The sequence below is a fragment of the Callorhinus ursinus genome, unplaced genomic scaffold, assembly GCF_003265705.2.
Source record: "Callorhinus ursinus isolate GAN/ISIS: 27379988/994484 unplaced genomic scaffold, GSC_fseal_2.0 scaffold2, whole genome shotgun sequence".
Taxonomy (NCBI): domain Eukaryota; kingdom Metazoa; phylum Chordata; class Mammalia; order Carnivora; family Otariidae; genus Callorhinus; species Callorhinus ursinus.
This window is the reverse complement of record NW_027397064.1, coordinates 60,274,870-60,392,593: the sequence shown is the minus strand read 5'-3', so window position 1 is coordinate 60,392,593 and position 117,724 is coordinate 60,274,870. Positions and strand designations below refer to the sequence as shown.

General features: G+C 37.2%; 3 protein-coding genes across 11 annotated transcripts; 2 read left to right on the top strand and 1 right to left on the bottom strand.

Annotated features, from left to right (window-relative positions):
• The first annotated feature begins 8,886 nt into the window (after positions 1-8,886).
• Positions 8,887-62,118, top strand: PPIG (peptidylprolyl isomerase G). 4 transcript variants are annotated; one of them, XM_073882834.1, is made up of 14 exons: positions 8,899-9,022; positions 19,894-20,028; positions 26,163-26,240; positions 26,332-26,406; positions 27,178-27,285; positions 28,065-28,109; positions 29,158-29,245; positions 36,153-36,182; positions 36,273-36,412; positions 49,399-49,612; positions 50,424-50,591; positions 52,606-52,693; positions 56,112-56,248; positions 56,443-62,118. In XM_073882834.1, exons 3-14 carry the CDS (start codon positions 26,180-26,182, stop codon positions 57,548-57,550), a joined length of 2,262 nt encoding a protein of 753 aa, XP_073738935.1. In that variant the 5' UTR covers positions 8,899-9,022; positions 19,894-20,028; positions 26,163-26,179; the 3' UTR covers positions 57,551-62,118. The 4 variants fall into 4 exon arrangements, with proteins under 4 accessions (XP_025709234.1, XP_073738935.1, XP_025709258.1 ...); XM_025853449.2 differs by lacking the exon at positions 19,894-20,028 and having other exon boundaries at positions 8,887-9,022; XM_025853473.2 differs by lacking the exons at positions 8,899-9,022; positions 19,894-20,028 and adding an exon at positions 9,151-9,434.
• Positions 62,119-63,693: 1,575 nt separating this feature from the next.
• CFAP210 (cilia and flagella associated protein 210) lies at positions 63,694-97,379 on the bottom strand. The gene is made up of 9 exons (XM_025853152.2): positions 97,233-97,379; positions 90,724-90,950; positions 87,481-87,654; positions 87,188-87,381; positions 78,574-78,730; positions 73,420-73,559; positions 70,556-70,748; positions 69,689-69,853; positions 63,694-64,146 (listed from the first exon to the last, which is right to left on the bottom strand). The coding sequence occupies exons 1-9, from the start codon at positions 97,279-97,281 to the stop codon at positions 63,802-63,804; spliced, it is 1,644 nt and encodes a 547-aa protein (XP_025708937.2). The 5' UTR covers positions 97,282-97,379; the 3' UTR covers positions 63,694-63,801.
• A 117-nt stretch (positions 97,380-97,496) lies between these two features.
• Positions 97,497-104,308, top strand: PHOSPHO2 (phosphatase, orphan 2). 6 transcript variants are annotated; one of them, XM_025853421.2, is made up of 4 exons: positions 97,497-97,722; positions 98,266-98,299; positions 99,801-99,976; positions 102,600-104,308. In XM_025853421.2, the coding sequence occupies exon 4, from the start codon at positions 102,625-102,627 to the stop codon at positions 103,348-103,350; it is 726 nt and encodes a 241-aa protein (XP_025709206.1). In that variant the 5' UTR covers positions 97,497-97,722; positions 98,266-98,299; positions 99,801-99,976; positions 102,600-102,624; the 3' UTR covers positions 103,351-104,308. The 6 variants fall into 6 exon arrangements, with proteins under 6 accessions (XP_025709206.1, XP_025709221.1, XP_025709214.1 ...); XM_025853429.2 differs by having other exon boundaries at positions 97,501-97,602; XM_025853436.2 differs by lacking the exon at positions 99,801-99,976.
• The last annotated feature ends 13,416 nt before the right edge of the window (positions 104,309-117,724 follow it).

The window sequence follows — 117,724 nt, the reverse complement described above, 5'->3', positions numbered from 1 at the left end:
TGGAAACAGATCAACTGATAACAAATTTGAAGACTGAGGTTGACCTTAATGCACAGAATAGATAGAGTTTCAGAACAAACATCAGAAAAAGCATAGGGATGAAACTGGGCATAACCTGTGTCAATATCCTTCAGTCAAAGACCTATAATTAAAGTTGGGATTACTGACCAGTTGCAATGAAGCAGAACACACCCCAAGGAGTGTCAAATTAAGAAGGTGTTAGAAAGAACTTAGTATGGTATTCAGCCTTGTGTTAAGTGATTTGGGAGAGGGTAAGGGAGATTTTCTCTGGACTGGATGCTGTGAGGAAGCAGGGATAATTCCATTATTGGGTAACTTAATAAACTTTGTCTATAGGGCAGGAGGAATGAAGTGAGGTTACAGCTGTATTTGATAAAGAGGGAGCAGTCACTCATAAAAGCCAGGATAGGTAGATGTTTGGTCATTTTTTGTGATTTGGACAATGTTCTTGTTTTGGTCTCAGTTCTGTATGATTATGGAATGGTCTTGTCTGTGTCTTGTTCCATCATAGTCAGACAGTGGCCTTGTCTCATGTTGGTGTTCTGTGCAATTGTTCAACAGAATACCAATGCTGAGCTACGAGTGCCAGACCAGCTCCTGGCAACAATAAGGCCTAAATGATAGTGTCAGGACTATCTAGAAGAAAGTAACTATAGTTTTTTCACTGTTGGGACCTGTTCATCTCCTTCTCACCAGTTTGCAAAATTGTAAGGAGACTGGCCTAAGAAACAAATACCAGAAGCTTGCCTTCCTTTGGAATCTTGTTTATGTAAGGAAAGGAAACCCTTTTGTTTAGTCACTGTTAGCAACTTTTTTTTTTAAAGATTTTATTTATTTATTTAACAGAGAGAGACACAGTGAGAGAGGGAACACAAGCAGGGGGAGTGGGAGAGGGAGAAGCAGGCTTCCCACAGAGCAGGGAGCCCAATGTGGGGCTCGATCCCAGGACCCTGGGATCATGACCTGAGCTGAAGGCAGACGCTCAATGACTGAGCCACCCAGGCGCCCCACTGTTAGCAACTTTTTTCTTTACTTGCAGTCTAGGGCATTCATAAGGTATATATATTTATGTATAAATCACACCTGAGAACAAAATTAAGGTAATAATTTAAGTCCATAGCTATAAAATTGTATTCTAGCTAATGATTTAAATCATGAAGAAGCATCTTTTACAAGAGCTAACAAGTGGTTAACAAAGTTTGGCTCTTAATTTCCTCCTAGCAAATGTCAATGCCCTTCAGCCAAAAATCACAAGAAGACTGCAGTTGAGGTTTATTACTTGTTGCAGCTAACGAAAATGCACACTGCAGGGAATCATTTAGTTGCTCAGTAAAAGAGTACTAGAAAGAAACTATTATAGGATTTGGGCTTTGATTGGGTAACTTTGGGGAAGGTCTAAGGAAGAAAATGTTTGCTCTACCTTGGGTGCTTTAAGGAAGCAGGGCAATTCTATGATGGGGCATCTAATACATCTAACAATAAGAAAAGCAGACTATGTGGGGATAAAGCTGAAATTGGTAAAGAAGTAGAATTCACTCATTTAATGAGAGGTGTATTTGGTATTTTGTGTGGAACAGTGACCTTGTCTGATGTCAATGTTCTGTGAGTTTGTTTATGTCCAACAGGAGGACAAGATGCTTTAAGCCCTGCCAGATTAGTTTGAAATAACATTGAGTCTTAACAATGAGCATTTCTCCAACATCAGAGACTGTTTTTTTCCCCCTCACAAATTAATTTGAATGTTTTTCTCCTGGAGTAATTCTGCTGGTAAAAATGTGTTTGTTGTATATAAAACCAACAGCACAGGCAAGAAGAGAAAAAACTAAGTAAATTGGACTTCATCAAAATTTATTTTTTTCAAAGATTTTATTTCTTTATTTGTCAGAGAGAGAGAGCACAAGCAGGGGGAGTGGGAGAGGGAGAAGCAGGCTCCCCACTGAGCAAGGAACCTGATGCGGGGCTCCATCCCAGGACCCTGGGATCATGACCTGAGCCGAAGGTAGACGCTTAACGACTGAGCCACCCAGGTGCCCCTGACTTCATCAAAATTTAAAACTTTCATTCATCAAAGAACACTGTCAACAGAGTGAAAAGGCAACCCACAGAATGGGAGAAAATATTTGCAAATGATATATCTGATAGATGAATATCCAGAATATATGAAGAACTCATACAAATCAGTGACAGAAATTTTTCTCAATGGGCAAAGGACTTAAACAGACATTTCTCCACGGTCACAGGCACATGAAAAAATGTTCAACATCACTTATCATTACGGAAATGCAAATCAAAGTACAATGAGAGACCACTTCACACCGAATAGGATGGCTATTACTAAAAAATCAGAAAATAACAAGTGTTGACAAGGATGTGGAGAAACTGGAACCCTTGTTGTGTATTACTGGTGGGAATGTAAAATGGTGCAGCTGCTGTGGGAAAACAGTATGGTGGTTCCTCAAAAAATTAAACAGAATTATCATGTAATCTAGTAATTTTATTTCTGAATACTCAAAAGAATTAAATGCAGGAACTTGAGCAAATATTTAAACAGCAATGTTCACAGCAGCATTATCTATGATAGCCAAAATGTAGAAGCAACCCAAGTGTCCACTGACAGATAAATGGATAAAGAAAATGTCATATATACATATAGTGGGATTTTATTCAGCCTTAAAAAGAAAGGAAATTCTGACACATGCTACAACATGGATGAACCTTGAAGACACTATGCTAAATGAAATATAAGCCAGACACAAAAGAACAAATATTCTATGATTCCCTTCATATGAGGTACCTAGAGTAGTCAAATCCATAGAAACAAAAAGTAGAATAGCAGTTACTAGGAGATGTGGGGAAAAGGTAATGGAGAGTTGTTCAGTGGGTATAAAGCTACAGTTTTGCAAGACAAAAAGTTCTAAAGATTGATTTCACAAAGTGACTATACTTAATGCTACTGAACAATACACTTAACAATGGCTAAGATTGGGGCACCTGGGTGGTTCAGTCAGTTAAGCCTCTGGTCATGATCCCAGAGTCCGGGTCATGATCCTGGAGTCCAGGTCCCCCATCAGGCTCCCTGCTCGGTGGGGAGTTTGCTTCTCCCTCTGCTCTCCTCCCCGCCGCCTCCTGTGCTCACTCTCTCTCAAATAAATAAATAAAATCTTTTTTTTATTTATTTGACAGAGAGAGAGAGAGCAAGAGAGGGGACACAAGCAGGGGGAGTGGGAGAGGGAGAAGCAGGCTTCCCGCTGAGCAGAGAGCCTGATGCAGGGCTCAATCCTAGGACCCTGGGATCATGACCTGAGCCGAAGGCAGACCCAGGTGCCCCTAAATAAAATCTTTTTAAAAAATAGCTAAGATTGTGTATTTTACTACAATTAAAAAAAAAGGTATTCTTAAAAAGAAAAGGGCAACCTCACTGGCAATAAGGAAATTACAAAATAAGATGATACCATTCTTTCACCCATTAAATTGGCAAAAACTAAAAAAAATGGAAACCTTCATGAAGGAAAAGAGCCATTTTTATATAATCTTAAAATGCTTCAACCTTTCAGGATACTAATCGGGTATTATATGTCACATTGAAAAGTGTACATATTCTGATATGCATTAATCTCACTTCTGGCTCTTTCCTGCATATTTATAAGCATCAATACATAAGGATAGGGGCGCCTGGGTGGCTCAGTTGGTTAAGCGACTACCTTTGGCTCAGGTCATGATCCTGGAGTCCTGGGATCGAGTCCCGCATCAGGCTCCCTGCTCGGTGGGGAGTCTGCTTCTCCCTCTGACCCTCTTCCCTCTCGTGCTCTCTATCTCTCATTCTCTCTCTCAAATAAATAAATAAAATCTTAAAAAAAAAAAAAAACAAAGAAGCAGCTCTGATTCTCTTAAAAAAAAAATACATAAGGATATATGTAAAAGATGTTTATTACAGTATTGTTTGTATAACCAAAACTTGAAACAACTGAAATGTCCAAGAGAAGAATGGCTGGATATATTGTAGTATATCCATACTATGGAATTGGTATATAGATACCAAAAAATGCTCATAATATATTTTTATGCAAACAAAAGCATTTTAAGAGTAATATGTGTGACGAGATCTCATTTTTGTTGAAGGAAGGGAGAGAAAGTTTTAAATGTCAGTACAGGAATAGAAAAGAATATTATTAGGTATTTCAAGGGAAAGGAATTAGAAAAAGTTAGGGGACAATTATTTTTAAACCTCTATGGAATGTTCAGAATTTTACAATACCTTATATTATTGTAAAATATATGTGACAATAAGCATGTATTTTTGAAAAGTTTAACATTTTTGATGATATGATTGGTGATATAGAAGAAAATAAGAACAAACAATAATTTGTCATTTTCTGTGGGTAGAAACGAAATTTTTCATTCTTCTAAAAATAGGTAAGTTGGGGTGGGCTCAGTCGGTGGAGACTATGATTTTTTTTTTTAAGATTTTATTTATTTATTTGAGAGAGAGAGTGAGAGAGCACACAAGCAGGGGGAGAGGCAGAGGGAGAGGAAAAGGGAGAAGCAGCCTCCCCGCTGAGCAGGGAGACTGATGCAGGGCTCGATCCAAGGACCCCTGGATCATGACCTGAGCCAAAGGCAGATGTCTAACCAGACTGAGCCACCCAGGTACCTGAGACTGTGACTCTTGATCTCAGGGTTCAAGCCCCATATTGGGTATAGACATACTGAAACATAAAATGTTTAAAAAAAATAAATTGGGGTGCCTGGGTGGCTCAGTTGGTTAAGTGTCTGACTTGTTTTTGGCTCAGGTCATGATCTTGGGGTCCTGAAATTGAAACCCGCATGAGGCTCCACCCCCTCAGCAGGGAGTCTGCTCAGGATTCTCTCTCTTCCTCTCCCTTCGCCCCTCCCCCACCCCGGCAAATAAATAAATCACTAAAAATAGGGCACCTGGGTGGCTCAGTGGTTAAACGTCTGCCTTTGGCTCAGGTCATGATCCCGGGGTCCTGGGATCAAGTCCCACATCAAGCTCCCTGCTCAGCGGGGAGCCTGCTTCTCTCTCCGCCCCCTCCCCCCCCCCCCCCCTTCCCCCCCCCCCCCCGCTCATGTTCTCTCTCTCTCGCAAAAATAAATAAAAATACTCTTTTTTTTAAAGATTTTATTTATTTATTTGACAGAGAGACACAGTGAAAGAGGGAACACAATCAGAGGGAGTGGGAGTGGAGAAGCAGGCTTCCCGTGGAGTGGGGACCTCGATGTGGGGCTTGATCCCAGGACCCCGGGATCATGACCCTAGCCGAAGGCAGCTGCTTAACGAGCCACTCAGGCGCCCCAATAAAAATACTTTTTAAAAAAATCTCTAAAAATAATAAAATAATGGTAAATTAATTGAAGTAGCCCAGCCCAGCAACTTCCCCTCTTTCGGTATCAGGCTCCCATTTTTCACACTACAAAGACTGAAATGACCTAGGCTAGGCCAAATCTAGTACTTCAGGCCCACAGCCTACTAGATGGGTAATGCTATCTGCTGTGATAAAGAAAGCCAAATGTCAGTGGTTTACCTAACATAATTTGATTTCTTTTTTAATTCTATTAGCTAACATATAGTACATCATTAGTTTCAACTGTAGAGTTCAGTAACTCATCAGTTGTGTATAACACCCAGTGCTCATCAGGTTACATGCCCTCCTTAATGCCCATCACCCAATATCTCCATCCTCCCATCCGCCTCCCCTCCAGCAACCCTCAGTTTGTTTCCTATAGTTAAGAGTCTGTCATGGTGGGGCACCTGGGTGGCTCAGTCGTTAAGCGTCTGCCTTTGGCTCAGGTCATGATCCCAGGGTCCTGGGATTGAGCCAGGCTCCCTGCTTGGTGGGAAGCCTGCTCTCCCTCTCCCACTCCCCCTGCTTGTGTTCCCACTCTCGCTGTGTCTCTTTCTATCAAATAAATAAATAAAATCTTAAAAAAAAAAGTCTCTCATGGTTTTTCTTCCTCTCTGATGACTTCCCATTCAGTTTTCCCTCCCTTCCCCTATGGTCCTCTATGCTGTTTCTTATATTCCACATGAGTGAAACCATATGATAACTGTCTCTGATTGACTTATTTAGCTCAGCATAATACCCTCCAGGTCCCTCCATTTCGACATAAATGGTAAGTATTCATCCTTTCTGATGGCTGAGTAACATCCCATGCATATATACCACATCTTTATCCATTCATCTGTTGATGGACATCTTGCCTCTTTCCACAATTTGGCTATTGTGGACATTGCTGCTATAAACATTGTGGTCCAGGTGCCCTTTAGGATCAACATAATTTGATTTCTTGATCATATCACATTCCAACGTGGATATCCCTTGTCAGTGGAGGAATTTTCACTATATGGAGATTCAGGAAACTATACTTCTTTTATAATCTCCCAGGGCCTTAAAACTCTCTGGATCCAGCTAACAAAAATAGGAAGAAAGGACACAGAGAAGACACAGCACTTTGTAAACATCTTGGCCTGGATGTAATATACATAATTTTCACTTATTTTCCACTGATGAGAAGTATTCACCTATCCTCACTTAGATGCAAGGGGACAGCTAAAAAAAAAAAATGTAGGCAGGTCAGATACTTGCCAGCAACACCCCTCACTACGGTAAGTGGGAGTACAAATTTTGGGGCTGTCACTACAGTGCTAATCAAAGACTTCTCTGGAGTTTTATAATTGGAGCTGGCAGCGACTTAGATTATTAAAATGTGAGGTAACCTCTTTAGTCTAGAGAATGTAGCCAAAAAACAGGTAAGTCAAATTAGACGAGAGGCAAGTTCCCTGATATTCAATCTATTCTTTCTTCTCTGTATTAGTTATCCATTGCTATTGTAATAAATCTTCCCAAGACATAGTGACCTAAAACAACATTTATCATCCCACAGTATCTGTAGGCCAGAAGTTCAGAAGTAGTTTAGCTGAGCAGTTCTGGCTCACAGTTTCTTATGTGGCTGAAGTCAGTTATCAACAAGGACTATAGTCATCTGAAGCCTTAACGAGGTGGGAGGATTGCTTCCAAACGGCTCACTCACATGGCTTTTGACAGGAGGACTCAGCCCTTTCTGACTTTTGCCAAGAAGCCTTTCTTGTCACATGGCCTTCTCCATAGTCTGCTTAAGCATCTTCTTGACATGGCAGTTGATTTTCCCTTGAATGAGTGATCCAAGAGACACAGTGAGGAGGAAATCAAAATGCCTTTTATGACCTAGTCTCCAAAATCACACTGTCACTCTGCCTTTTACTATTCATTAAAAGTCACATTAGAGAATTTATAGACATTTTAAAGTCACCACACTGTGCAACAGTTGTTTCACGAAGCAATACATTCCTAATTTTACCTAAACTAGCTCAAGTTGGGTTTATTTGCAAATGAGAGCTCTCACCAATACTGGAATCACAAGGCATATACATTAAGAACATTGTACAACCACTTCAGAAAATTCTTTGGAAGTATTTACCAAAACTGATCCTACCCATATCCTAAAATCTAGCAATTCCATTCCTAGGTGTATTTCCAACATATAAGTGAAATATATGTTCTCTAATACACCAGATACAAGAATGTTCACAGCTTTATTCAATAAGAGCTAAAATTCAAAAACAAAACAAATATCCATCTAAAGTAGAACAGATAAATAAATTGTGCAATACCCACTGTGATGGTTTTGTGTCAACCTGACTGGGCCAAGGGCTACCTAGATTAAACATTTATTTATGGGTGTTTCTGTTAGGATGTTTCCGGGTGAGATTAGCATTTGAATTCGTGTGCTGCTGCTCTCGGGCAGTACAGGCAATGCCTTAAGATGGGATGAGGATATGGAGGGGGATTGTCCTCAGTTTTACCGCTCTTAAAATTGGTCCAGGGGCGCCTGGGTGGCTCAGTCGGTAAGAGTCTGCCTTCTGCCTTCGGCTCAGGTCATATGGGATCGAGCCCTGCATCGGGCTCCCTGCTCCACGGGAAGCCCGCTTCTCCCTCTCCCATTCCCCCTGCTTGTGTTCCTTCTCTCGCTGTGTCTCTGTCAAATAAATAAATAAAATCTTAAAAAAATTTTTTTTAATTGGTCGAGACCCTTACATATATCACATGCCCAACTGTTGCTTATAATTTACCTACCTTAAATGAGTGAAAAATCTTTCTATACAATAACAAAATCTAAGTCCCTTTAGCTAGTTCCTTTAAAACTCATTTACCCCACGTCCCGTGTCCCCACAAGGATTGTCGTCAGCCCGCCTCCTTCCAAATACAGAGGCATTTATTTTTTAACCCAATCTAGGGATGCTTGCCTCTTAAAACAATTAAAACACAATATGTCCTATTTTCCCTAGAGAGCCCTGGATTTGGAGTCAAAGATTTGCTTTGGTATTTAGGAACAGTGTATTTAGCGGAGGGAGGAGGTACTTAACCTTCCTGAGCCTCGATTTCCTTATCCGTAAAACAAGCATTAATAACCTATATCATGGTGTTGCTGTGAGAATTTTAAAGGAGAGCCTCAATGCCTTATGTAATTTCCTCTTTTCCTCAACTAGCACTTTGTTCGTTTCTGTTTTTTAAAACTTGTGTCACAGCGTTAACTGGAAGCTGAACTGGAAGCTCCTTAAAGGTAGGGCTTCCTTCCCAATACTCTGGCAGAGAATGAATACATGTTTACTGGATGAAGCACTTCATTTCACTAAGAATATAGCATTTTGACGGTTACAAACGTTCCCAATCAACTCACACCAGAAGCATTTACTACCTATGAACTAGGTATTTAACAGGTACCAATATCCTGGAACTCCAGGCTTAGGTGACGCAAGCAAGAGAACAACACCAGGAGATGCGGTCAACCGGTGACGTACTTCCTGCGCGACGATTTCCCTCCACGCCGGGACTGGCTTGTGGGGGAGGGAGGCTGTTAGTGGGGTTTAGCGCCTTTTCTGGCGGCGGTAGATTTGAAGCGCTTTAAAGGACCGGACCCCGGGAAGTGAAGACTACAGGAGCAGGTAGGTGGCGCGAAGCCCGTGTTGTTTCGGTGGCGTCCTTTGCAGCCGTCCGTGGGTACGAGAGCGGGAAGAGCCCGAGGAGAGGGGCGGAGCCGACGCGTTAGGCCCGGCGGAGCCAACCGTCTTCGCCTCGAGGTATCTGGGCTGCCTGGTCCCTGAACGAGCCCCTCAAGGACCTTGACTCTGGCTTTGCAGCTGTTGCAGCTGGAGAGGGCCTCCAGCCGTGCCTCCCCGGCCTGGGAGACGGTCCTCCGCCTGCCAGCCCCCGCCCTCTCACTTGGGCGCACACCTCCCTCCCTGACGCATTTTGCCGCACAAGCTGTAATATGGCGGCAGCAGCGGCGGCCTGAACTCTAGGGAACAAGGGTGATTTTTGATGCTTCAAAATCGTAAGACTAATCGCTAATGCGGGGTAGGTGGGAGAATTGGTGGGGAAGGAGTAACCTGACGTCCTGTCAGGTTAGGGTTGGAGACTTGCGGGCGAGGAGCCTGGATCACAGGGGTTAAGATTAGACTGAAAACAGGCTTTCCTCCTACTCCGATATTTTCCTCTCACAGACAGCGGCTATCGTACATAGTTAAGTGATACAGGCCTTTTGACTAAAACTGAAATCCAGGCTCTTCCCTTTTCATCCCAGGGAAGTTCACCCACGTTTCCGAGGAGCTGTGAGCAGCGCAGGCCTCTTAGTAGAAGATAATTATTACTCTTTAGGAGGAAGGCGATGGCTTCAGAGCTCCATATGCCTTGGGGGAAGTGTGCGAATTTGGCTCACCTTTAGTCTTTTAAGGAGCTAAGTCGGGGTCTGCGGGATTGGAGAACTCCTAGTGATTTTGGAAATGTTATAAAAGCACCATTTTGTCCGTTGATTTAATTTATTCCTACAGCAGTACTTTGTTCAGGACCAAGCTTTTGCAGTAGTGATGACAAATACGTCCAAGAAAAAATTAAATGTTCTGGACTTTTGGGAGTCCGTTAACTTTTAGTAGCTAAAACCAAATGAGGGGGAAAACATGTGTGCGTGTGTCGGTATTAAAAAAAAAAAGCCGGTAATTTGCCGGTTCGTAAAAATGATGGGTGAGGAGGTGTATGAACATTTTCGCAATAGTGCCGTAAAATCCAGAAAAGGCACGGATATCTAGAATGGCTGCTTCTCTCATCATATTTTTTAAGTATCCGAAAATTTACCCGTTTTAGCATTCCCCCCTTTTTTTAAGATTCTATTTATTTATTTGAGAGAGAGAGAGAGAGCCCAAGAGGGGGTAGGGTTAGAGGGAGAAGCAGACTCCCTGCTGAGCAGGGAGCCCGATGTGGGGCTCGATTCCGGGACTCCGGGATCATGACCTGAGCCCAAGGCAGTCGCTTAACCAACTGAGCCACCTAGGCGCCCTTTCCCCGCTTTTTTTATTTTAACCATTTTAGATAGGATTATTTCTATAATAAATTACTTATCTCTTAATTAGAGTTCATTTTACATCGTTTAAGGTTTTATTATTCAGGATTATAGGTGCCCTGAAATCACAATGGGTCTTGTAGTAGGATTCTGTGCTTTTTTTTTTTAATTGTGTTTACTTTTAAGGTTTTTTTGTCTTTGCAGGCTGTTGTCAGGGTTGCCTTCCCCTGCTTTCAGCAGTGTACAAGTATGCAAGCTTCCTAGTTTAGAAAATTTGGATTTGTTTCTGGCTCAACCATCTTTCTGAACCTCAGTTTCTTCATTTGTAAAATATTTTGATTTCAGGCTATCATCAGCTGTGGGCTTCAGAAATAAATAATAAGGTTTGTTAAAAATTCTGTGTAAAATTGATTTTCGATAAGAAGTCAGTGGTTCTCCTAAAGAACATACATTACATTTATTGTGACTTATTAAAGGCCTTTCATTTTTGGTGCTTATTATTGTGGCCTTGCAGTTATCAGTGGCCTCAGTAAAGTTTTTGTCCTTTAGATATTTTGCATATTTTAAATTAGGTTTTCTGTTAGGCAGCATCCATTGTGCATGCAAAGGAAAATTGGTAGCCGTTCATAATAGTATGAACTAGTCATCACTAGTATGAACCATTAGCAATTAATTCTTCCAGTGTTGCTCTTTTAAGAAACAGATGTTGATGTTTTCCCATTTTTGTTTTTACTAATAGGGTATTTCAATAGAATTATAATGTATTACTTAGTTTTAGTATTCTAATATACTAAGATGTCTAACTTGTCACATTAGGAGTCCATAGATAACTCAAGTGATTTGAAGAGTTTGTTGCAGATTTTTGCTATATTGTGTTACTTCACTTTTTTTGGGCTTTAATATTAGCACCAAGCTTTAGTTTTTATTTAAGTGTCAGTGGTTTTACCCTGGTTTAATGCATATACTGTCTCTATAAGAACTCTGTATTTTTATTTCTGTGGGCCAATATTGCATCTTGAAATTTACTACAGGGAGTATTGTGTAAATACTCAGAGAAAACTTCCGTAACTGGGGACTTTGTACTTTCAGTACCAGACGGGATATCTTTTGTACTTTTTTTTTTATTTGACATATTTGACATATTTTATTTATTTGACAGAGAGAGACACAGCGAGAGAGGGAACACAAGCAGGGGGAGTGGGAGAGGGAGAAGCAGGCTTCCCGCGGAGCAGGGAGCCGGATGCGGGGCTCCGATCCCAGGACCCTGGGATCATGACCTGAGCCAAAGGCAGGCACTTAACGATTGAGCCACCCAGGCGCCCCTGCACTTTTTTTTTTTTTAAAGATTTTATTTACTTATTTGACAGAGAGATAGAGAGGACAAATAGGCAGAGGGAGAAGCAGACTCCCCACCGAGCAGGGAGCCCGACGTGGGGCTCAATTCCAGGATCCTGGGATCATGACCTGAGCCGAAGGCAGCCACTTAACCAACTGAACCACTCAGGCGCCCCCCCCCCTTTTTAAAAAATATTTTACTTATTTATCTGACATAGTTTATACATAAGTTATACATCAAGTTTATACATAATTAAGAGTATAATATATAAAGAGGCTTAATTCATTTTAAAATCAATGACTTAAGGAATCATTCATGTTTTAAAACAACTATTTTAGGGGTGCCTGGGTGGCTCAGTCGGTTAAGCGTCTGCCTTCGACTCAGGTCATGATCCCAGGGTCCTGGGATTGAGCCCCACATCGGGCTCCCTGCTCCGTGGGAAGCCTGCTTCTCCCTCTCCCACTCCCCCTGCTCGTGTTCCCTCTCTTGCTATATCTCTCTGTCAGATAAATAAATAAAATCTTTAAAAAAAATAAAACAACTATTTTAATATTAAAAAAATTGATGCCTATATTTATAGGTACAACCTCTTCCAAGAAGAGGTTGGTGATGGCTTTAAGACACCTCTTAAAAGTGCAAAAGATGGGGCAACAGAGACATAGAGGGAACACAGCAGGGGGAGTGGGAGAGGGAGAAGCAGGCTTCCCGCGGAGCAGGGAGCCCGATGTGGGGCTCCATCCCAGGACCCTGGGATCATGACCTGAGCCTAAGGCAGACGCTTAACCGACTGAGCCACCCAGGCGCCCCTAAAATAGTTGTTTTAAAACATGAATGATTCCTTAAGTCATTGATTTTTTTTTTTAAGATTTTATTTATTTATTTGAGAGAGAGAGAATGAGAGAGAGCACGAGAGAGGAGGGTCAGAGAGAGAAGCAGACTCCCTGCCGAGCAGGGAGCCCGATGCGGGACTCGATCCCGGGACTCCAGGATCATGACCTGAGCCGAAGGCAGTCGCTTAACCAACTGAGCCACCCAGGTGCCCTAAGTCATTGATTTTTTAAAATGAATGAAGCCTCTTTATATATTAAGGTACTCTTAATTATGTATAAACTTTAGCTTAAGGTTTATTCATAATTATATCATTGCATTATGGTCATAATGTAGAAGGTAAAATTAAAAAGCCATTATCTGGGGCGCCTGGGTGGCTCAGTCGTTAAGTGTCTGCCTTCGGCTCAGGTCATGATCCGAGGGTCTTGGGATCCAGTCCCACATCGGGCTCCCTGCTCAGCGGGAAGCCTGCTTCTCCCTCTCCCACTCCCCCTGCTTACGTTCCTGCTCTCGCTGTCTCTGTCAAATAAATAAATAAAATCTTTAAAAAGCCATTATCTGGAATATTTGTGAATAAGCTGTTTTCCATAGTGAAGCTGTTAAAATACTTAACCAGGGAACTTGCTTTTTTGAACTTACGACCTTGCTCTAGTCACTTCAATTCTTTAGTCCTCTTGTCAAATCTATAAAATCAGAAGATTGGACCAGATTAGGGTTCCTGAAAACTTCAAAAGTCTGTATAGGAATTACCACATTGGCTAACATGTTGCTATTGTATGGTGTAGGTATATCTCTGGAGAGAGTGGTATACATTTAACATTGTAAAAACTTAAGTAATAGCAGGTACCGTATTAAGAGTATTTAGCAGGGCTTTCCCAGTTAGTATATGCTTTTTTATTTCGGTACTAACAAAGCATAGTTTTATGCTCTCACATTGTGTGTTTAGAAAGTATGTAATATCATTTTTAACACCGAACTTGGCAACATTTCAGCTTTTCTAGAACTTTGTTTTCTAAAAGATTTAAGAATTTAGGAAGTGCCTATGCACTGTTCATGTTTCTACCAGCACAATGGTTTGTTACTATCAGAGACACTAAGCAAGGGGGCACCATATGGAAGAGTTGTCTTTTCTGATGCCTCAGAATGTTAACTTTTTTGTGCTTAATTAGCAATATGATATTCATAAATTCATTAAAATGTTTTTGAAACACTATTTTCATTTCTCATTTGATCTCTGAACTGTATTGAGGGTAGGGTGAAGAGGCTGGTGTGAATGTCACATTGCCTTCTTTGAAAGTAATCTTCAAGATCTATGGTTTTAATTAGTTTAATATGCTTGCACTTAGAGGTGGAAATATGTGAAAATTGTTACCTGTTTTATTAAACTTAAGCAGACGAGAACTTTCCATCTTTTTTTTTTAAGATTTTTATTTATTTGAGAGAGAAAGAGAGCACAAGCAAGGGGAGAGGCAGAGGGAGAGGGAGAAGCAGACTCAGCAGGGAGTCGGTTGTGGGGCTGATCCCAGGACTCTGGGATCATGACCCAAGCCGAAGGCAGACGTTTAACCAACTGGGCTACCCAGGTGCCCCTCCATCTTTATTTCTTAGTCCTGAACTGAGGATGCTCCCTCTTAATAATGGATTCTGTTTATTAAGAAAGAAAAGAAACATTTTATTAGTAAAATGCAACTCAGGCAGATCTAGGGAATAGGTTCTGTTTCAATTATGGAATAGACTCAGAAAGTGGTTACTGACTGGTAGGCTCTGGGAAAATTTACTGACTATAGGGCACCTGGGTGGCTCAGTCATTAAGCGTCTGCCTTCGGCTCAGGTCATGATCCCAGGGTCCTGGGATCGAGTCCCACATCAGGCTCCCTCCTTGGTGGGAAGCCTGCTCTCCCTCTCCCACTCCCGCTGCTTGTGTTCCTGCTCTCATCTCTGTCAAATAAATAAAATCTTAAAAAAAAAAAAGAATTTACTGACTACAGATAAAAATGAGCAATATTCCATGTGAGCAGCAGTACATATAGGAGGAGGGTACTGAAGTTTAGGCAGAGTCTAGTTCTGCTCATGCCTTGATTTACTAGTATTATTTCCATTTGATAATGTAGTCCTGGGCCAGGCCTTGTGCATGGTGTTGAAGATACAGGGTACTGAATTTAGAGAGTTTACAGACAAGTTTATGACAACGAAAATAAGATTCAACAAAGGAGGATCATTTAAGCTTTAGAGAGTCAAGGTGAAGTTCCCATAGAGTGTACTCTGGCTATTTGAATCTTTAAGGACACAGAGGAATTAGCCAAGGGAAGCAGAGAGGGCAAAGACCTGCTAATCTTAATAGTTTAAAAGATTTACTGTCTACTTTTTGAAGACTGAGTACTTTGTTGACCTCCTCATACTGTGTGAAACTTCTAAATCTTCGAATGTCATAAATTACTGCATTATTTATTGCCTAATTGCAAATACTGTGTCCTTTATCATATATTTTAGTAATTAGTTGCCTATGTCCTTGTCCTGTCCCCTTTCCTATCCTTCATGTTACTTTAAGATGAATATCGAAATTATTTTATGTATGAAACTACAAGATTAAACTTTTTATGTATGAATTCATTACCTCTTAGGTTTTTTTTTTTTAAGTTTTATTTATTTATTTGAGAGAGAGAATGAGAGACAGAGAGTACAAGAGGGAAGAGGGTCAGAGGGAGAAGCAGACTCCCCGCTGAGCAGGGAGCCCGATGTGGGACTCGATCCCGGGACTCCAGGATCATGACCTGAGCCGAAGGCAGTCGCTTAACCAACTGAGCCATCCAGGCGCCCTCCTCTTAGGTTTTTATGAAGTATATTTGTTACAGAAGTTTACATATTTTAGCATTTGCTATTTTAAAATACATACAAAACTATGATATTGTGGGTAAACATTGAAAACAACTGTATTTCTCTCTGCTTAGAAAAAATATATACATGAACATTTTTTTAATTTTTTTAAAAGATTTTATTTATTTATTTGACAGAGAGAGACACAGCGAGAGAGGGAACACAAGCAGGGGAGTGGGAGAACGAGAAGCAGGCTTCCCGTTGAGCAGGGAGCCCGATGCGGGGCTCCATCCCAGGACCCTGGGACCATGACCTGAGCTGAAGGCAGACACTTAACGACTGAGCCACCCAGGCGCCCCTACATGAACATTTTAAAAGTTATAGCTTAAGTGTCAGGATTTTATGCATTTTTATGTGATCCAACTTTTTCAGTGAGTCTGTTAGCTTTATTATGTAAAAAGTATTTTCATTATGAAAAAAGTAGATGAGGTTAAGTATCACTCAAATTTCTGAAGGAGTCAGGCAGGTGAAATGAGTTCATGACGTCAAGTAGATAGTAAATAGTAACAAGTAACTGGCCATAGTTGGAGGCAGACCATGTTGATTGCTGTACAGGAGTGGAGCACATTATTTTTGTTTTTCAAGAAAATATCTGGATTTTATGGAAATAGCTGCAACTCACTTAGGTTAAACAAATATTGTAACAAAGCAGGCTACCATTCTGAAAGCTTTCATTATATGCCATTAGGAAATTCGTGAATTAGTTTATTGAAAATTGCATAGACTTGATTTTTCCCTGAATTGTATCTTTGGTATCTCTCAGTATTATATTGTTTACTTTTTCTTGAAAATGTGAAAAATTGATCAGATGCTTGTCTCATGTTTGATTTTAGGTATTAGTGAGTAATATCAGGAAATCATAATTATAGAGGAAATACTATGTACTATATTTCTGATTAGGTAGAACCTGATTTCAGTAATATTAGAGACATAGTGGTGAGCCATCTTTTTGTCATCATTGTTCTTCATTAGCTATAACAACATTTACATACTTGAGATTTCTGTAGTGCTTTTAATAATTGCTGTCATCTTTCTTGAATTTAAGGCATTTTTGATTTACTTCAGAAAAACTAATTTTAATCTATTTCTGTGAAAAGTATCCTTATATGGTATAACCTAAGTATGTATTATAATCACTTATAGGTATGTACATTATAATCTTAGATGATTATATATATGTTTTTTATTATGAATTTTTTCTTTATAATACCAATTATATTTATTAAAAGTAGATTGAAGTACACTAAGGCAGAAACCATCTTGGTCTTACAACCAACACAATAATGACTTCAATTTTTTTTCTTTTTATAAATCTTTAAATTTGAAGTTTAGGAGTGGTTGATTATAATGCTTTTGCATATACTGTTTTGTATCTTATTTTTTTAACAAATTATAAGCATTTTCCAAATTACTAATGTTTATAGCAGTACTTTAACAACTATGATATTTTGTTCAACCAGAGACCATGATTTAACCATTTTTTTGTAATAGTGACTAGATTGCTTCTGATTATATGTTCCTAAAAAGAGCACTGATAGCTAACTTTATACATGAAGGCTTTCTAAAAGGGTAGTTTCTTACAAGAGATAACCTAGTATGTGAATTTTACTGGTTTAAGGTGAAAACCCAGTTTAATGTGTAAACACTTAAGAGTTTCACATATTTCCAGAGGAGCTGAGTACTGTTTTAGTCTTTTAAAAGATCTTTACTATTTTGATAAGCAAAACATCTCATTTTATTACTTTCTTTAAAATTTTTTTTTAAGATTTTATTTGTCAGAGAGCGTGCAACCGTGCACAAGCAGGGGGAGTGGCAGGCAGAGGGAGAAGCAGGCTCCCCACTGATCAAGGAGTTCTTTGCGGGACTGGATCCCAGGACCCTGAACATGACCCGAGCCAAAGGCAGAGGCTTAACCAGCTGAGCCACCCAGGCTCCCCTTAGTGTTTCTTTAAAAATATTCGTGATTGTAAACTTAGTATCTGTCTGTTGAAGAAAATTCAGAAAACAAATACATAAAAATTATCCTTAAACTCATGGCCTAAACATAATCAATGTTAGTATTTTGGTGTAAATCTTTGGGGTGGCTTATTTTACTTATTTTTTGGGGGGCTATAATTGCTACTCTGTTTCAGGTACAACATGATGATTTGATATTTGTATATATTGTAAAAATGATCACATTAAATCTAGTTAATCATCACCTCACATAGTTATAAATATTTTCTTGTGATGAGAGCTTTTAAGATCATCTCTCTTAGCAATATACAGTATAGTGCTGTTAACTATAGTCGTCATGCTGTACATTACATCCCCAGGACCTAAAATGAATTTAGGTTGTTTGTTTAGTTTTTAATTTTTTTTAAGATTGTACATATAAGTGAGATCATATACAGTATTTGTCTTCCTCTAACTTACTTCACTTAGTATAATGTCCTCAAGGTCCATACTTGTCATAGTAATAGGATTTCCCTGTTTTTTTTTTTTTTTAAGATTTTATTTATTTATTTTTGAGAGGAGGGTGGAGAGGGAGAGGGAAAGAATCTCAAGAGAGTGGAACCCGTCCTGGGACTCCATCTCATTGACCCTGAGGCCATGACCTGAGCCGGAAACCAAGAGTCGGATACCCAACTGACTGAGCCACCCAGGCACTGCAGGATTTCCTTCTTTTTTGTGGCTGAATGATATTCCTATGTGTGTGTGTGCACATAGCACATTTTCTTTTTTCATTCGTCCATCAGTGGACACTCGGGTTGTTTCCATGTCTTGGCTATTATAAATAATGCTGCATAATTTATAATCAATATGAGTATTTTGGTGTAAATCCTATCTTTCACTTATATTGAAATGTAATTGACATATTGCACAGTACAAGTTTAAAGTGTACGTGATTACCACAATAAGTTTTGTTAACATTCATTGTCTGTTATAGGTGCAAGGAGGAAAATGTTTGTGTTTTTTTTGATGAGAATTTTAAGGATTTATTCTCTTAGCAGCTTTCTAATATACCATACAGCAGTTAACTATAGCCATCACGTTTATTACATCTCCAGTACTTATAACTGGAAGTTTGTATCTTTTGATCATCTTCATTCAATTCCTCTTACCCTCTCTCCCCAGCTCTGGTAACTAAAAATCTGATTTCTTTTTCTGTGAGTTTGGGCAGGGTGTGTGTGTATACATATATTTTTTTTATTTACCTTTTTTTCTTGGATTCTACATATAGGTGAGATCATACAGTATTTGTCTTTCTCTGACTTCACTTAGCTTAATGCCCTCTAGGTCCATCCATGTTGCAAATTGCAAGATTTCCTTGTTTTTTTATGGTTGAATAGTATCCTATTATATATGTAAATATACCACATTTTCTTAATACATTCATCTGTTGATGGACACTTAAATTGTCTCCCTGTCTTGGCTGTTGTAAATAATGCTGCACTGAACATTGTGGTACAGATAAGTCTTGAGCATAGTGGTTTCATCTCTTTTTAACATATATCTCATGTGTAAAGTTGGGAATTTTTGCTAACTTGCTTTTTTCACTTAATATATTATTAATATCTAATCCATGAGTAGTTTTTGATAATTTTCCTTTTTATTTTTTATAGTAACTTTTAATAATAATCTGTTCATGTGGTATAAAACTGAAAAGGTATAGAAGATTGGTTATACAGTAAAACCACCACAACAAAACTTCCTACCCATCTTCCCCAGCCACACATTTCCTCTCCCACCAGCTGCCTCTGTATTAGACAAGCAAACATATATACATATTTTTTACTTCTTTGAAAAATATACAAAGAAAGCATGCCATACCCGTATCTGTACCTTGTTTTTTATTTTTTTTTAACTTAACAAAGTTTAAACTTAAAGCAATACATAAACTGCTTTCTCATTCCTTTTATAGCCTTGTACATTGTGTGGATGTAATACGATTTATGTAATCTCTCCTTCTTTAGGGACATTTATATTTACAGCCTTTTAACCACAGAAACAATGGTGCCTTGAATAACCTTAAAAATACCTTATTTTGCAAATGTGTGGGATATGTATAAAATTTTTCTAAATTGGGTTACTGAATCAAAGTATTTAATGCGCTTGTAATATTGTGTGCTGTCAATTTGGCAAAGGATTGTATCAGTTTACCCCTTTACTATTGGCAACAATGTATGAGGTCAGTATTGCTTATTTTTGTTAGGTGAAAAATGTTACCTCTCATTTTAACATGTAAGAATATGATTTCCAATCACTAAATGAATATCATCCATTTCATGAGAGAATTTATTTAACCAGCTTATATTACTGCACAACTAGTTTGTTTTTTATTTAGTATTATAAAAAGCACTTCAGTGACTACGTGTGAATTTTTTTAAGGTAAAGGGTAGATTTGAGTTTGTTTTGTTTTTTTTTTTGTTTCTGTTTTTGTGTTGTTTTTTGTGAAAAAGAGAAAGAGCACAAACGGGGAGAAGCAGGCCTCCCGCTGAGCAGGGAGCCCAATGCGGGGCTCGATCCCAGGACCCCGGGATCATGACCTGAGCCGAAGGCAGACACTTAACTGACTGAGCCACCCAGGCATCCCTGTAAGTTTATGTTTTTAGTAATCCAACATGGGGCTCAAACTCATATGACCCCGAGATCAAGAGTCACATGCTCTTCTGACTGAGCCAGCCATGTGCCCCCAATGTTTTTATACTTAAAATCTTTCTAACAATGTTTTTCGTTTAACATTTTTTTCCATATTTTTTAAAAATTGCATTTTCATAGTGTAATAGATCATCATATGAATATTTCTTAATTTACTTAACTGTTACATTGGGCATGTAGGTTGTTTCTAATTATTATTAAACCAAAATCAAAGAATATTTCATTTAAAATGATTGCCTTCAGAGAGATTCCAAGATACTGAATTACTAAAGTGTTAAAGGTTAGAATGAATATGAATATATTCAAAGTTGTTGGTCTGTAATGCCAAGTTGCTTAGCAAAATTGTTAATATGGTTTATATTTTTAATTTCACTTTTTATAAATTGTCCATGCTCCCTTGGGTGATTTTTGTGCTTTTAATTGTTTGGTGCATGTTCCCTATGGTATTGGTTCTCAAAGGTGGGGCAGAAGAACCTTGGGAGATTTTTTTGGTTGTCAGATGTGCTGATACTTAAATAGGGCCATGGGAGATTAATGTTCTGCAGTGAGTTAGGATGGTCCTAGTCAGTGAAGAATCATTCTATCTAGCACCCCATTCTTAAGCACTGTTCTACGGTAAAAAATTAACACGTTTGTTGAAAATATTTTCCCGTTTTTACTTACCTTTTTTTTGGTAAGATTTATTTGAGAGAAAGTGTGTGCATGTGCCAGTGCATGGAGTGGGGGAGGGGAAGAGGGAGAGGGAGAACGAGAATCTCAAGCAGACTTCCTGCTGAGCACAGAGCCCCACGTGGAGCTTGATGTCACCACTCTGAGATCATGACCTGAGCCAAAACTAAGAGTCAGAGGCTTAACCAACTGAGACACCCAGGCACCTGTTTTTTACTTTCTAATTTCCTTCTGACAAATAGGAATAATAAATTTCTTCATGAAGTCAAATCTATTTCCTTTATTTATTTATTTATTCATGAACCTGAAAAATTATTTAATACCCAGTTTGGATAAATATTTACATGTAGTTTTCCTAGTTTCCATTGGGGGAGGAGTACACAGTTTTGTGAAAAAGAAAAAAATTTCCTAAGATCTTCTAGATTTAAATGTTAAACAGCAGTAATAATCATGAAAGTGAGACACTTAAAAAATACATTAAAACTTGAGTGCTCTTTTGAAGAGTTTCTTTTACAGGTCTGTAGAAAACTTGGGAAATGAGAAACTAAAAAAAATCGTATATGACCCTTTAATTTAGAGATAGGCTCTTAGATTATCATGTATTTCCTACTATTTTATTTTATTACGCGGATATATCCTTAAATTTTATTAATTTTATTTACTTTTTTTTTAAGATTTTATTTATTTATTTGAAAGAGACAGATAGCGAGAGAGCATGAGCAAGGAGAGGGAGAAGCAGGCTCCCCGCTGAGCAGGGAGCCTGACATGGGGCTTGATCCCAGGCCTCCGGGATCATGACCTGAGCCGAAGGAGATGCTCAACCAACTGAGCCACCCAGGCGCTCCTAAATTTTACTAATTTTCAATTGGGGAACTAATACATGAATATAGTCTCATTGCAAAAATTCAAACCTTATAGTTAAAGCTAAAGACTCCCATTGACTTCATCCTTACTCCCAGTTCCTTCTGCAGAGTGCTGTCAGTTTTTCTATGTAACTCTTTATCTGTAGAGATAGAGTATTTATTTTATAAACACAATGCTTATGTGCAAATTGCTTTTTTTTCTTTTCAACTAAGTAATAGGATTTTTGGATAGAGTATGTAGACTTTTTAAACTGCTATATAATATTAAATAGCATGTATATACCAGAATTTATTCAGCTGTTCTCTCATTGTGGGATATTTTGGATGTTTCCTTTTTGTTGTTAACAGTGTTGCAAAACTGTTCTCACACATGCCTCTCCTTTCATGTATAATCATGTATCTATTAAATACGGATTTCTTACCATAGCCAAGCCCTGTTTATGGCACTAGGAATTAAGAGGGGAGCAAAACTGAAGAGATTTATCACCTCATGGAACTTATATTCTAGTAAGAAGAATAGATAAAAAAAACTTGAATTATAATAAAATAAATTAGCAATAAATGCAGGGAAGAAGAATAGAGCAGGTAAGGGGATATAAAGTGTTGGAGGACAGGGGCTGCTCCTTTGAGTATACTGGTCAGGGATGCTTTCTTTGTGGAGGGGATACTTCAGCAATGACTTAAGTCAGGGAATGAACCAAGCAAAGATCTGGGGTAAGAGCATCCCACACGGAGGAAACAACAAATGTGGAAGACCTGATGAAGGGACTAGGCCTTGGGATGTTTGTTGTTTGTTTTAAAGATTTTATTTATTTGACAGAGAGCACAAACAGGGGGAGAGGGAGAAGCAGGCTCCCTGCTGAGCTGGGAGCCTGACATGGGGCTCGATCCCAGCACCTTGGGATCATGACCTGAGTCGAAGGCATACTCTTTTTTTTTTTTTTTTTTAAAGATTTTATTTATTTATTTGAGAGAGAGAAAGAGAGCATGAGAGGGGGTTGGGTCAGAGGGAGAAGCAGACTCCCTGCCAAGCAGGGAGCCTGATGCGGGACTCGATCCCGGGACTCCAGGATCATGACCTGAGCCGAAGGCAGTCGCTTAACCAACTGAGCCACCCAGGCGCCCCGAAGGCATACTCTTAACCGACTGAACCACCCAGGCACCCCGGGATGTTTGAGGAACAGCTGGAACATGTGTATCTAAAGCAAAGTTGAGAAGAATATTAGATGAAGTTGTAGAGGTCAGTAGGGCTAAAATATTTAGAGCTGTACTATACAGTACAGTAGCTATGAGCCACATATAGTTATTGAGCACTTGAAACATGGCTATTTTGAATTAAGAAACACTGGATTTCTAAGACTTAGTACCCCCAAAAGAATGGGAAATATCTCCTTATCACATTTTTATGTTGATATATGTTGAAGTAATATTTTGGACTTACTGAGTTAAATAAAATATTTAAATTAACCTTTTTACTTTTTAAAATGTGGCTACTAAAAATTTAAAAACTATAAATGTGGCTCATATTTCTCTTGGACAGTGGTGGTTTAGATTCTTAAATCCGTGGAAAGACATTCTGATTAAGTGTGATACATTAAAAAAAAAAACATTAGGCAGAGGAATGAAATGGTAAATTGTGCTTTTAAAGGATCACTCCACTCAGGTTATTCTATGGAGAATAGATAATAGAGGACCAAGTAAAAACAGGGAAACCAATTAGGAGGCTATTGCAGTATTCTAGATAAGAAATGATAATAATGGTAAAGATGGTGAGAGCATTTTTTAAGCTAAAATTAAGTCAGTGCTAAACTGACTTTTTAATGTTTGGTTAATGGCTATGAAGGAGAATGCAACCAAAGATGATTCCAAGTTTTCAGTCTTGGCTGATTTGGACAGTGATAATATTTACTAAGTTTTGAGAGAAGTGGGGGTAGAGAAGTAAAGGTTTGGTTTTGATTTATTATTTTTTAATAAAATAAACTTTATTGAGGTACAATATAATGTACTGAAACCTTCGTAAAATCTAAGTGTAGCTCAGTTTTCCCAAAGTGAACTCACCCAGGTAAGCATCTCTCAGATTAAAAAAACAAAACAAAACAAACACTATCGTGGTAGCTCCCACTTGTGCGCATAACTCCATAAATTAGTAGTGGTATTCATTGCAATTTAAAGTACCAGAGCTATAGGCTTTTTACATTGTGCCCTAGAATTGAGAAACTCGGACGATTATCAAAGATTGTGTCTAAAAGGTTATGGGTAATTAGGGATTTTTCTAACCTATCATAAATTATGCCTGGTTTTGTTTTAAGATTTATTAAGAGAGAGATTGTGAGGGGGAGGGTGGAGGGAGACGCAGACTCCCTGCTGAGCAGGAAGCCCGATGCAGTACTATCTGATCCCAGAACCCTGGGATCATGACCTGAGCCGAAGGCAGACGCTTAACTGACTGAGCCATTCAGGCACCCAAATTATGCCTGGTTTTCAAGAACACAGTACTGTATGTAGGAAATTAGCTGTAATTATAAACAATCTGGTATGTTTGGGACAGTATTTTTTATACTATAGTACTCATTGTAAGAATAGTATAGTACTCATGTAAGAATAGAAATCTCCACCTTTGGCATTGTGGTTAAATAAGTAGTTATATAGGTTTTTTGGGGGGAAAATAAATCGTTAAACTTTCTCTTCTCTTCCTCTACCCCCAAAAGTAGAAATTTTAAGAAGGCCTACAAAAATTATTTAAAAGATAAAGGAGGGACGCCTGGGTGGCTCAGGCAGTTAAGCGTCTGCCTTCAGCTCAGGTCATGATTTCAGGGTCCTAGGATCAAGTCCCTGCTCAGCAGAGTCTACTTCTCCCTCTGCCTCTCCCCACACTCATGCTCTCTCTCTTTCTCTCGTAAAAATAAAAGATAAAGAATAATCAGATACTAAGTTTTTAAGAAAGTTTCCTCAGATTTATGGATTGAACATATTCTCAGTTTCAAGTGTGCAGGAGTTGAGATTCTGTACAAGTAAAAACAATGCAGCAAACTTGGCAAGGTACTAAAATTGCTAAGTTTTTTTTTGTTTTCTGTAAGGCTGGGCTACAGGAGGATTGAAAGTTTAGCTTTTTTGCTTTTGTTTCATGTGAAACAAATTTTAGTATCCATTATTTCTATTAGAAATAAAAAATGGAGTAGTCATGAGAAAATGGTATTTTCCCCCCTTTCTCGTGCAATAATGCCAAAAGTTGAATATACCAACACTTGGGCTGAATTTTAATGCAGTATATCTTTTTGAATGCAATATATCTTTTATGTAATTTAATCCCTAATTCACATAATCAGCATTAAATGAATGAATACATACCTACATTTTTCAAATTGCTGGTGATCTGGGCAGAGTATTCCGATTTGTAGTTTGTGGGTTGTGTAAAATTGATAAGGGGTGGTGACATAAAACCTACATGTGTGACGAAATTGTGTAGAACTAAGTAAATACACAAGTACTCAGATGAGTGCCAGTAAAACCGGGAAATGTGAATGGGATAAAGGATTGTATCAGCATTGTTCTGCTTTTACGCTACAGTTGTGCTCTTATATAAGTTTTCTAAAATGTTACCGTTGGAGGAAACTGGCTAAAGTACATACTATCGTATTATTTCTTACAATCTACAGTGACTCTACGGATATCTCTAAAAATTGGTAAAGAGAGGACTCTATTTAGGATGGAGAGTATAGATTTTTCACAACTTCGCTGGACTTAAAATATCACACACTGCTTGTAGAGCTATCAGCTTAGATATAATAATTTTGAATGAACAGAAAATAGCCTCATATGTAGTGTTGTGATTTTACTCAGAATGGGAAGCTGCCATATATTATCGTTAAAATATCCCACTTTCTTCCTTGATGATTTATTTTTGGTATTTTCTAGGATTTTAATGTTTTTCTTTTTAAAACACCATTTTAATCAAAACTCTCCTTTTTGTTTTCAATGAGCGAAAGGATTGGATTAGTCTGCCCTTGATTTTTCTCTATTTAAAGGTAATCTGCTTGAGTTCACTAATCATATAGACTTAATACAGTTTTCTGTTTGGGTAGCAATCTATATTCAGTGGTTAAAATAGAATTTTTTTTTTAAAGATTTTATTTATTTATTTATTCATGAGAGCCAGAGAGAGAGAGAGAGAGAGAGAGAGGCAGAGGGAGAAGCAGGCTCCCAAGGAGCAGGGAGCCCGATGCGGGACTCGATCCCAGGACCCTGGGATCATGACCTGAGCTGAAGGCAGACGCTTAACCATCTGAGCCACCCAGGCGCCCCTAAAATAGAATTTTTATTATATTATGGCTAAGGTTTTTCTTTTGTGTCTTTTGTTTCACAAAATGCAATCTAATCTCTAAAGAAAAAAAATCCTTGTTATTTATGTAATGGAAGTAAATATCAAAGTAAGTTCAAACTACATTTCTAATTTGTGTTCCAGGGTTTTTTCCCCTACAAATTTATAAGAAATTTTTGCTGTTTTGGTCTGTTTGCCTAAAACTCTATTTTGTTCATAGATTGAAGTATTGGAGCCATGGGAATAAAGGTTCAGCGTCCTCGATGTTTTTTTGACATTGCCATTAATAATCAACCTGGTAAGAAAATTAATGTTCCCATGTAACATTTATAAATGAATATTTAATATTTTAAATTAGTAAAGTATAAATGAGCTTCCTTCTTTTTCAGCTGGAAGAGTTGTCTTTGAATTATTTTCTGATGTGTGCCCCAAAACATGCGAGAACTTTCGTTGTCTTTGTACAGGTTTGTTGACATTTTTATTTATTTATTTATTTTTTATTTATTATTTTTTTAAAGATTTTATTTATTCATGAGAGAGAGAGAGAGAGAGAGGCAGAGGGAGAAGCAGGCTCCCAAGGAGCAGGGAGCCCGATGCGGGACTCGATCCCAGGACCCTGGGATCATGACCTGAGCTGAAGGCAGATGCGTAACCATCTGAGCCACCCAGGCGCCCTGTTGACATTTTTAGTTGGCCTAATAGTAGTCCCATTTGACTATGGTTTTAATTTTTTTATTTAACATATTTTAATTTTCTCCAGATTATGTACCATTGACCAAGATGTGAAAGTAGTATTTATTTATTTATTTAGAGTGTGAGCGGGGATGGGGGAGCAGAGGGAGAGAGAGAGAGATTCTTAAGCAGCAGAGCCCAATGGGGGGGGTCAATCCCATGACCCTGAGATCCTGACCTGAGCCAAAACCAGGAGTCGGGTACTTAGCTGAGTAAGCCACCCAGTCACCCCGTGAAAGTAATTTTTAGAAATACTACTTGTAATGGGCTTTTATCTGAGATTGATTTCTAAATTTCTACACTCTCCAGAAAAACATGGATGGTTTTTAAGTGAATTTAAAAAAAAGAAATTCCTGAGGGGAGTGAAAATTTTATAGATTAAAGACTACATAGTTTAAAAGAGGTGTATTTTACAGAGAATAGTTTTCATCATTAATTTTGCTTTAATACTGCTTCCTTGATTTTCTTTCTACTAAATGGCCTACTAATTTTTTTCTCTGTAGGTGAAAAGGGGACAGGGAAATCAACTCAGAAGCCATTACATTATAAGAGTTGTCTTTTTCACAGAGTTGTCAAAGATTTTATGGTTCAAGGTGGTGACTTCAGTGAAGGTAAGAAAATCATGTATGCTTTGTTAAGTATCCTAGATCTTAAAGTCTCTAGAAATACTCAAATAGACAAAAAGAAGGAAGCACATAGGAAATAATTTTACTTTGGATGCATGAAGTAATTTCAGAAATTTGCTTCTGAATAAAAAACACCATTCATCTCTTAGTAACCTATCAGTATGTGTGTTTCGTCTTGTCAAAACTAGTAATCCTTAACTACAATATAGGTTTTCCTATACTTTTATTATTTATCTTCCGTTATTTTTAAAGATTTTTATTTATTTGTGAGAGAGGGGGCGCACAAGCAGGGGGAGCGGCAGGCAGAGGGAGAAGCAGGCTCCCTGCTGAACAAGTCCAATGTGAGACTTGATCCCAGAATGCTGGGATCATGACCTGAACCTAAGGCAGATGCTTAACTGCAGGCGCCCCTAGTTTTTACCTATACTTTTAAATTGTAAAAACAAACTGTATTTTTAAAGGTGATTTGAAAAAAATCTAATTTTTGTTCAAAGGTCTACATAATCATTAGAATCTGAATGTTCTTTTTTCTCACATACCTTAATAGGCTTTGTCACATTTTTGCTATTGTATTGAAGGGGAAAGAAAGTAATTTGGGATCTTGTCAATATTGAGTTTAAATTAATATCTTTTATGATATGCTGTGAATCTTTGAGTATTTTTGATTCAAAATCATTTGAGCACCTACTTTGTAAGAAATATTTAGGGGGTACATTCGACGAGATTACTATCTTGAGAGTTTGAGTCGTGTTTTTCTTTCTTAGGAAATGGACGAGGAGGGGAATCTATTTATGGAGGATTTTTTGAAGGTAAAGATATTTACATTTACATTGTATTTTTAATGTTTTCTATATTATTTTATTTGTCTCTATTGAATCAGGATTATTAAACAGTATACTAATATCCAACTACAGTGAATCTGAAAGTTAATTTTCTTGTGAAAAATTTTATGTGATTTTTCTTACAGAGGTAGGATTTTTTGTGTGTTTAGGACATTAATACATCATGTTATCTGAAGGATTTCAATGATTTATAATAAACTCTTGGAATTATAGTACTAGAATGGGAACTTCCATAGCTTAATCTTAATTTTTATTAAAAGAGATTTAGCAGTGTTTCATAGTAACAATATCCACATGTTTAGTGGGTCCATTTTTCTATGCACTTTTTGAAAAAAACTCTTTAATATATTAAACTTTGGCTATAATGTTTTTCTCAACTTTAAGTTTTCTCTTTGGAATTTTTTATTGATGTGAAGATCATTTGAAAGACTATAAACATGTGAATGTGGAAATAATTTCATATTTCCCATCTTTCACATTAGGGATTAAGTGAAATTTTGTTTCACATTCCACTTGCGTTCTCATATTCTAATCCAAGATTGGAAGGCAAGCTACTCTACAATAAATGATGCTATGGCAGAGATTAAGTTAATGAGTGCCTCTCTGTGTTTAATATAGGATATGTGCCTTTTTGTGCTCAGAAATGAAACAGATGAAATGTAAAAATCCTATCTGGTTTCTTTCTCTTGCTTTTTAAGGAACATTTTATTTTTTGCTTGAATGATCAAAGTTGTGTTTTTTCAAAAAAAATATAAAAGACAAATGCAAATGGAAAGAAAGGGGGTTGATAATAGTATTTGGATTTATGGCAAGGGATTGAAAATTAGAAATATTTTAATCTAAAAAGATGGGAGAGGGAGTTGGTTAATACTTGATTTTCTCTTCTTTTAACCTGACTTTTATCTAAATTTTGCCTGGTGCTAAAGAGCACATGAACAAAAGAGATGAAGAGTGAAAATGAAACCTTTTTGGAGGTTATACCTGTAATGTAACTAAAAACTTTGCTTTTCTGTAGATGAGAGTTTTGCTGTTAAACACAACAAAGAATTTCTCTTGTCTATGGCCAACAGAGGGAAGGATACAAATGGTTCACAGTTCTTCATGTAAGTATGTATGCCGTGATTATTTAAAATAAGCCTTTTTTGGTGTGTCATTTCTCATTGATCACTAATAGGGGGATCCATAAAGGGGAAAATTTTTGAAGGAAGGAGAACAATGAATTGTTGAAGAGAGCAAAATTATTGAAAGGAAATTGAACTGTATTACTAAAGTTTCAAAATGATAAAGACTTGTCAAAAGGGCACAGGAGCCAGCCTGAAGGAGTGAGGTTCCCACTGGCCAAATTAGAACAATTTGAGCATCAAAATAAATAATGATAGTATCAGACTATCAAATAAAATAGAAACCCAGGAGCCCATACAGCTATGAGTAATAAATGAATAAATAACAAGGGAGAAGGAAAAGCTTGTTTCTCTTTTTTTTTTTTTTTTAAGATTTTATTTATTTATTTGACAGAGAGAGACGCAGTGAGAGAGGGAACACAAGCGGGGGGAGTGGGAGAGGGAGAAGCAGGCTTCCCGCCGAGCAGGGAGCAGGGAGCCTGATGCGGGGCTCGATCCCAGGACCCCGGGACCGTGACCTGAGCCGAAGGCAGTTGCCCAACCAACTGAGCCACCCAGGTGCCCCGGAAAAGCTTGTTTCTTAGTAGAATGTCAGCTAGTAATGTAAAAGGAATGATAGAAAAGTCACCATTTTCCATTCATCTCAGTAATGATTGATTGAAGAAAGAATTATCTATTTAGAGGGTAAACTTAATAATAAACAGGATATTTACGGAGTATCTCCTTATAAATTACTTGATTACAAAGAGTAAAATACAATTGATCCTCATTATTAAGAGATTCTATATTTGTGAATTCATGTACTCCCTAACATTTGTTTATAGCCCCAAAGTCAGTACTGTTAATCCTTTCCAATTTTGACCCCCCAAAAATTTTGACCAGGGCTCTTGTCAACAATGCATATTTTTGGGGCGCCTGGGTGGCTCAGTCGTTGGGCGTCTGCCTTCGGCTCAGGTGGTGGTCTCGGGGTCCTGGCATCAAGCACCACATCGGGCTCCCTGCTCAGCGGGAGCCCTGCTTCTCCCTCCCCCACGCCCCCTGCTTGTGTTCCCCCTCTTGCTGTGTCTCTCTGTCAAATAAATAAATAAAATCTTTAAAAAAAAAATTAAAACAGTGCATATTTTTTATCATGTCCTATGGGTACAGATTTGGTCTCCTCTTCATTAGCTTTAAACTCTCCTACTCTCGAGAGGAACTTAATCTGTAAGCACCATATAGATTATTCCAGTGTTTTACTGTTTCATATTTGTAACTCCTTTTTTTTTATTAAAGATTTTATTTGTTTATTTGACAGACAGCGAGAGAGGGAACACAAGCAGGGGGAGTGGGAAAGGGAGAAGCAGGCTTCCCGCGGAGCAGGGAGCCCGATGTGGTGCTCGATCCCAGGACCCTGGGATCATGACCTGAGCCGAAGGCAGATGCTTAACGACTGAGCCACCCAGGCACCCCTGTAACTCCCTTCTTTAACAGTGAGAAACTTGGCTCCCATTATCTTCAAAATTTCTACCTATTTGCTGAATCCTAGAATAAAAATTCACCGTTCTATACTGCTATGAAAAGTAACCTACTAACTAGAGTTACTGTTTATTTATAGTTATTTTTGGTTTTAGATTGAGGGTATGTAGTTAAAATAACTGTTTAAAAGTGACTTGGGCGCCTGGGTGGCTCAGTCATTAAGCATTTGCCTTCAACTCAAGTCATAGTCCCAGGGTCCTGGGATCGAGCTCCGCGTCGGGCTCCCTGCTCGGCAGGAAGCCTGCTTCTCCCTCTCCCACTCCCCCTGCTTGTGTTCCCTCTCTAGCTATGTCTCTTTCAAGTGGATAAAATAAAACCAAAATAAAATAAATAAAAATAAAAGTGACTTGGGTTAGTACATTTTGTTGTGAATTTCTTGTGGTTTTGTGACTCAAAATATGTTAGGTTCATTTGTTTATGATTATATTTTGTTCTCTCACCTTGTTTTGATTTGTTTTTTGTGTTTTTGGTTTTGTGTTTGTTTATAAAACATTGTGTGATTCAAAAAGAATGCCTCTGAAAGTATCACTCCCACCTAACTCTTCACCCTCATTGACATTACCCATTTTTTCATCCCATTTCCACCCATCCATTTTAGTAACCAGCCTCATTAGATTCTGGTTTATCTTCCTGTATTTTTTTTTTAAGATTTTATTTATTTATTTGAGAGAGAGAATGAGTGGTGGGGAGGGGCAGAAGTGGGGAAAGAGAATGAGAGAGAAGCAGACTCACTGCTGAGCGGGGAGCCCAATGAAGGGCTTGATCCCAGGACCTGGATATCATAACCTGAGCTGCAGGCAGACTTTAACCAACTGAGCCACGCAGGCACCCCTTCCTGTATTTCTCTTTATAAAAATAAACACAGGTACATATATATTTCCTTATTTTCCTTTCTTACATGGTAGACAGCATATACCATATACAATGTTTTGCTCTTTTCACTTAGCAGTATATCCTGGAAGTCACTCCATATCAGCTCATAGAGATCCTTTTCATTTGTTTTTGCAGCTGCATAATGTGGTGTGAATCTGTTCTAGTTCGTTCAACCAATTTCCTTTGTGGGGATTTTTCTGATTATTTAAATGAAAACGATTTATATCATGTTGGTTGTAGAAAAAGAACACAGATAAAAAGAAGGAAAACATTCCCATCCCCCGGGTATCATTCTCAGCAATAAAAATGTAAGCTAAATGTTGCATATAGGGATGTCTGGATGACTCAGTTGGTTAAGCGTCTGCCTTTGGCTTAGGTCATGATCCCAGGGTCCTGGGATCAAGTTCCGCATTGGGCTCCTCGCTGAGCGGGGAGCCTGCTGCTCCCCATGCTGTGCTCTTTCTCTCTGACAAATAAAAATCTTAAATAAATGTTGTATATACTGTTTAATCAACTTTTGGATACAGTATAAATCTCTGCACATCACGAAGTATTAATTAACATTTTAATAGCTATATGTGAATCCATTGTTTGAATGTATTATGCTAATTTTTAAACATTTGACTTGTTTTTTGGTTTTCACACTGCCTCATTGAACATTGTTGTACCTGTTTGATGCATTTTTAATTATTTTACATAAGCTGCTAAGAGTTTACTTAGTGAAATGTTCACACATTGTTTTTTTGAAGATTTTATTTATTTGAGAGAGAACACAAGCAAGGAGGAGGGGCCCAAAGGAGAGAGAGAAGCAGATCCCCACCCACCCACCCCACCCCCCGCTGAGCAGGGAACGTGACAGGGGAACGTGACAGGGGCTCGATCCCAGAATGCTAGGATCATGACCCAAGCTGAAGACAGACGTTTAACTCACTGAGCCCCCCAGGTGCCCCTTTTTACACATTTTTAAGCCTTTCCATGTATATTGCTACTGTACTCTGATATCAGCACTATGCAAAGTGCCAGTATTACCAGATTCTCAACAACACTTAGTATTACCATTTGTTTCCCCTTTTTTTTTTAAAGAAAAATCCTTCCTGTGCTAACCAAAATCTCTCTGTTAAGTTTATGTAATCCTTCATGTATATTTTCAGAATCTTCCCTCTATATGTTTTTTTCCTTATCTCTTAATTTCTAGGTTGCCCTTGTTTAATTTGTTTTATTGTTTTTAAAGGAGAAAACTTCAGTTTTTACTCTTAAATTATTGTGGCAATGTATATGATATAAAATTTGCCATTTTAACCATTTTTAAGTGTATAATTTAATGGTATTGATTATATTCACAGTACTATGGAGCTGTTACCACTGTATCCAAAACTATTTCATTGTCCCAGAAACTAACCCATTTCTTTTTACCCTTAGTCCCTGGTAACCTCTATTTTCTGTCTTTATGAACTTGCCTGTTCTAGATATACAAGCAGAATCATACAATATTTGTCCTTCTGTTTCGAGCTTATTTTATTTAGCCTGTTTTCAAGGTTCAACCATGTCGCATGTATCAGAATTTTGTTCCTTTTTATGGATGAATATACTCCATTATATGTACATACCACATTTAGTTTAGTGGACATTTGGGTTGTTTCCACCTTTTGGCTACTATGAATAGTGCTGCAGTAAACATTGACATAACCATATTTGTTTGAGTCCCTTCTCAATTTTAGGTATATACATAAAAGTGGAATTGCTGGATCATATGGTAATTCTATATTTAGTTCTGTGAGGAGCCACTGAACTGTTTTCCACAGTGGTTGCATCATTTTACATTCCTACCAGCACTATACAAGAGTTCTAGGGTTTTATTTGTTTTGTTTTGTTTTGTTTTTAAAGATTTTATTTATTTATTCAACAGATAGCACAAGCAGGCAGAGTGGCAGGCAGAGGGAGAGGGAGAAGCAGGCTCTCTGCCGAGCAGGGAGCCGGAGATGGGGCTCGATCCCAGGACCCCAGGATCATGACCTGAGCCGAAGGCAGCCGCTTAACCGACCGAGCCACCCAGGCGCCCCCAAGAGTTCTAGTTTTTTTACTCATCAATACATTTTTTTTCTTTTTCTTACCAATCTGAGAATGACCATGAAAACAGAGGAGTATTGGTTTAGGGGTTACAAGTAAATTCTAGTGAGCAAGTGAACTTGGCAAATACAGTATCTGAGGCAAAGATAGACTAAATCTGGATGCAAGTTTTATATATATATATATATATATATACACACACACATATATATATACACACACACACTGAATGTAATATGTAATACAAATACCTATATCGTATACACATAGGTTTTTAACATCTCTAGATGGTTTAAGCAAGTTCAGGTGAGCATAGCTGTTAGAGTCAGAAAACAATAATAGGTTAGTTTTAAAAGCAAGGTGATCTTGTAAAAATACATGTACATGTTTCAGCTTTTTCCATTAGTATTGTGTGGGCTTTAACCAAAGGTTAGCTTAAATTGTGTTCCTTCTTCCAAATTTCTAATGCCTTTTTTGATTAGATTCTTTAAAATAACAAATTATATACAGTGCCCATCTTCAGTCTGTTACAGCAGTATGTCTTCAGAGCTACTCAGATACCAGTCTTCTTAACTATAGGGCTTTAAGGTTGGTGTGGAGTGGAAAAAGGATTTTAAAAAATTACTTCATTTGTTGGACTTTTGCTTACTTTGAGTTTGGTCCAAAGTTTTTTGCTTGTTTGTTTGTTTTAAGATTTTATTTCTTTATTTGACAGAGAGAGCACAAGCAGGGGGAACAGCAGAGGGAGAAGCAGGACCCTGGGACCATGACCTGAGCCAAAGGCAGACGCTTAACCAACTGAGCCACCCAGGCGTCCTGAGTTTTGTCCCAAGTTTTAATCCAGATCTCTTTCTTCATTGTGAAGTTTCTTTGTTTATCAGGGGTAAAAAGCTCAAAAGTCTTTAGGTCTTAGGCAAGTAACATAAGCAAATAAAGCCTGCCGGGATAAGAATCTACACTATTAATCCCTGTATTAAGAAGACAGGGATAATCAGCCTGACCCATTATTGCCACATGCCAGGGGCCATACCTTCCAGCTTTCCAATAAAGGTCTGAAATCTGGATTTTTATGTGAAAGTATCCAAAGTTTTGAATCTTGGCAGCTAATTGGAAATTTTATAAACACAGTAAGGACCATTTCTTCTCTGGTCCAACAGAACATGTATGAGGGCCATCTGAATATTATCCACAGGGAGTACGTTTCAAGACCCCCTAATGAATGCCTGAAACTACAGATAAAAGTTTAATTTATAAATTAGGGATAGTAAGAGATTAATAGCAATAGTAATAAAATAAAACAATTATAATAATACACTGTAACAAAGGTTACGTGAATGTGGTCTCTATGAAAATATCTTACTGCACTCATCCTTCTTGTGATGAAGTGAGATGATAAAATGCCGACGTGATGAAAAGAAGTGAGGGGTGCCTGGGTGCCTCAGTCAGTTAAGTGTCTGCCTTCAGCTCAGGTCATGATCCCGGGGTTCTGGGATCGAGCTCCACATCAGGCTTCTTGCTCAGTGGGTAACCTGCTTCTCCCTCTCCCTTGGCCTGCCTCTCCCCCTACTTGTGCTCTGTCAAATAAATAAATAAAATTTTTTTTTTAAGATTTTATTTATTTATTTGACAGAGAGAGAGAGACAGCGAGAGAGGGAACACAAGCAGGGGGTGAGGGAGAAGCAGGATTCCCCCTGAGCAGGGAGCCCAATGTGGGGCCCGATCCCAGGACTCTGGGATCATGACCTGAGCTAAAGGCAAGACACTTAACAGCTGAGCCACCCAGGTGCCCCAAATAAGTAAAATCTTTAAAAAAAAAATGAAGTGAGGTGAATAACAGGCATTGTGACATAGTATTAGGCTACTATTGAACTGACAGTATGTGAGATGGAGGATTATTTGCTTCTGGACTGCGAATGACTGAAATTGACTGTTGGTGACTGAAACAGTGGAAAGCAAAACCATGGATAGGGGATTGACCTATGCTTTAACTGTTTAAAATGTTAAGATTGAAAAACACTACTGTTAAACCTATGAACTGGTAGAATCTTGATAAATTATGGTCTGTCCATACAATAGAACATTATACAACCATAGAACTTTATACACCTGTGAATATTCAGTAAGAACCCAGTCACATGCAAGAAACATAGATGGATAGAAATGACACCAAAATGTTTAATTACATATAAAATTTCAAGAATGAGTAGGTCTTAATTTTTATGATCAGAATAAGTCTTTGAAATATATTATGTAAAAAGCATCTTGCATTATTTCTGACTACTTAAGGTTAATCTAGTAAGATTCTATTATGTTAAAATAGCATCTGATTTCTTTGCAACTTTATTTCCAATGCAGTTATTTTCTTTTCCTTTTTAGAGCTGCTAACTTTGTTTTTCTCTTACTTTGTTTTTATTCCATCTGATGACTTCCAAAGAACAACGAAGCCAACTCCTCATTTAGATGGGTAAAGATTATTTTAATTTATTTTATGACCATTTTAAATTAATGTTAAAATTAAAAGCTGTTATTGATCATCTTATAATTGACTCTTTAGGCATCATGTTGTTTTCGGGCAAGTGATATCTGGTCAAGAAGTTGTGAGAGAGATAGAAAACCAGAAAACAGATGCAGCTAGCAAACCATTTGCTGAGGTGCGGATACTCAGTTGTGGAGAGCTAATTCCCAAATCTAAAGGTAAGAACAAGTGCATATTTCTGATAATGCTTATGCATACAAAACAAGCAGAGACATTCTAAATAGTTGGCATGAAATTTATATTAATGTGAATATAAATATGAGGCATTTGTGTTTTCTAAAAGTGTTTTATCTTCATATTTTGTTCATTTACCATGGAATCACTTATTTTCTTGTTACTTGCCATAATTTATCCTTCCACTTTGTTTTTTTTGTTTTGTTTTTTTTTAATGGTAGTTGTCTAAATTGCATGGTAAATAAATACTCTTCTAGAGAAACACGCAGCAAGAGGGAAGATGACAGTTGAAGAGAATAACATAGACTATGAAACTGGGAATAAATTATTTTCCTTTCATGCACTCCTGAGATTCAGAAGCATCTGGCATATTTGAGAAACTTCTTAGACCAAAAGTTTTGAAGTTAACATGACCAATAGTTTGATATATTATCTGAATGGTAAGAACTTTAAGTGTTTATATTATATAAGTGAAATATGTAACTGCTACCATTTATTAGGTATTGGGTCTGTTATTCTAAAAGTATAGGGTGAGATTACCTGTGGAGAAAACAATAAAATAATAAATGGACTCTATTCTTCCCTTTCTAACTAGTCTAGGGAATAATAATACCAATACTTAGTTTTCCATGTTTAACAAATGTGAGAGTCATCTATAATCTTTTCTGATCCTCACAATAACCCTGTAGTATTTCCCCCATTTTACAGATGAAAATAGTCAAGGAGATTAAGTTATTTACCACATCAGGGAGCTAAGCTTCAAACCCAAGCTTGCTGGCTCCAGATCTAGACCTTTTTCTGTTATGTATTGCTAACTCATTTAAAGTCTTTAACATTCCTTTCAGAATTGGCATTAAGTAGAACATTCTGTTCTCAAGTTTTAGGTATACTGATTTCTTTGTGTCATTTAGAAATAAACACATTTGTGGGGCGCCTGGGTGGCTCAGTCGTTAAGCGTCTGCCTTTGGCTCAGATCATGATCCCAGGGTCCTAGGATTGAGCCCCACATGGGGCTCCCTGCTCGGCGGGAAGCCTGCTTCTCCCTCTCCCGCTTCCCCTGCTTGTGTTCCCTCTCTTGCTGTCTCTCTCTCTCTCGCTCTCTCGCTCTCTCTCTCTCTGTCAAATAAATAAATCTTTCAAAAAAAAAAGAAATACACACATTTGTTTTAATTTAAAAAGACCCAAGATGTTCATAGAGAAGGCTTATTTTTAATTTTCTGTTTCTGTTTTCTACTTTGATTCCTATGATTTCTTCTCTGTAATATCAAATATATACCTTATAAACCATTGCAGGAATATGCTGCAGCTCATAATGGGAGTGTTTATATAACTTCTTGGTGTTCCTGAGCCTGGCTCTCTGTCTATATGTACAAGCAACAGGTACAATGTATGCCTTGTGTTTGTGAGGATCCAGTAAAGAATGAGGTGTTACTGAATAACTTTTATTTTTTAAAAAATGAAAAATTAAAATGCAATCTGTGTTAATGTCTGCAAGTTTTAGACCCTGGTTCTGTTACTTAGTTCTTCAGAGTGTTGTTAGTACAATTGGAACATTTTAGTTTAAGGCATTACTTCTTCCCATATCATCTAGGAAATCTATCTTTTATTCTCTATAAAAAATTAGGGTTTTTTTTCTTATTTTATAGTCTATAAGGTCTTGTGTGTTAGGATCTGTTTTCTGCTTATAAAAGTTAAGGATACTGTGGTTTATATATTTGGAAAGAAATTGCAGTAATAAAAAAATACACCTTTTAAACCATAAGCAGTTATCATAGATTCTCTAATAAATTTGGTGTAAAGATTCTTTTGGTAATAAAATGTCAGTGTTTGAATATTTGCTGAAAGAATGAGAAAGTGAATGAATGTCACTATATGTTATTATTTATGTCTTTTTTTTTTTTTTTAAAGATTTTATGTATTTATTTGACAGAGAGAGCACACGTAGGCAGAGCAGCAGGCAGAGTGAGAGGGAGAAGCAGGCTCCCCGCTGAGGAAGGAGCCTGACTCAGGGCTCAGTCCCAGGACCATGGGATTATGACCTGAGCCGAAGGCAGCTGCGTAACTGACTGAGCCGCCCAGGCACCCCTATTTATGTCTTTATAATATATTTTCACTTACAGAGATAAATGCTAATTTTGCCTATGCCATTATGACCAAGAAATTGTGCTGAAAATTAATGTAGCATCTTACTATGCTAAGGAAGCATACCTTGCCCTTACCAGTTTCAGCAGTTTGGTGGGGAGAGGGACATTTGGCCCTTTATTAGTGTCTGCCCAGGAGTTTCTGAGAAGGTCAGATTTGTTTTGAGTGATAGCTTCCATGCCTATTCTGTTCTGGACCATACTGTGGAAATATGAAAAGATCTTTATATTCAAGGTCACACAGTTTGGAACCTATGACCCTATAGTCCTTTATTTACCATTCAGAACATTCGTCAGAATGGATTTTGTAATGCATCTATATAATCTTTTTTTTAGGCAGAGCTGGGTCTCACATCGAGTTTATAGGTTTGATGGCCTCCTTAACCGTTTTAAATTGGAAACGGTCAAAAAGTTTTGTGCAACATGGTGGTGTTCATCATCATTATATTTAAAACCTTGTTTGAGAGATTTACACCCCAGTTTAAAAAGAAATAAATACAGAATCTTTCTTTTCTTTTTCTAACTTCCTGAAAGAAAACAAAAAGACTTCTGAAGAATTCTGACTGTCTGGGCCCACCTGTATATGGTCTTGGTGAGTCTGGGCAATCTTCTTGGGCCTTTCTCCCTTTGCTGTTGCAAGATTGGAAATTCTGCTTTTTGTAGCCACTTGAATGTGCCTGAGAAGGTTCACAGTCAAGGAGAAGAACCTTCCAAAACATGCAGAAATGGAACACTGGAGGCTAATGAAAACTGCATTTCTGTAGAGGCTGTCATGGGGCAGAGTGGAGGATAGAACACAGACCACCAGAGAGTGAAACCACTACCTTGGTCAAGATACTTAACTGGTTTTTCAGGAGTTGGCATGACCTCAGGTCATGGTCTTTTCAGAGTTTGCTAGAGGGGTTAAAATAGAAGTCTGTATACTTTGACCATGCAACAAGAAACAGGGCCATTGCTATATTACAGAAACAAGTGCTGAGTTGTGGCAACAGGACAATAAATAGATAGTTATATGAGCAGAAATTTTGCATATTATGTGGGTAGGAAACATTGCCTGGCAATATGCAAAGAACAGAGCAAGGAAAGGAGCTAGTGAATCTTGTACTCAGGAGATGGTAAAGAACATCAGAGACTCGTTTGTATAGCAACAGGATCCCATTCACTGCCCTTAACCTGGAATTAGGAGCAGTGGTGATGGCACTTTTAATGGAAAATAGTGGGATGTTAAACTTAGAAACTGATTAGAAGATAAGACCAGTAATATGAAATGAAAATATCTAATGGAGACCTGTTTTAGGAGTAGTTCTGTTTTTTTTTTATTTCTGTTCTGTTCTTTAATCTTACTTGATGGTGCCCTAGAAATTTCCTTCAATATAAAGGTTTCACATGAAATTCATTGGTGTAAAATCTGTAGATCTCAAATAAAAATGAATAAGGCAGCATTTTTTTTACCTGAGATTTTTACAAGCAAAATGTTCTGGAGCTTTTTTTTTTTTAACTTTAATATCATACTAGTAAAGTCAATGCCTAATTAATAGTTTACACTATATCCTATCCCAGCCCTCAAAAAGGTCTGTGAATAGGTTTGGGAAATTCTTTTACCTGATGATAAGCAAACTACATAATCTAAAAAAATTATCCAGAAATGGCCCCAAAGTTGAAAGTGTTACTCTTTGTAATTCCTTTTCATCCATTATGATTTTTAATTTGCCTTGTCGTTTTGCTTTTAGTAATGTTTAATTTGACCTTAAGGATACCTACATGTTTCTAACAGGTACTTTGGAACAGATTGTGTGTAAGTGGTTAGGCAATTATAGGAGGATTTTTTGCAGAATGAAAACCATTATTGTCATACTTGGAAGTTTTAAAATTTCTACAATTTTTAACCTTTTATTAATTTTTTAAGATTTTATTTGAGAGAGTGAGCAAGAGAGAGCACAAGTGCGGGGAGAGGGGTGGAAGGAGAGGGAGAAGTAGACTCCCCACTAAGCAGGACCCTGACTTGGGGCTCAATCCCAGGACCCCAGGATCATGACCTGAGCTGAAGGAAGCTCCTTAACCAACTGAGCCACCCAGGCACCCCAGTATCTACAACTTTTCTTTTTCTTTTTTTTTTTTTTTAAAGATTTTATTTATTTGAGAGAGAGAATGAGAGATAGAGAGCACGGGAGGGAAGAGGGTCAGAGGGAGAAGCAGACTCCCTGCTTGGCAGGGGGCCCAATGTGGGACTCGATCCCGGGACTCCAGGATCATGACCTGAGCCGAAGGCAGTTGCTTAACCAACTGAGCCACCCAGGCGCCCTACAACTTTTCTTTTTCATTTTTTGGTAAAGATTTTATTTATTTATTTGACACAGAGAGAAAGCGAGAGAGGGAACACAAGCAGGGGGAGTGGGAGAGGAAGAAGCAGACTCCCTACTGAGCAGGGAGCCCGACGTGGGGCTCGATTCCAGGACCCTGGGATCATGACCTGAGCCAAAGGCAAACACTTAACGACTGAGCCACCCAGGTGCCCCTCTGTAATTTTTTAAAATTTAATATATTCATTTGCTTTAATATTTAGAGGCCAGAAAGGATAGTCAATGAAGTCTCCTTCCTGTCTCTGCCCAGTTTTCATTCCCACATTTTGTATATCATTCTAAATGTATGTGAATTTTGGTCAAATTCCTAAAATGGAATTAATAGATTACAGGGGATAAATTCCTAAAAATGGGATTAATAGATTATAGGGGTCATGCATTTGTAATTTTGATAGACACTGCCATTGAACATAAAATTAATTACCCTTGTATACTTTGCAAAGCCATGTATTGTCAAACTCTTTAATCTTTGTCAGCCTAATAATAGGTGGGATTTTTTTTCCAGCTAATTTTAATTGGCATTACTCTAAGGTGTTTGATATTAGCATCTTTTTTTTTTTAAGATTTATTTATTTTTAGTGTGAAAATGGGGGAAGGGGCAGAGGGAGAGAATCTTCAAGTGGACTCCAAGCACCATCTCACGACCCTGGGATCATGACATGAGCTGAAAGCAAGAGTTGAACGCTTAACCGACTGAGGCACCGAGGTGCCCCTGGCATCTTTTAATTTAAGAATGATTTATAGTTATATGAACTGATTGTATTCCTTTATCCCATATCTTTTACCCATTCTTGTTTTTTCTTTCTGAAATTCCAGGCCACTTTCTATTATTTCCTTTCTCTTTGGAGAAATTCCTTTAGCCATTTGATTTGATTTTAATTCCAGTGTAATTAACATACAACATTCTCTTAGTTTTAGATGTACAGTATAATGCTTCAACAATTCTATACATTACTCAGTGCCCATCAAGATAAGTGTACTCTTAATCCTTTTCACCTATTTCAGCCCCCCCCCCCATTCTGGTAACCATCAGTTCTCTAAAAGAGAGTTCGTTTGTTTTGCTTCTTAAATTCCACAAGAGTGAAATTACATGGTATTTGTCTTTCACTGACTGACTTATTTACTTAGTATTATACCCCATAGATCCATTTGTGTTGTTGCAAATGACAAGATTTTGTTGTTTTTTATGGCGGAGTAATACTCCATTGTATATATGCCACATTTTTGTCCATTCATCTATCAGTGGACACTTGGGCTGCTTCCATAATTTCACTATTTTAAATAATGCTGCAATAAACAGGGGTGTATATATCTTTTCAAATTAGTGTTTTTGTATTTTGTCAGTAAATACCCAGTAGTGGAGTTACTGGATCATGTGATAATGCTATTTTTAATTTTTTGAGGAACCGCCGTACTGTTTTCCAGAGTGGCTGCAACAGTTTGCATTCTCACCAACAGTACACGAGGGTTCTTTTTTCTCCACATGCTCACCGACACTTGTTTCTTGTGTTCTTGATTTTAGTCATTGTGACAAGTCCGAAGTGATACTTCATTGTGGTTTTGATTTGCATTTCCCTGATGATGAGTGATGTTGAGCAGCTTTTCATGTGTCTTGGCTATCTGGATGTCTTCTTTGGAGAAATGTCTATTCATGTCTTCTGCCCAATTTTAATTGCATTGTTTGGGTTTTTGGTGTTGAGTTGTGTAAGTTCTTTATGTGTTTTGGAAACTAACCCTTTATTGGATATATCATTTGCAAATACCTTCTCCCATTCAGTTAGTTGTCTTAGTTTTGTTGTTTCCTTTGCTGTGCAGAAGCTTTATATTTTGATGTAGTCTGAATAGTTCATTATATTATGCTTTATATTAGCTTTATATATTGATGTAGTTTAAATAGTTTTTTTGTTTCCCTTGCCTCTGGAGATATACCTAGAAAAAAAATGCTGCGGCTAATGTCAGAGAAATGACTGCTTGTGCTGTCTTCTAGGATTTTTATTGTTTCAGAACTCATATTTAGATCCTTAATCCATTTTGAGTTTATTTTTGTGTATGATGTTAGAAAGTGGTCTGGTTTCATTCTTTTACATGTTGCTGTCCAGTTTTCCCAGTGCCTTTTGTTGAAGAGACTGTGTTTTACCTATTGTACATTCTTGCCTCCTTTGTTATATAGGTTAATTGACCGTATAATCATGGGTTTATTTCTGAATTGTCTATTCTGTTCTGTTGATCTCTGTGTCTTTTTGGGGGCCAGTACTGTACTGTTTTGATTACTACAGCATTGTAGTGTATCTTGAAATTTTGGGATTGTGATACCTTCAGTTTTGTCCTTTTTCAGGATCGCTTTGACCATTAGGATCTTTTGTGGTTCCATACAGATTTTAGGATTGTTTTTCCAGTTCTGTGAAAAACGTTCTTGGTATTTCAGTAGGATTTGCATTAAATCTGTAGATTGTTTTGGTAGTGTGGACATTTTAACAATATCTGTTCTTCCAAACCATGAGGGTAGAATATCTTTCCATTTGTGTCATCTTTAATTTCTTTCATCAATGTTTTATAGTTTCAAAGTGCAGGTCTTTTACCTCCTTGGTTATAATCTACTCATTCTTTTTTTTTTTTAAGCTTTTATTTATTCATTTGACAGACACAGCGAGAGAGGGAACACAAGCAGGGAGAGGGGGAGAGGGAGAAACAGGCTTCCCGCTGAGGAGGGAGCCTGATGCGGGGCTCGATCCCAGGACCCTGGGATCATGACCTGAGCTGAAAGCAGATGCTTAACGACTGAGGCACCCAGGTGCCCTTAATCTACTCATTCTTAAATTACACCTATAAAGGGACTTTTTGTTCAGTGCTTATTAGCATTTTGTAAGTACAGATATTACTCCCCACTTTTCCTACTCCTATGAAATCTTAATATAGTCAGTTTTGCTATACTGTTTGTTTTGAAAACATGCTTTTGTTTTATTCAACTGGTATATTAGAAAATAATTTCAACGTAACACCTTTTTCACCTTCGTTTATACATGATCTTGTTTAGAAGAAACATAAAGTGAATGCAGAAAATTACATCCAGGGTAACAGCTTTACAGGAATACACAAAAATTACACATTACACACACCTTAAACATCAACTAAACTATCACAGTTAATTACTTGTGTTAAGAGTCACACTCAAGCACAGTCTACTGCTGAAACCTTACATCTGATTTTAGATCACCCTTCCACTACTTTACAGTAACTCACAAGTTATAGCCCCCTAATATTTATTGCCACAGGTGAACCCTAGGTTTTTTTCAAAGTGCCACATTTATTGTTGTATTTATGTATTAACCATTTAACGTGTGTAAAACTCTGCTGCCATTTTTATTAGTTTCCTGTACTTTTTTTTTATGTCATTGATGAAGTTTTTGGGTTTTGCACCCCCTTTCCCATTTTTCCCATAAGCCATGTAGTTTTTATGTGTAATTTTTCATATACAGCATAGTGATTTATAGGAATACATATGTTGTGTAACAGTGGAACTGACTTCTTGAAAGTCTTTCTACTTTTGTGTTTTTTTTTTTTTTACTTTTGTGTTTATTAACCATACTCACTTTAAATCCTAATACAATTTATAGTCAGTTTCTAGAAAATTTACTGAAGTGTATATTTTCTGATGCTGTTTGCTATTGAATGCACGCACACTTGTTGGTCTTATTTTCCAAATAGATTCTAAACTCTGTGAGGGAAGGTGCATATCTTTTAAGTTTACTATGGAACTTGCCCATATACTCTACATCCTGCCTTCATATTACATACCTATTTATAAACTATTTACTATTATATGTACTATATACTATCTATATATTACTCATTTAAACATACAGTTGACCCTTGAGCCACACGGGTTTGAACTGCATGAGTCTACTTATACATGGATTTTTAAAAATATATAAAAACAGTATAATAGTACTGTAAATGTATTTTTCATCCTTATGATTTTCTTTTTTTAAGATTTTATTTATTTATTTGAAAGAGGGAATGAGATAGAGCATGAGAGGGGGGAGGGTCAGAGGAAGAAGTGGACTCCCTGCTGAGCAGGGAGCCCGATGCGGGACTTGATCCCGGGACTCCAGGATCCTGACCTGAGCTGAAGGCAGTCGCTTAACCAACTGAGCCACCCAGGTGCCCCTTATGATTTTCTTAATATTTTTTCTCTCACTTATTTTAAGAATACAGTATATAGGGGCGCCTGGGTGGCTCAGTTGATTAAGCATCCAACTCTTGATTTTGGCTCAGGTCATGATCTCAGCGTTGAGAGATTGAGGCCCATACCTACAGACTCTGTGCTCAGCATAGAGCCTGCTACAGTTGCTCTCTCTCTCTCTCTCTCTCTCTCGCTCGCTCCCTCCACCCCTCCGCCCCCCCTTCTCTCTCTCCACCTCTCCTCTCTAAAAAGGTAAAATAAAATACAGTATATAATCCATATAAACCTACAAAAATATGTAGGTTTGCTTGACTGTTTATAATTATTGGTAAGGTTTCTGGTCAACAGTAGGCCATTGAAGTTTCTGTGGAGTCAAAAAATACACATGGAATTTTGACTGTACAAGGATGTGGTCATCTGTATTTGTTGATCTGAGAAGGATAAAGTTTCAGTCAGATTCACAATGTGCCTCAATCATATTTTTGAATTTAGTTTAACACAGATTTTGAGACTCAGGATATATTCTATTAGAACTAATACTGATTTGGGGTGCCTGGGTGGCTCAGTTGGTTAAGCGTCTGCCTTCAGCTCGGGTCATGATCCCAGGGTTCTGGGATCAAGCCCCACGTCGGGCTCCCTGCTCTGCAGGAAGCCTGCTTCTCCCTCTCACACTCCCCTTGCTTGTGTTCCCTCTCTCACTGTCTGTCAAATAAATAAATAAGATCTTAAAAAAAAACACAAAACAATACTGATTTTGTCATGTCCCTCTTTTTTGCCTTTTCACTCTTCTGTTCTTCAACTGCCATTTCTTTCTCAAACATTTTCTCTTTTTTTTCCCTGAGCAGATCATAGGAAAAGGGCATGTAAACTAAATTTCACTTGTAAAATAATAGATAAACATCAGAAGAGGGAATTTTTTTTCAACCTTAGAACTTTCTAAGCACCTTTCCAAGGCATTTTTCCTAAAACACAATTTATTTTCCTCTTATAGTGGAAATCTGATATACAGACGGATTATATTACCATAAAAAATCATAAATCTCTGGCATGTCATATTGTGATATCTTGCTTCACTCAGATGTTTTCTTGAAAAATGATGTGTGAGGGCGCCTAGGTAGCTCACTTGGTTGAGCGACTGCCTTCAGCTCAGGTCATGATCCCAGGGTCCTGGGAACGAATCCCACATTGGTCTCCCTGCTCAGCAGGGAGTCTGCTTTTCCCTCTTCCACTCCCCCTGCTCGTGGGTGCATGTGTGTGGGTGCTTTCTCTCTGTCTCTCTCTCCCTTGCTCTCAAATAAATAAAATATTTTTTAAAAAGTGATATGTGAACTAAATTATGGTCTTGAAATATATTTAATACATTTGGTGGGGAGATTAGGCTTGTTTGTTAAAGAAGCAAACTGCAGTGTATTTATCATGGGAAAGAATCTCAATGTAAAATAAATATAAGTTGGAACTGGTAAATAAAGCTTTGTTAATCTGGTAAATCATGGTAATCAAGTAAAGCGTTACTGTGTTTATGTGAAATATTTTGCTTGCCTATTTTGTGATCTCATATTTAGAGTTATTCATTATGAATTTATTCCTTCAGTTTAAGTTTGATTACCTCCTACCCACCCACCCATCTCTCAGGTTTGTAGTATATATAAGTGGATGTTTCAGTTTGTATATGTTTACATACCCATTCTTTGCCTCAACTGACAATAGTGGGCTTGGGTTCAGATTAACAGTTGGACTCATGAGACAAAATACAAAATAGACTTTACTCAGCACTAAGTTTATTTTCCTTTAAGAAAGGATTCAGGATAGGAACAGCGTAGTTTGTACAGCAACAACATAGTAGAGATCTCATGATTTCTAGGCAGAGCTTGCATATGTCCCAGGCATCTCACTCTTGTTATGTTCATGATCCTGAGGAACATGGCTGTGTGACGAAGCCTTTACCTCAGGTCCCTTCACCTTTTTTTTTTTCCCCTTCCCCCTGCCTTCACCTTTTATACCTTATTCCTATTCTCCAGTGCAGCAGCATCTTACTGTACTGGAAAAACAATCTTGGTGTGGTGAACCGCAAGTCCTGGGTAAAGGACATAGTAACTTCAGCCCGATTGTCATTTATCTTTTAATTAGGACACTCCTATAAATTCTGAGCTAAGAGTTTCAAGAATGATTTGGCCAACTTCCAGATCCTCAGGTGCTCCTGAGGCTAACGAAAGGCTGTAAACCAGCTGTTAACCCTTTCAATTAAGGTCTGTAATCAACCAACAGTCAGTCCAAAGATGTATTTTCTTTGTGCTCTGATTTTTTTTTTTATCATGGAAAATACTAACATATACAGAAGTGGTCGAAGTAGTATAACCAAACAATAGTGTTCATTACTTAGCTTCAACAATTAAGTCCTGGCCAGTATCATTTTACCTATATCCTGGCCAGTTCTTTCTTGTTATTTTGTTTTGTTTGTTTGTTTTTTTAAAGAATTTTTTAAAATTATTTATTCATTTGAGACAGAGAGATACAGAGTGAGAGAGAGAGAGCAGGAGTAGTGGGGAGAGGAAGAGGGAGAAACAGACTCCCTGCTGAGCAGGGAGCCCAGTGTGGGGCTTGATCCCAGGACCTGAAGATCATGACCTGAGCCGAAGGCAGACGCTAACCATCTGAGCCACCCAGGTGCCCCTCTTGTTATTTTGAAGCAAATTCTAGGCATAACATTTTATTGATAAATATTTCATTATTGGTCTAAAAAACGATTCTTTTAAGAAAACTAGTATCATAATCATGTGTACACACATGTATATTCCTAAATATTCCTGTCAGCGTTCAAATTTCTAATTGTTTCATTAATGTAATTTTTTTAATGTTTTAATTTGAATCCAAGTAAGGTTCAGACATTGGGTTTGTGAAATTTTTTTGATTTTGTTTTAAACAGATTTCCAGTACCATCTCTTTTGTTTCCTTGAGTTTTATTTGTTGAACAAGCTATGTCATTTGTCCTGTAGTGTTTCCCATTACTACAGACATTAGATTATACTGATTGCATCTTTGTTACGTAATGTGTTCTTTTTTGCTTCTATTTCATATGACTTTGTAGTTAGGTCTAGAAAGTTGATCAGATGCAGTTTGGATGGATGGATGGATGGATTTATTTATTTATTTATTTATTTATTTATTTATTTATTTGATGATAGCAGGTGTCGTATACGAAAAGTAGTTTTTGTGCTCTGCAGCAGTTCTTGATGTCAGTGCCTCATTATGAGTTGCAAAATGATGATATCCTAATCATAATTTCTGCTTCATTTATTCCTGGAATACTTTTGATAAAAGAGCATCTTCCTTTCATTTACTATTTGGTTAGCCTGTGGTACAGTTTGTATAAGGAAAAGCAGATAAATTCTTTATATTTTATTTACCAATATCATTATGAACTGATGAATTCTAATATATTTGATGTGTTCCAGTTTGTTATACTTATCCATATATCAGTGTTGTCCCATCTTTGGCCTGATTTCACTTTAAGTCCACCATAGTTTGAATTAGAATACCTTTAGATGAGTCAGGCTCTTTTCGGTTTGTCTTATCTTTCCCCAATTCCTGTTGTATCATACCTGGTTAATTTCACTTATTTATATTTGTTGCCTAGTCCTTAAAGCATTTGAGTTTTGGGATCCCTTTAAAAATTATTACCTACTTAATCCAAAATAAAATTTCAATTTGAAATTATTTTTGTAGCATAGTTTTGTAGCATAGTTATTAACCATTGGCAAATGACTACCCTCTGTGGTAATTCTCTTCAACTAAGCTAAATTTCTTATTCATTAGAGGAATGCTCAGGCATTGAAACAAGCCAATGCCAGTGGAGTCATGTTTCTTATTTTCCACATTTATGCAAAGTATTTTTTTTGTGTGTTATTTCTCTCCTACAGTTCTACCTCTATTCTTGATAATAGAAAAAGTTGAAAACCACAAGAAGATTTGAATCCGGGACTCTTAAAATTCTGTGCTTTTTAGGAACTGTCATTTAAATGTTTCCTAAAATCAACTTAGTGTTTTAGACTTACCTGTTACTTTTCCAAAATTCTTTGGTGTAATAGATAGAACTTCAATCTATGAATCCAAAGATCTGGATTCTAATCGTAAGTTTTGACTCCTTTCCTGTACTCCTCAGTTCAAATAGCTGGATGAGCTAAGTGTTAAATACTGGACTTAGTGAGAATCTGCTGCAAATCTAAATTTCCACTTACAAAGTTTATCTAAAAAGTGCTGACCAAAACCTTTTTTGTTTCTTATTAAAGCTAAGAAAGAAGAAAAGAAAAGACATAAGTCATCATCATCATCTTCCTCCTCATCCAGTGACTCAGATAGCTCAAGTGATTCTCAATCGTCTTCTGATTCTTCTGATTCAGAAAGTGCTTCTGAAGAGAAATCAAAAAAAAGAAAAAAGAAACATAGGAAAAATTCCCGAAAACACAAGAAAGAAAAGAAGAAGCGAAAGAAAAGCAAGAAAAGGTCTTAATTTTAAATTCTTTTATAATACTAGCTTTATATTCTAATTGCCTTCAGTTTAAAAGTAAACTTATTGGGATTTTGGATCATCTGTATGGCAATGTTAAAATAGTGAGAAATATTTCCTAGCATTAAGTATAAGACCATTTTGATTCTACAGTCTGTAGATTAAATTTAGGTACATTCATATCATTTTCAACAAAGCCATTCAATTCTGTGTGTTTGAACTCAGTGAAAAGATGCTTTTGGTTTTATAGGTTTGTGTTTCTTAGGAGGAATATATAGGATTAATGAGAATTATAGGAAACCGATTATTATTTTCCCTATTTTTTATAGCAGTCTCTCTTGCTTTTTTTGTCCTCTATTTCCTTTATTGCTATGAAAACAAGGGTAAAAGCAAATATTGTCAGTATATTTACTTTCTTTTCTGTTTTGTCTGAAATAATCTATGTACTAAAACTTGTTTTATGCCTATTGTCTTTAAAGCAACTAATTTCTTTGCCTACATTTTTAAGTATTTTAAATTTATCAGAGTACATTGCCTGTGGAGTTCCATGTTTTAGATCCATTTTATTGGAAAATACTTTCTGAGAATGTGATAATGGAAACAGTTGGTTTTGGTTTTGGGGTTGGTTAGCTGGTTTGTCAGAGGAATGAAGGCGGATTTTCTGTATGTTATTGCATCTTTGAGGGGGTGGGCAGGGTGGCTTATATATTGTGACATCTTACAAAGGAAAGAAATACCAACAATTGGAAATTTGGGATAGGTGCATAATAACGAAATGGAATTTTTTTTGGTATGTTTTCTGTTAAGTGCATCTAGTGAAAGTGAGACTGAAAATCTTGAAGCACAACCCCAGTCTACTGTCCGTCCAGAAGAGATCCCTCCTATACCTGAAAACAGATTTCTAATGAGAAAAAGTCCTCCTAAAGCTGATGAAAAAGAAAGGAAAAACAGAGAAAGAGAGCGAGAGAGGGAGTGGTATGTTAATGTGTCTATCTTGTAGCGTGCCCTACACTCTTTAAAACAACTTTTTTTTTAAGTCTTTATGTACTTTAAACAAGATTTAATTGGTGACCTTGTCCCAAGATTGAAATCTTTTTTTATAGGATAATGTTAGCAAAGCTCCTTTTTGTTAACTATATATCTAAAAAGATAAACTGATTTAATTCAAACAGATTTTGAGTTAAAAGTTACTTTTTTGAAAAATAAGCACTGCAGAAAGATGCATTGTAGCATTTCAGACCAATTCCATTTAAAACAAGCTGTCTTACTGTGTAATTTGTATATATTAAACTTCTAAGCAAGTAAGAACCTTTATTGCTGTTTTCATGCCTAATTTATAGTATTGTGGTAATGAAAATTGATATATTCAAGTTCTTTGAAAATTTTTCTGTGTAAATTCACATTATTAGTATTAGTTGGCCTATTGGTTCTTTATAAATCATTTTAATAATTATGTTCAAAAATAGAAAAAAGATTGAAGTCATTTTCTTATGTATGATTAGAATCGTATTGTTAATAACATAAAAGTAATACAATTCTGAGTATCTCCCGTATACTTTCACAATACAGTAAAAATATAAAAATAAATCTTAGCTTCTTTTTAAAAAATGTTATTTGAAACTTGGAGTAATTTCAGTGGATTGGATTGAGTTAATTTTTCCTCAAGTACTAGGAAAGGTATTTTTAAGGAAATAAATATTACAGAGATAATGTTTGAACTACTTTAGAATGAACTTTTCAAATATAACTTACATGGATATTATTTGTGCTAATTAAATATTAACTCACTATTTTTTGAAAACAGTTTCCCTTTTTGGTGTAAACCAGGATATATATGTTTTGCTAATTCATGCCAGCTTGTGTCTACTTTATTATCATTAATTACTCTTTTCTATAGTTCTCTTCACAGTGAACAGTTGCTTATAGGATTATAAGCTACTTTGGAATAAGATGGGGTTGTTTTTTTCTTTTTTAAACATTTTATTTATTTTAGAGAGAGTGTGTGCATGAGCAGAGGGAGGGGCAGAGGGAGAGAATCTCAAGCAGACTACCCATAGAGCACAGAGCCCGACAAGGGCTTGATCCCAGGACCCTAAGATCATGACCTGAGCCGAAATCAAGAGTCAGATGCTCAACCCTACTGAGCCACCCAGGCACCCCTGGAATAAGATAGTTTTAAAATTATTTTCTTAGTGGCATACCGCCTACGCTGAGCTATATGAACTCTTCTATGTTGATTTTCCTTAATGCTTTCAAGTTAATTTCATCTTAAAAATGGTTAATTAACAGGGTTTCTCAGCACACAGCTGGCATTTTGGGGCAGAATAGTTCTTCATTCTCATGCATTACAAGGTTTTAGCATTCCTAACTCATGGTTCTAAGTACCAGTAGCACTGTCTAGTCATTGATAGTTGAAAAATGCTCCCATACTTTTCCAGATACCTAGTAGGAATTGATAACATTGAAAACTACTGATTATGTATAAGATTTAAATTTATCAGTTTAGATCAGTAAAGTATATTCTCCAGATTCATTTTTATAGTTGTTTTAATTTAAATTTAATTCATTAACATATGTTTTATTAGTTTCAGAGGTAGAATCTAGTGATTCATCAGTTGCATACAATACCCAGTGCTAATTTACATCAGGTGCCCTCACCCAGTTACCCCATCCCTCCAGCAACCCTGTTTGTTTCCCATAGTTAAGAGTCTGTTATGGTTTGTCTCCCTCTCTGATTTTATTTTTCCCTCTCTTCCCTTATGATCATCTGTCTTGTTTAACTTGCACATTTGTGTGAAATCATATAATTGTCTTTCTCTGTCTGACTTATTTCACTTAGCATAATACCCTCTAGTTCCATCCACATCGTTGCAAATGGTTAAGATTTCATTTTTTTGATGACCAAGTAATATTCCAGTGTGTGTGTGTGTGTGTGTGTGTGTGTGTGTGTGTGTGTGTGTATTTTAATTTTCCCTTTGCTTCCTTCTAGTAATCCACCTAACTCCCAGCCTGCTTCATACCAGAGGCGACTTTTAGTTACTAGGTCTGGCAGGAAAATTAAAGGAAGAGGACCAAGGGTAGGTGATTCTTTTCCCAGAAATCTTAATATTGCATTTATCATAAATAACTTGAGTGTTTCTTAAATATTGTTTTATACATAACAAATATTTAGAGTAGATATGGATATTGAATTATGTTCTCTATTTTATTTATTATTTTTTTAAAGATTTTATTTATGTATTTGACAGAGAGAGACACAGCGAGAGAGGGAACACAAGCAGTGGGAGGGGGAGAGGGAGAAGCAGGCTTCCCGCTGAGCAGGGAGCCTGATGTGGGGCTCGATTCCAGGACCCTGGGATCATGACCTGAGCCGAAGGCAGACGCTTAATGACTGAGCCACCCAGGCGCCCCATGTTCTCTTTTCATAGTAACGTCTTTGTGTTGGTACTTCCAAACTGAAAATATATGGATGTTAATAGATTTTACATGTGCATGGTGTAAAATGAGATCAGCGTCTTTCTTGTGCTTCCTTGTTACTTCCTGACCATTATATCTCTTAATCTTTTTAAAAATTAACCCTGTTCCTGTATTTCATCCTCTTTACTGGATTCTCCCCATCCGAATATCTTGTGTCTTCAAAATTTTTTAGAAATGTGGCTCTACTTGGCATATTATTTCTTCACTTCTTACTCATTTCTAAACCATTTCAGTTCATCTTCTACCATTCTGCTGAAAATAGCCCTTACCTATATGGTTGGCTATATGTCATAAAATCCAGTGGGTCCTTTCAGTCTTTGTCTTACTTAATCTCCCTCCTTGTAATACTCTTTCCACTTGCTTCTGTCCTGTTTTCTTTCTGTCTCTGGCCAGTCTATTTTGAATGTCCACTGCCAGTTCATACTCTTATACCTGGCCTTTAATAGAGTAGTACCTCAGGGTTCCAACTCTTCTTGCTCTGCATATGGTCCTTGGGCAGTCTCATCACTCCCACAGCTTCAGTGGCTTACCTGTGTGTTGATAAGTATCAAATGCTCATCTGCTTTTCTGGTGCCAAGACTTATTTGACAGCCAGCTAGTTGCTTAACAGACACTTCACACTCAGTGTATATAATGTTGAGCATAAGCACTTCCTCTTCAGACCCCCGTTAGGTTCCTGCTCTCACTGATAGACACCCAACACCTGTGCAGTTACTTAAAGCCCAAGAATCATTTTATTTCTCTCCTTTCCTACCTTGTATATCTTATCCAGCACCAAAACCAAATCCCTTCATTTCAACCTTCTAAATACTTTGAAATCCATCTGCTTCTCAAGCTTCGCTCCCACCACCTTAATTCAGTTTACCTTTGTATATTCTCTGAACTATAAATGGCCTTCTCACTGTTCTCATGGCAGTTCTCAAACTTTTTTGTCTTAGAACTCTCTTTACACTCTTTTTTTTTTTTTCTTTTTAAATGTGGGGCTTGAACTCAACCTTGAGATCAAGACCTGAGCTGAAATCAAGAAGTTGGACACTTGACTGAGCCACCCAGGTGCCCCAGAATCTCTTTACGCTTTTTTTTTTTTTTAAGATTTTATTTATTTGACAGAGAGAGACACAGCGAGAGAGGGAACACAAGCAGGGGGGAGTGGGAGAGGGAGAAGCAGGTTTCCCGCTGAGCAGGGAGCCTGATGCAGGGCTCGATCCCTGAGCCACCCAGGTGCCCTTCTCTTTACACTCTTAAAAATTGCTGAGGATCCAAAGGAGCTTTTGTGATATGGGTTATATCCATCAATATTTATAGTTTTAGAAATTAAAACCAAGAACTATTTAAAATACAAGAATATATAAGCACACATTCCGTTAGCTATGAGAGCAAAGATACTAAAACGTCATGTAGTCTGAAAAACTCCACTGTACAATAATGAAAGAGTGAAAGTGAAAAAGGCAAATAATATGATATAATGAAAATAGTTTTGACTTTACAGATCCCCTGAGTCTTGGGATCCCTGGACTACAATTTGAGAATCACTGATAGAATTCTTCCTCAAAACAGTATCCAGAATGGTCTTTTTTTTTTTTTTTAAGTTTTTTCTTTTTAAGATTTAAGACACACAGAGAAACAGTGAGAGAGGGAACACAAGCAGGGGGAATGGGTGAGGGAGAAGCAGGCTTCCTGCCAAGCAAGAAGCCTGACGTGGGACTTGATCCCAGGACTCTGGGATCATGACCTGAGCCGAAGGCAGACGCTTAACGACTGAGCCACCCAGGCGTCCCCAGAATGGTCATTTAAGAATGAAAATGTCATTCCTTTGCCATCGATTATAGGATAAATCCAAAGTTGTTACCATGGCCTATGAGACCTTATAAAATCTAGTCCTTGCTTACCTCATCAGTATTATCTAGTTATTACTTTCCCTGGAAGTTTTTTGTTGTTGTTGGCTTGTTTGTTTTTAAGATTTTATTTATTTATTTGTCAGAGAGCGAGACCGTACAAGTGGGGCGGAGAGTGGCAGGCAGAGGGAGAAGCAGGCTCCCTGCTGAGGAAAGAGCCTGATGTGGGACTCGATCCCAGGACCCTGGGGTCATGACCTGAGCTGAAGGCAGACGCTTAACTGACTGAGCCACCCAGGCGTCCCTCCCTGGCAGTTTTTATCTTTAGCCATACTGATCTATCTTATGGTCATTTCTAAAAAGTGCAATGTTTTTTCCTGTTTTGGGACCTTCAAATAAGATATTTCTTATGCTTCCCATATTCTTCCTTACCCATCCATCCTCACACTTCTACCTTCTTTTCCTTACTCTTGCCTATATAACTCTTCATGCATGTTTGTTAGTTGTTAGCTTTTAATTATCATTTAACTTTCCCTGTACTAGGCCGGATCTCTGTTACGTATTCTCTGAGCACCTTGTATTTCCTTTATGCTGATTCTAATTGTAACTGATTTGTGCTTGAGAATATCTGTGATTATATATCTATCTAGGGGTTCTCCTAGCCTTATAGAATTCAGGTTCCAAAAGAGCAAAATTGAGACATGCCTTGGCTCACTAATGTTTCTGCAACACATGGTAGAGTGGTTGGCCATTCCACGAGCTGAGTAAATACTGGTTAAATAAATGAACATTATGCATTTACTCAGTTTTTCTCCTAATATGGGATATTTGCTTGGAAACATCAAGAATACATATTTCCAAATTGAAACTTGGCAACTTGTAAGGGTTCCTGTACCTGTTAGGGTCCAGTAGCATCACTTAAATAGGATAGTTCTGTGAAGAGGACATGGGTGGCTAGAGTCTGTGTGGGTAATGCTTTTTATTTGGAATTTATAGTATGAGTGAGTAAAGTATTTTTGCCTCACTGGATTCATACCTGAAAATTAGGAAATCTTAGTTATTTTAGAGGGTATAGAAGTATAAGACATTTTATTTGAACCTAGAAATGTATAGGCTACAGCTATGATTGTAATGCTTTTATATTCTTAGGAGGTTAATATTTTTCCCATTTTATTTTTTTAAGCGTTACCGAACTCCTTCTAGATCCAGATCAAGGGATCGTTTCAGACGTAGTGAGACTCCTCCACATTGGAGGCAAGAGATGCAGAGAGCACAAAGAATGAGGGTATCAAGTGGTGAAAGATGGATCAAAGGGGATAAGTAAGATTTACCTATATTATTTCACATGTAGTGACAAGTATTTCGCTTTTTACTCTTGTACATAAAGTTCAATTTATAGCCATTTCAATTGTTTCTGAATATTTTTAAAAATACAGAATACCATTTTGGCTAATAATGGACATCATCCTTTTTCTAATAAAATTCCAGAAAGCTTTTTTTCTCCTTTATTTTAGGAGTGAGTTAAATGAAATAAAAGAAAATCAAAGAAGTCCAGTTAGAGTAAAAGAGAAAAAAGTAACTGATCACAGGCATGTGTCTGAGAGTCCAAACAGAAAAAGTGAAAAGGAAAAGAAAGTTAAAGACCACAAATCTAACAGCAAAGAGAGAGACATCAGAAGAAACTCAGAAAAGGATGATAAGTATAATAAAAACAAAGTGAAGAAAAGGGCCAAATCGAAAAGTAGGAGTAAGAGCAAAGAGAAATCCAAGAGTAAAGAAAGAGATCCGAAGCATAATAGACATGAAGAAAAGAGGGTGAGGTCAAGGAGTAAAGAAAGGGATCATGAGATTGTTAAAGAAAAAGAAAAGTCTGATTCTAAAGGAAAAGATCAGGAAAGGAGTAGAAGTAAAGAGAAGTCTAAACAGTTAGAATCAAAAAGTAACGAGCACGATCATAATAAAAGTAAGGAAAAGGATAGACGTGCCCAGTCTAGAAGTAGAGAACGGGATACCACTAAAGGCAAACACAGTTACAATAGTAGAACAAGGGACCGAAGCAGAAGCAGGGACAGGAGCAGAAGAGTGCGATCCAGAAGCCACGACCGAGACCGCAGCAGAAGCAAGGAGTACCATAGATACAGAGAACAAGAGTACAGGAGACGGGGAAGGTCCCGAAGCCGAGAGAGAAGGGCAACGCCGGGAAGATCAAGAAGTAAAGATAGAAGGAGGCGGAGGAGAGATTCACGGAGCTCAGACAGAGAGGAGAGTCAAAGCAGAAACAAAGAAAAACATAGAAACCAAGAAAGTAAGAGTTCACACAGAAAAGAAAATTCTGAGGGTGAGAAAAGAATGTACTCTAAAAATCGAGATCATAATAGCTCAAATAATAGGGAAAAAAAGGCTGATAGAGATCAAAGTCCGTTCTCAAAAATAAAACAAAGTAGTCAGGACAATGAATTAAAGTTCTCCACATTGAAAAATAAGGAGGATGAGAAGACCAGATCCTCAGTGGAAAAAGAAAACCAAAAATCAAAGGGTCAAGAAAATGACCACATACATGATAAAAATAAAAAATTTGATCATGAATCAAGCCCTGGAACAGATGAAGACAAAAGTGGATGAGTGAGTTGTGTAAACTTCTTATTTCCATTCTGCTCAAATTTTAAGTTTTAGAGACTTGCTGATGAATCTCCTTTATGTTGTTTTCCTCTTTTCATTGTTTTTGGGTTTTATGTTTGTCCTTTTTTTTTTTTTTTTAATGTGGACTTTATTGAGTTGATCTTTTGATAATCTGCAACCTGGATAATTTGTACTGCTAAAGTTTTAATAAACTTGAAATGAGAAAAACACTTTGGTGTAATACTGTGTGCTGTGTTTAACTATTTCATGTATGCATTTTTGTGTTGCAACAATCAGCCAATAGCAAATATGCTATTCTACATCCCACTTTGTGTGATTAGCCAGTTGAAAACAAGCATAACTGATTGTTGGAATACATTGTTACAGAAGCTTGTGTTTCTCATGATTAAAGTAACTTTAGAAGCCACTAGATAGAAGAAATCTTGTATAGATTTTCTGATTGCATTTAAGTAGAGGCTTGCAGCAGCAGCAGCTTTTAATTAACACAGAAAAGCAGGATCCTAATAACTTGAGATCTTAAGTCATCACTTTTGATTTTATAGTAATTTGTGCTTTAAAAGTTATTTATATTGTACTGCCTATGTTATTCTTTGTAATTCCACTCGTAGCTTGATGCATACTAATTTTTCCTGCCTAGTTTTATTTACTTAACTGTTTACAAAAATAGTTGAGTAATTTTTTCAGTTGATGTACTGATTGAGTTTGACTTGCTGTTATACAGCATCTGACAGGAACTGTACCTTGGAAGATCAGATTGTAATTCTCAATTCTATGTTGCTTTTGGTCTGGAGAGAGGAAATTTTTGCTTTGGGGAACATTGTTTTATAATTACTCTTACCTTTCTCTAAAATGAAGATATTTTTCTCACTAAAACATACCACTTGTGCAGGTCTTTAAGTCAGATTCTAAAAATTGTTAGTATTGACATACTAACTTCCAAGATTTCTCTTTGGCCACTGATCTATATAGAGTTGAGTGTTAATTCTGCATGGTTCTTGTTTTGGATTTGGTTTTTTAACTTGAGCTGACTTCTCTAACTCTCATAGTTGTGAGTTTCAAATGGCAAGAAAATGCATCTGTTCTATATATATCACAATAGGGTATAGCATGTTTATGACTCTGGTTTCTTTCTATTCAGATGGCTTTATACCATTACTGTTAACATTATTTAGCTTGGCATGTGCAACATTGCCACGTAGAGTAGAGTAGAAAGTTGCAAAATTTGATAGCTTACAGAGTTAAACAGTAAAAGATACCCAAAGTCCATTTAGAATTTTGTGTGTTGTATATTGCTATTTTTGTGATGTGTGGCCTTTTTTTCTGTAATTTCTCTTCTAAATAAAATATTGAACATCCAGCAAACACAAAACCTGCCTCATTTGAGAAGAAATTTCAGAATTCCAATTAATAGTAGCCTTTAGAGTGTTTTGTACTTTCATATTTGTCAATGTAGTATCAACTCTTACCAAGGTAGAACCCAGTAACTACTCAGTGCTATTTGTACTGAGCAAAGCAGTGCTTAACATAATACTTCCCATTAATGATTAATACAGTAATGAACATTTGGCATTGTGGTAGCTGTTTGCATAACAAATAATAGGTAATGATTATAAGATTGTTTGGAATATCTTGAAGCAAATAATCCACAATGAAGTCTTTCTAAATTTTTTTTCCTGACGATAAAAGTGATAGATGTTTATGATAATCTGGGGTGATTGATTCCTTAGAGACTTGACCACAGACCTACTTTAGGGATGATTGAGTCTTGAGTTCCCAAGCTATATAATCTGTTACATATTTTAAATTAGTTATTGTCTTTAAATTCAGTAAATTACATTTTTAAAATATCTGTTATAAACTATTTGAGCTTCAAGGTGCTATTTTAAGAAAGGTTTTCTAATAACAATTAAAAAAAAAAAACCCATGCTAGGTAAAAATACATGTTGTCTGATCACAGAGCTGTATCTAGTAAGAATTATAGGCAAGTAACCACAGGGAAAAAATTTTAGCAATTTCTGTAAGTAGTATTCTCCTGTTCTGGTTATCAAAAGAGCAACTCCATGCTAAGCATTTATAGACATTTAAAAACTTAGTTTTTATAGTAGAACAGATATGGTGAAGAAATTGAGATGAAAGATGACAATCAGATTTTATTTTCAGAATAAAAACATTTAGAAAATAATTAAACAGCATTAACTGTACCTCGTCTGCCTTTATATCTGAATAGCACATAGCTCAAACAGTCCTTTTATTGCATTTTTAATAGTTGTGCCACCTTTAGCTTTTACTTTGATTATACTCCTTCCTGAAAGCTGGCTCTTTCCTGTCAAATTGATTTTATAGTTAAGTCTGAGCTTACAGTTTACCTCAAACTATCTTTGACTTCATATCCTCTAAAGATATTTAATTGGTTTATTTTATTGTTTGGCAATATGAGAATTTTTTTTCATGATTATTTCATTCTTTTTTGGGGGTAAACCATCTGCCACAAATTGACACAACAGATTAATGTTGATGAGCAGTAGAGAATCTACTGGGTTGCTTCAAAATATTTTTAAATTACAGTTAATGAGTTCATAGAGCATTGTAATTTCTAATAGAGTTCCTTAAAGCCCTCACAGAAGTTTCAAAGAATTTGATAAATCTATCTTTGCACAAGTGTGATACTGATTCGTATTGGCTTTGCTGAATGGCCTTTGATTCTTATACCCAGTGAAAGGTATGAAACTGAAAAGTAAACATTTCTTAATATTATGGACAGGAACACATTGGGTTTCTGGTATTTTGAGTAATGATATTAAAGGACAATTCTAATTTGTTTTCAAGTTAGTATATGGAAAAGTTAGGGGTTTTTTTAGTAGCTCACTATGCTTTTTCATCCAGGTGGCAGTTGTTTTTCATCACACTTTGAACCTTTTATAGTGAATTTCTGTAGAAACTTGTTCCCTTTCCCTTCACTGGAAGGTACTTTAAATATACACCATATATATATAGTTGATTGATATAAAGAAACATAAAATGGGTATTTTCCTGTCTTCTTTCGGTCATGTTTACTATAATTATTCAGTTTAGTATTCATACATTTACAGTTGAATAAACTCCAAGGATTGTAGATTTATAACCTGTTTATTGTGAAAAGAGATGTTTTGTTACAATACTCGTTTTAAAAATTGATAAACTCCAGGAAGGGCAGCATTGGTTGACACCTGCCTATAGCGGGTTTCCCAGCTGCCTTTAAAGGATTCAGACAAATGCAAACGCTGGCCTGTGGTGTAACACAAGAAGTAAATATTAAAAGAAAAATCACATAAATAAAAATCCATCAGCAAGGTTGGAGAAGGGAGTTGTTGAGGGGTTTTGTTTGTTTTTAAGTATAGGAAGAAATTGTGGGGTTAAGTTGTGTTTCTGGTTTTTCTTTTTTCTTTTTTTTTTTTTTTTAAGCAAATGCCTGTGTTACCAAAAGCCCTTGCTGTATATTTTGTTTCTGTTTTGTGTGTTTCTAGTACTTTGAAGGATTGATAAATGAATTGGTTATTTGTATGTGGGGATGTTAAAAGTCGTGGCTGCTCTCTTTGTGGAAGGGAAAAATTCAAGTGAAGTTAATGCACTTCTTTTCCTAGCTCAAAAGTCACTGTGATGTATATTTTTTTAATGAAATTTAGGAATAAAGCTGTTGTCACAATTGTATTAGTTTCAAAATGCTGCTTCTCTTATTAGTCTAGTAACTGTTAAAACTGTTTTCTGCAAACTGCATTTTACAGAATTTAAATTCTGAAACTATCAACTTTTATAGTTAAACATTGTATTAAATAAACTATAACAGTTTGTTTTGTATTTTTAAAATTACTGTTGTATTAGTTATTCAACCTTTATTTTTATTAAAAGCTAAATAATGAAGATAAATCAACTAAAATATACTTTTATTTTACCCATGGGGATATAGAATTTGTATTAGGAAAAACTGAGCAAAGAGTTTAACAGTACTGAGCTTCTTTAGGAATTTAGTCGCAGTGATGATTTCCAGAAGGTTTGGAGATAAATTCTAGTGTAAATGTTTAATCATAATGTTTCAGATTACAGTGTGTCTTTTGCCTCAGCAAACTTAAGGTTAGATTTGGAATTTGCATTACTGTCTACTGGAATGCTACCATTTGCTTTTTAATTCCTCCAAATTTCTCAGCATTGGGAACATTGTATTATATCCTGTGCCTGCCAGTTTTAATATAACACTTGACATTGTAAAGCCATATAGATGTTAATTGACTCGTAAAACAAATCGTTTAGTTTTTGGTTCCTTGTTTGGTTTCATTTTTATTTAAATTAGATATATTTAGGGAAAATGCACCAACTTGAAAGTTAGTCACTGAAAATATATATGGTTAGATAAAAATGTTCTGACCATTCAGTGGTTTATATGTGTTAAGAGGTATTAAATTCTTGAATTCTGGAGTGTTTTTAAATGCTTTATTTAGCCAGAAGAATATGTAAAATGTGAGTGCTTCATATGGACTGTGTAAATTAATTGTGTATTAAAATACTTTTAGTATCAATTTGTTTTTTCTATTTTCATTGCTTTTTAGGCTTCCTTCTTAAACATATTTCCCAACCTAATACTGGTATTTCCTTTTTATTTTTAAGTGCTGATTGATAATTTTTACACCTTTCCCCCCTCAATACCCAAATACATATCTTAGCCACACATTTATTTTTTAAAGGACTAATTTTATTTATTAAAAAGATTTTATTTATTTGAGAGAGAAAGCACAAGTGGGTTGGGGGGAGGGCAGAGGAGAGGGATAAACAGACTCCCCGCTGAGCAGGGAGCCCAACGCGGGCCTCAGTCCCAGGACCCTGGGATCACAGCCTGAGTCAAAGGCAGGTGCTTAACCGACTGAGCCACCCAGGCACCCTTAGCCACATTTTAGCTATGGATTTCTTATCCTATTGGCAGATTACAACAGTTGTGTTTCCACTGTTCCGAGTGCCTTGCAACTCAGTTTTTGTCACTCAATTGTTTTGTGATTAATTTTTAAGACTGCATAGTCCTTTTGTTTTTAAAATGTGCTTAACTCTAGTAGACCAGCCCAGTTGAAAGTAATACGATGAAACTGTTTACATAAGGGAAGAAAACTAGTAATGTCTAATGTTTTATGTTCTTCACTGGGATAAGTTCGTTATAAAACATTTATGAAATTAACCATTTTGTAGAAACATGTTTCCTGTGTTGTAATGTGAAGATAGCTTCATCCAAAACTAGTAATCACCCCCAAATATACAGTACTTTATTAAACAATTTAAAGAAGAAGATACGTGGCAGAGGTTCCCTGACTTTATTAGTTCATTGAGCCTTTGCATCTAGGTAATTTTTAAAATGGTGGCAACCCTAGGCCAAAAGAACTACTGAACAATTTAGTAGCCCTGTGAAAAAGGAAAATACCTGTATTTTGCTCTTAAACACATTCACCAATGGGATAATATGTGAAACTTAGTCATTGTACAACTCAAACCTTTGAGTCACCTGTGTATACCTGTGTATCAAATTGCTTATATAACTACTTGTAGAAAAATTACTTCAACTAACTCGAAAACAGTAATTTACACAAGTCTAGCAAGATGCACTCTACAAAATAAACCACAAGTCATAAACTAATCCTTTTGTTAGCAATAATATTGGTAGTGTTTGAAACTAAAAAGTATTGAAATAAATTTCTGCTGAAGAGAAAAATACAATGCAATATTATTCAACTGTAAAAAGGAACAAGTACTGATAATGGTATAAGATGGATGAAACCTGAAAATAGCTAAGTGAAATAGGCCAGACACAAAAGGCCACAGTATGATTCCATATAATTATATGAAATACCCAAAATAGGCAAATCCATAGAGACAAAGTTGCCAGAGGCTGTGGAAAGGGAGGGGAAGTGGGAGGTGACTGCTTAGGTACAGGGTTTCCCTTTGGAGCAATGAAACATTCTGGAACCAGATATGGTAATGGTTGTACAATATTATAGCTATACTTGTAGCATTAAGTACGTATTTTTAAAGACTAAAATTACACTTTGTTGTGTATGTATTATCAAAGGGATTAAACTTTGGTAGTGAAGAATCTATTAGAACAGATGTAATTGCACTTAGATGAAAAGCAGCTTTATTAACAAATTATAAGCATAAAATTCACTTATTTGTAGCTCATATTAGCTACAACTTAAGTCTTCTCAATCTTAAACTTTTTTCTACCATGTAAAACCTAGCTTTCCCTTAGACTTTTGAAAATTACTATATTTTGATCCCTGAGAGTTATAGAAAGGGAGCTGGACTCCGGTGCCATCATTTGCCTGATAACTGGGTCTTAATCCACCTCTGTTCACAAAAACTGGTCCACAGCCACCTCCATGTCCTTCCTGTACAGCTTTTACAAGAGGATAAATATATTTATTTGTTGATTCAGACTCAAGTTCAATTACTTCTCTGGCATAATCTTGAAATTCCTTCTCCTTTTCAGCCACAAGAGCTTCAGTAAGTCTGCAATACTCTAATTCTGCTTGCTTTTCTTGCTTTCTGTTAAATTTATTTTTGGCCTATTTGGGAAAGAAAGAAAATGCAATTTCATATTGGTAAGATCAATTTTCTAAATATACGTAGCATTTGAAGTTGTAGATAGAATTTTCTAAACTCGCTGATAGGTGACAAGCTCTGAATTAACAACTACAATTGATCCTTGAACAACACAGGGGTTAGGGATGCCATCCCCTGGCACAGTAAAGAATTCATGGATAACTTTTGATTCTGCAAAACTTCTAATAGCTTCCTGTTGACCAGAAGCCTTACTATACATAAAGTTGACACATTTTGGATGCATATATGTATTATATGCTGCGTTCTTAAAATAATGTCGTTTTCTTAATTTGGGGTGGGTGTATTTCTAGGCTATGTGGTTCATCTCCAGGTTTTTTCAAATGGTAGCAAATCTCCAAAAAATTTCCAATGTATATATTGAAAAAAATCCATGTGTAAATGGACCCCCAAAGTTCAAACCTGTATTGTTCAAGGGGCACCTGTATATAGTATAATTTCAGAAACTCCCATGCTTCTCACAATAGTATGCTCAAAGCAGTGGCTCAGTGAAACGATAGTCTTATGCAATAACATATCTTCAAACAAACAATATAACAAAGTAGTTAAAAGCATGAACTTTAGGTAAAAATTAAATGAGTTTAGAATCCTGTTTCTACCATTTATAAAAATGTGTACTTTGGCAGGTATAGAAAACTTACCGATCACTGCCTCCAACCCCTCCACTTTTTTTTTTGAAGATTTTATTTATTTGACAGAGACACAGAGAGAGAGGGAACACAAGCGGGGGGAGTGGGAGAGGGAGAAGCAGGCTTCCCGCAGAGCAGGACCCTGGGATCACGACTGAGCCACCCAGGCACCCCCCCTTTTTTTAAAAATCTCTACACAATGTGGGGCTCAAACTCACCACCCTGAGATCAAGAGTTGCATATTCTTCAACTGGGCCAGCCAGGTGCCCTTCCCCCATCTACTATTCTGAAAGAACTCACTGAAATCCACTGTTCTAAGTCAGCCCAATATACCATGTGACCCAGCCAAATAAGATTAAATCAGCAGTGAATATCTGAATGAAATTAAACCAATTACATTTTCTTTTCCCAAGAACTTGAATTTGTAACAAGTGACATTTATCAGTGTAGGTTGGTTGATCTGGAACTGGTTGGAGTACTCTAAGCGATTTACCAAAAGCCAATATATATCATAATTTTTTTCTTTTAACTCTTTATATTTGCAAAAATATTGTTCTTTTAACTGATTTTATGAGGTGATTTTAATGAAGTCTGATTGACAACTTTTTGTCTTAGCATTTTAAGAAATGCTGAGTTTGAGTTTGTAAAAAATTGAGTGATTTTGTCTACTTAGGAATATAATATTTATGAAAATATTTTCCTAAATCAGTAACCAGCACTTAAGTATAAAAGAGCCCAAACCTGATAACTACTGTACACTGAAATTTATAAATAAATAGAGCAACCATACCATACTAAATACCATACTAAATTCAAAATTAAAGTTTATGTGCTAAAAGGATTATGTGCTATTTGTTGAATCGGTGATACAATATCAGGAGTTTGAAAAAGTAGAAAATGCCCTTCAAAAAGATTGAGAAAATCAGAAAAAGCTAAAACCACTCTCATAAAAGGTAAAATGCTATAATTTGGGAACTTAAAGAGCAACTAGGATATGTTTCTTTGATAGCAATTTGTGAAAAGATTTTAAGGAAGCAAGGAGAAACATCTCAAGTACAGAAAGGAAGTGACAAGGGAAGGAAAGGATTAGTATAATGGATCATATGATTGATGCCTCAATTTTGATTGCATTAAGCATAAGTAGATTTATAAAGAAACTTTTAAAATATTGTTTTAAATTCCTAAAAATTGTAACAGATGGGGGGAAATAACAAGCATCTTTAGGAGATGCTAATTATTTTGAATACTGGAAGATAAAGGGAGGGGATCAAGTATTTATTGTCTTTTCTTTAAAAACTGTACCTCAGGGAAACGAAATTGTTGATCATGAAAAGTTCTTTGAAGACTTGAGCAAATGAGTAAGAAGAAATGAAAGACTATCAATATCTTGCCACCTCATGAACTGAGAGATCTAGGCAATAGTCATCAAAGGCTGTTCATGTCACAGAAAGTGACAACGGTCACCATGTGCCTTCTGATGGAAGTATACAACACCATGTAAGACTAATTTTCACCAAAGACTTGAACCTGAATCTGACCTCAACTAGATTTTACCTGAAACGCAGGAAACAATAAACTACACAAGAGGGGTTCAACCATAAAAATCTGACTGTAGTAATTCTAAAAGACAAACCCTGTAAACCAGTAAAACCCCTCAACAAATAAATTGGAAAACAATAAAAGACAAGAAGGGAGAACTTAAGAAGAGAGGGGTGGAGGAGGAGTGTTAGATAAGAGACTTGAAAGACATACAACCAAATAGAATATATGGACCTTATTTGATCCTGATTAAAACAAACTAAGGGGTGCCTGGCTGGCTTAGTCCATAAAGCATGTGACTTCTGATCTCAGGGTCTTGAGTTCAAGTCCCACATTGGGCACGGAGTCTACTTAAAAAATTTTTTTAAAAACCAACAAACTAAAAAAAATACGAGATAATTTAAAGGAAATTTAAAGACTGAACATTAATTGGTTTAGATGTAATAATGGAATTGTGATTATGTAAATTTGTAAAGAGTCCCTGAGTTTTGAGAGATATAGACTGCATTGATAAAATGATACCTGGGATTTGCTTCAAAATAATATGGCAGATCCTACTTCTGGCAATGGCTACATGAGGAGGTTGGCCATTTCCCCTCTATAAAAACAAGTTTAAATTCTCATTTCAAAGCACTATTAAATGATCATGTATAAGCAACCACTTGAGAAATGTGTTTTCATGAAAAACTGCTACTAAATCAGGTAAGAACTGTAAGCTTTTCTGGGGGATATTGCTATCCCTCCAGCTCCTCCAGCTCGGGTGGTGAAAACTTGCAGATTTGCTGGACAATGATGACAGATTCCATTTGGATTGAGTAGCAAAGCAGCTAGAAATTTAAGGGGGAGATTCTGGAAGTGAGATAGGCATAGAAGGGCTGAAATAATAAACTCTGTGGACATCCTTGTCTCATTGATAAACTACACATTCACACAAGAGACCCCAGGGAGCTTAGCAAAAATTAAAAGCCTGGGGGAAATTGTGAATTTGCTGTTCTTAGGAATAACATCCTCAACCCACACATAGCTTGTGCGGCAGGGATAAAAGCATCATTGTCTTAACATCACTGAACTGAACATAAACTCCACCCACATTACTGGTTGACTGTCAAACTGTCAATCTGCTGAAAACCAAAAATAAAGAGAAATTGTTGAAACCAGCAAGAGAAAAATGATGCATCACATTCAGGGGACCAACAATATGATTAACAGCAGATTGCTAATGATAAACAATGAAGGCCAAAGATGATGGAACAATATATTCAAAGGGCTGGGAAAGAATGATATCCAGTAATTCTATACTCAATGAAATGAAGACAAAGACATTTCCACAAACACATAAATAATTTATTGCTAACCCACCTGCACTACAAAACATGCTAATGGAAGTCTTCAGGCTGAACAGAAATGGCCAAGAAACATGAAAAGATGCTCAATATCACTCATCACTAGGGAAATGCAAATGAAAACCACAAGTGAAACCCACTTCAAACCTATTAACGATGGCTATTATAAACAACAACAAAACCATCAACAACAAACCCAGAACAGAACAAATAATGAGTATTCAGAGAAATTGAAACCCTTGAATATTGCTGGTGGGAATGTTAAGTGGTATAGCTTTATAGAAAACAGTATGGTCATTCAAGGGGCACCTGGGCGGCTCAGTCGGTTAAGTGTCTGACTTGATTTCAGCTCAGGTCATGATCTCAGGGTTGTGGGATTGAGCCCTAGATAGGGCTCCATGTCCAGTGTGGAATCTGCTTGGGATCCTCTCTCTCCCTCTGCCCCTCCCCCCACTTGTACTCTCTTTCTCTCTCAAAATAAATAAAATCTTTAAAAAAAATAGTACAGTGGTTCTTAAAAAAGTTAAACCTAGAATTACCATATAATCTGGCAATTCTATTTCTGTGTATAAAAACAAGCAGGACTCAACGGACACTTGCATACCAATATCCACAGAAGTATTATTCACAATAGCCAAAAGATGGAAACAACTCAAATGTCCATGGATGGATGGATGTATAAACAAAATGGGGTATATACATACAATGGAATATTATTCAGCCTTAATAAAAAGAGGAAATTCTGACACATGCTGCAACATGGATGAGTCTTGAAGACATAAGTAAAATAATACAGATACAAAAAGACAAATATGATTCCACTAACATGAGGTACCTGGAATATTCAAATTCATAGAAACAGAAAGTAGAATAGTGGTCACCAGGGACTGGGGGAATGGGGGAATGAAAAGGTACAGAATTGCAGTGTAGGATGATGAAAAAGTTATGGAGATGGATAGTGGTGAGAGTAAATGCACTTAATGGCCCTGAACTGGTACACTGAAAAACGGTTAAAATGGCAAATTTTATGTTATGTATATTCTACCACATTAAAAAAAATGTTAAAACACAATAATAAAACAAACAACCCAGGGTACTTGGGTGGTTCACTCGCCTTCAGCTCAGGACATGATCCCAGGGTTCTGGGATGGAGCCCCACATCAAACTCCCTGCTCAGCGGGGAGTCTGCTTCTTTCTCTCCCTCTGCTGTTCCCTCTGCTTGTGCTCTCTCTCTCTCAAATAAATAGAATTTTAAAAAACCCAACCAACTCAAATGAATAAATGGCAAAAGATCTGAATACATACTTCATAAAAGAAGGCACACAAATGTCTATAAAGGACATGAAAAGATCTTCAAAATCTTTAGTCATTAGAGAAATGCAAAACAACACCATGAGATATCACTATGCTAGAAATAGTTCAAATTAAAGGATAACAAAAGCAAGTGTTGATGAGGATGTGGAACAGTTTGTCCTTGCATATGTTGCTGGTAGGAATGGAAAATGGTATAGCCATTTTGGAAAACAGATTTAAGTCATAAATGATTGGATGCCAGGTCCTCTATATGTGTTCTAAAATCTCTGGTACCCCTATCACCCCAACTCTGAAACCTATGAGATCCCAATCAACATAATCTCTGGCCTATAGTTATAAAGAGGGGGAAAAAAGTAAAATGAAGAAGATAAGCATCATGGCCTGCTGTATGCAATTGCATTTTCTTTAATATTTACTAAAGCACAATAGACACTGAAGAAGGATAAATATTTGTGCAAAAGACATAAACCTAGTATGGGAACTTCAATACCTATAAAAAGAGAAATTAACTTCACATTTTTTATGTATTTTATTGTGTCATATCCATAATGATCATTTGATCTTATTTGACAGATGAAACCACTCGGGAAACAGAAAACTAGCATCAACTCTACATTACATATTTACTGTTAAAATAAGTATAAACATTTAAGAATAATTACCATTTGCTGAATATGGGCATCTCGAACTTCTTGTCGTTCTTTATCAGCTTTGCGTTTTTTCTCCTTTTCATGCTCCTGGAAAATCCGATCTGCTTTCAGGATAGCCAGCAATTGTTCTTTATCCTGTAGTTTCCTCTGTCTTTCTTCTTCCTCTTTATTTTTCATCTAGATGTTAAAAAGCAAAGGGAAACAATTTTTTTTTTTTTTAACCAACCAGTGCTCTCTAATAAAGCACAGTTAGAAAGCTCCAAGCAGAAAGCCTGGAGCAATACAGGGCAGAAGTTACAGGTACCTGGGCTGATTCCCACATGATCAGTTTACTTTGGTTTTATTCTATTTCCCCAATAACAGGAAACACACAATGAAAACTTGAGTGATACTGGTTTAAAAAATAAAATACAAGAACAGAATAGCAAGATCTTCTCAAGGTAGGGGAATATTTGTAGGTAAAAAATTTACTGCTATAATGTTTATAAACTATCCAAATTAAATGTTACGACAGTCAATTATGTAGGAGATAAGGATTATCTGAAGGATTAAGAAATACAGAAATGGGTAATTTTTATTTGGTTAGTCTTAAAAACACTCAAATGTATATTAAGTGAATAACAATTTTTGCACTTCAGATGGTTCTGAAACAGAAGAGATTATTTTGTGTCTATCAATATCTTATTTGTAACTGATTATCATGGGATCTTCTGTTAGAAATTAAACATGGTCTGATTTCAAGAATATAGGAAGATAACTCATACATTGTTTTTCAAATCTTTGCTAGGTTTTGTCAGAGAGGGAGAGGGAATGGAAACTACAGTGGAAAGGACTTAAAATTTTTTTTAAATTTTTATTTGTCGTAATTGAATTGCTTACCACAACAGCTCTATATTCTGCAATCGCTTTTAATTCTGCTTTGTTTTTTTCATATTTTTCTTTTTCTCTTTTTTCCCATTCAGCCTCAGCTTCTGCAGTATCTCTAGCAATAATCAAATCTTCATTGTCAAGTTTCTCTTTTATCAGTTCACTCAGCACGTTATTTATTCTTTCTCTCCTTTCTTCCATTAGCCTATAACAAAATAACCATCACTTGTTAAATCTTCATGAATAGATTTGTTATGGAGCCAATATAATTTCATTAGAAATCAGATATTTTAGGGGCACCTGGATGGCTCAGTCAGTTAATCAGCTACCTTCAGCTCAGGTCATGATCCCAGAGGTCCCAGGATCAAGCCCCACATCGGGCTCCTTGCTCAGCTGATAGCCTGCTTCTCCCTCTCCCTCTCCCTCTGCTGCCACTCTGTCTACTTGTGTTCTCTCTCTATCTCTCTGTCAAATAAATAAAATCTTAAAAAAAAATCAGATAATTTATAGTTTTTTTACAAAACTGAAAGGAGCCCCAATGCTCCTTATATGTACTGATTATTTTAAGTGGAAACTATTTTTAATACTTTTATTTTTAGAATACAGCATATTTTAAAGTAATACATATAATATCTTGTGTACATGCGTGTGTATGCATGTAGGAAATAAAGTATTAAAATTCTCACAATGAAAAAATTTTCAAAATACTTAATCGGATACCCTGCTTACTCTAACATTGGAGGCTTAGGTTATAAAATAAATCAACAGCCTTTCTTTAAATGAAACCTCAAAAATATCTAGTAAAAGTTACCAAATCCTGAATAAATCCATCCTCTTACTATATAGTCTGTTTATAATTTATTCATAGCACTTTATTGACTTCATCTATTTATATGAAGGTAGACAATGTCCTTTTACACTATGAGATTCCTGAGCTCAGAGAATGGGTAAGTCCTCTCTCTAGTTCAGAGCCAAGCATGGTGACTGGCACATCATTAACCATAACTAGGTATTTGTTAAAGGAATAGGGGCATTTTCATTTAGGATTGGGCAAAAAATACTTTCAAATTTAGATGTGACAGATTCACTAATTTATGGAATGAATTTGCAAAGCAATGTGGGAGAAATGATAAGAAAGGACACAGTGCAGGGCGCCTGGGTGGCTCAGTTGGTTAAGAAAGGACACAGTGCATATCCCAAGGAAATTACAGTCTAAAGTGGAGAAAAGACATTTAAGCAAATAACAATACATGGCAAAGGGTGATACATGCCAGTGAGAAAGCTAGAAAGTGATATAGGCAGATGAGTAAAAAGGAAGGCTTCATGGGAAAGGTGACATTGCATCTAGACTTTCAAGAACAATATTCTAAACACTTTTATTGATTGCCTACTATGTTCCAGACATTATTCCAGGTGCTGGGGATATAATAGTAAACAAAAAGATTAAAAATCTCTGTTCTTCTAGAACTTTCATTACAGCTGGGGTAGAGGGATAGTGAACAAAGTAAATAATTAAAATGGTGCTATATCACGCAATGAGGAAAAAGCAAGCAATTAAACAGATAAGCAATGTGGGGGGCGGGGCTGCAATTTTAATTAAGGGAGTCAGGGAAGGCCTCACTGAGAAGGCAACATCTGAGTAATGATCCTTTTGAAAGAGTTTAGGGAGCTCAGCATTCCCCAGAGAGGGTACAGGAGAAGTCCAGTGTGAGTGATGAGGAGGCAAAGAAGGAGAGAATAGTACAAGATAAAGTCCAAGAGATGAGGCTGGGGTCAGCTGGGAATTAGGATGATGGAGAGTCTTATGGGCCTTAGTAAATACTCTACAGATGATATAAAGCCATTGGAACGCTCTGCACAAGGCAAAAGTGGAATGTAGACAGAAACACAGTGTACTGAAACTGGCCTCCTCTCTCTGACCTCATCCCAAACTTATCACTAAGGTAAGCAATGACCTCCATATCTGACATTTCATTTTTCAAATCTCATTAAGGGGCACCTGAGTGGCACAATCAGTTAAGTGTCCACCTCTTGGTTTCTGCTCACATTGTGATCTCAGGGTCATGAGATCAAGCTCCCTGTTGGGCTCCACACTCAGTGCAGTCTTCTTAAGACTCTCCCTCCCTGTGCCCCCCCACTCTCTCTAAAATAAATACATAAATCTTTAAAAATCTCATATAATCCCTCTATTGATCTAACATCAATGGCTGCTCACCTTCATTTCTTACCTACTCACCACAGGTGAGCTCAGCTGTATCCACAGTTCCAACTACCACTTATATATCAATGGCTCACAAAGCTATTTCTAGCTCATATCCCTCCCCTACAGCAGAGATTTCACTATTTCCAACCGACCACCAGATAGATGTCCTTGATATTCCAAGGGAAACCTAACTCTGAAATCATCATGTCACTAAATGCCCTAGTTATAAATAATGACTTACTCTTTTTTTTAAAGATTTTTTTTTTAAAGATTTTATTTCTTTATTTGTGAGAGAGAGTGCACAAACAGAGGGAGAAGCAGGCTCCCCGCAGAGCAGGGAGCCCGATGCGGGGCTCGATCCCAGGACCCTGGGATCATGACCTGAGCCGAAGGCAGACACTTAACCGACTGAGCCACCCAGGCATCCCAAAACATTTAATTTATTTATTTATGTGTGTGAGAGAGAGAGAGAGAGTGAGAGGCAGAGGGAGAAGCAGGCTCTCCAGGACCCCAGGATCACGACCTGAGCCAAAGGCAGACACTTAACCGACTGAGCCAGCCAGGTGCCCTATAATGACTTATTCTTAAAAACTCCTCTCATATCACAACTTCTGATTTATAAGAATTTCAGATAGTACTTTATTAATTATATGAATTACTTTTAAAAGCTTACCTGTGTGTTTCAGCTTCTTTTTCTTTCCCTATTTGTGTAAGACGCTTTTTTGCTTTGATAAATTTTCTAATCTTTTCATCTTCCTCCTCTTGCTGCTGCTGTTCTACAGCTTTGATGATATTTTTGTCATTCATATGTTCCTTGGGGGAAAAAACTGTGTATTATCACAAAGAAAAATATCTTTCAACATATGAATATCTAATAAGAACTTATCAAATGGTCCAAGTTATTTCTCTCTTGGGAATTTATCCTAAAGAAACAATCAGAGATACGCATTAAGCTTTATGTACCATGTACTTTATCCCAAAGTTATTTATAAGAGTGAAAAATTGGAAACCTCTAAATCTTTAATAATGAAGAAATGGTTAAATTATACTCTCAATGATATGGGAAGATACAAATAATATAATGGGTAAGTGGGGGGAAAGGAGAATATAAAATACTACACAGCAAATTTCAGTTTTGCAAACATATATGGGTACAAGTTTATAATCTATATACTATTGGAAGAAATATATCAAATGTTAATAGTTATCTCTGGGGTATGAGATTATATATGTGACTTTTCATCTTAATGCTTTTCTGTATTTCCTTTCAAATATCTCATTTCTTTAAAATATGTAATTAAAAATAATTCTAGGGGAGCCTTGGTGGCTCAGTCAGTTAGGCAGCCAACTCTCGGTTTTGGCGGGGGTCATGATCTCAGGGTTGTGAGATCGAGCCTCACATTGGGCTCCATACTCAGCAAGGAGTCTGCCTGAGATGCTCTTCCTCTCCCTCTGCCCACCTGCTTCTGCCCCTCCCTGTACTTTCTTTCTCTCTCTCTCAAATAAATAAATAAGGGGTACCTGGGTGGCTCAGTTAACTGTCTGCCTTTGGCTCAGGTCAAGATCTCAGGGTCCTGGGATCAAGCCCAGGTCAGGCTCCCTGCTCAGAAGGCAGTCTCCTTCTCCCTCTGCCCCTCCCCTCACTTGCGCTCTCTCTCTCTCTCTTTCATAAATAAAATCTTTAAAAAAATAAATCTTTAAAAAATTCTATAATCAGGGGTGCCTGGGTGGCTCAGTCGCTAAGCGTCTGCCTTCGGCTCAGGTCGTGATCCCGGGGTCCTGGGATCGAGCCCCCGCATTGGGCTCCCTGCTCCACGGGAAGCCTGCTTCTCCCTCTCCCACTCCCCCTGCTTGTGTTCCCTCTCTCGCTGTGTCTCTGTCAAATAAATAAAAAAAAAAATCTTTTAAAAAAAATTCTATAATCAGAAAAAATACATTAAATATTTTCATCAATTTTCATTTAATGTTTAAATAGTTAATATACTTCTATGGTACACAAATTAAAAGTATTTAAATAATACATGGTATAAAGTGTCCTTCCTTCCCCATCCACTGTCTGTCTCCCTATATTCCCAATTCCTCCACCAGACTTGATCACTGTGAAAATAGTTTCTTGTCCAGACTTTCTTTTCCCATATACACAAGAAAAGATACAGATATATAGTCTAACAAAACATTTTGATATAGGTCATTATTTTTCAAAATAAAAATCTGTTCATATCAGCATATATTCCATGATTCCAGCCTGAGTCAGCCATCATAAAAATAGGTGCCTTTGAACACAATAGTCTGGATATATAGATATTAGTGTATTTAGTTACTGTACGTAGAAACCAATTCTAGTGAAGATGCAACACTTTATCTTCCAATATATTTATAACTCAGGGTCTACTATGCACCTAGCATTCTTAAGTACTCTCCTATCTTATGGCTATTACTTTTAAAAGCCCATAATCTGGTTAGGAGAAGCATTAGTCAACATGAAACGCTAATAACAATATCAAACTGTTAAAGGTGATTGTTTTGAATGATTTCTTAAAAGTTTTATTTTGCTGGTTTTTTTCTAAGTTTATTGTAATGTTCAGATTTTTTTTCATAGGAAAGAATAGAGTTAATTAACACAAAGTTAATTCTCATTTTTAAAAGTTGAAAGCCTCAGCTCAAGGTCACATTGCTAGTTCGTGGCAGAGTTAGCATTCAAACGTCTGTCCCATTCCAAAGTGTCTTGGAGAGATAAACATATTGCATCCATGAAACAAGAATAAGATTTTATGCAAAAGGAACAATAGCATTACAGGTAAAACTCTTGGAAATTAAAACTTTGGTAGCTAATTGGTAGCTTAATTTGGTAGCTTATTTTATTTTTTTTAAGATTTATTTATTTATTTGAGAGAGATAGAGCAAGGAAACAGGGAGGAACAGAGGCAGAGGGAGAGAGAGAATCTCAAGCAAACTCTGTGCTGAGCATGGAGCCCAACTCGGGGCTCAATTCCATGACCCTGAGATTATGACCTAAGCCGAAATCAAGAGCTGGATGCTTAACCGACTGAGCCACCCAGGTACCCCTTGGTAGCTAAATTTAAAATTCAATAGAAAGTTTAAAAGACAAAGTTGAGAATAACTCTCAGAGTCAAACAAAAACCAAAAATGGCAGGAACAATTAATAGCCTACCCAAGATTCTTTCTTCTTTTTTGCATTAGCAGCAGGACCCAGATTTTGTTCAGAGTGGCAACATGCTCATCTAAAAAGACTGTATTTCCAAGCTTTCTTTTCAGCTAAGTATGTCTAATTATGACCAATGAGATTTAGTGGAAATCGTTAAGTGAAACTTCTGGAAATGTTCCTTAAAAGGAGAATAGATAGTTGGGCATTCTTTTTTGTCCTTCTTGCTGCCTAGAATGTGGATATGAGGGCAAGAGCTCCAGCAGCCATTCAGGGCCATAGGGCAACTTTGAGGACAGAAGCCATCTATGTTCCAAGAATAGCAAAGCAAAAAAAGAGAAGCCATTTCAGTCCCTGTTGATTCTGGAGTTGCCATATCAGCCTTGGAATGACTACTCTGCACTTCAAAGTTTTAATTTATTTAAAGTACTATTACCTTTGAGCCTTCCCCTAACTAAAAAAATGAGAAAAGTTTTTTTTTAATTACAGCATCAATTCAGAAAGTCCAATGTGTATCACAGGGGTTCTAGAACAGAAGAGACAAAATGGAAGATTATACAAGAAATAAAATAAGAAGAATTTCCAGGATGAAAGGAATATATGTTTCCAGATTGAAAGCATCAACTGAATGCTCAGCAAAATAATAAAAAAGAACTATACCAAAGTATGTCCCTGTAAAATAAAAATGACCCGGAAATCTTTCAGAAAGAGAGAGAAAAATAAAATACAACAGATCACATAAATAGGCTGAAAAACCTAAATGGCATCATACTTCTCAACAGCAATACTGGAAGTCAGATGATCATGAAACAATGAATACAAAATTCTGAATTCTGAACCAAAATTCTATATCCAGTCAAACCATAAAGCAAATATGACTTTAAATGACAACCTTTTCAAGTAAGAATTTTAAAAATTGATCTGTATACCCTTTCTTAGGAAGTTACTTGAAGATGTATTTCAGTAAGATGAAGAAGTAAGCTAAGAAAAAGGAAGGCATGGAATTCAGGAAATGGGAACTGCAGCCCAGGAAAGTGACCCAGGGAAGTCCCAGAATGACAGCTGGGCAGGAGGCCCAGAGAAGGATGGACGACTTGCATAGGGGAGCTCTAAGAAAATCAAGAACATAGATAATTTAATATTACTTAGATGAATATTTGAAAACTAGTATCAATATACATTTGACAACTTAGAGAACATATGGGAAAAAACTAAGGTATATAGTCATCAAAGCAAATACACAATTATTTTAATCACAGAAAAACATTTATGCAAGCAAAGAAATATAATCATGGTATATTACTTGGCTCTTCAGAGAACAATATTTATATAATAATAATGATTTAGCTAAAATTGTGACATAATTATTTCAGGGGAAGGGGAGAATGGGAAGGGGACAGCATTAGAAAAGAGCTAAATCCTCAACTACCAGGCCAGAGAGACAATGTCTAAAATTGATAAATCAAGACACAAATCTTTAGAACTTGATATATTTTTTAAATATGCACATAATTTAGAATATAATTTCATATCAGAACAAACAACTAAGAGAACCTGGAAGTGGCTGTCTCCCTGAAGCAGAAGGGGAAAGCAAAGAACTGCTACTCTTCTTTTAAGCCTTTTGGTGGTGTTTGATGTTTAAATTCTATGCATGTATTACTTAAGAATAAAAACTAATTTTAAAGAAAAGAATGTAAAAATTAGGGGTGCCTGGGTGGCTCAGTTGTTAAGTGTCTGCCTTCAGCTCAGGTCATGATCCCAGGATCCTGGGATCGAGCCCTGCATCCGGCTCCCTGCTTGGCGAGAAGCCTGCTTCTCCCTCTCCCACTCCCCCTGCTTGTGTTCCCTCTCTCGCTGTGTCTCTCTCTGTCAAATAAATAAATAAAATCTTTAAAAAAATGTAAAAATTACAAAATAAAGTGAGTTGCAACAGGCACAAAATAACTATTACATTTATTGAGCACTTATTAACAGTGCAGCAGACACGGAACACACATCACCCGATTCATTCCTCACAACTCTCATTTAAAGGATAAGAAGATGTGGGGCGCCTGGGTGGCTCAGTTGGTTAAGCATCTACCTTCGGTTCAGGTCATGATCCTGGAGTCTTGGGATTGAACCCCGCATCAGGCTCCCTGCTCAGTGGAGAGTCTGCTTCTCCCTCTGCCCCTCACCCTGCTTGTGCTCTCTTTCTCTCAAATAAATAAATAAAATCTTTAAAAAAAGGATGTGAAAATGTATTTACTTGAAAAAAAAGTCTCATTCTTTTCTTTCTTGTTCATGCATGAGAGCACATCCACATAAATCCATAGCAAATAGAGCTCCCCCAAAAGTACACTTAGAAACCCAACCAATGACAAATCGTTTTCTACTCCACAATTATTTATAAAAAATATATTAAAAGTCATGCATTGGACTTTATACATATTTTTAAAGATTTTATTTATTTATTTGACAGAGAGAGAGAGAGATCACAAGTAGGCAGAGCAGCACGCAGAGGGAGGAGAAGCAGGCTCCCCGCTGAGCAGAGAGCCTGATGTGAGACGCAATCCCAGGACCCTGGGATCATGACCTGAGCCGAAGGCAGACGCTTAACCGACTGAGCCACCCAGGTGCCCCTGGACTTTATACATTTTTTGAATAAATGCTGTATTTTTAACTTACAGAAAACAGTCTTCTGCTTTCATTTATCTCTTCTTTTTTCTTTTCTAGTTTTTTCCTCATTTCTATTTCGTATAATGCATTTTGTCGCTTTATTTCCTTAGCATCCTTTTCTTCATGTTTTCTCCTTCTTTCTTCTTCCTCTTTATGTTCCTTGATTCTAAAGTAAAAACATAACCAAATTGAGAGCAAAGCAGAAAAATAGGTTATATTTTGAAGAAATGAATTAGATTCTTACCTGGGATGATTTGAAGCTGTGGGGAAATTTGTGAATTTCTTTGGGACAAGAACAGATATATAAAAAGCAGTAATTAAAGCCAAATCTAATTTTGGTTAGCCCAGAATTGCCAATATTTTCCTTTCTCCAAAATTTGTTTCATTCCTGACCAAAATTAAGTCCTATACTAGATTCAAATGTTCCTTTCCTTTAGAAAGAACTAGGTAAGTGAATGACAGTATAGTGGAATGGTGACATTATTTTACAGAAAAGTCCTTAATCCTTAGTGTTTCTCAATTTCAGCACTACGGGTCTAGCCTCTTAGGAAGTGGGCTAGCCACCTTGGCTGTCATTCTTCGTCTAGCCAACATTCAGTAGCTATTGATGCCTTCTGTGTGGTAAGCCACACAGGGCTTACTTGTGAGTTCTTCAGAGATCCTTGAGCACCCTCCTTACTGTAGGGCTGTGATCTGGGAAATTTAGCTCCAGCTCTACCTCTTCAACCCACCTTCCCAGCTCCATCACCATCACTACCATGAGCTTCCACCATCAGTACTTTATTGCAAACTCTGAGTGCCCTCATCTGGCAATCAAGCCTCTGCATACTGGCAAGGCGGCTCAGCCTGAGATGCCTACTTGCCCGTGCATCCTTGTCAGCCAATCAAGTGTGCAGGCTGCTCTATTGCCATTCTCTATCTGCTGTCTCTAATTTTTTTCCTTCCTGAACAGGTAGACACAGGGTAGATCAACAACACACTTACATTAAAAAAAGACTGAGGGGGTGCCTGGGTGGCTCAGTTGGTTAAGCGACTGCCTTCGGCTCAGGTCATGATCCCGGAGTCCCGGGATCGAGTCCCGCATAGGGCTCCCTGCTCGGCGGGGAGTCTGCTCCTCCCTCTAACCCTCCCCCCTCTTGTGCTCTCTCTATCTCATTCTCTCTCTCAAATAAATAAAATCTATATAAAAAAAAAAGACTGAGGAATAAAGCTTTCTTTCATATGCACCCAATCCAAAAGAATTTTTTCTTGGAGTCTCATCGCTCAGCTCCAGAGGGGGAAATCCCCTCCCCCAGTGCCATGGAGGAGCACACAGGTGAGCTGGTAAGCGCATGTGGTATCAGGAAGCCAGCGCAGGACAGGAGATCCCCAGCTGATACATCTGTACAGAGTAAGCAGCTTCAGAGCCGCAGCCACTTTCTTTGGGAGGAGCTAAGAAAAAAGTCACCGTCGGCTACAGCTAAACCAGGTTTTTTTTTTTTTAAGATTTTATTTATTTATTTATTTATAGGTGTCATTTTATTTTTTGAAGATTTTATTTATTTGACAGAGAGAGACAGAGCGAGAGAGGGAACACAAGCAGGGGGAGTGGGAGAGGGAGAAGCAGGCTTCCCGCTGAGCAGGGAGCCCGATGTGGGGCTCGATCCCAGGACCCTGGGATCATGACCTGAGCCGAAAGCAGATGCTTAACGACTGAGCCACCCAGGCGCCACTACAGCTAAACCAGGTTTATGATTGTCCTAAAAATACTAGATTTTCAAAAAAATTTTACTGTATATCTAGTTTGTTAGATTCTTAGAAGAAGATTCTTTGAACTGGTGAGAAACCCACCTGATGAAGTATGGGAGAACAAAATTCCAGCCAGTGGGAAAAACCTGTGAGAAGGCCCTGAGGCAAGCAAAGGTTTGACAGGTGCTCAAGGCCTGGGAGATTGGTATGATAGAAGTAGAATAAGTGAAGGGAAGGAGTGGTAGGAAAGGAGGTTGACAAGATGAGGCCAGATCACACAAGGCTTTGTGGGAGATGGTCATTTCCATTTTTTTTTAAATGAACAGAATGCCACTGAAAAGTTTTAGGTGGGAGAATATGATCAATTTTTATTTTAATAAAATCTCTCTGGATGATGAATTAGGAAGAGAGAACAGGAGGCCAGTTAAGGGGTTGATGCAATAATCCATTGGGACATGAGGGTGGCCTGGACTAAGATGACAGTAGTAATTTTAAGATTCATTTTGGAGAAAAAAATCCAACATCAATTGCTGATAGATCTGTTGTGGAAAATAAAGAACATGAAAAATTGAGGTTTATTCCTAGGTTTCTGATTTGAGCAACTGAGTGGATAAAGGTGCCACTAGAAAGTCCACTGTGGAGGTGGAGAATCAAAATTTTATTTCATATTAGACATTTTAGATTTTTTATATCTATGAGACTTCTAAATGGAGATGTCTTAAAGGCAGTTGGATATGTGAAGCTGGGACTCAAAGGAGTGGTCTGAACTAGAGTTAAAAATGTGGAAGTTATTAGATTTAAGATGGGTTTTTAATCATTAGGAATGGATGAAGATCACTTAAGCCCTCATATCTCTCTCTGCTTTTTCTCTAGATGATCTTATCCAGGGGGAAGTGATGCAAACTATCCTATGATGATTTTTCCTTCTGAGAAGCTGATGAGATTAACAGTTAACTAAGTGAGCTGTTCTTAAGCAAGGTCTATTGGCCCCTTCCCGGAGAAAGGCTTACCTATCAATAGAAGGAAACAGAATTATATGCAGTATAATAATCTACAGATACTGTTAAATTTCTTTTCAATAATTATGTTTAAGGGGCACCTGGGTGGCTCAGTCAGTTAAGTGGCTGCTTTTGGCCCAGGTCATGGTCCTGGGGTTCTGGGATCGAGCCCCACATCTGGCTCCCTGCTCAGCGGAGAGTCTGCCTCTACCTCTCCCTCTGCCTACTTGTGCTCTCTATCTCTCTGTCAAATAAATAAATAAAATCTTAAAAAATAATAATTATGTTTAAGATTCTGAAGATTCTCAAAATCCCTTCATTTGGGGATTTTTGGTGTCATTAGAGGCCTTCATTTACCCCATCCTCATTATGCCCACTGGGCTGTGAGCCACAGGAAGATTCTTATACTGCTGAAAGCCCAACAATGGAATAGACTGCCCAGGTCTGCAGCCTAGAGATTGTTTTAAAAATGTGTGAAATCTCACTTTCAGGCACAGGGCCAGCAGCTGTACAGTGTGTTTTAGTTATCCATTGCTGAGTAATTACCCCTGAATTTCATGGATTAAAATAATAAACATTTATTATTTCACACCATTTCTGAGACTCAGGAATCTGAGAGTAGCTTAGCTGGGTGGTTCTCCAGAGGTTGTGTCAAGATGTTAGTTGGAGTAGTAGACATCTGAAGGCTTGACTGAGGCTTTTTTTTTACATATCTCTTGGTAGGAAGCCTCAGCTCCTTGCCACATGCACCTCTACATAGAGCTGCCTGAGTGTCCTCACACCATGGCATCCTCAAGAATGAGTGATCCAAGATAACAAGAAGGAAGCCACAATGCCTTTTATATCCTAATCTCTCTCAGGATGTTACACAACATAACTTCTACTCATTCTCTTCACTGGAAATGAGTTACTCTGTATAGCCAGCACTCAAGGGAGGGAGGAATTAGATTCCACCCTCTGAAGGGAGGAGTATCAAAGAATGTGTGGACATATTTTAAATCACCACCAGGTAATACCTGAATAGCACTTGGTAATATAATTACCAGGGCATGCAAAAGAGTGTTGCCTCTTGGTATCCTCTAATTTCCATTTCTTTGTGATTAAAAGAATTAAAATATGGTCTTTTCTCAAAGTGGAAAGTCATTCCAAATTTTGGCACACCTTAGATACATGGCACATCATGACCTGGCCCTTGCCTCTCCCCAATCTCTTCTTTAACACTGCTCTCTTAGGCCTCTTACTATAGTCATCTTGACTACTTGTAGTTACCCAAATCCACCATACTCTAACTTACTTCTGGGCCTTCACCCCTGCTACTTCCTCTGCTTAAAATACTTCTACATCTCCACTATTTGCATGACTTATTCCTGCTCAGTTTTCATACTTTGGTGCTAGAACTGATCTTTTCTAAAAATTAGTCCCCTCTCTAGACAAGATCAGATGTCCATTTTATATGCTTCCACACATTCTGTATATATATATTTGCCAAAATATCTACTATTAATACCCTAATTATTTGTTCCATATTTATAAACTCCTCCCCAGATTGTGAACTTCTTAAAAAAAAAAAACAATTTATTCATTTTCACATTTTCAGTTACTAGAATAGTGGCTGGCAAATGGAAATTGTCCAATAAATGTTTATAACAATGAATGGATGATTGGATAAATGAATTTGCTAATGAATGAATAAATAGCCTATCTTAAAATTTTTTCCCTCAATAGACCCTTATTTTAAATTTTTTTCTTTTTAATTTTAAATAGGGCTCCACACCCAACATGGGGCTCAAACTCACAACCATGAGATCAAGAGTTGTGTGCTCTACCGAGCTAGCCAGGTGCCCCTGAATAGACTCTTTCTTACTATTCAAGAAAGTGGGGGGAAACTCTCCTCCTCTCTTTTCTACCATATGGTCCTCTGTATCTATTCAGGTTAATACCAGTGTTAGTATTCCAGTTCTATTGTTGACTTAAAGAGGCTTTTTATGGGCTCATTACCATTCCTACAGTATATTAAGTGACACACATTTTGAATTGTATAAAACTGACACATGAATCAACATCCAACAGAATACTACTTGGTGATAATTCTGTAAATTCATATGCCTAAAAAAATCTATAATAATAGATTTGAATTTTCCTTTGTTGTCTTCAATTACAGAATTGAATGTTTCCTAATAAATTTAAGATGTAGGACTTCTGGAAATTTGCAAATTGGCAACCCAAGCCCACATGTCAAATATCCTTCCCTTCCCAAGTCCCCACAATGCAACGAACAGAATGGAAGAAATTTTATATCACTACTAGAAATAAAATAAAGCAAAGTCTTAACTTATATTTGAATTTTCAAGAAATTTCAGCAAAAAAAGGGCACTTGAGAGTACAATCAAGTTAAGTAATACTTGGCCATCATTCACAAAGACAGAGCCCACCATGAAAAAGAAAGGAATTTAAGCTGACCTCAGAGCCCAATCAACATCTCCTAGACTACACTGAAGATAAGCCAAAGAAACAACTCAAACAAACCTTAGACCTGCTGGAACCTCTAAGCAGCACATGGAAAGACCACAAGCAAATGGGATCCTGTGGCCCGATCACAATCTACATGCAAAGGTTATATAGGTAGGTAGATGGCCTGTGAAGGTGTTAGCACTTGCCAGGCAGTTTCCTGGAGATCAGTCTACTACCTGTAACTATCTCAGAGCCCCAACAGCCAACAGAAGAGAGATTTCTCAAACGTGGCACACTGGTCAACTATTTGCCTCCTTCGGCCAATGGCTCTGTTCCTAACTTGCATAAACCCTTGGGTCTCTACACTGACAAAGAAAAAAAATTACAATAAACCCAGAGGTTTCCCTTCTCTTTTTACTAAGGATTACAAGAAATGAAGACTACACAATATGGCAACACATGTAACCTGAGAATTGATATCTATGTTACTCAGACATTTGTGACTATGAGAAGTAAATATATATATACAAAACTCAAAACCATAATAACAAAAAGAGACAGATTTAAGCACATAAAAATTAGTGTCTTCTAAATACTAAAACCATTCAGGGGTGACTGGCTGGCTCAGTAGGTAGAGCATGTGACTTTCAATCTCAGGGTTGTATGTTTGAGCCCCATGTTGGGTACAGAGATTACTTAAAAATAAAATCTTTTTTTTTTTTTTTTAAGATTGCATTTATTTATTTGACAGAGAGAGACATAGCGAGAGAGGGAACACAAGCAGGGGGAGTGGGAGAGGGAGAAGCAGGCTTCCCGCCGAGCAGGGAGCCCAATGCGGGGCTCGATCCCAGGAACCTGGGATCACGACCTGAGCCAAAGGCAGACTGAGCCACCCAGGCACCCCTTAAAAATAAAATCTTTAAAAAGAAAATACTAACACCATTCAGAAAAGATGACAAAAATCTGCAATATGTCCAATAAAGATTAATATCCAACATATATAAAAACTGCTTATTAATCAAAACAACCTATACAAGAGAACAATGGAGTAACCAATTTATGATAAAAACCAAAACAAATGAATATTTAAACATGAAAAAATAACCTGCCTCACTAGAAATTAGGAGAAACGTAAATTAAAAGATACTATTTTTTGGTCCTTTAAATTCTAAAAAAAGTACTGCCCAGAATTGATTATAACATAAAGAAAAGGGAATCAGACATAACTGATGATTACATACTTAAAGCCTTCTCAGAGGGCAATTTTGCAGTATCTCTCCACATGTAAAATCCAAGCTCAGTTCAAGAAATCTACCCTACATACCTACATCTTTGCACAAAAGTTACAAAATATATATGGTCAGGGATGTTCACTCCAGCATTGTTAGAAATGGAGGGAAAAATCCAAACTTCTCTCAATAATGACATAGTTAAATAAATAATGGTATATCCTTAGTGTACAATATGATTATTGTAAAAGATGTGACAGATCCATATATTCTGGCAAAAAAGATATTCAAGGTATATTGTTGAGTGAACAAATGAAGACACAGAAAAATACATTGTAAAACATTCATTGTTAAAAATATATACACAGTTAAATATGCCCTGTATACAGATATTAGTAATAGTAATAAAACATTCTGAAGGGGTAGTCACAAAACTATTAATAATGGCTATTTGTGAAGAGGAAAATGGGACTTAAAGAGACACTGAAAAGGGTGGATATGAAGATGGGCTTTTCAATTTTACTCCAAATTTTGCTGTATTGAATTTTAACAAGTATATATTCATTTATTAGTTGCAAAATTAAAAAAAAAACTTTGAAAAGTAGACAAATATATGCCCAAATGTTAACAGTACCTACTTTGGATCACAGAGTTTCTAGTGATTTTAATTTTCATTTTGTTTTATTGTATTTTGTAATTCTATAATGATCATATATTAATGATATGTTTAAGTATAAAAATAATTTTTTTCTTTTTAGTATAATATTGTTTAAAATGTTTTGATACATTTACACAATCTATGCACATTTGAACTACAATGTAAAGAAACTGTAAGTCTCACATTGGAAAAACAAGGTGGCCGGTAGATGAGGAAGAGACTTTTTACTGAATCCCCTTTGTGCCTTTTCCTATTTGCATGTATCAGCTATTTAGAAAAGTAAGTAAAATTAGACACAAATATAATCCCCTCTCCTGATATATATAGTAGCTACTTCTTAACAAAAGTTCAGGTTTGATTTCTATTTACTGATATAGCAAAAGCTCATGATATACTGGTAAGTGAAAAAATATAAAATGACACTATTGATCCAATTTCATTTTATAAAATATGAGTATATATGCTCAGAAAAAAATAGTCTGTATCAGTGGCTCAATGATTGCCAGGACCCGAGGGGGAAGAATATAACTTAGTGCAAAGGGGCATGAGGGAAATTTTGGGATGGAAGGATTCTATATCTTGATTTAGGGGTAGTTATATAGCTATATGCTTTTTAAAAGGTGAATTTTATTAGTAAATGTAAATTATAGCTCAGTGACTCTGACCCCATCCACCACCACCAAAAAATGTCCATATGGCTATATACCAATATGTCAAAACAAGAACAGATTGTTGTGGTAGATTAGATTATTGCTCAAAATGATTCACTCTCTCACTTCCCACTTCATGGGAGTCCGTTTCTCTGTTCCATGGTTGTTAGACTTGGTCATATGATTTGCTTTAGACTTATGGTAGATCAAGTGCACTTCCTTGACTTTTGCCTTTGAGTTTAGCCACATTCTTGTAAGCTCGGGCTCATTCTCTTGCATCTCTGTCAATACCATGAGAAAAGTTTCCCCAAGTGGCTGCTGTCCCTTCATCCTGGATCTTTTTTTTTTTTTTAAAGATTTTATTTATTTATTTGAGAGAGAGAATGAGAGAGAGGGAGCACGAGAGGGAAGAGGGTCAGAGGGAGAAGCAGACTCCCTGCTGAGCAGGGAGCCCGATGTGGGACTCGATCCCGGGACTCCAGGATCATGACCTGAGCTGAAGGCAGTCGCTTAACCAACTGAGCCACCCAGGCGCCCCCTTCATCCTGGATCTTAAAAATGAATACACATGGAGCAGATCAGAGCCCTCCCCACAGCAATCAGCAAACCCAACCAGTTCTATAGTGTGAAGAAAAGCTATACAGCCAGGGCCAACCAACCCATGGAAGCATGAGAAATAAATGTTTATTGTTGAATGACACTAGATCGTGTGGTTGTTTGCTATGCAGCATTATTGTGACAATAGTAACTAATATATTATCCCTGGGTAAGAGAGTAATAGAGACTTTTAACCTTTCTTTGTATTTTTTCTACTTACTAGGTATTTCAGCATGTATTACTTTTACAGTCTGAAAAAAAGCTTTTGTGAGAAAAATAAGATAAAATAAAAGGTAATTTATATATACATACTGTTTTAAATGATCATTGGCAAGAGCCATTCTATCTCTGCGTCGTTTTTCTGCTTTTTCTTGTTCTTCTTTAAAAGCTTTTTCAATGCTGAGTTTCAATTGTTCTTCCCATTTTTTATCTGATTTTATTTTTTTCTTTTGGGATTCAATCTGTGCATCACGTTCTTTCATAACTCTACTAAGAAGAAGTCCTGACTACAAAAAAAAAAAATTGTGGCATTTTAAGAAAATAAAGTCTAATTATGTATAGATATGTTAAATATACAGAGAAATACAAGAAAACCCAAGTAGTACATGAAAGTGTTTCACTCTTTCTGTCTGGTAAAATTGATATTGCTTTGCAAATTCAATAGCCTTTTTTCTTTCTCCTTGTTTGTATATTTCTTCCTCTATATCAAGAATTTGTCTTTCTGCCTCTATTTCTTCATCACGCTTCTTTTTGGCTTCAAGTTTCTGTTCTTTCATCCCCTAAAAAAAAGAAAAAAATCAGTCTTCTGTTTCCACTTTTCAACTTAATTTCACAAAATTTAACATTACATATGATGAAATAATTTGAGCTTTCATTATGAGTTTTTATTGTAGTTGTATATATCATTAATAAATAAAATATGATGTTACACTACAGCTAATAATTTAATTGAATTTTTGGGTAGGTAACATGTTTACATGGTTCAAAACTCCAAAATATTGTAAAGATATACAGCGAAGCTCTCCCTCTAATCCTAACTTCCATCAGCAATCTTGAAGATAACCACTATTATCAGTTTCTTATATTTGCTTCCAAAGTTCCTTTCCATATTTATATAAATATATATATTACTATTTTTATTCCTTTAAAAAAAATCAACAGTAGCATATTTATATGCTCTTCTACACCTATGAGGAGTCTATCCAATGTATCATGTCAGATGAAGTCTCTCTTCTCCTCTATGGGTCATACTTTTTATGTCTTAAGAAAACCTTACTTTACCCTAAAATCCTGAAGATATTCTATGATTTATTTTAAATTTTTACTGTTTTACTTTTCACATCTGGGTCTTTCATCCAGCTGAAATTCATTTTTGTATATTCTATACCATAAGGATATAATTTCATCTTTCCATATGCCAATTATCTCAGTATTAGTTATAGAATACCCAATCCTTTCCCTTCTGACTTGACTGACATTTGTCATATGTCAAGTTCCCATATATAACATGTGAGTGTTTCTAGGCTCTCTCTTATGATCTATTATTTTGTCAATCTCTGTGCCTATAAAACAGTTTTTATGACTACATTTCTACCACATTTACTATATTTCTTCTTATATTTTAACATCCATGGAGATATAAAGTATTACGTACAGTGTGCTACTTCTGTGTGTATATATAGTATATTCCACTCCCTCATCCCTTTGTGGACAGGTACTTCTCTAAAATCAAGTTTTTTTAGAGTATAATTTACATACCCTTTTAGTGTAGTTTTACAAATGCACACTTGTCACTCATAGAACAGTTCCATCCCCCCCCCCAAAATACCCTCATGCCCTGTTATACCAACCACTCCCCCATCTGCAGGCCCTGACAACCACTGATCCGTTTTCTTTCCCTGTAGTTTTGCATTTTTCAGAATGTAATATATGTAATATATGGTATATGTAATATATATTACATGTAATATTTATAATATTACATGTAATATTATGATATGTCACGATATTTTTCCCTCTTCTAGAAAAAAGAATAAATTATGAACACTGTTCCTAAAGCAAAGTACTACAAGTTTCTGTGTCCCTTCCCACAGCTGGGAGAAAATATTTTTGAATCAAATATCTAATAAAGGATCTGTATTCAGAATATATTTTTAAAATTCCCTAAACCCAATAATAAGAAATAAGAAAACAAACCCCATTTATTTTTTAAAGATTTAATTGTTTAGTTTAGAGAAAGAGAGAGAGAGAGAGAGGATCTCAAGCAGACTCTGCTCTGAGCACGGAGCACAACTTGGGGCTTGATCCCAGGACCCTGAGATCATGACCTGAGGTGAAACCAAGAGTCAAACGCTCAACTAACTGAACCACTAGGTGCACACCAAAACAAACCCCATTTAAACATGGGCAAAAGATTTGAATAAACACTTCACCAAAGACAGACCATAGAAAATAAGGGGCGCCTGGGTGGCTCATTCGGTTGGGCATCTGCCTTTGGCTCAGGTCATAATCCCAGTGTCCCGGGATCGACCCCTGCATTGGGCTCCGTGCTTGGCAGGGAGCCTGCTTCTCCCTCTCCCTCAGCCTGCCTGCCTGCCTGTCTGCCTACTTGTGATCTCTCTCTCTCTCTCTATGAAGTAAATAAATAAAATTAAAAAAAAAAGTTCATAAAAAGATGTTCAGCATCATTGTAATTAGAGAAATTCAAATTAAAACTACTTCATACCTATTAGAATGTCTATAATTAAAAAGACTCACAATAGCAAGTTGGTAAGAATGTGGAGAAAATAGAACACTTATACACTTCTTACAGCAATGTAAAATTACAACTACTTTTAAAAACAGTTCAGAAGTTTCTTACAAAGTTAAATATGCAACCATAATATTATCCAGCCATTCTACCCAGATATTTACCCAGGAGAAGGGAAAGCATATGTCTACAAATAGACTTATACATGAATATTCATATGCAGCTTTATTTATAATAGCCGAAAACTGGAAACAGCTCATATATCAAGATTTGGTTGATGCCAAAATCATCAACAATTGAACAGATAAACAAAGTGTGATACAATGGAATACTACTCAGCAATAAAAATGAATGAACAATTGATATACACAACATGATAGAATTTCAAAATAATTGTGTTGAATGAAATTTACAATACAAAGCAGATGAGGGCAGGAGCACCTGGGTGGCTTAGTCAGTTAAGTGATGGACTCTAGATTTCAGCTCAAGTCATGATCTCAGGGTTCTGAGATGGAGCCCTGCATTCAGCTCCGTGTTCAGCGGGGAGTCTGCTTGAGATTCTCCCTCTGCCCCTCCCCCTGCTTGTGTGTGCACAGGTGCACACACTCTCTCAAATAAATACATAAATCTTAAAGGAAAAAAAAAAAGAAAGAAAGCAGATCAAGACTGCCTGGCTGGCTCAGTTGATGGAGCATGTAACTTTTGATTTCGGGGTTGTGAGTTCAAGCCCCAATTGGGTGTAGAGATTATTTAAAAATAAAATCTTGAAAGAAAAAAAGAAAGAAAGCAGATCAGTTGCCTGAAGAAGGGTGGGGAGGAATGAGAGGGAGTAAACTGGGTATGAGGAAACTCTGGGTGATGAGTATGTTCATTATCTTAATTATAATGGTTTCAGGGATGTGTAAATATGTCAAAACATCAAATTGTACACTTTAAATACGTCTACTTTATTGTATGTCACTTCTCCTAAATAAAGCTATTGAAAATGTGTTTCAAAGTATTTTTTATGATTTTACATGTAAAAAATACTTATAAAAGAGTACTAAGAAAAAAGAGTCAGTCTTCGGTGCATGTGTACTCCTGGGTGATTAATACTTACTGCATATGTATTAGTCCAGTGCTTTACCATTTCTTGGGACCGGAAATGCATTTCTTTCTTTGCCTTTCTTTCTGCACGAAGACATGCTGCTTCTCTTGTCAAACTGTCAAGGCTATCTTGAATCCTTTTCCACTCATTGTGTGGAATTATGGTAACCTGCCGGAGATCTACCTTGCTAGGTAGAAGAGGTGGATAGAGAGCTTGATCTTCTTCAGAGTTCTTTATTTCTAATAAATTTTTAAAAATGAATATTAAAGACTTTCAAAAGTTTAAATATTTTTTCTCAGACATTTCTGTATCGTCATATCTGGAAATTGTTTTAAATAATTTTATTCTTGTGATTTTAAGAACACTGAGATTAAGTGCAAAGTATATAAGAACTTGAAATCAAAAGACAGATTTGAGTCTTTCCTCGGTCATTTCCTTACTCTGTAAACTTAGGCAAGTCATTTAACTTTTTGGAGACTCAGTATCAACATCTTTGAAGTTGAGATCAATAATACCTTTTTGTTATTAAAACATCATTATTAAACATTGTTGTTTTAAACAAATGTTATTAAAACTTTTTTTTCAGGGGCTCCTGGGTGGCTCAGTTGGTTAAACGTCTGCCTTTGGCTCAGGTCATGATCCCAGGGTCCTGGGATGGAGCCCCGCATCAGCCTCCCTGCTCAGCCAGGAGCCTGCTTCTCCCTCTCCCTCTGCCTGCCCCCTCCCCCCACCTTGTGATCTCTCTCTCTCTCTCTGTGTCAAATAAAAAATCTTTAAAAAAAAAACCCATTTTTTCAAAATTAACCAAGTAGCAGTCTATAAATGGATAATTTCGGGGACGTTCATCTTTAGAAGTTGTAGACATCATCATTGACTCTATTCAACCCCTTCTTAATTGAGTAGCAACAATGTAATTTGGAGAACGGTCTCAGGGTGGGTCTCATTAGTTTAAGAATACTTGCATCTCCTTTGCCAATAATTATTTCTGTAATAAGAAAACAAAAGGAAAAGAGATTTATTTGAGACTTTTAGAAAAGTTCTTTCTTGTTCTTCTGGGAGAGACATTTGAGAGTGACTCTTAAACTAGATATGAACAAGGAAGCATGAAGAACGGAGAGGCAACCATCCTATGGCCACAAAAGGAAGTAGCCTTACAAAGAAGCTATTACTGTGAACCACAAAGGAAAAACAAAGGAGGAATGTGGGGCAATGAGGATCTCATTATGATGCCAAATCAATCAGACCTGAAGCCTGGAGTTCCTGTTTCATGAGCAAATAAATTTCCTTATTTTTAAATATGATTGAGCTGGGTATTCTATATATGAATTAAAAAGCATCCTAAATGAACATACCACATATGAACTATGTAAATCTAGACAAAATTATTTAACTAATTCCTTAATTGCAAAATGGAGATATTAATAGGACCTATTTTATGTGGTTGGTGTGAGAATTAAATGAAGTTATATATGTAAAAAATTTAGAATAGGGTGTGGCACACAATATGTTCTCAATATATGTTAGCTATTATTATGTTTACTATTTTTATTATAAGAGGAATGAAACAGATATACAGAGAAAAGCAGAAGAAATCACATGGCTTCAGAAAGAGATAAAGATACTGAGAGAAAAGCCGCCAGAATCAATTAAGAGTCTCCTTGGGGTTTGAATTAAGGTTGATGGGATTGAGAAATTGGTTGCTAAAGTAAAGTGTGAGTTTAGAACCATAGGTACCATCTTGCCTATCACATACCAAGTATCCGCCTACAGAATAAAGCTACTACACAAAGCTGGGAAGTAGAATAGTGTCCTGGATCAAGTTATATCTAAATTCCCAGCTATGTGAGCCAAAATCGTCCCCTTTTAACTATTATGAGTTCGATTCGTCACTTGTAACCAAAGAGTCCTGACAAATACATCCTTCTAACAAATTTCCTTTGTTTTGCCTAAACTGTCTCAACTTTATTTGTGCTACTTGCAATTAAAGGCTAACTAAACAAAGGCTACTAGGTTAAACCATCTACCTTTTGATTAACATATTGTTAAGCATATTGATATCTTTTTCTTGTGACAACTCTTAAGATCTACTCCCTTAGCAAGTTTCAATTATGCAATATAGTATTATTAACTATAGTCACCATGCTGTACATTACATCCCCAGGACTTACTGCAAATTTGTACCTTTTGACCTCCTTCACCATTTCTCCCACGGCCCACCTCCTGCCTCTGGCAACCACCAATCTGTTCTCTGTTATCTATGAGCGTGGTTTTTTGGGGGAGGTTTGTGGAGTTTTTTGTTTGTTTTTTACGTTCTGCATATATAAGTGACATCATACAGTATTTGTCTTTCTCTGTCTGATTTATTGCCCTCAAAGTCCATGTTATTGCAAATGGCAAGATTTTATTCTTTTCTGTGTATAAATAATATTTTTGTACATATAAACCATATTTTCTTTACCTATTCACCCATCAGTAGACACTTAGGTTGTTTCCATATCCTGACTTGTATAAATAATACTGCCATGCACATGGAGGTGCAGATCTCTCTCTGAATTAGTGTCCTCACTTTCTTTGGGTAAGTACCAAGAAGTGGAACTCCTGGATCATATGGTAATTCTATTTGTAATTTTTTAAAATATTTTATTTATTTATCTGAGATAGACACAGTGAGAGAGGGAACACAAGCAGGGGGAGTGGGAGAGGGAGAAGCAGACTTCCCACTGAACAGGGAGCCCGATGCGGGGCTCGATCCCAGGACCCTGGGATCATGACCTGAGCCGAAGGCAGACGCTTAACAACTGAACCACCCAGGCGCCCCATCTGTAATTTTTTGAGGAAACTCCATACTGTTTTCTATAGTGGCTGCACCAATTTACATTTCCAACAAGAGTGCACAAGGCTTCCCTTTTCTCCACATCCTCACCAACATTTGTTATTTCTTATCCTTTTGATAATAGCCATTCTAACAGCCACCATCTTTTTATTATGTTATGTTAGTCACCATACAGCCACCATTTATTGTGGTTTTGATTTGCATAGTTTCTTCTTTGACCCATTTTTTAAAATCTAAAAGCATTTACTTTCTTCATATTTGTGAATTCCCCAAATTTCTATTATTGATTTCTAATGTCATTCCACTGTGTCTGGATAATATATTTTGTATGATTTCTATTCTTTTAAATGTATAAAGACTTGTTTTATGGCCTATCATATGGTCTATCCTGAAAAAAGTCCCATGTGCATTTGAGAGGAATATATATGCTGCTCTTGCTTTTGTCTTTTGACAGTTTGATCAAGCTATGTCTGGTTCTGGATCTGTTTGAGTTTATTTTATCTAGAGGATCAATGAGTTCTTTAATATGTAATATGTAATGTTTTTCATCAAATTTGTGAAGTTTACAGTCATTATTTCTTCAAATATTTTCTTCTACCCCCTTTCTCTCCTCTTCTCCTTCTAAGACTCAAAGTGCATGCATGTTGGTATACTTGTTGGCGTCCTACATTTCTCTGAGGATCTGCTCATTTTTATTCATTCTTTTTTACTTCCTACCCCTTAGACTGGACACTTTCAATCAACATATGTTCAAATTCATGGAATTTTTCTTCTGCAAGCTCAAATCTGCTATTGAGACCCTTTAGTGAATTTTTCATTTAAACTATTGTGCTTTTCAACTCCAAAATTTCTATTTAGTTTCTGTTTATAATTTCTGTATCTTTATTGATATGGTCTATTTTGTGAGACGGCATTCTTAATATTTTCCTGTAGTTCCTTTGACATTTAGTTCTTTGAATATACTCACAATAGCTATAAATTTACACAAGAAAATTGTTTAGGAAGTCTAACATCTGGCTTCCTCAGGAACAGTTCCTATTAAAACTTTTGTCCTGTTTGGGACATACTTTCTTATTTCTTTGCATGCTTGTCATTTTTTTTTAATATTTTATTTATTTATTTATTTGAGAGAGAGAATGAGATAGAGAGAGCACATGAGAGGGGGGAGGATCAGAGGGAGAAGCAGACTCCCTGCTGAGCAGGGAGCCCGATGTGGGACTCGATCCCGGGACTCCAGGATCATGACCTGAGCCGAAGGCAGTCGCTTAACCAACTGAGCCACCCAGGCGCCCCTGTCATTTTAAGTAATATGTGGCAAGTCTAGATGTTAGATTCCCCCTACACCCAAGGTTTTTGTTGTTGTTGTTGTTGTTGTTTGTTTAGTGATTTTCCTGAACTAAGCCTGTAAAGTCTGTATTCTTTGTTGTATGTGGCTATTGGAATCTCAGCTTGGTTAGTTTAGTTGTCAGCTAATAACTGGATAGAGTTTCCTTAAATTAAATTAAATTTTCTTAAATAAGTTTCCCAGACTTTGCCAAGAAACTCTCTGTGAGTGGTGGAGCATGACTTCGACTCTCAGGCAGATAGTTTACAACTCTGCCTTAGCCTTTACTTTTTTTCTCACAGAGAGCCTCAAATTCAGCCAGAGGTGAAAGCTTCATTCTCAGGTACTTCCTGGGCATGTGCATAGCACTATGCATGTATTTGTCCTGGATTCCCAGGAATAAGTAGGGAGCTTCTGCCCCTTATGGACATCTCATTTCCCAGGTATTCTTAAGTTTTTTGGTTAGTTTGTTGTTTATACCCAACAGTTATCACTATGTCAGATAGCTGTGATGTTAAAAAAAAAATTGCTGGGGTGCCTGGGTGGCTCAGTTGGTTAATCGGCTGCCTTCGGCCCCGGTCATGATCCCAGGGTCCTGGGATAGAGCTCTGCATTGGGCTCCTTGCTTAGCAGGAACCCGTTTCTCCCTCTCTCTCTGCTTGCCACTCCCTCTGCTTGTTCTTTCTCTCTGTGTCAAATAAATAAAATCTTAAAAAAAAATTGCTCCTGATCATTTTAACAAACATACCCAGTAAGTTCTGAGTCAAGTCAAATAAAGTCAAGCCCTGTGAGTGGGATTTTCCAGGGGAACTGTGAGACAGGTCAAATAACAGTTATCTAAAGAAAGGGGGTGAGGCTTTGGGGAGGATCCAGTCCTGTTCTGCCCCCTCCACAGGTTACTAAGCCACTGAATTTCACTGTGGTTGCAGTGGTTTTCTAGACTTCCACGGGGCTAGGAGAAAAGTATGGGATTAGAGCAAGTTAAAATGCCAAAAAACTTATTGTTGTTACCAAGATTCAGCTATTTTTCCTGACAAACACTCCTGGTTGTTGCAAGCCTTTGGTTAACTTCCTGAGTTCTCAAAAAAAAGTTGGTTCTGACAATCTTTTTGTCAGTGTTCTTTTTGATTTAATAGAGAGGAGGACTTTTGGAGATTCTTATGCCACCTTTCTGGCTGATGTCACCCCACTAAATCTTTAGATAGTTGTTTTACAGATAGCTGTCTACCTATCTGAACCCCTCTCCTACTTCACCCTCTTCTAAATGGAGATAATAATTTAGCAGTGAGGCTCAGATAGTAACTTTTTTTTAAGTTTATTTATTTGTAATCTCCACACCCAATATGCGGCTCACACCCACGACCTGGAGATCAAGAGTCACATGCTCTACCAACTGAGCCAGTCAGATAACCCTCAGATGGTAACTTTTGGACCAAATGACACAAAACATTATTTAACATCAGAGAAGTCAAAGTCTTTTATTGTAGTACTGTGTATATAATACAATGAGTATGTGAGAGTTGTGTTTTTTCAATACATGTCACGTGGGTACTGTCTCTCTCCAACCAGTCAGGACCTTCTGCTGCTACTTATGGCCCTTCACTGCAGAAATACCCAGTAGTGTCCACTGGTGAGATAATGGCTGGCCCTCACTCTGCATCTGGCATAAGGAGGCTCTATTGCTACAGAAATTCAGGCAATGACATGAAGAAAGTCCAAACTCCCAAGGTTCAAGTGGTCACCATGACAACATTAATTGGGAATTTACAGACTTAAAATAAAATCATTGGAATTGCTAAAGAGTTCTTTAGATGTCCCCTTAGGCCTCCTCTATTCAGAAATCAGATTTTTATAACAGGTCATCTAGATTACAATACCTAAGTAGCATTATTTTTTACACTCCTTCACTCTAGAGATGAAGAAATCGAGACATTTCCATTAGAGACTTTCCTAAGAGTACTCAGTAGGTTCACAGCACAGCCAAGACTCTAATGAGGTCATTGATATTTCCAAAATATATACCAATTCACTCAATGAATAACAAAAGCTTAAGGGAATTCAGCAAACACCAGACTCTTGGAGGGGCAACTGCACAGCTTGAGGATCAGACCAACTGGTCAACTGGGAGTCTCTGACTTATCTTTTCTCCGCTCCTATATGTGTAAACTTTCCCCCATCTACCCATTTATTTGAAGGCAAAACTGTCCATTTACACAGAGCCCAACAATGCCCATGGGGCTACTTTCGAGTTGGTGGAGCCCTTTTCAAAAAGTAACCAAAACTCTCATTTGCCACCCTTGCCTCTCACCCTATGCCTGGAGGCCAGAAACAATCCCTGTGCCTAGATAGGCCAGTTTAGCTCACCTGTGCCTTCCTTCGGCCGTCCACAGCGCCTTCCAAACCGCACCAGCATCTCTGACGGGGTGCCCTTGGCACTCTGTGACTTGGAAAGGCGACTCCGACGCTGGCCGAGTAGAACTCCAGCAGGCCGAATGTTTGCCAAACGGCTCAGTTGCTTAGCAACGCCGCCGGAAGTGAGGCCGCCGCCGCCAAGGAACGTTGAACGCGCTGCAACGGGCCGTAGGGCTGGGAAACCGGGACTGCGCCTGCGCAGGAAGTCGTGGCCCAGCGTGCATGTTGGGTTACCCTCACTGACAGGCACAGGAACGAGGTCGGAGGGCAGAGTACGCGGGAGCCGCACGGGGGCCAGAACAGCTGCTGACGCCTGGTCTGGGTCAGTGAGGAGTCCTGGGGACCGGGCCCGGCCTGGTGCTCCCATACTCATCCAACGCTCTCCTCACAGGGGATGACCCCAGCGAGGTGCCTGCGCCTCCGTTCAGGGCGGACCCTGCAGGTGTGTGGGAGAGCGAGGCCTGGGCTTGCTCTGTGCGGCCCACAGACCTCCTCGTGGGTGGAAGGTGGAGGGCGGAGGCCTCCCTTCCATTGAAACCCAGAGATTAATGGACAGAAAATCTGTTTTTAAATATTTTGGTTTCTAAGCCATGATCCAGGCTAGATGAACCTTATTTTTTTTTTTAAGATTTTATTTATTTATTTGACAGAGACACCGCAAGAGAGGGAACTTGGATATTGTCCCAGAACATTCATGTTAGGACCTTTAGGACATTTTAAATTGCTTGGTAAATACAGTATAGTGAAATTGAATGTATCTGTGGGACCAGTCAGACCACGAAGGACACAAAAATCTGTTAAGAGTGGATGCAGGCTTGGTTTCAGAAGATCCTTTTCTGACACATCGGGGTACAGATGATTTCATTATAAGCTAGTTGGCTAGGACACCTACACATTAGGCACCAAACTAGAGTCGCTCAAATGAAAGGAGGTAAGATTTTTCATCACTAAAGTTCTAACACATAGTTGTACTGTTTTTCTTCAGGTTTTCTATCAGATGTTCCACCGTAATAATGCTGGTAAGTATGAAGGGATTAATAAAATATTTGTTGACAGAAATTAGCTTTTGCACATATAGCATTGGTGGGGTTTTTTTGAAAGCATAGTTTTAGAAAATGTCAAGAGCTGGGAAGGGTCAGAAATTGTTATCCCACTTGCACGCTAACAGCAGTCTGCCACGGTTTTGTAAAGTCACAGACCCCTAGGCAGAGATGAATTATGTACAGCAGTAACAGTAGCCCCAATATCAGCAGTTTTGCCCCACTTCCCACAGGGTGATGCAAAGAGGACCAGAAGTCACCTGCAGGTGGGGTGTGTTGCATTACAGGACAGGAGCCCTGAGCTTAGGGAACCATAATATTTATTATACTTAACAATAAACATGCCTTTCAAGGCTTTTCACTATACATACATTTTTGAGACAATAGCCCAGAGCATAGCGCAGTGAATGTCTTGCTTGTAAGGCATGTAGAACCAATAGAGACCCATGGAGAATTACCTCCCAACAAAAATTCTCTGGAATTTTAACTAAATAGGTTACAGAAAGTATTGAATCATTAAAATTCGATGTCAGTAATTTGCCAATTTGACATGATAGCCCGATATCATTCAACTTCCAATACCTGGTTCACCTAACCCATGGACGTTTACAACTAAGTCTATCTAGAGTTAGTTATTTATCTCTCTGACTCCACTCCTGTGTTTCATTTTGTTGTGAAATTAAGGTAGCATTTGCATTTTGATCTGGAACAGTTTAAATTATTCTGGGGAAAAATTATTATAAAATCAGTGTAGAAAAAGAATGCACTGAAATTGAAGCACCCATGATCCTACCGCTGTACACATAGATTTTTTTTTTAAAACAAAAATGAGATTATACAGTACACACTGTTTAGTGACTAATTTGTACTAAACATCTTAGCTTTTACTGGCTAAATAAATATTCCATTATCCGGCTATCACATACATATCTTATTTAATCAGTCCCCAATCCTTGGATGTCTATGTAGTTTCCGATTTTCATTATTGTAAAAAACACATAGGCTATTGTTAATACTGGAAACATTGCAGAGATACCAAATAGATACTGCTCATGCTTTTGAAGAGAATAGTTAATAACTGCTTTTGGAATTTTAACAAATTTGATTCAAAATAGATTCACATTCTTAAAACTAAATTTTTGTGCACATCCTTAAGTTTTGGAGACCTTTTTAAAAAAAATATAGCACTAATCTTTGAAAACTTATTGACAACAGAATGTAGTACTTGTCTGTTATTTAACAAGTAAAAATAAAAAATGGAATCTGGAAATCTCAACATAATCAGCCTAACACTTGTGATTTTATCCACTGGATGAAAATGGTAGATTCATATAACATACCCTGTTTTATAATTAAGACCTCTGTTTAATCAAGATTTTGTTTCTCCCATTGCCAATACGTGCCTCTCTGATAGAAGAGAAAACAGCATAATTAGAAAACATAAATTTAAAAATATCTTAAATACTTTTATTAATTTTAGGAGTTAAGAAGTCTCCGTTTTCTTTGCTCCAAACCAGAAGACTTTGTTCCCTGCATATAGAGTAGGAGTAATGTTGGTTAAAAACTGGCTGGTGTTTAAAACTGAAGATTGTCATGACTGTTTAACCTAAACCCTATTCTGAAGTAAAAATAATTGTCTTGGAAATACTAAGTTGGGTAAGTATTTTTTAATAAAGGTTTATATTGAGTGGTGACAAAAAAACTGATAGAAAAAGATCTGAAATTAGAAAAGTACACTTTCAGGGGTGCCTGGGTGGCTCAGTCATTAAGCGTCTGCCTTCGGCTCAGGTCATGATCCCAGGGTCCTGGGATTGAGCCCTGCATCAGGCTCCCTGCTCGGCAGAGAGCCTGCTTCTCCCTCTCCCTCTCCCACTCCCCCTGCTTGTGTTCCCTCTCTCACTGTCTCTCTCTCTGTCAAATAAATAAAATCTTTAAAAAAAAAGTACACTTTCAGTTAGAAATTAATAGTCAATAGCAGAACTATGTTAACTTCAGGTTTATGATATATCTTATTATTTTGAGGTTAATAGTTCAGGAATTTGGATAACTTGTGGCTCATTAAATCTAGGTTTGAGACAGTTTTCAACCAATGAGTTACATTTGAAAAACTTAAAAAAAAAGTATAAATACAGAATGCTTGAAAAGCATGTTTATTTTTTTCAAGATTTTTAAAATTTATTTATTTATTTGACAGAGAGAGAGATAGCGAGAGCAGGAACACAAGCAGGGGGAGTGGAAGAGGGAGAAGCAGGCTTCCCGCCAAGCAAGGAGCCCAATGAAGGCTCGATCCCAGGACCCCAGGATCATGACCTGAGCCGAAGGCAGATGCTTAATGACTGAGCCACCCAGGTGCCCCAAGCATGTTTAATTTAAAGTGTGCCTAGAGTGTAGTACTAATGTGTTTGCCAACTATGCCTTATTGCTATTTGTTACATTGTTTGTATGACAGTGAATTCTGAACTTAAATCTCTGGGAGCCAGTCATAGACACCTGGATTAGATACTTAGAGATACAAGGATCCAGAGTATCACAATATTATATACTGTCTAAATTCACACAAGAGCTACCCTTCTAGATTAGTTATTCTCCAGATATTCTAAATTGAGAGACATAGAATACTTAGTCTTGTATGAGTTAATAAACTCTATTCTTACGTTCACCTGCTGGATATCTATTCACCTCCTGGCTAAACCAGAGAATATATGTGGTTAAATGCCATGTTTTCCATTTCTGATTGATATCTTCTTTTTCTTATTGGTGAGGTTCTTCACTTTCTTTTTAGGATTTCTTGTTAAAACCTCAGAGTGGTTATAAGTAGGTCGTGGATGTGGTATTATGGTTAGTGTGTACTTTGGGACTAATGAATGTTTTCATGTAATAAACATCTTTTTGTCAAAATGACCTACCTAGTATTTATTTTTAAACTGATTAATAAGTGGGGTACCTGGCTGGCTCATTTGGAGGACCATGTGACTCTTGATCTTGGGGTTGTAAGTTTGAGCCCCATATGGGTGGAGAGATTCCAAAAAAGTAAATAAATAGACTTAGAAAATAAACTGATTAATAAGCTTTAAATATTCTATTTCTTGGGCACTAGAATACGGTTCTTGAAGTATGACTTTGGAGTCAAGTGGACCTGAGTCCAAATTTCAGCTCTTCCACGTAACTAAAACTTAACTAACTTAACTAATACTTAAGCTTCAGTTTATGCATCTTTAAGATAAGGATAGTAATTTCTACTTAATAGGGTTATGAAGTTCAGTGAGATGATGAGATTGTAAAGTTCTTAGCTTAGTGCCTGGTGTATTGTGATATCTTTAAAAGTATTAGTTACTCTTTAAAAAAAGATTTCTTTGTTGTTTATACACAGTAATTGTAGCTTCTCTTAGGTATTCTTTATAACTGTCTTTTTTACATAATTTTTATCCATACCATCTGTTGGCCAGTTTTTCCTTTTCTTGAGATTTATAATTAATGACCTTCATTATCATTTAATGAAAATAAAGAATTAAGTAATTGTCATATCATAAGCAATGCGATTTTTCACACATACCCAGATTATTTGGTATTCCAGAGCTAAACTGTCTCAAGAAAATATAAATAAATGTGAACATTGTTAACAAAAGTTACTTCTAGTCTAGAAGAATAGAATTGACTCCGAACTTTAAGTAATTTGTTTAGGATTTCAAGTATAGCATCAAGCAACCATTTAGTTATAACACTGGCATTAATGATTTCAAGCTAAATACCTTTTTTAGGAAAATTACTCAAATTTTGCAAGATGTCATAGTGTTAAATTTGGTCAGAATTTAGGTCAGTATACAGAGGATTTATATATGACTTATTTTATATGTGGATTATCGTAAATATTTTAAGCTAATTTGTGGTTGATAATTTTAACAATAAGAGTGATTAGCCTACTTTTTTTTTTATAAATCTTCTAAATTAGACTATAAGAGGATAATTATTTCATTACTCCTCTCACTGGCTTACTCTGTAGTTTAATTCTGAGTGCCCAAAGAATCATCCCTACCGGAACACAAAAATACTGTGAATATCCTTTTAGATATTTTGTTTCCATTTACTTAAAATACTCAAAATGGACTTTGCTTCTTAGGAAAAAGTGCTTAAATGATAGTCTTAAATGCTTAATCATTTTAATTTTTTTATATTAACCCTTTGTTTTAGCAGATTAACATTCAGTAATGTTTGTTAAGTAAGTATAATAGCTGGACATGTAAAACAGTGTGTTTAGGAAACAATATTTCTTCTTTTTCAGGTAACCCACATTTGCTTTTGGAACCATGAAAATTTTACTTGTTTTTGACTTTGACAATACAATCATAGATGATAATAGTGACACCTGGATTGTACAGTGTGCTCCAGAGAAAAAGCTTCCTATTGAACTACAAGATTCTTACGAAAAAGGATTTTGGACAGAATTTATGGGCAGAGTCTTTAAGTATTTGGGAGATGAAGGTGTAAGAGAAGATGAAATGAAAAGAGCAGTGACATCAATGCCTTTCACTCTAGGGATGGTGGAACTTTTGAACTTTATAAGAAAGAACAAGGATAAATTTGACTGCATCATTATTTCAGATTCAAATTCAGTCTTCATAGATTGGGTTTTAGAAGCTACCAGTTTTCGTGATGTGTTTGATAAAGTGTTTACAAATCCAGCAGCTTTTGATAGCAATGGTCATCTCACTGTGGAAAATTATCATGCTCATTCTTGCAACAGGTGCCCAAAAAATCTTTGCAAAAATGTAGTTTTGGTAGAATTTGTAGATAAACAGTTACAAAAGGGAGTGAATTATACACGAATTGTTTATATAGGTGATGGTGGAAATGATGTCTGCCCGGTAACTTTTTTAAAGAAGAATGATGTTGCCATGCCACGGAAAGGATACACTTTACAGAAAACTCTTTCCAGAATGTCTCACAATCTTGAACCTATGGAGTCTTCTGTTATAGTTTGGTCTTCAGGTGTTGAAATAATTTCTCATTTACAATTTCTAATAAAGGAGTAATATGCCAACAACTGAAATGTGTATCGGTTAAGGTTAGGTACAACAGCATAAAACCAAAACCCCAAATACCAGTGGCTTTAAAAAAAGAAAGTTTGTTTTCCCTCTCACTTAAAAGAATTTCAGAGGTAAGTATCCCAAGGCTGCTGTGTGCTCTAGCAACATCCGCACTTGGGTTCTGTCTCACATCCAAGATCGCTGTTCAAGCCTTTTCCCTGGCATCAACACTAGTCGGCAAGGGAGAGGGCCCCCCACCTAACTGCAAGGAAAGATGAAAAACTAAAGCCTTTATTCCAGATGACCATATGCCTGGGGAACATTGGAGGAAAAAAGGAGGACGGGATTGAGGTAGGTGCAATTAGTGTCTCTACCGAAGGTGGGTGATAGGTAGATTATATTTTTAAATTTATTCCCAGAGAGAGTAGTCATATATTTTAGTTTCTTAGATGCTTACCTCAAAAGCATGTCTCATCGTTACAAAGCTTAAGAATAAACCTGATACTTTATTCACATAAGAATAAAAGGTTGTGGGGCGCCTGGGTGGCTCCGTTAAGCATCTGCCTTCGGCTCAGGTCATGATCCCCGGGTCCTGGGATCGAGCCCCGCATCGGGCTCATTGCTCAGCAGGGAGTCTGCTTCTCCCTCTGCCTGCTGCTCTCCCTGCTTGTGTGCGCGTGCTGTCTCTCTCTCTCTAAGACAAATAAATATCTTTAAAAAAAAAAGAATAAGAGATTCCAAAATGTATATAATGTCCTACTCCAAGTCAATATTTTATTTTTTTAAGATTGATTTATTTGAGGGCACCTGAGTGGCTCAGTCGTTAAGCGTCTGCCTTCGGCTCAGGTCATGATCCCAGGGTCCTGGGATCGAGTCCTGCATCGGGCTCCCTGCTCAGCGGGAAGCCTGCTTCTCCCTCTCCCACTCCCCCTGCTTGTGTTCCTTCTCTCGCTGTGTCTCTCTCTGTCAAATAAATAGAATCTTTAAAAAAAAAGATTTATTTATTTGAGAGAGAGAGCATGAGCAGAGGAGGGGCAGAGAAAGAATCCACAGACTCCCTGCTGAGTGTGGAGCCTGACATGGGTAATCCCAGGACCCTGAGATCATGCCCTGAGCCAAAACCAAGAGTCGGCTGGCTGCTCAACCAACTGAGCCACCCAGGTGCTTTAAAATCAGTATTTTAAAGATAGGGATGCAGTATCTATTGCACAAATTTTTATGAATTTCAGATTTTCCTTTTTAAAGTGAAATTAACATTCTTCAAATATTTTAAATTTATATCAGCATCACAGACTATAATTCCAGTATGCTGGTTTAGTCCGTATGTTATTTCTATTTAGCAATGCAAGCTTTTATTTTATTTTTTTTTAAGTAGACTCCACAGCCAGCATGGAGCCCAACGCAGGGCTTGAACTCGCAACCCTGAAACTGAGATCTGAGCTGAGATCAAGAGTCAGATGCTTAACCAACTGAGCCACATGCCCCATTTTTTATTGTTGTTTTTCTTTCTTGGTATTCTTGAAGTTTAGTTGATACCGTGTTACATTAGTTTCAGGTGTACAACATAGTGGCTGGATAGGTTTATATGTTACATGTTTATGAACTTAGCAGGCTAAGTTCAGCACAGGTGTAACTCCCATCTGTCACCGTGTACAATACTGTTGACTCTATTCCCTATACTGTACCTCTCATCCTGTGACTTACTCATTCCATAACTGGAAGCCTATATCTCCCACTCCTCTTCACCCATTCTCCCTTCCCTCCACCCCACACTCCTGGCAACCATGGGTTTATTCTCAATATTTATGGGTCTGTTTCTGCTTTGTTTTATTTTTCAGACTACACATATAAGTGAAATCATATGGTATATGTCTTTCCCTGACTTATTTCACTTAGCCTGATGTCCTCTAGGCCCATCCATATTTTTGCAGATGGCAAGCTACCATTTCTTTTTGTGGCTGAGTAATATTCCTGTGTGTGTGTGTGTGTGTGTGTGTGCGTGCACATCATATCTGATTTATTCATCTATGATAGACACTTGCTTCCGTATCTTGGCTGTTATACATAATGCAATAAACATAGGGGTGCATATATCTTTTTGAATTAGTGTTTTTGTTTTCTTTCGGTAAATACCCCATAGTGGAATTACTGATTTATGTAGTATTTACATTTTTTTTTTTTAATGAACCTTCATACTGTTTTCCATGGTGGCTGCATCAATCTACATTCCCACTGGCAGTACATGAGGGTTCTTTTTTCCCCACATCCTTGCCAACACTTACCATTTCTTGTCTTTTTGTTACTAGCCATTCTGACAGGTGTAAAGTGGCATCTCACTGTGGTTTTGATTTGCATTTCCCTGATGATTAGTGATGTTCAGCATCTTTTCATGTGTCTCTTAGCCATCTATGTCTTCTTTGGAAAAATGTCTATTCAAGTCCTCTGCCTGTTTTTTTTTTTCCTGCCCAGTTTTTAAATTGGATTATTTCTTTGGTGTTGAATTGTATAAGTTCTTTATACATGTTGGATATTAACCCCTTATTGGATATATCATTTGCAAATATTGTCTCCCATTCAGTAGTTTGCCTTTCTGTTTTGTTGATGTTTCTCTTTGCTGTGCAAAAGCTTTTTATTTTGGTGTAGTCCTAGTAGTTAATTTTTGCTTTTGTTTCCTTTGCCTGGAGGAGATATATCTGGAAAAATGTTGCTAAGGCCAGCGTCAAAGAGATTACTGCCTGTTTTCATCTGGGGGTTTTATGGTTTCAAGTCTCACATTTAGGTCTTTAATCCATTTTGAATTTATGTGTATGGTGTAATAAAGAGTCTGGTTTTATTCTTTTGCATGTAGCTGTCCAGTTTTCCCAGCACCATTTATTTATTATTATTATTTTTAAATATGAGCCCTTTCTTTCCTTCCTTCTTTCCTTCCTTCCTTCCTTCCTTCCTTCCTTCCTTCCTTCCTTCCTTCCTTCCTTTTTCTTTTTGAGAGAGAGAGAGAAATAGAGAGAGTGGGGAGGGGCAGAGGGACAGAGAGAATCCCAAGCAGCCTCCACACCTGGTGCAGAGCCTGATGCAGGGCTGGATCTTATGATCCTGAGATCACGACCTGAGCCAAAATCAAGAGTCAGACACTTAAGTGATTGAGCCACCCAGGCACCCCTTCCCAGCACCATTTATGAAAGAGACTGTCTTTTCCTTATTGTATATTTTTGCCTCTTTTATTGTAAATTAATTGGGCACATAATTTTAGGTTTATTTCGGACTCTATTCTGTTCCATTATCTGTGTGTCTATTTTTGTACTGGTACCATACTGTTTTGATTATTATAGCTTTGTAGTATATCTTGAAATCTAGGATTGTGATACTTGCAGCTTTGTTCTTCTTTCTCAAGATTAGTAATGCAGGCTTGAGTGATACAATATATAATAGTAGGAATATTCAACATTTAAGAGACTTTCATATGAGGATATTAGCAAAACATCAACTGCTTTGAAAGTTTTATAATTCTATGCTAATTTCTAGATTCTCATGTTTTAGGCATAAATTTCCATTATGTAATAATAGAATTTTCTTTCCATTATGGAAATCTCCAAAAATAGATTTTCAATATAATTTAATGGGAAAATTTTGTACCATCTATTTTTTCTAGGCTAAAAAAGTAAATCTTTGTTTTGCTGTAAATTAATAAATTAGATTATGTTGAAACACGTTTATTTTTAGGTAATTGAGTAAGAAATGAAATGAGATTATCTAGGTTATTTAGAGCTCCCAGGTGCTTGGCAGAAGCCAAGAGGAAATTAATATCCTAAGTGTGGTGGACTGACTCTAAGGTGGCCCCCCATGATCCCTGTATCCTGGTATTCTTGTGTGTGTGTGTGTGTGTGTGTGTGTGTGTGTGTGTGTGTGTGTAGGGGTGCCCTATGATTTGCTTCTAATCAATGGAACACCACAAAGATGATGGGCTGTATGTGATAATGTGACATGATTACATTACATCAGATTGTAATGCTCATCTTGTTAAGGAATTCTCTCTAATTTTATTTTATTTAATTTTAAAGATCTATTTATTTGAGAGAAAGAGCGTGCGCATGTGTGTGAGCAGGGGGAGAAGCAGAAAGGATCCCAAACAGACTCCATGCTAAACATGGAGCCCATTGTGGGGCTCAATTTCACAACCCTCAGATCCTGATCTGAGCTGAAACCAAGAGTCCAAGGCTTAACCAACCGAGCAACCCAGGTGCCCCTATTTTATTTTTGTTATTTTAATTCTCTCTCTTGATTTTAAAGAAGCAAGCTGCTGGGGCACCTGGGTGGCTCAGCTGGTTAAGTGACTGCCTTTGGCTCGGGTTATGATCTTGGGGTCCTACGATCGAGCCCCTCATTGGGCTCCCTACTCGGTGGGGGGCCTGCTTCTCCCTCTCCCACTCCCACTGCTTGTGTTCTCCTGCTCTCTCTCTCTGTCAAATAAATAAATAAAATCTTAAAAAAAATACGGAATAAAGAAGCAAGCTGCTATGTTGTGACCAGGACTTCAGAGAGGGCCACATGGCAAGCAATTGAGGGTGGCCTCTAGCCAACAGCAAAAAGTAGGCCCTGGGTCCAGTAGTCCTTAGGGAACTGCATGCTGCAACTATGTGAGCTTGAAAGTGGATCCCTTCCTAGTGGAACCTCAGCTGAGATCACAGCTCAGGCTGACATCTTGATTTGGCTTTGTGAGAACCCAGGACAGAAGACCCAGTGGAGGTATGTTTGGACTCATGACCCACAGAACCTATGAGATAATCAATGCCTGTTGTTTTAAGATGCTAAATTTGTGGTAATACTGTTATGCAGCAATAGAAAAATTAATGCCATAGGCCTCAAAATAATTTCTATAAATAGTTTTGCAAGTACCTTGTAGGGCATACAATAAAAAGTAGCCACACCAAAAGACATGAATGAATACCAGCAGAAGCAGAAGCTTCCATTTAAACATATCTGCAGGACCTCTAGATATTAGCATATTCAGACACAAACTAAACTTACGTGAATTTTGACAAAGAACTGAAAATTACACAAACAATATGGAAATACTAGAACTGAAAATTACCATGACCGAAATTAGAATCTTGGTGGATGAATTTGACAGCAGAACAGGCACAGCTGAAGAGTTAGTGAATGAGCACAAGTTAGAAGAAAACATCCAGAACGATGTGGAGAGAGACAAAACAATGAAAATACAGAAGAAAAGTTAAGAAACATGGAAGATATGTAAGGTCTAACATAGGAAATTGGTGTCCCAGAAGGAGAGGAGAAAGAAAATTAAATATGCAGTGTTTTAAAAGATAATGACGGAGAACTTTACAACATCAAAATAAATTCAAGAGTTTTTACAAATCCCAAAACAAGATAAATAAAAAGAAAAACCACATGGAATCACAGCACTGTAAAACTACTCATAACCAAAGATGGAAAAAGCAGTCAGAGAAAAAAATGACATTGAAAAGAACAACAATTAATCTAATAGCTGGCATTATTTCTTTCTTAAATGTTTGATACAATTCAACAGTGAAGCCATCCAGGCCTGGAGTTTTCTTTGTTGGCAGATTTTTAGCTACTAATTCAATTTCCTTAATAGGTACGGAACTATCCAGGTTGAATTATTTTTCTTGAGTAAACTTTGGTCATTTGTTGACTATGTTTATGTATTGCTGCATAGCAAATTACCTCAGAATTTAATAGCTTAAAAGTAAGCATTATCTCACAGTTTCTGTGGGTGAGGCATTCAGGAGCACTTCACTGGGTTGTTCGGGATCTTTAATGGGTCAAGATGTCGGCTGGGCTTGTAGTCATGAAATTTCCACTAAGGCTGGAGGATCTGCTTGCAAGGTGGCTTGCTCACATGGCTTTTGGCAGGAGGCTGTAGTTCCTCACTGCTTGTTATCAGGAAGTCTCAATTTATTGCTGGTTGTTGGCAAGAGGCCTCAATTTCCAACCACTTGGGCCTTTCCAAAGAACTGCTTGAGTGTCCCAAAGACTTGGTTTCCTGCCATGTGAGTGATCCAAGAGAGAGGGCAGAGAGGAAACCACAATGCCTTTTGTGACCTAGCCTCAGGAGCCAAACACCATCACTTCTGCCATATTCTATTTATTAAAACAGAACACTAAGCTAAGCCCACACTCCAAGGGGGGGGACTTAGACTCTGCTTTTGAAGAGGGAGTTAAAGAATGTTGGATATACCTTAAAACCACCATAGTGTCTCTCAAGGACTTGACTTCATGTAATTTGTGAAATTCAGGGACAGAGATTTTTTGTAATATTCCCTTATTAAATACCTTTTATTTTTATAGATGTGTACCTATTATTTACATTTTACCATTAACATTTAACTCTGTTTTTTTCACATAATCTATACATCCCTGTATCTAGCCATCTTTTTTTTTTTTTTGCCTTTTTTTTAAAAGACTTTATTAGAGAGCATGAGCAGGGGGAGGGGCAGAGGGAGAGGGAGAAGCAGGCTCCCCGCTGAGCAGGGAGCCCGATGTGGGGCTCGATCCCAGGACTCCGAGATCATGACCTAAGCCGAAACCAAGAGTTGGATGCTTAACTGACTGAACCATCCAGGCGCCCCTGATACGCCCACATACTGATTTGCTTTTACAGCATTTCAATTTTTCAGCTCCTGGTTTATACTAGCCCTGAAAGAGAGTTAGAAAAGACTTTTTTTTTATAGTCTCCTAAGCTGCTTCAAGGGGTGGCTGATGTGTCAGTGGGGCAACGGCGGGCAGACTCCAGATGGGGTGGAGTAGCTCTGCTAATAGTGTGAGTGGGACTAGAACTTATAGCCACTTCCCTACCCCTATAATCAGATATGCTCTTTTACAGAAGATGAGAAGAGTTCTCTACTGATGTAATAACCACACAACACATCTTCATATGAGACTCACTGTAGGAAATGTATAAACAATAATTGACTACATTCTTTTACCTAATACCCTATCATTTTGTGCACCCTATTTGATTTCTTTTTTAGGTGGACAATATGATAGTTCTGTTGTAGACAGATATTTTTGATGTGCTGTATGAGGGTTCATGGAATAATCTAGGCCAAAAGCTACATCTATCCTCATTTATGTCATACAAACTGATGTCTGTATGATGACTGTTCAAATGGAAACAAAATATTAACCTAGATGTTTCCTAACACGGAAATTCTTAGAAAGTCCCATTGTTTGTGGAAAATGTTACTTAGTAAAAAAAAAAAAATCAGTTATATATTTAATAAAATGTCATTTGTGTATCTAAACGAGTAAATAGTATTTATTTACAATTAAACTAAATATTTTTTACTTCATAAGATTTGTATGATCAGTGCAAAATGGAAACCTTCCTTATTCACATTTTTAAAAAAGATTTATTTATTTTAGAGAGAGAGCATGAGCTTGGGGCGGTGGGGCAGAGGGAGAGAGAGAGAGAGAGAGAGCGACAGACTCCCGACTGAGCACAGAGTCCACTGTGGGGCTCGATCTTATGACACTGAGATCATGACCTGAGCCAAAATCAAGAGTCCAACACTTACTTGCCTGAGCTACCCAGGCTCCCCTCATTCACATTTTTTCTACCATTTAGTCATTTTCTGGATTGTGTTACACACAAAAATCACAATTCTTTTCACAAGTTGGTCCAAACAATATTTTATTATCCTCAGTTCAATATGAAAGTATGTCCTTTCAGGGATCTATTAACAGCTTAGCGCTTCTCACACTTAAATCTAGAAAATCCTATTGCACAATTTTGGAAGCTAAAAATCATTCAACAAATATTTTTTTTTTTGGCACCTGCTATGTGCAAACAAAACAAAAACCTGTGGAAGTATAGGACTATCTCTTCCAAAGAAGGATACCCTTTTAAGAATTTACAATTTGATTGAAGATGTGGGACATGTACATTTATAATGCACAATACCAAAGTATGCTTCATAATGCATCTTAGTAATTAGCATAAGCTGAAAGTACTTAGGTCAAGAAAGGACTAATTGACCATTTAGCACAGTGTTTTGCACTCCATCAATTGATTAATTGTGATATAAGAGAAGCTTTATGAAAGCGGTTGACTGTGATCCACACCTTAAAAAATGGAAAGGAGGGGTACCTGGCTGGCTGCGTCAGCAGAGCATATGGCTCTTGATCTCGGGGTCATTTTTCAAGCCCCATGCTGGGCATGGAGATTACTTTTAAAAAATGGAAAGGATTTGGAGAGATGAAAAGTATAGAGCTTCCCAGATGAAGGGAATAACTTGAACCAAGATGGGAATGAGCACAGCATATTCATGAGGCAGTGATGAGGTGATGAAGTCAAGGGTTTAAACTGGGGAGGACTGGAATCAGTTTTGTAAGTGGGATTTGACCAATTTATGGACAGGTTTGAAAGCTAACTGCTGGAGTTTGAATTCTTCCTGCGAAGCTGTCAGGAGTAAGCAAAGGGAACTGATGTGCACAAAGTCGTGTTTGGGGAGATTGAAAGGTTGTGGACAGCTTGGGAGAAAAGGGGAAAGATGACACAGGAAAGTCTTGCTATAAACCAAGTGAGAAGGGACAGAGACCTGATAAGAGAATTAAAATGAAGGGATAAACCAGATACTTTGAATTTGAAAATTATAAAACAGTTGACCCTTTTAGACCATATGCTAATCTGCACGACTGCGGATTAAGACACTTATGTCATTTCCTAGAGAACTATGGGATCTTGAGCAAGTTTCTAAATAAAATTCCAAAAGTCTTCCTTTTAATACATTCATGTTTTCATTTATACAACAAATATTTATCGAACACCTGTTACATGCAGACATTGTTCTAAAAATACAGAAGTGAATTAGAGATAACAACTATGAACAGACAAAAATCAGTGCTTTCAAGGAGCTTACATCCTAGTGGGAGAAGTCACACAATAATCTGATAAATAAGCAAATAGGTATAATTTTCTAGATGGCAATAAGTACTATGGATTAAAATAAAGCCAGTAAGAGGGATAGGAAATAACAGGTGGGGCAGGGAAACCATTTTAAATAGGTTTGTAGAAGAAGGCCTCACTGAGAAGTTGATATTTGAGTAAAAACCTGATGGAGGCGAGTGAGGGGGTCGTGTAGCAGTAGCCGCGAAAAGCAGTTGTAGGCAAAAGAAATAGCCAGTAGTGAGGACAGAAGCAATGCTGACCCTAGTGAGGGCAGAAAGCACAGCTGGGTGTGGGGTCCAGGAGGCCATTACACGAAATTTGGCTTTTACTAAATGAGACACAGAGTCATTGGAGAGCTTTAATCTCTGATTTATTTAAAAATATCAGTTTGTCTTGGTTTATTTGGGCCAATGTTCTTACCATTTTTTTCTCCTGGTCATAAGATTTGGGTTTCTGTTGCTTGTAATTGAAAAAGTTTCTAGGGGTGCCTGGGTGGCTCATTCGTTAAGCGTCTGCCTTCATGATCCCAGGGTCCTGGGATTGAGCCCTGCATCAGGCTCCCTGCTCCGCAGGAAGCCTGCTTCTCCCTCTCTCACTCTCCCTGCTTGTGTTCCTTCTCTCACTGTGTCTCTCTGTCAAATAAATAAATAAAATTTAAAAAAAAGAAAAATTTCTAGTTTATTATATCCTGTCTTCTATTAATTTTATCTGGAATTTAGCTTTAATTGTGGCACCAAAAACATATTCTCAATAAACTGCTATCTTTTAAGTGACCCTTCCCCACAAAGTAGTAGACTAGTTCCTGTTTTGAGTCTTTCATAAGTTTTTTTTAATTTTTTTAAAGATTTTTTATTTATTCATTTGAGACACAGAGATACAGAGAGAGAAAGCATGAGTAGGGAGAGAGGCAGAGGGAGAAGCAGGCTCCTCACTGAGCCAGGAGCCCAATGTGGGGCTTGATCCCATGACCCTGGGATCATGACCTGAGCCGAAGGCAGACGCTTAACCATCTGAGCCACCCAGGCGCCCCTTTCATAAGGTTTTTGAACAAGTGCTCCCAAACAACTGAAACATTACGTACTCACTTCTACATTTTCAGACTGATATTGAAAACTTTTCATCATAAATTTAAACATTTTCTAAGTCTGTGATTTCTTTTTTTTTTAAAGATTTTTATTTCTTTCTTTTTGGAGAGAGTTTAAAGATTTTACTTATTTCCAGAGAGATAGAGAGTGCGAGTGGAGTGGAAGGGCAGAGGGAGAGAATCTCAAGCAGACTCCACACTAAGCGCGGAGCCTGATCTGGGGCTTGATCCTATGACCTCAAGATAATGACCTGAGCTGAAATCAAGAGTTGGACACTCAACTGACTGAGCCACTCAGGTGCCCCCCAAGGTTGTGATTTCTAATATATTATAAAGAATGACTTTTTTAAAAAAGATTTTTTTTTAAAGATTTTATTTATTTATTTAAGAGAGAGATTGAGAGAGAGAGAGAGAGTTCATGAGAGGGGGGGAAAGGTCAGAGGGAGAAGCAGACTCCCTGCTGAGCAGGGAGCCCGATGTGGGACTCGATCCGGGACTCCAGGATCATGACCTGAGCCGAAGGCAGTCGCTTAACCAACTGAGCCACCCAGGCGCCCTAAAAAAGATTTTTTTAAGTGATCTCTACACCAAACATGGGGCTCAAACCCACAACCCCAAGATCAAGTTGTGCCCTCCACTGACTGAGCCAGCCAACCATCCAGGGATGATTTTTTAATAGGAGTTTAAATAACTTTTAAATCTATTTAGTAAAAGCTATCTATAGTAATTTGAAACCATCATTCATTTAAAAATACATAAACAAGGGTCACCTGGCTGTCTCGGTCAGTGGAGCATGCAACTCTTGATCTTGGGGCTGTGGGTTGAAGCCCCACGTTGGGCGTAGATATTACTTAAAATCGTTAAAAAAAAAAGGACATAAATAAATTGTTCTTTAACAGTGTGAATTTTTTCCCCTTTTTTTATAGAATTATAATTGACACACAATGTTACATTAGTTTCAGGCATGCAACATAGTGATTGGAAAAGTTTATACAATCTTATACATTATGTTGTGCACACCACAAATGTAGCTACCATCTGTCATCATGCAACCCTATTACCATACCATTGACTATATTCCCTGTGCCGTACCTTTTATTCAACAGTGGAAAATTTTTAAGCTCTTTCCTTTTTCTTCTTGAGCCCATTTTTCTGTTCCACTTCTCCCATAAAATGCTGTCCTACTGAAAATACAGGCAGTCCTCATTTCACACAGAGTGTGGGAGCATAAAATGACCATGTAAGATTACTGTGCAGAGTAATGTTAATAATTAGTGGGAAGCATTTTAATTGTCTTGTGACCTTTACATTTTTTGATAAGAACATTAAAAACTGTCGGGGCGCCTGGGTGGCTCAGTTGGTTAAGCAGCTGCCTTCGGCTCAGGTCATGATCCCAGGGTCCTGGGATCGAGCCCCACATCGGGCTCCCTCCTCGGCGGGGAGCCTGCTTCTCCCTCTCCCACTCCCCCTGCTTGTGTTCCCTCTCTCGCTGTGTCTCTCTCTGTCAAATAAATAAATAAAATCTTTAAAAAAAAATACCTTAAAAAAAAAAAAGAACATTAAAAACTGTCTTACTGGGGCGCCTGGGTGGCTCAGTCATTAAGTGTCTGCCTTCAGCTCAGGTCATGATTCCGGGGTCCTGGGATGGAGCCCCACATCGGGCTCTCTGCTCCGCGGGAAGCCTGCTTCTCCCTCTCCCACTCCCCCTGCTTGTGTTCTCCCTCTCGCTTTGTCTCTCTCTGTCAAATAAATAAATAAAATCTTAAAAAAAAAAACTTACTATCAGTTACAAATGTATAGGAAAATGAAAAACATAGCAGTATCAGTATTTACTTAGTGCACTGCAGTTAGAAACATTGAGGATGAAAGTATTTCTTTGTAAAAAAATTTTACTGAGTGGTTTGAACAGTTCTTGCCTTCTTTTGGTCATACTATTTACAATACAGAGTCTATGCCCTAGTGAATTGTCATACCTTTTTCTAAGTTTGGATCGGCTTCCAACATTTTATCCTTTGCATTTTCAATGCTGTGAAGAATCTCCATAAGTTCCTTTAATATGAAGTTTTTTGCCAACATCTCTTCTTCTGGGACATCTTCATTCTTTTTGTCAACAACCAGTTTCCTCCCTTAAGTCACTAAGTTGGCCTGCAGCAATTTCCACCGGCTGCATAGCCATACTCTCTCGAGTGGTGGCAGTGTCTACATTCCCATGGTCAGTGGTTTCTTCTAGACTTTCATTCTATTCAATTCAAATTTCACTTGTGGCAGGATCCTTCATTTCTTTGCTGGCCAATGTCCTCTTTCAATGATCTATTTTTTGTAAAATATTACACACAGGGACACCTGGGTGGCTCAGTCAGTGAAGCGTCTGCCTTCGGCCCAGGTCATGATCTCAGGGTCCTGGATTGAGTCCCGGGTCAGGCACTTTGCTCTGCTTGGGACCTGCTTCTCCCTCTACTCCTTGCTGTGCTCACGCATGCACACGTGCTCTGTCTCTGACAAATAAATAAAATCGTTAATAAAAAAATATTACCTACATTTACCACTGGCAGACATGGAGATAAGACAACTACAAGCTTTGCTGTCTGCATGTGAACTGAATAAGAAATGCACAGTGCCCAATCACCAGTGATTTTGAAAGAAGAAACATGATTAGTCACTGACCAGGATGTTCATCTGTTATTTATGTGGTGACTCATGGATTGAAGAGGCAGGGGCGAAATTTGTATTTTGTGCAATTACAATTAATATACCATAGTAATTGAAATTTGAATCCTGTTTAGGGGATTTGGTGTTATTTAACTAAGCCATGGTAACTGAAATTCATGCATGTTGGAACCATTCAAAGAAAGGATTGTCTGTATACTTTTATAGTTTTTGTTAGTCACCTCTTTAAACTTGTCGGCTACAAAAATGGACATAAATTAAAATTTAAACTACTTTATATCCTTTATTCTTAAGTAGTAAAACGAATTCTGGGCTGATGAACATTACAATTATTATAATTGCTCAAACAACATAAACGTGTTTAAATTAAAAGTAAAAATTTCAAAAATTATTTCAATCTGATGAATTGGGCTATTTTCTTTTCACTTAAGCCATATGTCTTTGGCTAAGTATTGCTTGCAGTTGGAATGAGACAGAGTTTAGATCAACGATATTCCTGTTTTTCATTTCTGTAGATAAAGTCCATGAGAAAATGTGTTCACATAGACAAGTAGATGGGAATGAGAGGAATTTTATTATAGCAGTACCACTCATTTTGTGGATTCTTTCCAAGTTATTTGTCAAAAATGCTCTTTGACTTTTGCTAAAAACAAGGAATTCGAAAACTTCTGACTTACAAAAGTACTCTTTACCCAGTCATTGGAATGTTCACTTTCTTATTTTCCAGGAAGCATACCCCAAAAGCTTTGCCAGATGTTATCAGCTCTAAGGCAGCTATTATACACCTGCGCTCGTTGTGTACTGTACAACTCCTAAGGACAGTGTTCACACTGCACTCTACTTGAGGGGAATGAGCTGGAAGCAGGCAGTGCACAACTTACAGAGCTGTATGTGGTGGCCTTATAAATTATACCTACTATTTTATACTTAGCAGCAACTTATTTAATCCAGTATGTAAATGAAGTATACAAAACTTCCTGTATATATCTATCATTTACACACATTGATAATGACATCACAATCAGCATATCAAACATTTAATGACATAGCAATACTTAGTGGAAAGATGTACTAATACAGTAAAAACAATAAATAAAATTGTTATTTTTAGAAACCAAGGGTCTTTTGAAAAGCAAAACGTGATGTCAAAAGGCATCTAACTCCATGCCAAGCACAATATCTGCCAAGAGTCATTTATATCTCATCTCCATGGTGGCTCTTTATTTCCTTAAGACTTGAATTCACAGATGGCACATTTGTTTTCTTGAACAGTGTCATTACTTTATTTAACTTATGAATGCTAATTATATGTTTCTGAGTGCATCAAATCTATTAGCATTTGCAGTGGTCTCTTTGACAAAGCATGTGGTAAAGAGAAATTGCTCTGGCAGTCCCCTACAGGACCTGCTCTTCCTTTGGCAAGTTGAGGCAGTCTAATATATACTCATAGACACTTTTTTTGGCATTTTAAAAAATTGAGATATAATTAATGTGTAACATATACACTTTTAAGTAATAATTCACAACCAGGAAACGTCAGGCAATGGAAGCAAAAGTTTTTTTTTTTTTTTAAGATTTTATGTCTTTATTTGAGAGAAAGAGAGAGAGCACAAGCAGGGGGAGGGGCAGGCAGAGAAGGAAAAGCAGACTCCCCACTGAGCAGGGAGCCTGACGTGGGGCTCCATCCCAGGATCCTG

What these genes read in the sequence shown, in the direction of transcription:
- CFAP210 (XM_025853152.2), bottom strand. Translation starts at nt 97,281, where the DNA reads ATGCTGGTGCGGTTTGGAAGGCGCTGTGGACGGCCGAAGGAAGGCACA. An exon ending in AAAGAAGCTGAAACACACAG is followed by an intron (nt 70,749 to 73,419) that starts GTAAGCTTTTAA and finishes ATTTTGTTATAG; the next exon opens with GCTAATGGAAGAAAGGAGAG. An exon ending in CAGAATATAGAGCTGTTGTG is followed by an intron (nt 69,854 to 70,555) that starts GTAAGCAATTCA and finishes TTTAACATCTAG; the next exon opens with ATGAAAAATAAAGAGGAAGA.
- PHOSPHO2 (XM_025853436.2), top strand. Translation starts at nt 102,625, where the DNA reads ATGAAAATTTTACTTGTTTTTGACTTTGACAATACAATCATAGATGAT.
- PPIG (XM_025853449.2), top strand. Translation starts at nt 26,180, where the DNA reads ATGGGAATAAAGGTTCAGCGTCCTCGATGTTTTTTTGACATTGCCATT. An exon ending in GCTAATTCCCAAATCTAAAG is followed by an intron (nt 36,413 to 49,398) that starts GTAAGAACAAGT and finishes TTCTTATTAAAG; the next exon opens with CTAAGAAAGAAGAAAAGAAA. An exon ending in AGAGAGCGAGAGAGGGAGTG is followed by an intron (nt 50,592 to 52,605) that starts GTATGTTAATGT and finishes GCTTCCTTCTAG; the next exon opens with TAATCCACCTAACTCCCAGC.